General features: G+C 46.1%; 1 protein-coding gene across 2 annotated transcripts; it reads right to left on the bottom strand.

The window, feature by feature from the left end:
* Positions 1-48,077: 48,077 nt before the first annotated feature.
* hacd1 (3-hydroxyacyl-CoA dehydratase 1) lies at positions 48,078-119,302 on the bottom strand. Of its 2 annotated transcripts, none has more exons than XM_085987862.1 (7): positions 119,100-119,302; positions 91,971-92,088; positions 91,822-91,840; positions 91,652-91,734; positions 89,179-89,300; positions 56,989-57,167; positions 48,078-53,001 (listed from the first exon to the last, which is right to left on the bottom strand). In XM_085987862.1, exons 1-7 carry the CDS (start codon positions 119,210-119,212, stop codon positions 52,919-52,921), a joined length of 717 nt encoding a protein of 238 aa, XP_085843988.1. In that variant the 5' UTR covers positions 119,213-119,302; the 3' UTR covers positions 48,078-52,918. The 2 variants fall into 2 exon arrangements, with proteins under 2 accessions (XP_085843988.1, XP_085843987.1); XM_085987861.1 differs by having other exon boundaries at positions 91,652-91,740; positions 119,100-119,300.
* Between the last annotated feature and the right edge of the window lie 24,877 nt (positions 119,303-144,179).

Genomic DNA, 144,179 nt, shown 5'->3' with positions numbered 1-144,179 from the left:
CTCTCTCCTTCCCTCCGAGTTCCCAGACTGGAGATTGATACGCCTTACCTGGGTCTCTGGGACTTTCCCCCTCCCTGATGTGTCTCGGTGTTTGAAGCTCGGACTCCAGCTCTTCAACACGGAGCCGGAATTCCTCAAGCAGCCAACACTTACTGCAAATGTGATCACCGTGAGCATCAATGGCGTCCACCAGCTCCCACATATTGCAGCAGTAACACATCACCTGATCTCCCATTCTATGTAATTAATTAAATTTATTAATATTATTCTTAAATACCCTTGGCCCGATTCTAGATGGTGAATATCACACCTTAGAAACTATAAACCAAAGAGATTTAAGCTTCAAAAGGGAGAAATACTCACCAACAAATCACTTACCCGCTTTCTGGTGACGTCACACTTGGATTACTTTTTACCTCTCTCCTTCCCTCCGAGTTCCCAGACTGGAGATTGGTACGCCTTACCTGGGTCTCTGGGACTTTTATAGCCCCGCTGCTGCCGCTGAAATTCCCGCCGACACACCTCTGGAACACCTCTGTTCAGTCCGTAAGGGTGACCCCGAGCTTCCGGTCGCCTGTCATTTCAATTCACCGCTCCATTCCCACTCAGACCTCACCGTCCTTGGCCTCTTGCATTGTTCCACGGAAGCTCAGCGTAAGCTCGAGGAACAATTAGGCACTTTACAGCCTTCTGGACTCAATATCGAGTTCAACAATTTCAGATCATAACCTCGGCCCCTATCATATTTTTATCCACACTTTTGGTTTGGTTGTGCCTTTTCCTTTTTTTCTCTCCCACATGGCAGCTGTCTTTCATTCTGCCAGCACATTTCACACTGCATTTAGAGCCATCCTTTGTCTCTTTACTTGTCCTATTACCATCTCGTCTTGCCTTTAATATCTCTTACTGTCTCCTCACCCCTCCCAGACCTTCCCTTTTGTTCTTTCATTCCCTCCCCCATTTCCCAGCCCCCTACTTGCTTCTTAATGTTTCATTTCCTGCTTTTTCTTCTCAATCCTGACGAAGGATCTTCGACCTGAAACGTTAACTCTGTTTCTCTCTCCACGGATGTTGCCTGGCCTGCTGAGTTTTTCCAGCATTTTCAGTTGTTATTTCGGATTTCCAGCATCTGCAGTATTTTGCTATCGTACGAAGAGGGAGACTCGCTCAGGCGAGTGCTGCAGGGCTCCTCCTGAGTGGTCCAGACAACGGAACCTTTGCTTGAGCACACCGATCATCTGCTCAATGATGTTCCTGGTGGCGAGATGGCTCTTGTTTTACCGCAGCTCAGCGGGGGTGTTGGGGTTACGGAGCGGTGTCACCAGCCAGGTGCAGAGATAGCCCTTGCCCCCAAAGAGCCAACCAATTGGCTGATGCGCTGCCTGGAAAAGCTCTGGCACACCAGTCTGGCGCAGGATGAAAGCATCGTGGCTGCTGCCAGGATAGTGGGTATTGACAGCGAGTATCAGCTGTCTGTGGTCACAGACCAACTGGACATTTAAGGAGTGGAACCCCTTGCGGTTTCGGAAAACGTCTGCATTCTCATACGGTGCCCGCAATGCCACATGCGTGCAGTCAATGGCGCCCTACACCATGGGGAAGCCCACTATCCTTGCAAAGCCCAATGCGCGTTCATGCTGTTTGGCCCTGGTCATCGGGAAAGAGATGTACTGGCGTCTCCTTTTATAGAGGCATTTCTGACTTCCCGGATAAGCAATGGACTGCGAACTGGGAGATATTGGCGATGTCACCAGTAGCTGATTGAAAGGAGCCGGTGGCATAAAAATTTAGAGCCACTGTAACCTTCATTGCCACCGACAGAGACGTCCTGGTCCTCAGTTGAGGCTGCAGATCTGGTTGCAGCAGGTGGTAGAGCTCAGTGACCACCTCCTTGCTGAAGCGCATCCTTCTGAAACACAGCTACTCAGACAAATGAATGTAGGAGAATTACTCCTGGAATACCCTGGGAGGGTAAGGTCTCCTGTGCAGAGGCCTGTTGGCCCTCATCCCTCTGGCCATGTTTGCCACTCTATCTCTGCGCCTCTGCTGCCTCTGAAGGTGAAGCTGGAGGATGATGCCCTGAGTTAGTACAGCCCCTATTTAAAATTTTCTATATGTGCTAAATATGAAGCTCAGATAAATAGGAACCTGAAAAGCGGGTGCTGAGGACCAAAACTCCTTAGGACAGCGTTAAATCTCTCCAGACGTCTCTCTCCCTCTCAACCTGCGTATACCAAAAATTTTGCCGACAAGAAAAAGCAGGAAGCGCACGCCTTTAAATAGCGCTCCTCCAGCCCCTTCCTGACTTCAAAACTTCCCGCTCTAACTGTCGTTCTTAGCGGCAGGCACTAAAGCAGGGGGCACGAATCAATTTCCGGTCCAGGACGCTACACACTTGCATGATGTCACAATCTGCGGGCGCAGGAGATCGTGGCGGTAGTGTTTAGCGCCACCGCAAAATGACAGGTCAATTTCATGAGCGGCGCTAAAATTGCCGCACAAGGGCACTATGTTGCTAACGCCCCATTAGCGCCCCCCAGAGGTGCTAACGGGAGGCGCTAACCAACCAAATTTTTCCCCCATATACTCTAATAGCAGTGATAATGTGCAGAGAGTGGTAAATGGATAGAAAATTAAGTAAATGATATGGAAAAATCTATTCCAGATTGGTGATGTACTTCTAAGTTAGGATGATGTGTGACTTGGGAGGGGAACTTGGAGGTGGTGGTGTTCCCATGCGCCTGCTGCCCTTGTCCTTCTAGGTGGTAGTGGTCGTGGGTTTGGGAGGTGCTGCTGAAGAAGCCTTGGTGAGTTGCTGCAGTGCATCTTGTAGATGGTACACTGCAGCCACGGTAAGCCGGTAGTGGAGGGAGTGAATGTTTAAGGTGGTGGATGGGGTGCCAATCAAGCGGGCTGCTTTGTCCTGGATGGTGTCAAGTTTCTTGAGTGTTGTTGGAGCTGCACTCATCCAGGCAAGTGGACGGTATTCTATCACACTCCTTACTTGTGCCTTGTAGATGGTGGAAAGGCTTTGGGGAGTCAGGAGGTGAGACACTTGCGGTAGAATACCTAACCTCTGACCTGCTCTTGTTGCCACAGTATTTATGTGGCTGGTCCAGTTAAGTTTCTGGTCAATGGTGACCCCCAGGATGTTGATGGTGGGGGATTCGGCGATGGTAAGGTCGTTGAATGTCAAGGGGCGGTGGTTAGACTCTCGCTTGTTGCAGGTAGTCATTGCCTGGCACTTGTGTGGCGCGCATTTTACCTGGCACTTTTCAGTCCAAGCCTGAACGTTGTCCAGGTCTTGTTGCATGCAAGCATGGACTGCTTCATTATCTGAGGAGTTGCGAATGGCACTGAACACTGTGCAGTCATCAGTGAACATCCCCATTTCTGACCTTATGTTGGAGGGATGAAGCAGCTGAAAATTGTTGGGCCTAGGACACTGCCCTGAAGAACTACTGCAGCGATGTCCTGGGGCTTGATGATTGACCTGCAACCACCGCAACCACCTTCCTTTTTTTTATTTGTTTATGGGATGTGGGTGTCGCTGGCAAGACCAGCATTTATTGCTCATCCCTAATTGCCATTCAGAAGGTGTTGGTGAGCCGCCTTCTTGAACCGCTGCAGTCTGTGTGGTGAAGGTACTCCCACAGTGCTGTTAGGGAGGGTGCTCCAGGATTTTGACCCAGTGACGATGAAGGATCGGCGATATGCTTCTAAGTCAGGATGGTATGTGACTTCAGTTTTACTGGGGCTCCTTGATGCCACACTTGGTCAAATGCTGTCTGGATGTCAAGGGCAGTCACTCTCACCTCATCTCTGGAATTCAGCTCCTTTGTCCATGTTTGGACCAAGGCTGTAATGAGGTCGGGAGCCGAGTGGTCTTGGCGGAACTCAAACTGGACATCAGTGAGCAGGTTATTGGTAAGTGCCGCTTGATAGCACTGTCAATGACACCTTCCATCACTTTGCTGATGATTGCAAGTAGACTGATGGCGCAGTAATTGTGAGAATCCCACTTTTGGGACCTCTATTATTCCAAATGATTCAACATTGACCCGTATTGGTAGCAGTGATTAAACTTTATTCAGCACAAGCAAGGATGAATACAATTACTGTATCTTAAGCAGCAGTTTACAAACTTTAATGAATAGTTATACTACCCCGTTGTGTCTTGGGTAAAAGAAAGAGTTCTCTGCACCCTCTGGCTCGTGCCCCAGGCCTGTCTCCACCTCTGAATGTCTCTCCAAATTTACCGAATTCGACTCCGATCTTCTACCCTTAACCACTGCTGGGGGTCCCCTTAGTTTTACCATTACTTTTAATTCAAACCTATGGAGCTTCCCTGGACCTCTCACTGGTTGACACTTAACATTCCTTTCTTTCTCCGTAGGATATCTCATGTCACCTAACCTTACCCCAGTATTTTTTTTTCCATAGCAGTTAAACTATTCAAGAACTTTGGTGCGGCACGTAGGCCCTTCCCTATCTGTCTGGTTTCTATGTTATCAGTCTAGTTCTTGCTACGGTTGAGCAGTTCCCAGCCCTTTTCTGAGGTCCTGCTGCAATGTTTCAATGTACCATGCTACTCAGTAATTTCCTATCTACCCTTGTGCTAAGCCAGTAACTTTGCCTTATGAGCTAATTATGATTGTTTACATATGTGAAAAAGTATTAATAAGCAAATTAATATACAAAAAGACTATAATCTTACATAATCTAAAACTAATCCCATTGCACCACTCTCTCCCCATAGCCCTATTTCTTTGTCTGCTTAGAATAGTTTACCCAATTTTCCCTTAAAGAAGCAAAGGTCTCTGCATTAACCACTCCCTTTTGTCAAAGCATTCCAGACTTCAACAACCCTCTGTGTAAAGATATTTCTCCTAAACTCTCTCCTCACTCTCAGTGATACAATTACATAGAATTACCCCCGTTTGGATGGAATTTCTCATTGGCGCCAGGCCCCGTAACGTCCCTTGGGAGCCAGCACCTCACAAGGGAATGGTAGCATAGTGGTTATGTTACTAGACTAATAATCCAGTGGCCTGGACTAATGATCCAAAGACTTCAAATCACACCACGGCAGCTGGGGAATTTAAATTTAGTTAAATAAATCTGGAATAAAAAGCTAGTATCAGTAATGGTGACCATGAAACTATCAGATTGTCGTAAAAACCGGCCTGGTTCACTAATGCCCTGTAGAGAAGGAAATCTGCCGTCCTTACCTGGTCTGGCTTATATGTGACTTCAGACCCACAGCAATGTGACTGACCCTTAACTGCCCTCTGAAATGGCTTAGCAAGCCACTCAGTTGTAACAAACCGCTACGAGAAACAAGAATAAAACTGGACGGACCACCCGGCATTGACCTAGGCACCGGCTTCGGACACGACAACGGCACACCCAGCCCAGTCTACCCTGCAAGTCCTTACCTCACTAACATTTGGAGACTTGTGCCAAAATTCTGAGAGCTGTCCCACAGACTAGTCAAAGAACAGCCTGACAGTCATACTCACAAAATCATACCTTTCAGCCAATGTCCCAGACGCCTCCATCACCATCCCTTGGTATGTCCTGTCCCACCGGCAGGACAGACACACCAGAGGTTGCGGCACAGTGGTATATAGTTGGGAGGGAGTGGCCCTGGGAGTCCTCAACATTGACTCCGGACCCCATGAAGTGTCATGGCTTCAGGTCAAGCATGGGCAAGGAAATCTCCTGCTGATTACCACCTACCGCCCTCCCTCAGGTGATGAAACAGTACTCCGCATTGTTGAACATCACTTGGAAGAAACACTGAGGGTAGCAAGGGCACAGAATGTACTCTGGGTGGGGGACTTCAATGTCCATCACCAAGAGTGGCTCGGTAGCACCAGTACTGACCGAGCTGGCCAAGTCCTGAAGGACATAGCTGCCAGACTGGGTCTGTGGCAGGTGGTGAGAAAACCAACATGAGGAACAAACCTATTTGACCTCGTCCCCACCAATATACCTGTCGCAGATACATCTGTCCCTGATGGCATTGGTAGCAGTGACCACCACACAGTCCTTGTGGAGATGAAATCCTGTCTTCACACGGAGGACACCATCCATCGTGTTGTGTAGGCACTACCACCGTGCTAAATGGGATAGATTCAGAACAGATCTAGCAGCTCAAAACTGGGCATCCATGAGGTGCTGTGGGACATCAGTAGCAGCAGAATTGTACTCCACCACAATCTGTAACCTCATGGCCCGGCATATCCCTCACTCTACCATTACCATCAAGCCAGGGGACCAATCCTGGTTCAATGAGGAATGCAGAAGAGCATGCCAGGAGCAGCACCAGGCGTACCAACCTGGGGAAGCTGCAACACAGGACTACATGCATGCTAAAGAGCAGAAGCAGCATGCTATAGACACAGCTAAGCAATCCCACAATCAACGGATCAGATCAAAGCTCTGCAGTCCTGCCACACCCAGTCGTGAATGATGGTGGAAAATTAAACAACTAATGGCAGGAGGAGGCTCCATGAATATCCCCATCCTTAATGATGGCGGAATCCAGCACGTGAGTGCAAAAGACAAGCCTGAAGCGTTTGCAACCACCTTCAGCCAGAAGTGCCAAGTGAATGATCCGTATCGGCCTCCTCCTGAGGTCCTCATCATAACAGAAGCCAGTCTTTAGCCAGTTCGATTCACTTCATGTGATATCAAGAAACGGCTGAGCGCACTGGATACAGCAAAGGCTACGGGCCCCAACAACATCCCGGCTGTCTTGCTGAAGACTTGCGCTCCAGAACTAGCCAAGCCTCTAGCCAAGCTGCTCCAGTACAGCTACAACACTGGCATCTACCCGACAATGTGGAAAACTGCCCAGGTATGTCCTGTCCACAAAAAGCAGGACAAATCCAATCTGGCCAATGACTGCCCCATCAGTCTACTCTCAATCATCAGCAGAGATGGAAGGTATCGTCAACAGTGCTATCAAGCACCACTTACTCCCCAATAACCTGCTCACTGATGCTAATTTGGGTTCCACCAGGACCTCTCAGCTCCAGACCTCATTACGGCCTTGGTCCAAACATTGACAAAAGAGCTGAATTCCAGAGGTGAGGTGAGAGTGACTGCCCTTGACATCAAGGCAGCAATTGACTGAGTGTGGCATCAAGAAGCCCTAATAAAATTGAAGTCAACGGGAATCAGGGGAAAAACTCTCCACTGGCTGGAGTCATACCTAGCACAAAGGAAGACATTTGTGGTTGTTGGAGGTCAATCATCTCAGCCCCAGGACATCGCTGCAGGAGTTCCTCAGGGCAGTGTCCTAGGCCCAACCATCTTCAGCTGCTTCATCAATGTCCTTCCCTCCATCATAAGGTCAGAAGTGGGGATGTTCGCTGATGATTGCACAGTGTTCAGTTTCATTCACAACTCCTCAGATAATGAAGCAGTCCATGTCTACATGCAGCAAGATCTGGACAAAATTCAGGCTTGGGCTTATACGTGGCAAGTAACATTCACGCCACACAAATACCAGGCAATGACCATCTCCAACAAGCGAGAGTCTAACCACCACCCCTTGACATTCAAAGGCATTACCATCGCTGAATTCCCCTACCATCAACATCCTGGGAGGGGGGGGGTCACCATTGACCAGAAACTTAACAGGACCAGCCACATAAATAGTGTGGAAACAAGAGTGGGTCCAAGGCTGGGTATTCTGCGGCAAGTGTCTCACATCCTGACTCCCAAAGCCTTGCCACCATCTACAAGGCACAAGTCAGGAGTGTGATGGAATACTCTCCACTTGCCTGGATGAGTGCAGCTCCAACAACACTCAAGAAGCTCGACACCATCCAGGATAAAGCAGCCGCTTGATTGCACCCCATCCACTACCTTAAACATTCACTCCCGCCACCAACGTCGTACCGTGGCTGCAGTCTGTACCATTGACAAGATGCACTGCAGGAACTCGCCAAGACTTCTTCGGCGGCACCTCCAAACCTATGACCTCTACCACCAAGCAGGACAAGGGCAGCAGGCACATGGGAACACCATCACCTGCAAGTCCCCCTCCAAGTTACACACCATCCTGAACTGGCAATAGAGTCATAGAGTTATACAGCACAGAAAGAGGACCTTCGGCCCATCGTGTCCGCGCCGGCCATCAAGCCCTTTCTATTCTAATCCCATTTTCCAGCACTTGGGCCGTAGCCTTGTATGCTATGGCGTTTCAAGTGCTCATCTAAATGCTTCTTGAATGTTGTGAGGGTTCCTGCCTCTACCATCCTTTCAGGCAGTGAGTTCCAGATTCCAACCACCCTCTGGGTGAAAAGGTTTTTCCTCCAATCCCCTTTAAACCTCCTGCCCCTTACCTTGCAACTATGCCCCCTGGTTATTGACCCCTCTACTAAGGGGAAAAGTTCCTTTCTATCTATGCCCCTCATAATTTTGTACACCTCAATCAGGTCCCCCCCTCAGCCTTCTCTACTCTAAGGAAAACAACCCCAGCCTGTCCAGTCTCTCTTCATAGCTGAAGCGCTCCAGCCCAGGTAAGATCATGGTGAATCTCCTCTGTACCCTCTCCAATGCAATTACATCCTTCCTATAGTGTGGCGACCAGAACTGCACACAGTATTCTAGCTGTGAACTAACTAGCGTTTGGTACAGCTCCATCAAAACCTCTCTGCTCTTATATTCCTTGCCTCGGCTAATGAAGGCAAGTATCCCATATGCCTTTTTAACTAACTTATCTGCCTGTCCTGCTGCCTTCAGGGATTTATGTACATGCACACCAAGGTCCCTCTGATCCTCTGTCCTTCCTAGGGTCCTACCATTCATTGTGTATTCCCTTGCCTTGTTAGTCCTCCCAAAATGCATCACCTCACACTTTTCAGGGTTAAATTCCATTTGCCACTGTTCTACCCATCTAACCAACCCATTCATATCGTCCTGTAGCCTGAGGCTTCCCTCCTCGCTATTTATCACTCCACCAATTTTCGTGTCATCTGCGAACTTACTGATCATACCTCCTACATTCATATCTAAATCATTAATGTACACTACAAACAGCAAAGGACCCAGCACCAATCCCTGCGGTACACACTGGACACAGGCTTCCAGTCACAAAAACAACCTTCGACCATCACCCTCTGCCTCCTGCCACTAAGCCAATTTGCCCTGGATCCCATGGGCTCTTACCTTCTTGATCAGTCTCCCACGCGGGACTTTGTCCATTCATCATCGCTGGGTCAAAATCCTGGAACTCCCTCTCTCACAGCATTGTGGGAGTACTTTCACCACACGGACTGCAGCGGTTCAAGTAGGCGGCTCACCACCACCCTCTCAAGGGCAATTAGGGATGGGCAATAAATGCTGGCCTTGGCAGCGACGCCCACATCCCATGAATGAATAAAAAGAACTTGAGTCGTCTCTCAGAAATTCCCTCCGTGCCATTCCACTCAGCAGGAGTTTCCTGTACGGCCTGCTCATGCACACTCTCCACTTCACCGTCCTCGTCTGCCATCCAGACACGCCTTGGCCTACTATCTTGCTGTCCGCAGGAGGCAGGGATCCCCAGTGGAGGGCTCTCTACGTGGGAGTCCTTCCCTTTTCCATTGGGGATTTGGCATGGTGGGCGTCCTGTACAATAAATACTTAAGTAGATTCACAGACTCCCGAGCTGCCTGCAATTTCTGCGGCCTGGAGGATTCAGTGTTTCATCATGCTTATATAGCGCGTGAGAGGTTGCAGCCCCTGTTCCAATATTTTAAAGGGGCTACTCCTCAATTTTTGGCTGCACGTCAGTCCTGCACTCCTACACGGTACGGGCTGGGGCAGGCAAGTCGAAGGATTTCCTTGTAATCAACATAACAAAAACAGATTATCTGGTTATTATCAGATTGCTGTTTGTTGGAGCTTGCTGTGTGCAAATTGGCTGCTGTGTTTCCTACATTACAACAGTGACTACACTTTAAAAAAAAGTGCTTCACTGGTTGTAAAGCGCTTTGGGACGTGCAGTGGTCGTGAAAGGCGCGATATAAATGCAAGTCTATCTTTCTTGTAGAGCTTCCTGGGCCTGGCCATGGTGGCCATAAACAGGTCCAGGTCGAGGGGGTCGTTCAGTTCGGCTCGACTGACTGCCTCTCTTCCGCTGCCACGGGTGTCCCTGGAGATGGAGCACGCGGTGTCCACGGGTACGCTTGAGGCCTTCCATGACTAGTGGGCACCTGAGGGTCTGCAGTGTTTCATCACCCCACCCTCCCTGAATCGTATTTTAAGTTTCATTTCAATTTTGTTTAATGTAGTTTATTGGTTGTGCTCCTAAGGGGGCACTTACTACCTCTTAACGATGATGGCAGCTGTCCTTAATCACAGTAATTAACTAATAAAAGGTAGAATTATATCGGATTCATAGCCCAACAGCTCCGTGCCGGTGTTTATGCTCCACAGGAGCCGCCTCCTACCCCTCTTCACCTCACCCTAGCAGCATGAATCTTGAATCTCAACTCACTGTTAACTGTGCGTGAGCGACGCACCGCTGATGCCCCCCCACTCCGGGGTAGCTGGGACTCTTGGGTCTATTTTATTGTTTAAAAAAGCTTTTGGCCGATCAGATTCTCTCAAACGAGCCAGTGGCACCCATCGACCAGCCGCTCTATACCGGATTGGGGGGCCGGGCGGAGACACTCCCTCCCCACCGACTCACCCCTGGTCTGTGTGTTTTGCGGCCCGAGCAGCTCCCCCGACCAAAGGCAGCCACTGTCGCCTCCGGTTTACCTCATGGTGCCGGGTCTACGGAGAAAGGTGGCTGACGATTGTCCCAGGTCCTTATACAGGGCCGCGCGAATCCCTCTGGAAACACAACGGCCGCCGCCAGGGGGAGCGCGCGAATCCCTATGGAAAGAGAACGGCCGCCGCCAGGGGAAGCGCGCGAATCCCTATGGAAAGAGAACGGCCGCCGCCAGGGGGAGCGCGCGAATCCCTATGGAAACACAACGGCCGCCGCCAGGGGGAGCGCGCGAATCCCTATGGAAACACAATGGCCGCCGCCAGGGGGAGCGCGCGAATCCCTATGGAAACAGAACAGCCGCCGCCAGGGGGAGCGCGCGAATCTGAGGAGTTGTGAATGGCACTGAACACTGTGCAGTCATCAGTGAACATCCCCATTTCTGACCTTATGTTGGAGGGATGAAGCAGCTGAAAATTGTTGGGCCTAGGACACTGCCCTGAAGAACTACTGCAGAGATGTCCTGGGGCTTGATGATTGGCCTGCAACCACCTTCCTTTTTTCTATTCATTTATGGGATGTGGGTGTCGCTGGCAAGACCAGCATTTATTGCTCATCCCTAATTGCCATTCAGAAGGTGTTGGTGAGCCGCCTTCTTGAACTGCTGCAGTCTGTGTGGTGAAGGTACTCCCACAGTGCTGTTAGGGAGGGTGCTCCAGGATTTTGACCCAGTGACGATGAAGGATCGGCAATATGCTTCTAAGTCAGGATGGTATGTGACTTCAGTTTTACTAGGGCTCCTTGATGCCACACTTGGTCAAATGCTGTCTGGATGTCAAGGGCAGTCACTCTCACCTCATCTCTGGAATTCAGCTCCTTTGTCCATGTTTGGACCAAGGCTGTAATGAGGTCGGGAGCCGAGTGGTCTTGGCGGAACTCAAACTGGACATCAGTGAGCAGGTTATTGGTAAGTGCCGCTTGATAGCACTGTCAATGACACCTTCCATCACTTTGCTGATGATTGCAAGTAGACTGATGGCGCAGTAATTGTGAGAATCCCACTTTTGGGACCTCTATTATTCCAAATGATTCAACATTGACCCGTATTGGTAGCAGTGATTAAACTTTATTCAGCACAAGCAAGGATGAATACAATTACTGTATCTTAAGCAGCAGTTTACAAACTTTAATGAATAGTTATACTACCCCGTTGTGTCTTGGGTAAAAGAAAGAGTTCTCTGCACCCTCTGGCTCGTGCCCCAGGCCTGTCTCCACCTCTGAATGTCTCTCCAAATTTACCGAATTCGACTCCGATCTTCTACCCTTAACCACTGCTGGGGGTCCCCTTAGTTTTACCATTACTTTTAATTCAAACCTATGGAGCTTCCCTGGACCTCTCACTGGTTGACACTTAACATTCCTTTCTTTCTCCGTAGGATATCTCATGTCACCTAACCTTACCCCAGTATTTTTTTTTCCATAGCAGTTAAACTATTCAAGAACTTTGGTGCGGCACGTAGGCCCTTCCCTATCTGTCTGGTTTCTATGTTATCAGTCTAGTTCTTGCTACGGTTGAGCAGTTCCCAGCCCTTTTCTGAGGTCCTGCTGCAATGTTTCAATGTACCATGCTACTCAGTAATTTCCTATCTACCCTTGTGCTAAGCCAGTAACTTTGCCTTATGAGCTAATTATGATTGTTTACATATGTGAAAAAGTATTAATAAGCAAATTAATATACAAAAAGACTATAATCTTACATAATCTAAAACTAATCCCATTGCACCACTCTCTCCCCATAGCCCTATTTCTTTGTCTGCTTAGAATAGTTTACCCAATTTTCCCTTAAAGAAGCAAAGGTCTCTGCATTAACCACTCCCTTTTGTCAAAGCATTCCAGACTTCAACAACCCTCTGTGTAAAGATATTTCTCCTAAACTCTCTCCTCACTCTCAGTGATACAATTACATAGAATTACCCCCGTTTGGATGGAATTTCTCATTGGCGCCAGGCCCCGTAACGTCCCTTGGGAGCCAGCACCTCACAAGGGAATGGTAGCATAGTGGTTATGTTACTAGACTAATAATCCAGTGGCCTGGACTAATGATCCAAAGACTTCAAATCACACCACGGCAGCTGGGGAATTTAAATTTAGTTAAATAAATCTGGAATAAAAAGCTAGTATCAGTAATGGTGACCATGAAACTATCAGATTGTCGTAAAAACCGGCCTGGTTCACTAATGCCCTGTAGAGAAGGAAATCTGCCGTCCTTACCTGGTCTGGCTTATATGTGACTTCAGACCCACAGCAATGTGACTGACCCTTAACTGCCCTCTGAAATGGCTTAGCAAGCCACTCAGTTGTAACAAACCGCTACGAGAAACAAGAATAAAACTGGACGGACCACCCGGCATTGACCTAGGCACCGGCTTCGGACACGACAACGGCACACCCAGCCCAGTCTACCCTGCAAGTCCTTACCTCACTAACATTTGGAGACTTGTGCCAAAATTCTGAGAGCTGTCCCACAGACTAGTCAAAGAACAGCCTGACAGTCATACTCACAAAATCATACCTTTCAGCCAATGTCCCAGACGCCTCCATCACCATCCCTTGGTATGTCCTGTCCCACCGGCAGGACAGACACACCAGAGGTTGCGGCACAGTGGTATATAGTTGGGAGGGAGTGGCCCTGGGAGTCCTCAACATTGACTCCGGACCCCATGAAGTGTCATGGCTTCAGGTCAAGCATGGGCAAGGAAATCTCCTGCTGATTACCACCTACCGCCCTCCCTCAGGTGATGAAACAGTACTCCGCATTGTTGAACATCACTTGGAAGAAACACTGAGGGTAGCAAGGGCACAGAATGTACTCTGGGTGGGGGACTTCAATGTCCATCACCAAGAGTGGCTCGGTAGCACCAGTACTGACCGAGCTGGCCAAGTCCTGAAGGACATAGCTGCCAGACTGGGTCTGTGGCAGGTGGTGAGAAAACCAACATGAGGAACAAACCTATTTGACCTCGTCCCCACCAATATACCTGTCGCAGATACATCTGTCCCTGATGGCATTGGTAGCAGTGACCACCACACAGTCCTTGTGGAGATGAAATCCTGTCTTCACACGGAGGACACCATCCATCGTGTTGTGTAGGCACTACCACCGTGCTAAATGGGATAGATTCAGAACAGATCTAGCAGCTCAAAACTGGGCATCCATGAGGTGCTGTGGGACATCAGTAGCAGCAGAATTGTACTCCACCACAATCTGTAACCTCATGGCCCGGCATATCCCTCACTCTACCATTACCATCAAGCCAGGGGACCAATCCTGGTTCAATGAGGAATGCAGAAGAGCATGCCAGGAGCAGCACCAGGCGTACCAACCTGGGGAAGCTGCAACACAGGACTACATGCATGCTAAAGAGCAGAAGCAGCATGCTATAGACACAGCTAAGCAATCCCACAATCAACGGATCAGATCAAAGCTCTGCAGTCCTGCCACACCCAGTCGTGAATGATGGTGGAAAATTAAACAACTAATGGCAGGAGGAGGCTCCATGAATATCCCCATCCTTAATGATGGCGGAATCCAGCACGTGAGTGCAAAAGACAAGCCTGAAGCGTTTGCAACCACCTTCAGCCAGAAGTGCCAAGTGAATGATCCGTATCGGCCTCCTCCTGAGGTCCTCATCATAACAGAAGCCAGTCTTTAGCCAGTTCGATTCACTTCATGTGATATCAAGAAACGGCTGAGCGCACTGGATACAGCAAAGGCTACGGGCCCCAACAACATCCCGGCTGTCTTGCTGAAGACTTGCGCTCCAGAACTAGCCAAGCCTCTAGCCAAGCTGCTCCAGTACAGCTACAACACTGGCATCTACCCGACAATGTGGAAAACTGCCCAGGTATGTCCTGTCCACAAAAAGCAGGACAAATCCAATCTGGCCAATGACTGCCCCATCAGTCTACTCTCAATCATCAGCAGAGATGGAAGGTATCGTCAACAGTGCTATCAAGCACCACTTACTCCCCAATAACCTGCTCACTGATGCTAATTTGGGTTCCACCAGGACCTCTCAGCTCCAGACCTCATTACGGCCTTGGTCCAAACATTGACAAAAGAGCTGAATTCCAGAGGTGAGGTGAGAGTGACTGCCCTTGACATCAAGGCAGCAATTGACTGAGTGTGGCATCAAGAAGCCCTAATAAAATTGAAGTCAACGGGAATCAGGGGAAAAACTCTCCACTGGCTGGAGTCATACCTAGCACAAAGGAAGACATTTGTGGTTGTTGGAGGTCAATCATCTCAGCCCCAGGACATCGCTGCAGGAGTTCCTCAGGGCAGTGTCCTAGGCCCAACCATCTTCAGCTGCTTCATCAATGTCCTTCCCTCCATCATAAGGTCAGAAGTGGGGATGTTCGCTGATGATTGCACAGTGTTCAGTTTCATTCACAACTCCTCAGATAATGAAGCAGTCCATGTCTACATGCAGCAAGATCTGGACAAAATTCAGGCTTGGGCTTATACGTGGCAAGTAACATTCACGCCACACAAATACCAGGCAATGACCATCTCCAACAAGCGAGAGTCTAACCACCACCCCTTGACATTCAAAGGCATTACCATCGCTGAATTCCCCTACCATCAACATCCTGGGAGGGGGGGGGGGGTCACCATTGACCAGAAACTTAACAGGACCAGCCACATAAATAGTGTGGAAACAAGAGTGGGTCCAAGGCTGGGTATTCTGCGGCAAGTGTCTCACATCCTGACTCCCAAAGCCTTGCCACCATCTACAAGGCACAAGTCAGGAGTGTGATGGAATACTCTCCACTTGCCTGGATGAGTGCAGCTCCAACAACACTCAAGAAGCTCGACACCATCCAGGATAAAGCAGCCGCTTGATTGCACCCCATCCACTACCTTAAACATTCACTCCCGCCACCAACGTCGTACCGTGGCTGCAGTCTGTACCATTGACAAGATGCACTGCAGGAACTCGCCAAGACTTCTTCGGCGGCACCTCCAAACCTATGACCTCTACCACCAAGCAGGACAAGGGCAGCAGGCACATGGGAACACCATCACCTGCAAGTCCCCCTCCAAGTTACACACCATCCTGAACTGGCAATAGAGTCATAGAGTTATACGGCACAGAAAGAGGACCTTCGGCCCATCGTGTCCGCGCCGGCCATCAAGCCCTTTCTATTCTAATCCCATTTTCCAGCACTTGGGCCGTAGCCTTGTATGCTATGGCGTTTCAAGTGCTCATCTAAATGCTTCTTGAATGTTGTGAGGGTTCCTGCCTCTACCATCCTTTCAGGCAGTGAGTTCCAGATTCCAACCACCCTCTGGGTGAAAAGGTTTTTCCTCCAATCCCCTTTAAACCTCCTGCCCCTTACCTTGCAACTATGCCCCCTGGTTATTGACCCCTCTACTAAGGGGAAAAGTTCCTTTCTATCTATGCCCCTCATAATTTTGTACACCTCAATCAGGTCCCCCCCTCAGCCTTCTCTACTCTAAGGAAAACAACCCCAGCCTGTCCAGTCTCTCTTCATAGCTGAAGCGCTCCAGCCCAGGTAAGATCATGGTGAATCTCCTCTGTACCCTCTCCAATGCAATTACATCCTTCCTATAGTGTGGCGACCAGAACTGCACACAGTATTCTAGCTGTGAACTAACTAGCGTTTGGTACAGCTCCATCAAAACCTCTCTGCTCTTATATTCCTTGCCTCGGCTAATGAAGGCAAGTATCCCATATGCCTTTTTAACTAACTTATCTACCTGTCCTGCTGCCTTCAGGGATCTATGTACATGCACACCAAGGTCCCTCTGATCCTCTGTCCTTCCTAGGGTCCTACCATTCATTGTGTATTCCCTTGCCTTGTTAGTCCTCCCAAAATGCATCACCTCACACTTTTCAGGGTTAAATTCCATTTGCCACTGTTCTACCCATCTAACCAACCCATTCATATCGTCCTGTAGCCTGAGGCTTCCCTCCTCGCTATTTATCACTCCACCAATTTTCGTGTCATCTGCGAACTTACTGATCATACCTCCTACATTCATATCTAAATCATTAATGTACACTACAAACAGCAAAGGACCCAGCACCAATCCCTGCGGTACACACTGGACACAGGCTTCCAGTCACAAAAACAACCTTCGACCATCACCCTCTGCCTCCTGCCACTAAGCCAATTTGCCCTGGATCCCATGGGCTCTTACCTTCTTGACCAGTCTCCCATGCAGGACTTTGTCCGTTCATCATCGCTGGGTCAAAATCCTGGAACTCCCTCTCTCACAGCATTGTGGGAGTACTTTCACCACACGGACTGCAGCGGTTCAAGTAGGCGGCTCACCACCACCCTCTCAAGGGCAATTAGGGATGGGCAATAAATGCTGGCCTTGGCAGCGACGCCCACATCCCATGAATGAATAAAAAGAACTTGAGTCGTCTCTCAGAAATTCCCTCCGTGCCATTCCACTCAGCAGGAGTTTCCTGTACGGCCTGCTCATGCACACTCTCCACTTCACCGTCCTCGTCTGCCATCCAGACACGCCTTGGCCTACTATCTTGCTGTCCGCAGGAGGCAGGGATCCCCAGTGGAGGGCTCTCTACGTGGGAGTCCTTCCCTTTTCCATTGGGGATTTGGCATGGTGGGTGTCCTGTACAATAAATACTTAAGTAGATTCACAGACTCCCGAGCTGCCTGCAATTTCTGCGGCCTGGAGGATTCAGTGTTTCATCATGCTTATATAGCGCGTGAGAGGTTGCAGCCCCTGTTCCAATATTTTAAAGGGGCTACTCCTCAATTTTTGGCTGCACGTCAGTCCTGCACTCCTACACGGTACGGGCTGGGGCAGGCAAGTCGAAGGATCTCCTTGTAATCAACATAACAAAAACAGATTATCTGGTTATTATCAGATTGCTGTTTGTTGGAGCTTGCTGTGTGCAAATTGGCTGCTGTGTTTCCTACATTACAACAGTGACTACACTTTAAAAAAAAGTGCTTCACTGGTTGTAAAGCGCTTTGGGACGTGTAGTGGTCGTGAAAGGCGCGATATAAATGCAAGTCTATCTTTCTTGTAGAACTTCCTGGGCCTGGCCATGTTGGCCATAAACAGATCCAGGTCGAGGGGGTCGTTCAGTTCAGCTGGACTGACTGCCTCTCTTCCACTGCCACGGGTGTCCCTGGAGATGGAGCACGTGGTGTCCACGGGTACGCTTGAGGCCTTCCGTGACTAGTGGGCACCTGAGGGTCTGCAGTGTTTCATCACCCCACCCTCCCTGAATCGTATTTTAAGTTTCATTTCAATTTTGTTTAATGTAGTTTATTGGTTGTGCTCCTAAGAAAGGGGGCACTTGCTACCTCTTAACGATGATGGCAGCTATCCTTAATCACAGTAATTAACTAATAAAAGGTAGAATTATATCGGATTCATAGCCCATCTGCTCCGTGCCGGTGTTTATGCTCCACAGAAGCCGCCTCCTACCCCTCTTCACCTCACCCTAGCAGCATGAATCTTGAATCTCAACTCACTGTTAACTGTGCGTGAGCGACGCACCGCTGATGCCCCCCACTCCGGGGTAGCTGGGACTCTTGGGTCTATTTTATTGTTTAAAAAAGCTTTTGGCCGATCAGATTCTCTCAAACGAGCCGGTGGCACCCATCGACCAGCCGCTCTATACCGGATTGGGGGGCCGGGCGGAGACGCTCCCTCCCCACCGACTCACCCCTGGTCTGTGTGTTTTGCGGCCCGAGCAGCTCCCTCGACCAAAGGCAGCCACTGTCGCCTCCGGTTTACCTCATGGTGCCGGGTCTACGGAGAAAGGTGGCTGACGATTGTCCCAGGTCCTTATACAGGGCCGCGCGAATCCCTCTGGAAACACAACGGCCGCCGCCAGGGGGAGCGCGCGAATCCCTATGGAAACAGAACGGCCGCCGCCAGGGGGAGCGCGCGAATCCCTATGGAAAGAGAACGGCCGCCGACAAAGAAATAGGGCTATGGGGAGAGAGTGGTGCAATGGGATTAGTTTTAGATTATGTAAGATTATAGTCTTTTTGTATATTAATTTGCTTATTAATACTTTTTCACATATGTAAACAATCATAATTAGCTCATAAGGCAAAGTTACTGGCTTAGCACAAGGGTAGATAGGAAATTACTGAGTAGCATGGTACATTGAAACATTGCAGCAGGACCTCAGAAAAGGGCTGGGAACTGCTCAACCGTAGCAAGAACTAGACTGACAACATAGAAACCAGACAGATAGGGAAGGGCCTACGTGCCGCACCAAAGTTCTTGAATAGTTTAACTGCTATGGAAAAAAAAATACTGGGGTAAGGTTAGGTGACATGAGATATCCTACGGAGAAAGAAAGGAATGTTAAGTGTCAACCAGTGAGAGGTCCAGGGAAGCTCCATAGGTTTGAATTAAAAGTAATGGTAAAACTAAGGGGACCCCCAGCAGTGGTTAAGGGTAGAAGATCGGAGTCGAGTTCGGTAAATTTGGAGAGACATTCAGAGGTGGAGACGGGCCTGGGGCACGAGCCAGAGGGTGCAGAGAACTCTTTCTTTTACCCAAGACACAACGGGGTAGTATAACTATTCATTAAAGCTTGTAAACTGCTGCTTAAGATACAGTAATTGTATTCATCCTTGCTTGTGCTGAATAAAGTTTAATCACTGCTACCAATACGGGTCAACGTTGAATCATTTGGAATAATAGAGGTCCCAAAAGTGGGATTCTCACAATTACTGCGCCATCAGTCTACTCGCAATCATCAGCAAAGTGATGGAAGGTGTCATTGACAGTGCTATCAAGCGGCACTTACCAATAACCTGCTCACTGATGTCCAGTTTGAGTTCCGCCAAGACCACTCGGCTCCCGACCTCATTACAGCCTTGGTCCAAACATGGACAAAGGAGCTGAATTCCAGAGATGAGGTGAGAGTGACTGCCCTTGACATCCAGACAGCATTTGACCAAGTGTGGCATCAAGGAGCCCTAGTAAAACTGAAGTCACATACCATCCTGACTTAGAAGCATATTGCCGATCCTTCATCGTCACTGGGTCAAAATCCTGGAGCACCCTCCCTAACAGCACTGTGGGAGTACCTTCACCACACAGACTGCAGCGGTTCAAGAAGGCGGCTCACCAACACCTTCTGAATGGCAATTAGGGATGAGCAATAAATGCTGGTCTTGCCAGCGACACCCACATCCCATAAACAAATAGAAAAAAGGAAGGTGGTTGTGGTGGTTGCAGGTCAATCATCAAGCCCCAGGACATCTCTGCAGTAGTTCTTCAGGGCAGTGTCCTAGGCCCAACAATTTTCAGCTGCTTCATCCCTCCAACATAAGGTCAGAAATGGGGATGTTCACTGATGACTGCACAGTGTTCAGTGCCATTCACAACTCCTCAGATTCGCGCGCTCCCCCTGGCGGCGGCTGTTCTGTTTCCATAGGGATTCGCGCGCTCCCCCTGGCGGCGGCCGTTGTGTTTCCATAGGGATTCGCGCGCTCCCCCTGGCGGCGGCCATTGTGTTTCCATAGGGATTCGCGCGCTCCCCCTGGCGGCGGCCGTTGTGTTTCCATAGGGATTCGCTTGTGGAGGAAGGGTCCACACCTGAAACGTTAACTCTCCCACAGACATTGAGTATTTCTAGCATTTTCTGTTTCAGCGTTTCACCATTGAGCAGGTTTTTGAATCATAGAAATTTACGGCACAGAAGGAGGCCATTCAGCCCATCGGGTCCATGCCGGCTGACAAAGAGTTATCCAGCCTAATCCCACTTTCCAGCTCTTGGTCTGTAGCCTTGTAGGTTAAGGCACTTCAAGTGCATATCCAAGTACTTTTTAAATGCGGTGAGGATTTCTGCCTCTTACCACCCTTTCAGGGAGTGAGTTCCAGACATCCACCTCCCTCTGGGTGAAATGAAGTTCTCCTCAAATCCCCTCTAATCCTTCTACCAATTACTTTAAATCTATGGCCCCTGGTTATTGACCTCTCTGCTGATGGAAATAGGTCCTTCCTATCCACTCTATCTAGGCCCCTCATAATTTTATACACCTCAATTAAATCTCCCCTCAGTTTCCTCTGTTCCAAAGAAAACAGCCCCAGCCTATCCAATCCTTCCTCATACCTAAAATTCGCCAGTCCTGACAACACCTTCATAAATCTCCTCTGTACCCTCTAGTGCATTGATATCTTCCTGCAGTCTACAACTTTCTTCCTCACTATCAACCATATGGCCAATTTTTGTAGCATCTGCAAACTTAGTGATCATGCCCTCTGCATTGAATTCTACATCATTGATATATACTGTAGGAATTAACGAATTCCTACGAATAACGGAGATCAACACAAGAGAACAATCAAACAGGTCTTTACTCAACGGAGATGCCACGAGGACTAAATTTCCTCCAACTAAATATTGGGATGACTGAAGCCATTGTCTTTGGTCCTTGCCACAAACTTCATTACCTGACCACTGTTTCCATCCCTGGCAACTGTCTGAAGCTGAGCCAGACCGTGATGTTGTGTTTGACCCCAAGATGAGCTTCTGACCACATATCCGCTCCATCACTAAGACTGCCTACTTCCATCTCTGTAACATCACCTGACTCCGACTCTGCCTTGGCTCATCTGCTGCTGAAACCCTCATCCATGACTTCATTACCTCGAGACTTGACTATTCCAATGTTCTCCTGGTCGGTTTTCCATCTTCCACCCTACATAAGCTTGTGCTCATCCAAAACTCTGCTGCCTTGTAAGGGGTTCTCCTCTTTGGATCGCAGAGGTTTCTCTCTCTAGAGGCCTCTCTCTCCCTCTTGCACAGTAAAACCTTGAGTGGTTCGACCCACTCACCCCTTAGGTTCTAGACACTGGACTTAGATGCAGGAACTACAATGCAGAGAACACTCTTATAGACCAAGTTTAATGAAGCAAAATGAAATTTTATTGCATAAGGAAAAACAAATCAAATGCAAGCAAATAAGAGGGTACATGGGAGGGAAAAACAAATCAAAATACAGTACTAACTAAAATAGATACAGGCATATTATACTTTACAAACGTCATCATGAAATGGGGAAACACACGGAACATCGAGGGACAACAACTCATGTTAATTATACCCAAAATGCCCACCCCCTTAATCCTATCTAGATCCGATTATGAAGGGCCAGAAACATGCTCACCAATCCAGTTGGAAAAATATAGAGTTTTGAAACAAGTCTGCGTTTTGATCCCCTCAGGCGTCCTGTTTCCGCATGGTCAATGGAGCCACAGCGAGCTGCGCTGCACTTCTCTCTCTCTCTCGAGGTGAAGGTCACGGGCAGGCTGGACACTGGCAGGCCTGGACGTCGGCGGGGACGGAGACCATCTGTTTGACCACGGTTGGAGAGGTCTCTAGCTGGTTACCATTTTCATATGGGTTTCCTCTGTAGGGCTGCTGCCCTTTTGTCTCGTCAGCGGCCCGGGGTTTGTCGACGATCTCCCGATGGTTACCCCGGGGCGGGACGCAGACTCGAATCCCCTTCTTGGTCGATGTTTCTCCACAGCTCTCACAAGGACAAGCTCAAAAGCGTGTCTGGCTGATCGCTTCTTCTCTCATCGCTCTCGCTGGCTACCCCGGGACCCCAAATATACTTCTCAAGAGAAGCCTTTATCTCCCGCCAAATCAAGGTTAGTCTTTGTTTAACTTTTGGCGGGCTTTTTGCACAGCGGGTAGTTTTTATATTTAAACTGCTTTCGTGATGGCCATCTCTGGTCTGGAATGACCCTGCATTGTTTTGAATGTCTTCTTGATGTCTTTAATGGGTCTTTGATGCTCCCCTTATGAATATAAAACTGTTTCCCTTTGGGTAAACATTTAGATGGCCTTTATCTACAGGCCGATCTGACTGGATCTGCATCCAATCCATATGTATGTGTTTGTGTCTGGTGTCATTTTCTCAGAAACGGCTTCCAGAACTTACTGTGGGTTGAATCCACAAAGGCTGTCTGGGGACTGCAGGAACCATTTTAAAGTGTCCAAAAAGCTAGTCAAGGGGTCTGGCGGCCATTTTATATGCCCCTTTTTCCTGGGCTTCTTTTAAAACAGTCTTTAAAACAAGGCCTCTTCTGCCAATAGACCCTTAGAATACAATGTTCAATTTTGCGGATCTTACAGCCTGTATCTTAATTCACTCCAAATCAAGTTCACCCATCACCCCTGTGCTTGCTGACCTACACTGGCTCCCGGTCCAGCAACGCCTCAATTTTAAAATCCTCATCCTTGTCTTCAAATCCCTCCATGGCCTCGCCCCTCACTATCTCTGTAACCTCCAGCCCTACAAGCCTTCGAGCTCCTCCAATTCTGGCCTCTTGCGCATCCCCAATTTTAATCGCTCCACCATTGGCGGCCGTGCTTTCAGCTGCCTAGGCCCTAAGCTCTGGAATTTCCTCCCTAAACCATCGACCTCTCTCTCCTCCTTGAAGATGATCCTTAAAACCTACCTCTTTGACCAAGCTTTTGCTAATTTGTCCTGATATCCCTTTCTGTGGCTTGGTGTCAAAAATGTTTTTATTAATATCGATCTTGTTAAGCGCCTTGGGACATTTTGCTACATTAAATGTGCTATATAAATGTAAGTTGTTGTCGTCGTAAAGCAGTTTCTCCTGAATTCCATATTTGGATTTATTGGTGACTATCTTATTTATGGCTCCTAGTTTTGTTCTCTCCCCACATGTGGAAACATCTTCTCTGTGTCTACTCTATCAAACCCCTTCATAATTTTAAAGACCTCTTTTAGGTCATCCATCAGCCTTCACTTTTATTGTTTATACAGCGTTAGTCCCATGTCCCTAACAAAGGGGCTACATTCCAAAACCTTGGATTCAAGCCCCATTGCAGGATCTGACTATATAACCAGGGCTGAGACTTCAGTGCAGTTCCGAGGGAGGGACACCGTACAAGCAACCCAGTCATGCTCCAGACCACAGAATGTGCAAGGGGTTCAGCAAGTTCCTAAGACTATGCTCAACTGTAATGAACTTTAGTGAAGTGACAGATCGAGACGATGTTTGGGAGAGTGAAGTAAGTGTCTGCTGCTGCTGCTCAATGATTCTCCTCTGCATCGACAGTCCCCGAGTTACAGCATCTGTGTCCTGTTGAGCAGAGCTTGGAGAGGGCTGCGCCATGTCCACCGACTCATGCTGCATGCGTGAAGGCCTTGTGGGAGATGATAAACATGGGGGGAGAAATTAGTTTTAGCCAGTTAAGCTGCCAGTGTCACCAGCAACTGGAGTTAACGGCCCCTGAAAATGGCCGCAATGCCAACAGGGCAAAATTCATTTGGGGAGATGAAGATTGTTGGCGCAGCGCTTACCTGCCGTGCAACGCCATCCAGGTGACGTTACTGGAGGCATCCGACCCGAAGTTTGTGTGCAAGAGGGGCGTTCAACCTCCGCACTGCTTCTGGAAGCGAGGCTGTGGAGCTTGCAAAGAATTTTGGGCAATAAAGAGGTCTGAGAATTAAAGGGGCCATGCACACTGAAGCAACACAAATTAAAATGAAGTGAAACAATGCAGTTTTCAGCATTTTCTGCCTTTAAAAAAATATATTTCATGTTATAAAAAAGTCCCAAATGTGAATATTCAGCTCTTAAAGCTGAATTCCTTTTCTAACCTCAAAAAATGGGAAAAATGCCTCAGCACTAACGCAAATGGCTCAGCAAGCCAAGGTCTCGCACGCAGCACTCCATTTTTGTGCAGGGGGGTCAACGCTGCAAGACAGGCCCTCTACCCACAAGGGACAGGAGGCCCTCCAAAAAGAACGATGTGGGAGTACATCACCGAGGCTGTCACTGCCAGCAGTGTCGCCCCCACCACCGGGCTCCAGTGCCCAAAGAAGCTTCATGACCTCAGACCACTGTTCAGGGTCAGTGAATGCATCTTCAAAAGCTGTTTCCTACCAACTGCACCACTAGCCTCACACACTGCTCAATGCATGACCCCCACCCTCAATCACTCACTCACCTACCAACAATCTGCACCAATCAGAAGGCACATCTCCCATTCCTTGGAGGAGACAGTGGAGGCCATTCTTGGCAGGAGCATAGCTGAGCCCATGGCTAGCGGCAGGGCTGAAAGGATACAAAGGATACATTATCCTCCTTCTGGCATGCACCTCATGTTTTCCTGCCCTCCCATCTAGCTTGGTGCCTTCTTCATTTCACACACACTTGGGTGACCAAGAAGAGGGAGCGGAAAGTGAAGAAGAACAAGATGATGATGATTGATTTGACACTCCCAGCCACCAGCTCCTCAACGTCAACCAGCAAGGCCATTTGCCGTGTCCCCCACTGAAAGTCAGCAGCCTTCCACCAGCCACGCTGCAGCCACTGGGCAAGCATTGCATGACATCAGTAGGATAGGCAAAGGCACACACAAGCCACTCACTAAGAGAATGCAGATGGGTGATGAGTTGATTTCTTGATGTCACATTGGATGGATAGATGTATATTGGTGGATTAGAAAGTTTGCTTTGTGGTGGCTTTTATTTGAGCATCGTGGCCAAGAGGACGTTGTGATGGTCAGTAACAGATACAAGGTAAGGTGTGGGACTAAGCTTGAAAGGGGAATTGGGGTTATGGTCACTGGGACCGCAGGCGGATGATTCCATCCTGGATATCCCGGCCACAAAAGGGCTGTCTGGGATGCATCCTTCCGTCTGATTCCTCCTCTTCTGCTTCCTCCTCTTCTGTGTCTTCCACTTCCCTCTGCAAGCGGATGCTGTAAATGTGAAATAGAAACATAGAAACATAGAAGATAGGAGCAGGAGTAGGCCATTTGGCCCTTCGAGCCTGCTCCGCCATTCAATGAGATCATGGCTGATCATCCAAATTCAGTACCCTGTCCCTGCCTTCTCCCCATATCCCTTGATCCCTTTAGCCTCAAGAAATATATCCAACCCTTTCTTGAATATATTTAATGAACTGGCCTCCACCACCCTCTGTGGCAGAGAATTCCACAGGTTCACCACTCTCTGGGTGAAGAAATTCCTCCTCATTTCAGTCCTAAATGGCTTACCCCTTATCCTTAGACTATGACCCCTGGTTCTGGACTCCCCGGCCATCAGAAGCATCCTTTCTGCATCTAGTCTGTCCAGACCTGACAGAATTTTATAGGTTTCGATGAGATCCCCTCTTAATTTTCTAAACTCCAGTAAGTATAAGCCCAATCGACACAATCTCTCCTCGTACGTCATTCCTGCCACCCCAGGTATCAGCCTGGTGAATCTTCGCTGCACTCCCTCCATGGCAAGAACGTCCTTCCTCAGGTAAGGTGACCAAAACTGCACACAATACTCAAGCTGCAGTCTCACCAAGGCCCTGTACAACTGCAGCAAGACATCCTTGTTCTTGTACTCGAACCCTCTTGCTACGAAGGCCAACATACCATTTGCCTTCTTAACCGCCTGCTGCACCTGCATGCTTACCTTCAGCGACTGGTGCACAATAACACCTAGGTCTCTTTGCACTTCCCCTTCTCCCAATCTATTGCCATTCAAATAATAATCTGCCTTCCTGTTTTTGCCACCAAAGTGGATAACCTCACATTTATCCACATTATAGTGCATTTGCCATGTTTCTGCCCAATCACCCAACCTGTCCAAATCGTACTGGAGTTTCACGACATCCTCCTCACAGCTTACCCTCCCACCCAGCTTTGTGTCGTCTGCAAATTTGGAGATATTGGCCTAGAAATTCAGTTGTTTGCGCCAGCCGCTAGCGCCTTAGGAGGAGGAGAAGTGGGGTGCTAAGCGGCTAGTGCCCGGGCGCATCGCGATCTGCGCCTCTCGCGAACTTCAGTTAAGATTTAGCGGCGGCGCAAAACCTTTCCGCGTGCTCAGCTGCGCGCGCAGATCCTGACGTCATTTCATGGTGCAACGCCCTTTGTGCACCCCAAACCGGAAATTCAGTGGCGCCGGCCTATTGTGCGCCTGGTGCCCCTAGCGACTGGTAGAGGGGAACGGTTCCCAGTTGCTGCGGGGTGCGGGGGGCGCTAATTAAAGGGGACTCCTCCTGCAGTATAAATGGCAGCCATTTTGCACCACTCCTTCTTTGTGAGAGACGGATCTTTGGAGAGAGACAAAGGTAGAGAGCTTTCTGGTTTGGCTCAACACTCGCACAGGTACTTGTGGCTTCAGGCCACAGCTTTGCACTTGTCTTTAACTTCAGAGTCATAGCATTGATTGGAAACATATAATGGGGGCTGCAATGGGTGGAAACGTTGGGCTTCTCCATTGCATTCAAAGGGCTCAGAGACGCCGTGAGAGAGTGCCAGTCATGGCCAGACGGAGAAGGGGCAACAGGCGTCGGCAAAGGAGGCCTTACCCACCCAGGGTATACCGCCAGCAGTTCTCATATCTGAACATGTCTGAGGAGCAGTGTGTTCGGAGGCTGCGATTCAGAAGGGCGGTGGTCACTGAGATCTGCCACCTGCTTCACGGAGATCTGCAGCCACAGCTGAGGAGCAGGACGTCTCTGTCGGTGGCAGTGAAGGTGACGGTGGCTCTCAACTTCTATGCCACCGGCTCCTTCCAATCCGCTACTGGGGACATTTCCAACATCTCCCAGTTTGCGGTACATTGCTGCATCCGCCAGGTGACCAATACCCTTTTCAGAAGGAGACGTCAGTTCACCTCCTTCCCCACGACCGTTGACAAGCAGCAACAGCCTGCAATGGGCTTTGCAGCATTAGCGGGCTTCCCCATGGTGCAGGGCACCATTGACTGCACGCATGTGGCTTTGCGAGCACCTCTAGAGAATGCCGAGGATTACCGCAACCGGAAGGGCTACCATTCGCTCAACGTGCAGTTGGTGTGTGACCACAGGCAGCTCATCCTAGCTGTCAATGCCCGCTTTCCAGGCAGCAGCCACGATGCCTTCATCCTGCGCCAGACTTCTGTGGCAGACATGTTCGAGGCCCAGCCTCACCCACGAGGATGGCTCCTCGGGGACAAAGGCTATCCTTTGTGCATCTGGCTGATGACCCCGCTCCGTGCGCCCAGCACCCCTGCTGAAGAGAGATACAATGACAGCCATCAAGCAACCAGGAACATCATTGAGCAAACAATCGGCGTGCTGAAGCAATGGTTCCGCTGTCTGGATCGTTCCGGGGGAGCCCTACAGTACTCGCCTGAGCGAGTCTCCCATTTCGTTGTCGTGTGCTGCATGCTGCACAACCTGGCTATCCGCAGGACTCAGCCACTGCCAGTAGACATTGGAGGACCACCAGAGGAGGAGGAGGAGGAGGACCAGCACAGGAGGGAGGCAGAAAGTGCAAGGGCCGCCCGTCGGCAGCTTATTACAAGTCGGTTCTAGGCCCCCTCTCAGGGAATGGCTTGTGCCAATGGCAGAAGATGAATGTAGCCGCTCCACAAGCCCTCAGCCGAGCAGGGCAACCAGGACTTCCAAAAGAAAGCATGGAGAGTGCGATTTAAGAAATGTTTTTACTATGATACCTCTGTGCCCTTCCCACATGACAAACTAATGGAGAGAAACCCCCCCAAAAACACAAATACACCAGTCTCGGCCTTTACAAGTAAAACAAATATACCAGTCTCGGTCTTTACAAGTAAAACAAATACACCAGTCTCGGCCTTTAAATATGAAACAAATACACCAGTCTCGGCCTTTAAATATGAAACAAATACACCAGTCTCGGCTTTTATAAGTAAAACAAAACATTTGGCCACACCTTCTACTTTTTCCCCTGCGAGGGTGATCCGTTTCGCTTCCGTGACTGGCCCCTACCCGCCCTGCAGCTCCTCCTCAATGGGACCCCAGTGGCTGCAGCAAGGCTGGGGGAAGGCTGCTGAGGGTCAGATGGTGAGACGGCAGGGGTTGGTCTGGACCAGCTCTGGGCCTGGAGGGGCCGGCTGCTGACTGCTCCAACTCTGCTTGGGCGGCAGCAGTCTGTCCAACAGCTGGTGGCAGCTGCAATGGAGGAGTGACAGTGTTGGCTGCAGGAATGCTGCCAACCTGACAGATCACAGGCACTCCCTGGTCGGCTGATACATTGGCACGCGCACGGGCCAGCACTGCAGCATGCGCAGCAATCTGCTGAGGCACAGACTGCTGGGCTGCTGCAGCACAGCGAGTGCCCCGGCAATGCCTGGCCGATCCAGCGAGTGTGGCAGCAGTTAGTGCCCATGTGGCCCTGGTCTGTGTCTGCATGACAGCAGCCAGTGAATGCACGGTATGACTGAGCACTTGGCTAGAAGCCACCTGTGAAGCAGCGATGTCCTGCTGACTCCTAGCCTGTGCTGCCGCGATGTCCTGCAGACTCCTGGCCTGTGCTGCACTGAATTGTTGCAGACTCCTGGCCTGTGCTGCACTGAATTGTTGCAGACTCCTGGCCTGTGCTGCCCCGACTTCCTGCACACTCCTTGCCAGTGACTCTATGGAGTCAGGCATCCTTGCCACTGCAGCCATGAGCTCAGTGTGCCTGCGCTCAGCCTGGGCGCCCATTTCCGCTAGGAGCCGCACCTCCTCTGCGCTCACCATAGCAGGACTGGAGGCCGCACTCACCCTCCGGGCAGAAGGCCGCAGAGCTTCCCCACCCCTCCCGCGTTGCTGCAGCCCGCTGGTCCCCGGAGCTTCACTATCCTCCGACCCTTCCCCCCTGCTCCCCTCCAGGGAAGACGTGTCACCATCATGGCCATGGGCTGCCTCAGCTGAGGGTGTCCCTGATGGTCTGGCTTCCTCTTCCTCCTCCTCTATGTCTGACTCGGACACAGTGCCAGCTTGAGGGGCCGCCTCCTCACCTGGCGAGTCACCATCTGAAAGCAGGGAGGCACAAGAGCTTTAGAGTGAGGACAGGGCGGTAGCGAGGGAGGCATGAGTGCTGCTGTGCACTGCATTGGTTCGATAGTGGCAAAGGATGCTGGTGTGAGGCGCAAGTGGAAAGGGAGAGGTCAAAAAGTTGATGACTTTACCATTGGTGACCAGAACAGGGTCAGCATCTCCAGTGGCGATGGGGCCACTCAGCCGGCCTGCCATGATCCGCTCCACTCGCTGCTCGAGGTCACTCAGCTGTTTCAGGTCAGGACGGCCTCCCCCGGTCTGTCGCTGCTGTCTTCTGTTATGCGCCAGCTTGGCCTGCAAGAGAAAGGACCGCCTCTAAGTACAGTGTCAAGCCCTGATCTTGCCCGCACTGCCTCCCATGTTCAATTAGCCCTGACAGTGTCAAGCCCTGATCTTGCCCGCACTGCCTCCCATGGTCGATTAGCCCTGACAGTGTCAAGCCCTGATCTTGCCCGCACTGCCTCCCATGTTCAATTAGCCCTGACAGTGTCAAGCCCTGATCTTGCCCGCACTGCCTCCCATGGTCGATTAGCCCTGACAGTGTCAAGCCCTGATCTTGCCCGCACTGCCTCCCATGGTCGATTAGCCCTGACAGTGTCAAGCCCTGATCTTGCCCGCACTGCCTCCCATGGTCGATTAGCCCTGACAGTGTCAAGCCCTGATCTTGCCCGCACTGCCTCCCATGGTCGATTAGCCCTGACAGTGTCTAAAGTCCTGATTGCGCAAGTGCTTTTCATGACAGTCCCATAGCTGCTGGATGAGGGCTGGCCATTAGGGCTTTCAGACCTGTTTGGCCATAAAGTGAGGTGCACATGCAGGGATGAGGAGGATACTGGAAAGGGTACTCACCCTGACAACCCGAGTGAGGTTGTTGAATTTTTTCTGGCACTGGGTTGGTGTCCTGCCAACCACGCTGTTGGACGTGACCCTGTTTGCCACATCCCTCCATGCTTTCCGATATTCGGCGGGCAGCGGCCTCCTGCCACCCTCAGGGAAGAGGATATGGCGCCTGAGGTCCACTGCGCCAACCAGCAGCCTCAGGTCACCCTCGCTGAAGCGCTGCGCTCTCTCCCTGGCCTTCTCCATTCTCCTGGGCGTGGAGCTGTTCCAGAAGCAGTGTTCAGGCCTTGCCTTAGGGTTGCAGTGTGCAGGGCGTGGCAGCCAAGCAATTCCACCCTCCCCCTTTAAGTGCTGACCGGCGCCTGACTGTCTGCCCTCAATGAGCAACTCGCCGCACCTGCGCTGCGCCCGCCTTCGGTGTTTGCGCCCCGGGTCGCCGGCTTAGCGCCTAATGATAGTCGTGCATCGCCTGCTTTAGCGCAGCAGCAACCTCTTGGGGCCATGCAACTGAATATCGGCGAAGGTGGCGCTAAGTTGCGACGGGCACAAAAGTTAGCGAACGCCATGCTGTAGCGCCCCAAACGTGGCTATACTGAATTTCTAGGCCATTACATCCAATTCCCTCGTCCAGATCATTAATATATATTGTGAACAGCTGGGGTCCTAGGACCGATCCTTGCGGTACCCCACTAGTCACTGCCTGCCACTCGGAAAACGACCCATTTATTCCAACTCTTTGCTTTCTGTCCGCCAACCAGTTCTCTATCCAAGTCAATACCTTGCCCCCAATCCCATGTGCCTTAATTTTGCACGCTAATCTCTTATGTGGGACCTTATCGAAAGCCTTCTGAAAGTCCAAATACACCACATCCACTGGTTCTCCCTTATCTATTTTACCAGTTACATCCTCAAAAAATTCCAGTAGATTAGTCAAGCATGATTTACCTTTTGTAAATTCATGTTGACTTTGTCCGATCCAGTCACTGCTTTCCAAGTGCTCTGCTATTACATCTTTTATAATAGACTCTAGCATTTTCCCCACTACCGATGTCAGGCTTACCGGTCTATAATTCCCCGCTTTTTCTCTACCACCTTTTTTGAATAGTGGGGTAACATTAGCTACCCTCCAATCCATGGGTACTGTTCCAGAGTCTATCGAGTTCTGGAAGATGACCAGCAATGCATCTACTATCTCTCGGGCCACTTCCTTAAGTACCCTGGGATGTAGACCATCAGGCCCTGGGGATTTATCGGCCTTCAGTCCCATCAATTTTCCTAACACCATTTCCCTACAAATACTGATTTCTTTCAGTTCCTCCCTCTCGTTAGACCCTATGTTCCCCAGCATCTCTGGGAGGTTATTTGTGTCCTCCTTTGTGAAGACAGAACCAAAGTATGTATTTAGTTGGTCTGCCATTTCCTTGTTTCCCATTATAAATTCCCCTGATTCTGACTGTAAGAGACCTACGCTTGACTTCACCAATCTTTTTCTTTTCACATATCTATAAAAGCTTTTACAGTCAGTTTTTATGTTCCCTGATAGCTTACTCTCATATTCTATTTTCCCTTTCTTAATTAATCCCTTTGTCCTCCTTTGTTGACTCCTAAACTGCTCCCAATCCTCAGGAATATTGCTTTTTCTAGCCAATTTATATGTCCCCTCCTTGGACCTTATGCTATCCCTAATTTCCCTTGTTAGCCATGGTTGAGTCACCTTTTTTGTTTTATTTTTATGCCAAACTGGGATGAACTAATTCTGTAGCTCATCCATTCGGTCTTTGAATGTTTGCCATTGCCTATCCACCGTCAACACTTTGAGTGCCATTCCCCAATCAATCCTACCCAATTCGCTCCTCAGACCATCGTAGTTTCCTTTATTTAAATTGAGGACCCTTGTCTCTGAGTCAACTACTTCATTCTCCATCTTAATGAAGAATTCGATCATATTATGATCGCTCCGAACCAAGGGGCCTCGTACAACAAGATTGCTAATTAATCCTTTCTCGTTACATAATACCCAGTCTAAGATGGCCTGATCTCTGGTTGGTTCCTCGACATATCGGTCCAGGAAACCATCCCGTAAACACTCCAGGAATTCCTCCTCCACAGTATTGTTACTAATTTGGTTAGCCCAATCTATATGTAGATTAAAGTCACCCATGATGACTGCTGTGCCCTTATTGCACGCTTCTTTAATTTCCCTTTTAATGCCATCCCCAACCTTCGCCTTACTGTTTGGAGGTCTATATACCATTCCCACTAATGTTTTTTTCCCCTTAGTATTTCTCAATTCTACCCATACAGATTCCACATCATCAGAGCTAATATCCTTCATTACAATTGTATTAATCCCTTCTTTAACCAGTAATGCTATCCCACCTCCCTTTCCTTTTTGCCTATCTTTCCTGAATATCGAATACCCCTGGATGTTGAGTTCCCAGTCTTGGCCATCCTTGAGCCATGTTTCCGTAATCCCAACCAAATCATATTTGTTTACCTCTATTTGCGCAGCCAATTCATCCACCTTATTACAAATGCTCCTCGCATTAAGACACAAAGCCTTCAGGCTTGTTTTTTTAATGCTCTTAGACCTATTAGAATTATTATTTACTGTGGCCACGTTTGATTTAAACCGTTGATTTCTCTGACTGCCACTTTTGTTTTTCTCCTTCCTATCTTTTGCTTTTATCCCTGTTTTCCTTTCCTCTGTCTCCCTGCTCAGGTTCCCAACCCCCTGCCATTTTAGTTTAAACCCCCCCGAACAGTGCTAGCAAACCTCCCCGCAAGGATATTTGTCCCGCTCTGGTTCAGGTGCAACCCGTCCAACTTGTACAAGTCCCACCTTCCCCAGAAGCAGGCCCAGTGATCCAGGAAACTAAAGCCCTCCCTCCTACACCAACTCATTAGCCACGCATTCATCTGCTCTATCCTCCTATTCCTATACTCACTAGCACGTGGCACTGGGAGTAATCCAGAGATTACAACCTTTGAGGTCCTACTCTTTAATTTGCTACCTAAATTCTTGCTGCAGGACCTCATCCCTCTTCCTACCTATGTCGTTGGTCCCAATGTGAACCACGACCTCTGCCTGTTCACCCTCCCCCTTCAGAATGCCCTGCAGCCGTAAATGACAGCATAAAATGCTGGAAATACTCAGCTGGTCCAACAGCATCTCTTCCTGAGATGTGAACTTTTTTTTTCTCTCCACGGATGTTGCCTGACCTGCTAAGCATTCGCAGCATGTTCTGTCTTCTCAAAGGCCTTCATTTACCATCCGAGCCCTTGCAAGCACGTTCAGCACCACTCCCTAAAGACTTAAAAAACTTTTCACATCTATTGCAGTAAGCCACCACTTCAATAAAATCCAAAAAAAGTCCAAAACCTTAAATCAAAACTTACCTGAACAATGTGTGTGCCCCTGTAAGAGGTGCAGACATTGCCACTGTCAGCCTGCTTGCATGCCAGGTTAACCTAGCATGCTTAGGACCCAGTGCTGAATTCAGCACTAGGGTTGAAGTTCGCGCTTGTGACGTTAAGTCAGCATTGCATGCAGATTTACATCACAACACTGCCATTTTGTTTGGGATGGTACTGCCAGTTACCGGCAGCACAGAGGTAAGGACAAAAATGGCAGCCACCTCAGGACCCAGCAGCACCATTTTAGTGCCATTTAATGGCGCCAAGGCCACAAATTTCTCGCCCATGAATTAGTCATGGCAGGGTAAGAATGTTGCAAGTTATCATGATGAAGGTGATCATATGTCACTCACTGTTGCAACCGAGTCAACATGACTCAGTGCCATATGACGTGGGTGGCTTTTATTTAATTGTGTCACCAGGTAGCAGGGAGCTCCCCATCTCCGACAGCCAGGGATGCAAAAACTCCACTTAATTCCAGCGCTGCCTCCTCCTCTGCAGTTGTGAGCTGTGTTATCTGCGATTGGCCCCCTCTTGTTCTCTCCCTCATGTTCCGTGCTCTCTTCTCCTGCAAGGAGGGAAAGAAGAGATGTACGAATGAGTGTAATGGCATATGTTCATCCAATGGCTGGAGTGCATTTGGTTAGGGTGGCTGTGAGGGAGAGGCATGACAGTGCATAAGGATGAGGGTGAGTGGGAGTGATGGATGGATAATTGGGGATATGAGGAAATGCATAGAAAGAGAAGGATGGGTGCACCTGCAAGGTAAGTAGGTGTGAGGAGTGATGTGCTGGAGTAGGCTTAAGAAGGCAGAGTGAGGGGGTGCTGTGATGCGCACAGCAGGATGTAGGTGAATGGGTCACTGTACTCACCTGTCCTGACTTGCTCAGGTCATTAAAGTGCTTTCTGTACTGAATACAGGAGCGTGGCACTACATTCCTGCTGCTGACCCCTTTGCAACCTCCAACCATGCCTTCTTGGTCTCAGCTGCAGGTTTCTTCCATTCCAAATCCTCTCAGCCCCCAGCAGTACACCCAGGGAGGCGCCAGTGAAACGAGGCGGAGCCTTTGCCCGTCTGGACTCCATTCTGACAGTTGCTTCTCTTCTCATCCCAAATCCAAACTCCTTCAACTTGCATGTTTGGAGTGACCCTTTAAATACTGGAGTTGAGATTGTGTCATGCACATACACATCACGCCCTCTGCTGATGATTGCACGGGAACCCTGGAAGTAAAATTATAATGAGGTGGCTGAGTTAAAAAGCCGCTGACTGACGCGCTGCACTTACTTCCAAGTTTCCCGCACACTCCCAGCGTGTCGCAAACTTAAAATCAACACCATTGTCTCAAAGTTTCCCCACTGCCGACATTAGGCTGACCAGCCTGCAGTTGATGGGTTGATTCCTCTCCCCTTTTTTGAACAGGGGTGTAATATTTGCAGTCTTCCAGTCATTGGCACCATTCCCATATCTAAGGAGAAATGGAAGATTATGGCCAGAGCCGATGCAATTTCCACCCTTCCCTCAGCAACTAGGATGCGTCCCATCCAGACCGGGTGACCTTTCTACTTTGAGCACTGCCAACCTTTTAAGTACCACCTCTATTTATTTTTATCTTATCCATTTTCTCCTGTACCTCCCCCTGTACTGTGACATTGGCAGTATCCTCTTTGTTAGTGAAACTACTCATTTAGTACCTCATCCTCCACAAGAAGTTCTTCTTTTTGGTCCCTAATCAGCTCCATCCTTCCTTTGACTACCCTTTCACTATTTACATGTTTATAAGCTATCTTTTTCTGTTTCATTTTAATTCCTAGCCTCCCATGGCCAGGGGATTGTCTGGTTTCTTTTGGTAAAGGACAGCTGTAACAATACCCCCAATACCACCAACAATTTCCTTGGGGACATATTTTTGCCTACATCTCAGCCAAAAATCAAAGGGAGCTCACACTTAGGGAACCTGGAACAGAAAAAGAGCTGCTGCACTGTCAGAGCTCTGAAATGGCTCTAATCCAATTCTGATGAGAGCGAAACAACAGCTCTCAGGTAACTATAGAAAAAAGCACTCAGATATACCTGACCTGATTATGAACAGGATGAGAAAAGGGTAAAATTCCTCATCTACAGGTTACCCAAGCAATTCAGTGTGACCCACTGTTACAACAATAGAGCCATCCCATCCCTTCTACTTTCCCTGGTTGCAGAGTGTCATGTGGTCCCATGTGTAGAATGGGACTTCATACTCCCCAATCCCAAGAATGGCTCTTAGGAAAACTTTCAAGAGCTTGATTAAAGTTTCACTGGAAGAGCCCATAAGAAGAATTTGCTTTCTTTCTTTACCTTCAAAACCATCTGAAACTTTACAAGTGATAATTTCTAGTCTTCTCATTTCAGCAATGCATTTTCGTGTACTGTAGATTATTAATCTAAACACTTCAGTGCTTAACAATTGGAGTTGTTGCCTTTTGGATGAGACTTGAAACTGAGGCCCCATCCACCCCCTCAGGTGAACGTAATAAGATCCCATGGCACTATTTGATGAATGTGGGTGTTCTCCCAGATCTATTCTTGGCCCCTTCCTATTACTCATCTGCATGTTGCCTAGGGTTGCGAAGGGGTGGAAAGTTTCCGGGAAATCTCCGGAAATTTTCCATGGGAAGTTTAGCTTGGGAATTTTGGGAATTTCGCCCAAAAAAGCACATGCTAGCATAATATCGTTTTGTTTGTATTTCTTTCATTTTTTTTTCCACAGGCCCTCTTAAAATTACTAAGAGATGGAATCTTAATTATTAGGAAATTTTTTAATCAATATATGTTTATCTTCTTACTTGGCTTGTTTTAATAATTACAAGTTTTGTGTGTGACTATGAACAAATGTGTCCTGATTGGTTGGATGAGTGGATGAGCGATTAGCTCCCTCTATTGGTGATGTAGCGTTGTGCATGCACAGGTTATGCTTCCATCACATGGAGCATCAGGAAAAATGTACTCACCCTGTTGCAATTATGCTGATCGACCGCAGTTCGACACAGAGACGAATGCCCTTTATTTCTCTGCATAGAACAATGCCACATTTACCGTCGGATGTGTGGAAGCATTTTACCCCAGGCATTAAAGATGGAAAGACTGTACATGTGCAAACACTGTACAAAGCCATATAGAATGCCACAAAGATGCAGCAGCATTTATCCAAATGCAACAACTTTACTCAAAGCTCACAGCAGTCAGCCCAGAGTTCCTCTGCTTTCATTCAAGAAGATGATGGTTCACATTCAGCATCAGGCTCCTTATCATCAGCAACTCCTGGCCCACTTGGAAGGTTCTTTGATACAATGGATAACCATAGCCAGAAGAATGCAGATGAGTGCCTTGCTCGAGGTGTATATGCGACAGGCTCACCCCTCATGCTCACAGCCAATGTGTACTGGAAGAGAGTATACTGGAGGCTGAGTATAACAGAGTCCAAGGAAAGCTCAAAGAAACGATAGCGATGGCAGACTGTGTTGCAGTTATCTCAGATGGGTGGTCAAATGTACGAGGGGAGGGCATCATAAACTACATCATCTCCACTCCTCTCCCAGTGTTCTTCAAGAGCACAGACACAAAGGACAACAGACACACAGGCACATACATTGCTGATGAGCTGAAAGCGGTCATCAACGATCTTGGATCACAAAAGGTCTTTGCAGTAGTTACTGACAATGCTGCGAATATGAAGGCTGCTTGGGCTCAAGTGGAGGAAGCCTACTCTCATATTACATCTATTGGGTGCGCAGCTCATGGGCTCAATCTGCTCCTCAAGGACATCATGGGTTTGAGAACCATGGAAACACTGTAGAAGAGAGCCAAGCCAGTTGTTAAGTATGATAGCAAAATACTGCAGATGCTGGATGTTAAGTATGTCAGGGGAAAACAGGTAGTTGCAGCAACCTACAACTCCAAGCAAATGACAAAGAACAAGAACACCACACTGAAGCTGCCCAGCAACACTATGTGGCATTGTCATAATGTACAACAGCCTTCTGGAGGGTAAGGAGTCGCTGCAAAAAATGGCAATATCCCAATCTGGGGATATGGAAACCACCATCAAGAAAATACTGCTGGATGATGTGTTTTGGGAGAGTGGTTAGCAGCCTTAAACTACTCTCACCAGTAGCATCTGCAATTGCTCAGATTGAAGGAGATGATGCTGTCTTGTCAGATGTTCTCAGGCCTTTTGCTGATTTAAAAGAACAAATCAGCATTGCCCTACCCACATCCCTGCTGCTCAAAGCAGAGGAGAAGGCAATTGTTCAATTCATACAGACGCATCAAGAATTTTGTGTCAAGCTGATTCATGCTGCAGCATACATGCTGGACCCAAAGCATGTTGGGAGACCAATACTTTCTAGAGAACAGATCAACAGCGCTTACAGTGCAATTTCTACCCTCTCACGCCATCTCAATCTGGATGTGGGCAAAGTTCTGGAAAGTCTGGCAAAGTTCTCTACCAAGCAAGGTCTTTGGAATGGGGACGGGATATGGGAATCATGCAAGCATATTGGTGCACATACCTGGTGGAAGGGACTTTGTGCATCTGAGGCCCTGTCACCCATTGCATCGGTGATACTCCAAATCCCACCTTCATCAGCGGCCTCTGAACAAAACTGGTCACTTTTTGGGAATACGCATACAAAGGTGCGCAACAGGCTGACTAACAAGAGAGTGGAGAAACTGGTGGCTATCCGGGTGAACCTACAACTTATTGAGCCAGATACAGAAGTGTCCACCACACAGCTAGACAGTGACACAGAGGAGGAAATGGACACGTCAGAGCCAGAGAATCAGGAGGAGCAATGATGAGTAGAAGACTCATGAGTAGAAGACTCAAAGGGACAAAATAAGGACAAATTACAGGCTAAATAAGCTGACGCTCTTTCTATTTTATTTTAGATGGGTCTTTTTTGTGGGGGTTCAATAAAGTTCAAAATTATAACCTAAATAAAGTTTTGAAAGCCTGTTTTTATTTGTATGGAACAGTATGTCTATTTTGATGACAAAGATAATAAGGGTCAGAGACAAAAACCATCAGTGTGCAAAAAACCTCAATTCCCATAAATTCCCAAAATTCCCATGGAAAGTTTCCTCTTATAAAAATTCCCAGAATTTTGCAACCCTAATGTTGCCCCTCAGCAACATCATCCGAAAACACATCAGATTCCACATGTACGCAGATGACACGTAGCTCTACCTCACCACCACCTCCCAACCCCTCCACTGCCTCTGATTTGTCACGCTGCTTGTCCAACATCAAGTTTTGGATGAACAGAAGTTTCCTTCAATTAAATATTGGGAAGACCAAAGCCATTGTCTTCAGTCCCTGCCACAAACTCTGTTCCCTAGCCACCGGCTCCATTCCTCTCCCTGGCCACTGTCTCAGGCTGAACCAGACTGTTTGCAACCTTAGCGTCCTATTTGACCCTGAGCTGAGCTTTCAACCCCATATCACCTCCATCACCAAGACCGCCTACTTCCACATCTGTAACATAGCCCATCTCTACCCCTGCCTCAGCTCATCTGCTGCTGAAACCCTCATCTATGATTTTGTTACCTCTAGATTCAACTATTCCAATGCTCTCCTACCTCCCACCTTGCACCCTCTAAACTTGAGCTCATCCAAAGCTCTGCTGCCCATATCCTAATTCACACCAAGTCCCATTCACCCACCATCCCTCTGCTCGCTGACCTACATTGGCTTCCGGTTCGGCACTGCCTTGATTTAATAATTCTTATCCTCGTTTTCAAATCCCTCCATGGCCTCGCCCCTCCCTATGCCTGTAAGCTCCTCCAGCCCAAAACCCTCAGAGATCTTTCCGCTCCTCCAATTTTGCCCTCTTGCGCATCCCCGATTTTCTTCGTTCCACCATTGGCAGCCGTGTCTTCAGCTGCCTAGGCCCCAAGCTCTGGAATTCCCTTCTTAAACCTTTCCACTTCTCTCTCCTCCTTTAAGATGCTCCTTAAAACCTACCTCGTTGAACAAGCTTTTGGTCACCTGTCCTAATATCTCCTTATGTGGTTCGGTGTCCAATTTTGTCAATAAATCGCTCCTGTGAAGCACTTTGGGATATTTTACGACATTAAAGGTGCCATATAAAATGGAAGTAGTTGTTGTCCTGGCCAATATTTATCCCTTAACCAAAATCACTAAAACTGATTTTCTGGTCATTTATCTCATTGCTGTGTTTAGGACCTAACTTTGTGCAAATTGGCTGCCGAGTTTCCTACATTACAACAGTGACGACACTTCAAAACTACTTCATTGGCTGTGAAGCGCTTTGGGACGTCCAGAGGTTGTGAAAGACACGATATAAAATGCAAGTTCTTTCTTTAAAATCCTGATTCTATGTAGTCTACTAGTGCTGTTAAAGTCAGTGAAAAACTGCACAAAAAGTAAATTACAATCACGATTCAACTTGACTATACAGTTTGGGGATATTTGTACATCTTTAATTTTTTGCCTTTTTCTTTCATCAGAGGAGAAAATATATTTACGTACATTATTGTTTACAGAAATCCTGAGGAAAAACCAATAATTTTCTTTGAACTTATGAGATTGCTGCTTTTCCTGGTTTCATTTATTGACGATAGAAATGGACAGCATTGATGGGCACACTATTAGAAGGCATCTCATGGTGATTGACATACTATTTATATTACCATGAATGAATGATGATCTAATGAGTGATTTATTTACTAATATTTCATAGTTCCCTGTGATGTATTTTTTTATATTACATATCAAAATTTACCAGGGCAAATAAGCAAAAAAAATGTTTTTTAATTACTAATAAGTAATTGATTTATGATGAGGAAACTTCTGCAACACAAGAGAATTTGCTTTGATATCATGAAGAAAGTAATATTTTCATGAGGGGTCCATTAAATATCAAAAATTGATTCCTCCAAAGCATCACCATACATAGTATATGTGAGATGCAACATCCTAAATAAATACAATGCTTATACTGTCATAAGTTGAATCATTTCCCACCCACAACACTGAAAATATCTCCACATGCATTTCTGAACCATCTTTTTAAAACACCATTTCCCTCCTCATCCTCAATCCAAAATCCAAAACAACTTTAAGAGCTCCAAAATTCTACTGTTCCTGCTCCATATCCAAATTTTCAGCCTGCAGTTTGGTTGGTTAGGTACCTACAGCTGAATCCTAAAACATCTGCTTTGGAAAATTGTAATGATTCATAACAATTCCACATAAAAGTAGCCATTATTAAAATTACTGCATCACACAAGAGACCATTAAAGAGGATGTCTTGGGGAATACTTTCCGTTCCAACAGCTCCTCCATCTGTATCTGAAAATATTATAAAAATATTAAAAATATATCGTGCCTGTACTGTCAAATTCATTGCCTGACAGATCCAGTAGATCTCCCTCTCTCCCTCGTTGATTGCTCCACAGACATCAATTTTCCAGTGGGGGGGGGGGGTGCTGTATATACCTTTTTCATAGTTTATTACCTTAAAAACCTCTATGGTCTCCCCCCAGATGCTTCCTTTAAAAGGATGAAAAGCCCAAGAGACCAGGTTTGGGCACTGTATTCAAGCTGTGGTCTGACCAGAGCACTACAAGCTTAAGCAAGAATTCCTCGAGCTTGCATTCTACTGCTCTGACTTTATAGTTCAGCATTCGATTTGATTTGTTAATTGCTACTTGGTAGTGATCAGATATATTGAACTCTTTCAACTTCATCCATAGCTATTTCAATACTTTAGTATTTAGTATTTATGTCACCCATTTTTCTTCCCATGTGCAGTATTTTACACTTGTCTGTATTAAATTTATGTCATCGTTCTGCCCACTTACATATTTTGTCCATCTTGTTTTGTAGTCTCTAACTTAAATTTGACCAATTTATGTTGAGTTTCTGAATCCAGGTCATTGATGTAAATTAGATTTCAATGGACGATTGGGGTCTTTTATAAGCCATATACAATCTCAGGAAGCTCTGTCATGGTTGAGTATGCAGTAGTACCTTGCCAAATGTGAGTTCTTCCAGGTTTGAGCAGCTCTAGATCAGTTCCTAGGGCAGTCTAAAATGCCAGCCCCTGGTGAAATGAATGGAGATACTTTGAGAAACATGTAACCCTCTCCTGATAATTGATAATATTGAAGGTGCTGAGAAGGGAAGAGGGTCTGAAATTGGAAATCACGGTCATAAGCAAACAATGACAATATTTTAACACGAGCATTACATATTTTCTGTACAATGTATGTAACTAAATAATTTCAGTAAGAGCGGACAGAAGTGTTTGGTATATTAAGTATTATGTTGTGGCGGAGCCACCAAGAGACTCAGGGCAATTAGTAATAATCCCTTTAACTACAGTGTAGTGCAGCTGTGGACTACACCTTTAAACTGTCTGTTAACTATACTGTATGTACTCCTGCACTCTGTGATGATGTTATGACGCCGATCACGTGACCGCCAGTGGCGCGAAGAACGCGATGACGTCAGCTTCCAGAACCTTCCAGCAGTCGAGTGCCTTGCAACCTGAACAGACCTGTGTACATCTTCTCCTGTAGTTTACTAGCTAACTTCGTTGTTTATTAAACTTTGTTATTTTGATTCACTGAGTCGAACTCCATTATTCGGATAGGAACGTCCATTCCTACATTGGTGACCCCGATCTCGTCGGACAACTTTCATTGAGATTCCATAATGAACACGAATGCCGTCGCCCTCAAACTGCCGCAGTTCTGGGAACAGCAACCAGCAGCATGGTTTTTCCAGGCAGAAGCCCAGTTTGCACTCCGGGAGGTTACAGCGGATTCGACCCGTTATTACTACATGGTCTCCACTCTCGACAGCGCCATGGCCTCATGGGTCATCAGCCTCCTTGGCAATCCACCGGCTGAGGGCAAGTATGAAGCTCTAAAAACTCGTTTGCTACAGGTGTTTGATCTCAATAAATCGGAGCGCGCACGCAGGCTTATTTCTATGCCCGGCCTCGGGGACTCAAAACCATCGGAACTGATGAGCCAGATGCTCACGCTTTTGGGTTCAGAGCCCCAATGCTTTTTGTTCCGTGAATTCTTCCTCTGCCAGGTACCTGAACCAGTTCAAACGGCCTTGGCCAATTCTGCCATCACGGACGGTGCTGAGCTCGCTGCAGAGGCAGACAAGATATTTACGGTTACACAGCAGTGTTGTGCAGCCACGAGGCGCCCTTTCCCCACATGAGGGAAGCCCAGCCCTCCTCCAGCATGCTGGTGCGCGTACCACGCACGTTTTGGCGCCAAAGCTCGATGCTGCCGTCCTCCCTGCAGTTTCTCCCCGAAAAAAAAGACTTCAGCAAGCCCGCGCTTTTCGAGACGGACAGCAGGGTCTGAAAAATACGTTCAGGTTGCCATGGCGGTCGGTTCAGCGGGAAAACTCCTTTACATTACGGATTCCATGACGGGGCGACGATTCCTGTGCGACACTGGTTCCCAGTGCAGTATTCTGCCAGCTTCAAAGCTGGATCTACAATCCGGCGGGCACGGTCCTCCCTTCGTGGCAGCTAATGACGCGGCTATTCGCACGTTCGGAAAACGGACAGTCAATTTAACCTTCGCCGGACAGCGTTTTGTGTGGGAGTTTATTACAGCTAAGGTCTCGCAGGCCATCCTGGGGGTCGATTTCTTCTGTGCCAACGGCTTTCTGGTCGACGTCCAACACTGCTGACTCATTAATGCGTCCACTTTCCACACGGTGCCCTGCCACCGCAGCACCGCCGTGTCCTGGTCGGTCGCCTGTGCGGTTCCATCGCAGGACGGGTTTACGCGCCTGCTCGGCGAGTTCCCGGAGCTCACCAGGCCGGCTTTTTCAGCTGCAGTCATGAGGCACGGTGTGGCGCATCACATCACCACAACAGGATCGCCTGTTTACGCTCGGGCGCGAAGATTAGAACCCGGCAAGCTTGCAGCTGCAAAGGCTGAGTTTCAGACCATGGAGCGCCTCGGGATCATCCAACGCTCCGACAGTCCTTGGTCCTCCCCACTGCACATTGTACCTAAACCAGGCGGCGGATGGTGGCCTTGCGGTGATTACAGACGCCTAAACGAGGCCACTACACCAGACAGGTATCCAATACCCCATATACAAGATTTTTCAGCACATCTGGCGGGCAACTCCATATTTTCCAAAGTGGATCTCGTCCGCGGATATCACCAAGTCCCTGTGCACCCTCAAGACGTCCCCAAAACAGCGGTCATCACTCCGTTTGGGCTGTTTGAGTTCCTCTGAACGCCGTTCGGTTTGAAAAACACGGCTCAGGCCTTCCAACGGCTAATGGACTCTGTGTTACGGGATCTGCCTTTTATTTTCATTTACTTAGATGACATTCTCATTGCCAGCAAGGATTCGAAGGAACACATGGTGCATTTACGCACACTCTTTGCCCGTCTCAGCCAACATGGCCTTATCATCAACCCAGCCAAATGCAAGTTTGGGGTAACCAGTATTGACTTTCTGGGGCACAGGATTACCTCAGAAGGCGCCATTCCACTGGCCACCAAGGTAGAGGCAGTTACGGCATTCCCGCGGCCTCACACAGTCAAATCCCTTCAGGAGTTTCTGGGGATGGTGAATTTTTATCATCATTTCATCCCCCAAGGCAGCCCAGTTAATGCAGCCTCTATACGAAGCACTCAAAGGGAAGTCGGGCAAGGACGTTATCACTTGGACACCGCAGATGGACCAGGCATTCCTCGACACCAAGGCAGCGTTGGCAGACGCAACTATGCTTGCACACCCACTCCCGGGCGCGACAGTCGCCCTCACTACGGATGCCTCCGACTATGCCATCGGGGCGGTCAAGGAACAATGGGTCGATGGGACTTGGCAGCCGTTAGCCTTTTTCAGCCGCCAACTGCGCAAGAACGAGCGAAAGTATAGCACTTTTGACAGGGAGTTGCTGGCCCTGTTTTTGGTCATCCGACATTTCCGTTTTCTCCTAGAAGGGTGCCCGTTCACTGCGTTCGTGGACCACAAGCCGCTCACTTTCACGATGGCCAAAACGGCAGAACATTGGTCAACTCGGCAGCAGCGCCACCTCACATTTATATCCGAATTTACGACGGATTTACGGCACGTGTCCGGCAAGGATAATCTTGTGGCTGATTGCCTCTCCCGCGCTCTAGTCCAGGCAGTTCACCTGGGCATCGATTTCGTCGGATTGGCGGAAGATCAACTGGCAGATCCCGAAGTACAGGCGTTTCGGTCCACGCCTTCCAGTTGGCAGGTAGCCGATGTTAAGTTTCAAGCAGCAGGCACCACGCTCTTGTGCGACACATCCATGGGAGTGCCCCAGCCCATTGTACCGGTCGAATGGCGTAAGAAAATATTCCAGGCTATACACGGTTTATCGCACCCGGGGATGCGAGCTTCACAACGGCTCATGTCCCGCAAATTTGTTTGGAAAGGAATGCATTTGGACGTCCGGGACTGGACAAACAATTGCATCGAGTGTCAAAAATCAAACGTCCATCGTCATGTCAAGGCTCCAGTGGCCACCTTCCCGGTGCCAGAACGACGTTTCGATCACGTACACGTGGACTTAGTTGGTCCTCTTCCTGTGTCGCGGGGTTTCACGCATCTCCTGATGGTGGTGGACCGTACCACCAGGTGGCCGGAAGCGATTCCCTTGGTCGCTACCACTGCAGCAGACGTCTCCAGGACGTTCATTTCATCGTGGGTGGCTCGGTTCGGGGTGCCAGCCGACATCTCCTCTGACCGAGGTCCGCAATTCACGTCGGAGTTGTGGAACGCAGTTGCACAGGGCTTGGGTACCAAGCTGCACCATACCACCGCTTACCATCTGCAGGCGAATGGCCTGTGCGAGAGGTTTCATCGATCTCTCAAGGCGTCCCTCCGTGTCAGCTTGCGTGGACCCAACTGGGTGGACAGACTCCCCTGGGTGATGCTAGGCCTCCGCACAGCCCCCAAGGATGATCTCCAGTCTTCATCGGCTGAGCTAGTCTACGGTCAGACACTTCGAGTACCAGGTGACTTTCTCCCTCCACACACTGAACCGTGGTCTGCAGCTCAGCAGCTCCTCCAGCATCACGAGGCGGCCAGGAATTTCCTGCCTATTCCTACCTCGCATCACAACCTACAGAGGCCTCATGTCCCGGCAGAGCTCATGAGCTCTGATTACGTCTTTATTCGGCAGGACGGCCACAGAGACCCACTCAGACCACCTTATGCTGGACCGTTTCGTGTCATCTCATCGGGAGAAAAAATTTTCATGGTCGAAGTGGGCGGGAAGTCCGATACCATCTCTATCAACCGACTTAAAAGCCCATCTAGATCGGAGTGAACCAGTCGTGGCTGCCCAGCCACCTCGCCGTGGATGACCACCGTTGACTGCCAGACCAGTTATGCAATGGCCCGCCATTGAACCGCCTGCATCTGCCTCATCCTTGCCCACATCACCTGCTATTGTTTCCTCCATGCCTGATGCGCCGCTTCAGACACAGCCCAGCACCAGCTCATTTCCCAACATTCCACCTCCGCTGCCTGAGTTTCGTCGTCGTTCGGGCAGGCTCATCAAACCTCCTGCTCGTTTGAAACTGGCTGTTAAAGAGAATTCTGCGGGGGGGTGCCTGTGGCAGAGCCACTAAGAGACTCAGGGCAATTAGTAATAATCCCTTTAACTACAGTGTAGTGCAGCTGTGGACTGCACCTTTAAACTGTCTGTTAACTATACTGTATGTACTCCTGCACTCTGCGTGATGACGTCATGACGCCGATCACGTGACCGCCAGTGGCGCGAAGAACACGATGACGTCAGCTTCCAGAACCTTCCAGCAGTCGTCGAGTGCCTTGCAACCTGAACAGACCTGTGTACATCTTCTCCTGTAGTTTACTAGCTAACTTCGTTGTTTATTAAACTTTGTTATTTTGATTCACTGAGTCGAACTCCATTATTCGGATAGGAACCTCTGTTCCTACAATGTCCGAGATTTTCCTTCCCCTTTAATCAGCAATTCAATCTAAACAAAAACAATGAAAACATTTTATGCTAATGTAATTAAGACTTTTAAAATATGGGTCAGACTATATTCCATACACTAGACATAACTGGGAAAATTATACTAGGCTCTGGATACTGTATTCAAATGTTATAATTGTATCAGTAATTCTATATATATATATTTATATATATAGGTGAGTGAATAAGGAGTGGTATGTTGCATTGGAATACTGCAGTGTACCAAGTTTATATTTATCTGGAGTCAACTATACTGTAGTAACATTCCAATATTATAGTGAAGTACATGAACTAACACCTAATTACATTAACTCGCTTCACGTAGAAAACGCTTCATATTTTAAGTGTAACCAATCAAGTGATACTTGGCTTAGATGCTATACAATTCCTCCAATAGAAGAAAACCTACACAAAGGACCAAACAACCTGACCAGGTCAAAGCAGTGGATTTAACCTTGTAACACCTTGACCTGACAATTAGTTAGACAAATAAAAATGAATCAGACAGAACCAAAAGTGTGCCTATTCAGTACAATATTTCAAATCCAAAGTCTAGGTTCCTGATTGCCAAGTTAGTACATTACAGAAGCCCAGCCCAGGTTATTTTGTAAATACTGTATGTATATTAAAGTTTTCTTTCATATATATTAACTGACTTCTTACATTACATAGGAGTGCATGCTCAGTTGTGTGTGCTTAATGCAAATGTGTTTCTTTTTCTACCTACATTCTGAGCCCTCAAAACCAATTAAATCCCAAATACCCATAGATGTTAGTTGCTAAACTCAGTAGTTTACACCACAATCTTAATATCCCAAGTATTTTGAATGTGGTTTAATAAGAATAATGTACTGAAAAGTATAGACTATCAGCCATTTATATTGTCCAATATTAGCATTAAAATGGGATCTAAATTTAAATTAAACAAAGGAGCAAACTGCAGTTTTACAAATTCATGGGAAAATTTTGTCTAAATGCTGTTGATTCAAATGCATTGTCTCCTTTTCTGTTGGAGGTGGGGTAAAGTCCCTTCCATATAAAACATATGTACACTTTCCAGAGAGTAATGTTTATGCATGAGTTGGTGTTCCTGTTTTGCCTTTTTCTTGATCCTCTATTTTCCAATCCTGGCCTCTGCGACTAAATACTTCAGTGCAAATAAAGTGTAATCAATGCTGAAATAAAGAAACAAGTAGGAAAAAATACAGAATTTGCTCCAAAATAAAATAGGTGCAACTTTATATCCTCCATTAATATGGATTAGACAGCCTCGGCAATACTGTTATATTTTAGTCAAACAATTGTATCACAATTGTTTCACTAATGAAATCTTTTACACCATTTCCAAATTAATTTAACTATTTTTCACTTTTCAACTACTCACCAGCAGGCTTTTTAAAAAAAGAGTTTCTCTATTAAATTCAGGTTTGAGTCTGATTATAACCTAACTAACAAAAGAAAACAGAACCCCACATGGATCACGTTAATACATAGCACTTTCACATGATTTTAGAGCCACATTTTTATCAGTTTCACACAATTGTACTTAATTACAGGGTTGAGAATGCTGCATTGTTCAATTTCTTTTCATTTACTTTCAAAATACTGTAATTGGGTTTGTTGCAACCAAGTTAAATACATAACATGCAACCTTTAATTATATATTTTTCAAAAACACACCATGTACTTTTTGCTACTATTCAGTTAATAAAAATACATGCACTTAAAAAGGGAACAAGAGAAGTGTAAAGTTGCTTGAGTTACAGTAACATATCTGGACTACACTGTTGCATACAAGTCTACATTGACTGTTGCTATATACGAGACCTAATTTAAATAGCAATATTTATTTCATGAAGATCAGTGAACATTTCAGCTTTGGCTTGCTTTTTCAAAGTGTGTCCTTCAATGAGTCTGCTTAGAACATGCCATTAAGAAATCTGTTGAATCAAAGCATCCACCTTGAAAAAGTTACTCTTGAACTAAAGGCAAGTCAAAACTGTTCACGTGTCTTTTGTAATTTAGGTCTTTAAATCTCTGCTGTAGAGTATATTCAGTTTATATTGCACATTTTTAAGAGAGGTAATAACCTCAGTTTAGCTGCATAAATTAGAAATATAGAATTTATTAAAGTCAGTTACTTAATTAGCACCCATATGCAAATGAGAAAATAATCTCCTATAAACACAATTAAAATGTAAACACTACTAAAAATAGTAGCTTTCCAGGCCTTATTTTGTTTGCACCAATAATGATTCTAAAAATCTTTTCAAAGAGCCCTTTCAAGCAAGATGCACACCAACAATGATGAGAAAAAACATATCCAACCATTCACAGAAATTGCAAACAAGAGCCATCATAGAAAATAAAGAAAAAGTAGAACACAATAAATCAAGTATGTTGGAATTTGTTACATTGTTATGCATATATTTAACAATAGTGATTCATTAGTTGAGACAGTGGGGTCAATTTCAACCTTACCCACCCGGGCGTGTGGGTAGTTAAACACGAGCAGGTTAGTTAACCACTCAGATCCCAACTATTTCCGCCCTTTTGCAATGTTAACTTGCAGAGTTCTACAGGCAGTTGAGGTGTCTGCCTAACGCAGGAGGGAGCCTCAAATTTATGTAAATCGTGGTCCTATAACGTTAATAGCACGCCGCTGCAATTTTAACTGGGGCCTGAGCAAGGGAACCCGCCACAGCTTTCCCACTAGGCAGAAGCAGGGCTGCAGCTGGTCTGAAGACAGAAAAAGCTTTCTGGTAAGTCTGGAACTTTCCTTTGTGGAGCCAGGAACAGAAGTGCTCCTCCAGGCCCTACAAGGAAAGTTGCAGCCTTCATTACCCTGGACTCCCCTCCTGCAAGACCCTTCCGAAAACCCCTCCCGTCACTTACCTGGAAGTCGGTGGGAGGCCGAGGGCCGCCCGATCTTCACCTGCCAGCAGCTGCTCTACACCCGGCAGTTAAAATCACCATTGCTTCCTGCTGCCAGCCAGGAAATCAACTTCCCAGAGTGGCTTCCCGCTGGAAACCCACTCAGTTAAAGTTTGCCCCAATGTCTAATAACAAGCCAGGGGCAGGGCCACTGTTCTATAGCGACTTAATGGAAGTGATTTTCAACTGCCAGTCACCCATTTTTCACCAATGATGCCCAAGGCCCACCTTATGCAATTTTCAGGCAGGTCCGAAAGGGACCAAGCAGAGGCCTTGCTAGTGATGCCCACATCCCGAGAATGAATAACTTTTTTAAAAACATGCCTGCCTGTTTCCAGCGGGATGCTGCTTAAATATGCAAATCGGGGTTATAGGACCCCTTTTGCAATTTTCAGGTACAAATGGGCAGAACCTGTGTCACCAGCGTTCAGCCCATTTGTAACAGGCTTTGAGCGGCCTAACCAGTGGGTCCTTAAATGGACCGCTGATGACCGCTCAAGAAAAGGCCCAGATATTTTTTGGGGAGAATTTTTGTGGGGCCAGGAAGAGCGAGAATGCTCCTTCCGGCTCCACAAAAATACTGCAGGCTACTGTTGGCCTGTGATCGACCCACTCAGGGATTGGCTCATCCCCCCTGGCTCACACATAATCAGCAAGCTGCAGCAGAGCATCCATTTGGCACCCGCTGCTCACTGGCAGCATTTAAATGAGGCCGGAACCTGAAAATGGTTCAAGCTTCCCAACACCAGCTTCGGATGGCGGCATAGCCACTCCACCGACTGTGCACCTGTTTCAGGCGGAAGTCAAAAATCTCCTTCAATAGTCAAATTCCATTGCGTTTCTCCTGGTGATTTGTGAATCCCACAATTCCATCCACTTTTCTGTGACTACCATAAATCGGTGGCCTTGATTAGCTGCATTTTATATTAAACTGTAGTACTACAACATGTAATAATTTAGCTCAGTAGAGGGCAGGGCAGCAAGCTGTACTACTAGCTTACTGTATAAAATGAACACGGTATTTATTAACGCACAGCTCAAAAAGCCATCATGACAGCAGTCATTTCATATGATTATTATACTTCACTGTAAATTTAAACTAAGATTTCAGTTTGCCATACATTATTTTTAGCTTGCCACTTCAAAAGATAGAACTTGTCCATGGGACATATTGAAATGGCATAAAACAGAAATGGCATAAAACAGGGATTGCTATGAAATTGCCTACATACAGCCATCACAAATGAAATACGGTCATATAAAAGGCAGAAGGAAGATGAAAATACTCCATGTGATTCCTTTACACGTTGAAGGTAAGGGGTCAGCTAGGTGGGCTGAATTACTTTTATTCATACCTACTACTTTCTGATGTTAGATTTAAATTTAGAAACATTTCTAAAAGAATGACCATACAAGATGGAAAAGACACCTTTAAAATGGTTCAGTGCTTTAAAGCTGAGGGCACATAAGTGTTTAATCACTGTTACTACAGCATTCACTTCAGGATTTTAAGATATCGATAAAATATTGTACTGTCATAGATAAAGCACTTTGTCTTCTCTAGAAAAGGAGCTACAGAGAACTACCGATAGTTCAAGGAATAAACCATGGCAATGTCATGAGGCTAGTTTGATTTATGTTTGTAGCAAATTCACCAATTTATATTTACATTACAAAATTTAATTGTAGTGAATTTAGAACAAAACTTCCAATTTAAACAGCGATGATGTTTAAACTCTGGTGCAAAACCAAGATAAAACACAACTCAAGTGGGATAAAATCTATATTGGATCCTAACTTACAGTGAATTTACTTTGCCATCATTGGCAGCTCCAAAGTTAGTGGCAAAACGGGCAATGTAAACAAGATTCATACCTAAAATGGCAGTGCCACCTCAAACAGTAACGCAAGTCCAAAGAGATGGCCATGGTTTTGGTTCTTGGTGGGTTGAAGTGCTCATATCCACACCATACAAACCAGCAAAGCCATCTCCTGTTGCTGGCCTGTACGAAACTTGTCACCATCTAATTGGGTAAGGTGGTTAAATAGTTGCAAGCATGCATAGTTGTTTTAATATGGATACAGCTCCTGTAGAAAATGCTTCAAAATATAAAAGGGGCATTTCTATGGCACTAGAGCTGCAGCTGGTGTTGCAGAATTGCCTCAGAAAGCAAGTTTGCAATATAAATCTGGGATTAGATGTCTGCTAAATGACAAAACTGTTTGCCTGTGTTTTGTAATTACCTACAGGCATCTATCTGTTCATTATCGGTCACAAAAGCATTTTTCCACGTATATGCATAATGCACCATCAGCCTTGCTCCACTGTGACTGTAATATAAAGGAGGCTCGCACCAGGATGATAGCCAAAGTTGTAATATCAGAGTCATTCAATCTAGATATTACTGTGAATGGGGTAAAACTGTTACTCTTGCACTACAAAAAAGAACCACAGAATTGATGAGCTAGTCTGCAGTCAGCTTCAAGTCTTAGTAACTAATTAAAACAATCTAAATACAAAATTATGGGATAGCTGCTAAATAATCCATACATAACTTCATTATGTTTTGTGCATAGCTGTTTATTTTGGTTCCATGATTCTTGTAACTCAGAATCCTCAAATAGGTCACACTGAGGTTTTGGTTGTTCAGTTTTCATCCCCTTTTACACATCTAATTCAGATTCCATTTGGATTACATTGATCTGAATTGAATGTCAAACATTTAGCATTTATATTGTTATATAGATAGTTCAGGTAAACGTGTCAAAGGTAACAATTCACCCCAAAGCGTGCAAAGCAGGAACAAGTCACAGATGTGCCATGATGACATAAAAATTATCAATTCATCACATTGGACTCTAATTCAAATCCATTCCAGGCTGTTTAATTTGGACACACATTGAAGCAAGTTTTGAATCAATCTGAAATGGTGATGCAGATCATTTCAGTTCCAAATTGGCCAAAGTTCAGTAAATTCATAACAATTGCACAGTGCCTTTGATTCAGATCAACTGTCAATTCAGATTGAATCTAAATTTACAGCATTGGTGTAAATGGGTTTTAAACAGTCTAATGATCCTGAGAGAAGCACCATTGTTTCATGACTGGTCTAATCCTCTTTTTCTTTGATCACCTCTCCATGAAGCACCTTTCTCCTTTGACGAAGCATGTGGAAATATAGTTGTGGAAACACTTGATTGCAAATAAATTTGAGGAAAGAGAGAGAAATAAAATGTTAGATACATGAAGTGCAAACAGGAGATGCAAACTACATAGATAGTTATAGGTTTTTATATAAAACTTGATACCTTTATTCAGTTTGCTAACGCCCTAATTATACTTGCAAAGAGGTCACACAGGGCACGAAATCTGTGCCAATGTAAACCATACCCACTTCAGTGGTTGATTTCAGATCAGCACCAATTTAAACACATGCATTAAGTATGCTGAAGTGGCCCATTGCACTTGCCAAATTCCCCTAATGACATTTCCTGCATCACCAAGTTTGCAATATAACATTTTGTAATTTAAAAAAAATTGTTGTGAGAGCACGGGCCTATACAGATACATGGGGGTTGATTTTCAGTGTGCCGTGAGGCGGGCTTTTAGGCGTGCGGGGGGCTAAAATCCCGAATTCGGGGGTCCCGACACCATCCCGCCCAAAACCCGCCTCCATGTAAGTTTCAAAGGAGGCGGGTACCTGCCCCGCACTGGCAGTTAACTGGCAGTTTTTAGCCTAATCCCTATTTTGAAGGTTGTCGTGTGGGATTCCCGATGGCTCCAAACCACGCCAAGTTAAAGGAGTCGGGCCGTCGGGTTGAAGGACTTGGAGGGGTCGAGATGTCGGTGTTCAGGTGAGTGATGGGTGCATGAGTGCAAAGGTAAGTGTGTTTGGTGTGTCTAAAGTGTGTAAAGAAGTTTAAATTACCTGTACTTACCTTTACAGCCTTCCTTCCTCTAGGTTTCGGGAGTCCATCATTCAGCCGGCACAGAAAGCAGAATGGCTGCGATCTGTCAAAAGTGACAGCCTGCAGCTTTCTGTGCCGGCGAGATTTCTAACTGAGTCTGCGTAGAAGGACTCAGGTTAGAAGTAAGACTGTCAGTGTTTGACAGCTTCAAACAGCTGTGAAACACTGATATTTCACCTGTCAACACGTCTTGACAGATGAAATTTCAGTCTGTGACGTCACCTGTTGCCGGGTGGCCCTTAATTGGCCTGCTGAGCCTGCTGGGTGGGCTCAACAAGGTCAATCAAGTGAAAATCACGCGGATTGGCCGCATCTCAATGGAGGCGGAACTACAACCCGAAAGTTGTAGTCCCGCCTCCTTCCCAACTTCTGAATAAAAATCCAGCCCATGCTGTCACAATATTTTATAACCTATTGGTGGTGAGTGAGCTTGGTTGAACCTCAATCAATTAAATAGAGTAACAGTCTTTCAGATAGAGGTACAATAAGCAGTTAGCATTAACAAAGGAAAGTATTAGAAAAGCTAAAAGGGCAGCACGGTGGCATAGTGGTTAGCACTGTTGCCTCACAGTGCCAGGAACCCGGGTTCGAATCTGGCCTCGGGTGACTGTCTGTGTGGAGTTTGCACATTCTCCCCGTGTTTGCGTGGGTTTCCTCCGGGTGCTCCGGTTTCCTCCCACAGTCCAAAGATGTGCGGGTTAGGTTGATTGGCTATGATAAATTGACCCTTAGTGTTAGGGGGATTAAATACGTGGGGTTACGGGGATAGGGTGGGATATGTGTTGGTGTAGGGGTTACGGGGATCGGGTGGGATATGTGTCGGTGCAGGCTCAATGGGCCGAAATGGCCTCTATCTGCACTGTGGGGTTTCTGTGATTTCTGTGAAAATAAGTCTAGAGGAGGAAAGCAGAAAATAGTTAGGACAATGGTAAATCATTTTTTGATTATGTTTGGAGTCACAGATCAGTTAGGGAACAAATAGAACCATTATAGGATAACTTGAGGATAATAAATGCAGACAAAGGTATGACAGTGGAGTTGAATACATAATTTAGGGCCGATTTTAACTTCCAGAGGGAGTTGTGCAAGTGAGGGCCGAAGCAGATTGAAAACCATCTGGCCCTCTGCAGCATGAGAATCTCAGGCTTCCCCTCAGTCTCCTGTCCAAACCAGCTGGGAAGCCCTATCTGGCAGGTGGGCGGGAGTGGGATTTCAGGCAGAAGGCCGCCAAAGACCCAAAAGGAACAATTCCTGACACTCGGGTAAGTGGTTGGGATGGTGATCAGGAGGGCATTGCAATCAGTGGAAGCATTTCGGCTCCTCCTGGCCCAGAAGGAAACTAAAAAAAATCACTTGCCATTCTTGGCCTCTTCTGACCCTGGCTCCTGTTGTCGCCTAGTTGGCCTAGCGGGGAAGCTACAACGGTTAAAATTGCAGTCGGGCAACGAGGAGGTCATTGGAGCCCAATTTGCATATTTAAAGAAGGACCCTGCTGTCTTTCAGCAGGTGTTCCTCTTGAGCAAGTTAAAATTGCAACCCATGGGAAGTCAGTAGGATCGGTTGGGATTGGGGAAGTCACTGTGGCTATTTTTACTGCCCACCAGTCTGGCCTGCCAGGTGGGCAGGGTTAAAATGGTCCCTCTTTTAAATTCAGCAGCAAAAATAAATCAAGCTAGACAAATTACATTGGCATCTGGCTGTTGCCTAGCAGGACCAAATCCCAGATTGGTTGCTTGCAGATCACAAGACAATTTGAGCTAATTTTTTGAATAGTTAACTGAAGCACCTTACAGGAATTCCAAGACAAATTGAAACATTTTGACCCAACCTGGATCTTTTAACCAAATTTCAGATTTATACGCGATAATGTGCCCTATAATTTACACATGCAATATCCATATTTTCATTAGCTTTATAAGGAAAAAAGGTAAATATCAACTAATGCTGGGACGTATATTTGAGGGCTAAATCAATTAAGGCAGGCACTATTCACCGATAATAGCAGTGTAGCTAATATTTCTATACAAAATAGGTACTTGTACTACTTTCCAGCAGAATAAAATCAAGATTAGAAAGTTTGGGGGAGAAATTGGGTGAGTAGCGCCACCTGTTAGCGCCTAAAGAGGCAGTCAGTGGCTGTAGCGCCACTGGCTGCGTCTCCGGCGATATTCAGTAGGGGCGCTAATGGTGGCGTTAGGCATTTGCGCTGCGCCGCCACTGATGACATCATCGGTGTGCGCAGCGCCCCATTCGTGCCCCGTTCGCGATATTTGGTAGCGAACGCCGCAGTTGCACCGCTCGCTACCCGCGCCCGGTTCACGGGGCCTTACTGTGCCGGCAGCAGCGCAAGTTAAGGTGGAGGTGCGGGGCGGCCGCTTTTTCGGCGGCCGCCTGCCAGCACCTCCGTCCCCGACCTCCTAACCGCCCCCCCCGCGGCATTGCCGGCTGTTTCCCCGAGAGCCCGGCACTTCTCCTTGGTGCCGGGCTCATTTGCCGGCACTCGCGGTCGGGGATCGCGCTGTTGCAGGCACCTCCCCCTTAACAGTGGGAGGAAGGCCTGCAGTACCGCAGCGTGCCGTGCCGCAGCATGTGGCGCTGCGGCACGTTGCGCTGCGATAATCAGTTTCAGCACCCTAAGAGGGACGCGGAGCGCCTCAAGCCTCGTCCCGTCTCCCTCGAGGGGCACCGAAACTGAATTTCTGGCGATCGGTATCACACCGATCGCTGCGCTAAATCCTGCGCTTAGCCGACTTTTGCGCCCCAACCCAATTTCTAGGCCTTTGTGTTTAGTAACAAACTTTTGCTGCTTTAAATAAACAACTTAGAATTTGACAAGATACCAATCACATTAAAACAAGGATTTTAAGTATTTTTTATTTGATCATGCCTGTGGACTGTCCTGGGTTCTGCCTGGCTCTTAACCATCCTTGAAAACTCAAGTAAGGACATCTTGACACAACTGAGGTGACATGCTGCCTCTCTGTAGATTTTTATAAATTCATCTATCTGCATTCTCTTCAAAAAATAAACACAAAGTATTGTAGTAAGAATTGAAAATGTGCCAGCCAACTGAAGGCAGAAGACAAACTAATTCAGTCCTCCAATATAGCACACACATGCACAAACAGATAAGACATGAATATTTCTGCAAGTTTCAGTACTGATTTTTTTTCATTTAAAATTACCATTTAAACCTAAAAAAGGAACTTACGTGGTATATATGATATCATTACAGTGATAAGACAAGTATAGTAGTCGAATGAGACATTGTACTTGTTCGGAAGTCTCAGAGAATATATGCCAGATTTCTTTACAAAAGGCAGGGCACCATAAATTGTAAGGAGTTCACCAACCACACCAATTGGGTACAAGATGATAAAGAAGTTGTATCTGCAAACAGTAATAATAATTTATTAAAAGTTAGCATTGATATTGAATACACTAGACAAAAATCACTGTCTATCATGAGTGAAAAGACTCAAAATTCCAGAACTCCATAATCTACAAATAGGATCCATTAGAAAGTTTAACCAGAGATGTTTTCACCGTCCGTGTCTTGTCAAATTTAGGAGATACTTGTAACAAATTTGGAATTGTCATGTTCAGTTTAATTATAGGTTTTCAAAATGCATAATAATTAAAGTTAGAATTGGAGGTCCAGGTACATAAGTCATTAAAAGGTAGATTGCAAGAACTGGGTGTTACACTGGGTTTGACAGCCTTACAAGTCTGGGACCAGGGTTCAAATCCATCCCAGACCTATGGGGTGAAAGTCTGTTGGCTGTAAGTGTCCTATGCGAATGAGTTTCGGTCGTCTCGATCTGCTTACTAGCAGGTATGCGTTTATAGCACAAAACTGCCTCTAATTCAGCACTAATTAGCAATGTCATTCAGGCTGGCCTAAGGATAGTCAGAGTAGGAAACAGAAAAATGCCAGGAGATCCTAAGGCTGGGGTTCAGTCACATTGTTGGAGCAAAGTAGAGGGAGCTTTACTCTGTATGTAGCTGTGCTATAATTGACCCAAGTGTGCTTGGTGCTATAGTGGGTGCCTGAAATTTAAAAATGTTCCATTCCCAAGCTTTAATGTCCCTCACCTTGAGAAACATTTAAAAAAAACTACCTTACAGGTGAAAAAAAGTGTTCAAAAAGCTAATGGGATGCTGGACTTCACAAGAAGTTTAGAATATATAAGCAAGGAAGTACTACTGCAAGTATAGAGAATGCTAGTCAGACATCACTTGGAATATTGTATTCTGTTTCGAGCACCCCACTTAAGAAGGATACTCTGGCTTTGGAAAAAGTCCAGGAAGGTGATAACTACATGAATATTAACCACTTCAGTTAGGTGTCACCAAAAATTGTGTGTCATACGACACATTCCACAATGTATTTCTGAAGTACAACATTTAATAAATAGACTACAGAACCACGGAGAATGGATTAGTGTTTTCACTTATGAAATGGACATGCCATAATGTGAGGAGCGATAAGGGATTCTCATAATGCACACAATCACTGGTGCAATATCCTATGCTACAGATTTTTAAAGTTGTAGAATATGGCATTTTGTTAAGGAATTTTTTTTTCATCTTCCAATTGTGCTAATTTAGAATAGTATTATTTGCAGGCATTTCCAACAAAAATGAATGATAAATAGAATTTGTCAAAATTAATTTAACAAAATGAAAACCCTCAGTGGGACTAACACTACAGAAGTTAAAAACTTTAAAAGAAAAATAATTTCACCAAATCTTTCATTTCCTGACACACTTTAAGCCATTTTACAACCACCAGTACATCTCAAAATAATCATTATAAGTGTGTCTTGAACAGCAGGCACTTTGTTATAGTTAATAAATACTGCATTCATAGTTAAATCAATTGTTAAACTTGTACATAATTTATTTTAATTACAGTTAAATACACAGCACCATAACAAGCAGATAACAAACAGACGTTGCTACTCCATTTGTCTGAACAGGTACTGAAAAGCTGTTTGTGTCTGTTTTTTGGAAACATAATGGCCCAGATTTTGCTGTAGCAGGGCATATAATGGCATCTGCCATTAGTTAGACTTGTTCTTGCACGTTTAGGTTTTTAAGTTTTTTGTGTAGATAGTTGCTGAAAGTGCAACGACGAGGGAAATAGGGCACCTGGGGCCTAAGTGAACAGGGCAAACAGTGTATCTCCTTAACCAATCAGATTGAAGGATTGTGAAATAAAGAGCACAAGGATGGAGAAGGAAGTGTAACTTAGAGCGGGTGAATTCAATTCATTTGTAGGGAAATGGTGTTAGGGAAATTGATGGGATTGAAGGCCGATAAATCCCCAGGGCTTGATAATCTACATCCTACATTAAGGAAGTGGCCCTAGAAATAGTAAATGCATTGCTGGTCATCTTCCAAAATTCTATAGACCCTGGAACAGTTCCCATGGATTGGAGGGTAGCTAATGTTACCCCACTATTTAAAAAAGGTGATAGAGAGAAAACGGGGAATTATAGACCAGTAAGCCTGACATCGGTAGTGGGGAAAATGCTAGAGTCCATTATAAAAGGTGTAATAGCAGAGCACTTGGAAAACAGTAACAGGATCGGACAAAGTCAACATGGATTTACAAAAGGTAAATTATGTTTGACTAATCTACTGGAATTTTTTGAGGATATAACTGGTAGAATAGATAAGGGAGAACCAATAGATGTATTTGGACTTTCAGAAGGCTTTCGATAAGGTCCCGCATAAAAGAGATTAGCGTGCAAAGTTAAAGCACATTGGATTGGGGGTAAGGTACTGGCTTGGATAAAGAACTGGTTGGCAGACAGGAAGCAAAGAGTTGGAATAAACGGGTCATTTTCCGAGTGGCAGGCAGTGACTAGTGGGATACCGCAGGGATCGGTGCTAGGACCCCAGCTATTCACAATATATATTAATGATCTAGACGAGGGAACTAGATGTAGTATCTCCAAGTTTACAGATGACACAAAGCTGGGTGGGCGTGTGTGCTGTGAGGAGGATGCAGAGAAACTTCAGTATGATTTGGATAGGTTGGGTGATTGGGCAGATGCATGGCAGATGCAGTATAATGTGGATAAATGTGAGGTTATATACTTTGGTGGCAAAAACAGGAAGGCAGATTATTATCTGAATGGCAATAGATTGGGAGAGGGGGAAGTGCAACGAGACCTGGGTGACCTTGTGCACCAGTCGCTGAAGGTAAGCATGCAGGTGCAGCAGGCGGTTAAGAAGGCAAATGGTATGTTGGCCTTCGTAGCAAGAGGGTTCGAGTACAGGAACAAGGATGTCTTGCTGCAGTTGTACAGGGCCTTGGTGAGACCACACCTTGAGTATTGTGTGCAGTTTTGGTCATCTTATCTGAGGAAGGATGTTCTTGCCATGGAAGGAGTGCAGCGAAGATTCACCAGACTGATACCTGGGATGGCAGGAATGACGTATGAAGAGAGATTGGGTCGATTGGACTTATATTCGCTGGAGTTTAGAAGAATGAGAGGGGATCTCATTGAAACTTATACGGCTAAAAATTGAGTAGCGCCCCAATTGGGGAGCTAACTTCGCCGGGGCACTAAAACCCGGAAAAATTAGTGTCCCCGCGCCGGAAATTGAGCGGTTGCGCCCCAAGAGAGAAGCGGGGCGCTACTGGAAGTGCCCCGCATCCCTCTTGGGGCGCTGTGAGTCAATATTGCGGCGTTATGTGCCGCAGCGCCACACGCTGCGGCACGTCGCACCGCGGTATTGCAGGCCTTCCTCCCCTTCTTAAAGGGGAGGGGCCTTGTGCAGCGCGACCTGGGGCCCAGCTGGGCCCCTGGGGATCGGGAGTGCAGGCAAAAGAGCCTGGCACTCAAGAGAAGTGCCGGACTCTTGGAGCACAGCCAGCACTCCGCGGGGAGGGCGTTTCAGGAGGTCTGGGACGGGAGTGCAGGCAGGTGCCGGCAGGCGGCCAGCAACAAAAATAGCCACCCCGCACCTCGCCTTTAAATTGTGCCTCCCCAGCCACAGGTACGTCCCCCTGACCCCGTCAGACATAGCGTCCGGCGGTAAGTCAGGGGGTGCTCCCGAAGATCATGGCCGAGGCGTGAGCGGGGCGCTGCGCATGCCAATGACGTAATCGCCAGCGGCGCAGCGCCGCAGGGAGCTACCGGTTAGCGCCACCACTAACCTCCCGCTGAATTTTGCGGGAGGCGTGGGCAGTGCCACGCCCGGGCGCTAGTTGCGTTGCGTCCTGCTAGCGCCCTCTTAAGGCGCTAACGGGAGGCGCAACCAACTGAATTTTTCCCCCATAAAATTCTAACTGGACTAGACAGACTAGATGCAGGAAGGATGTTCCCGATAGCGGGGGAGTCCAGAACCAGGGCTCACAGTCTAAGGATAAGCGGTAAGCCATTTAGGACAGAGATGAGGAGGAATTTCTTCACCCAGAGAGTGGTGAACCTGTGGAATTCTCTACCACAGAAGGCAGTTGAAGCCAATTCATTAAATATATTCAAGAAGGAGTTAGATATATTTCTTAAGGCTAAAGGGATCAAGGGATATGGTGAGAAAACAGGGACAGGGTACTGAATTTGGAGGATCAGCCATGATCTCATTAAATGGCGGAGCAGACTCGAGGGGCCGAATGGCCTACTCCTGCTCCTATCTTCTATGTTTCTAAATCAGGTACAGAAAGAGAAATAAGAGACTCCACACTTGTAATAGTTAATTTTCAGTGGCAGAAAGGTTGATTGGCAGTAATTAACACATCATGTCATTAAAAGGCTACTTACACTTGAAATGACAAGACTGAACTTTCTGTGGAGAGTTTAGTTCGTATCTACCATGCAAATACAGCAACTTCACGACATTCAATGCATGTCAATGGTGAGGCAGACAGCAAAATTACGTTTTCCCAAAGCCAATGACGGAGCAGCGCAACAAGGGCAGCAACTTTTGGATATTGGCATTTAAACACGCATCTGCTGCGCGCCTGAAGTTGCTGTACCATTCACACATAAATAACAGCGAACACCATTAGCCTCACCATTATTCCAACAGCAAATTCGGGCCCAATAAGATTTCATGAAAATCCTGTAATTCTCTGCCTCACATCAAAGCAAAACCTTTCCCACAATGGGTTTCTAACAAATTGCTTTTATACTTTAAATGTTATCTTCCACTTTATATAGTAAACTTAATTAAATGAATTCCAACTTGCATGTATATTTGTTTAAAAAATATCATTTGTAATTCGTACCTGAAATCCAACATTTTCAATGATCCAATAAAAACCTTAACTCACTCTTCTATTCCTAACATAAAATACACTATAGCAATCCTGAAATATGAAGGATTCGTGCAGTTTGTTCCTTATCCCATTCTGATAAAATTAATACATTGATTCTGCATGGTTTGTGCATTTACCAAAAAAAGTTGACCATCAGTACAAACTTCAATCCAGATCACTATCCCCTCTGTATTTCTTACATACTTTTGCCATCTTGTTTACGCATACACACTAGTGAAAATACACGATTGCTGTCTGCCTGAAATTCTACTTCCCAATCCATGCCTTTGAAATCTTTCCTTTTCTGTTTCCCCTTTCAATCTGTGCTCATTTACTAACTCTTTCATCTGCCAAGTCATAGATAATTCTACTTTTCCATCCATCTTCATAGCCATTCCCTCTTATCCTCACATTCACAGCAGGACAAGAAACATGTTGGTGAAAAAGTTATTCATGTACTCAGCATTAGTGCAGTCTATTCCCTTCATTGGTTGCCACAGCAAAGCCAAGAGGGAGTAGCCGCATAAATAGGCAAAGAGGGAATGAGGCCAACTCCTAGAGGGAATATTGGAGGCACAAATCGAGAATGAGCGCGAATTGGGAAGGAAATCACAACACTCTGGTGATGCCACTCGGTTAATGTAATGTCATACTAGACCAATAGAATTTCCCCACTGATACTTCTTCATGGAAGAGTTCTAAAAATAAAGTTCCATAGTGCAAACTATATTTTTAATATTGACAAGCAGCTAGAATAAATGTTGTATTTAATTGATAAATAACATTTTCATTGTAAGACTGGAAGCATGCTAAACATCACACATTAAACAATATTTTACAAATGTTTCATACCAGATAAAACATGCAGATCTAATCATTTGCACAGAAAGGCTGGTGTAACAGTAATCCTTCAGACTACCTCGGAGGATCTGAAGAAATGTATGAAGTGCATTCCATGACCAAAACAGATGGTCTTTAAAATGGCAGCAGCTGAATATGAAACTCGCAGGGCTGCTGTTTCAAGAGCTAATTAGCAGACCACCATGCAGCAAGCTTGCACAGCTCCACATTACTTTCATTCTTTACACATGCAAATCCAATTCAAATAAGAGACATACTAATTATACCATAATTACACACTCAAATCTTTAGATATGTGAAAATAACTGTTACTTCATTATTCAGTTGGTTCTGCGTAGCTTATGTCCCAGCCATTCTGCACACATGGAAATGTATATGGTGAGGAATGTAATACAGTCACTGCCAGAAATGATTTATATAAAGTGAGACATGTTTATTTTCAAAGGGTAGCATACATTTAATTGAATTACAATACATCAATAACTTAATTTCTATATACAGGAAACTTTGTGCTATCCGGAGGTGAGCTATCCGGCAATCTGGAGCCACCGGCAAAAATCAGCAGCCGTTTTCTATTCTTTTTGTTTGTTTTTTTTGCTTTGTTTGAACAGTCAAGCTGTGCAAGGTCTGTAGCTATAGCAACAGCTTCAGCTACAGAGCTTTAGGGCCACACCCAAGTGTTTAGAAGCTGTTGCTAAGCAACAGTGTTTGTTGTCAAATACGGAGATAAGAATCTCCGTATCTCTCAACATTAACTCTGGAGAGTACGGCACTTTTTAGGCAACGGCAAATCTTGCTTTTATTTGGAAAAAGATTTCATCATGACGAACTCCCATTAGTGATGCGATGATGTATTTAAACACGATTTACCTCGTAATATACATATTCACTCCAATCCATCACCATCTAAACTTTTACATAAGAATTAGAAGCAGGAGTAGGCCATACGGCCCTTCGAGCCTGCTCCGCCATTCAATAAGATCATGGCTGATCTTCAATCTCAACTCCACTTTCCCATCTGATCCCCATATCCCTTGATTCCCCTAGAGTCTAAAAATCTATCTATCTATCTATCTCAGCCTAGAATATACTCAAAGACTCAGCTTCCACAGCCCGTTGGGGTACAGAATTCCAAAGACTCTCAACCCACTGAGTGAAGAAATTCCTCCTCATCTCAGTCTTAAACAGCCAACACTTTATCCTGAGACTATGCCCGCTAGTTCTAGACTCTCCAGCCAGGGGAAACAACCTCTCAGCATCTGCCCGGTCAATCCCCCTCAGAATCTTATGTTTCAATTAGATCACCTCTCATTCTTCTAAACTCCAGGGTGTATAGGCCCAATCTACTTAATCTCTCCTCATTAGGACAACCCTCTCATCCCAGGACTCTTCAAAATTCCAACCCTGACATGATTATAAATCTTGCAGACCAGGTTGGAACTGTTATGTGCTTCAAGGACCTCTACTTGGCAGAGGTCAAATGTTAACTGTCTGACTCCCATTTGCATCTCCCACTTGAACTTGACCTCACTATTGAATACCAAGCCATCATCTCCCATATCATCATTGATCTTATCTGTTCTGGATATCCTCCAACATTCCCACCCTCCAACATTACAATGCTCTTTTCTACCTTCTCCCAAACATTCATAAACAGAATTGTTTCTGCTTGCTTCTGGCCCACAAAACTGATTTTCTCTTATTCGAACTCCATTTTCTCTCCCTTTGTCCTGTACCTACCTGCATCTATGACTCATGATATTCTCCATTGCTTTGATGATTTTAGGCTCTCTGGTTCTAATCATATCCTCTTTAAATAGATTACAATCACTTTACACCTCCATCACTCACCAAGGACGGTCTCAAGATCCTTTACTTTTTCCTCAAGCGCCATCCTGCTCCGATTGACCAGTCTCCTCCTTCTACCAACCTCCTCTGCTTGGCTTAACTTATTCACACCCTTAATAACCACTCATTTAACTTTTCACACTTTCTCCGGATTAAAAGGATTTGTTATGAGATCCGCAAAAGCCCCAGACATCCTTGTACAGTATGTGCGAACCATTGCTTGTTCCAATCCTTCTCTGGCCCTTGATCTCTACCTCTGGTACATTGGCGATTGCATCTACACTGCTTCTGTAGTTCATCAACACTTTTTTGCTGCAGAACGCCATCCCTTTCCCTCCTTTTCTCTATATCTGTAGTATTGGCTCAGATAACACGTCTACACCTGACCATCTGAAATGTCATTTTTCCTCCAAGGTTTTTCCTCATGTGATTAAAAATGTTCTTGATAGAATCCATCCAATTTCCTATGCCTATTCTCTTGCACTTCTCCCTTCCTTTATAAAAATAGCAAAACGATGACGAGCTATTTCACCTTGTCCAGAACAGTAGAACCAGAGGACACGGTATGCGCTTGGGGGCGGGTGCGGGTAAATTTAAAACTAATCTACGAAAATGATACTTTATAGTGAGCAAGTGGTCAATTTATGTAACAGACTCCCTAGGAAGACTGGAAGCAATTGGTATTAATTCATGCAAATGCAAATTAGATAGACTGCTTTCAGAAAATAACATTTTGGGATACAGTGTATGAGTAATAAGACATGACCTGTGGTAAGTGTAGCATGCATAGGAGGAAATAGGTGACTTTGGACCCATGGTTCCCAAAGCTCTCCATCACTGGGATTTTCCTCATGTCATTCGTAGGTCTGTTATAGACTATTGATTGCTAATATTAGTCAATAACTGAGACAATTTTCATTGTATCATGCAATTACTAACATGGCGGAAGGTGAACTAGATAGGTCTTGGTCTTTTTTCGGCTATGTTCTGAATTCCTATGTTTCTCTCATCATGACTTTGCATACCACTCTATCTGCAGGATTATCTTTTGTCACCTTCAACATTATACTCGTAGCAAATACATTGTCCCATCCCCTCCTCTCTCTGCTTTGCAGGAAACTACTGTCTCTGCAAAGCACTCATTCACTGCTGCAAAAGCCTTATGACATGCTCTCTTCCCCGGGCACTTTCCCATGCAACTGTACTAGGTCCAAAATCTGTTGATTTTCTCCTTCCCATGTCTCAGCTCAAACATTCTTTCTATGCAAGGCACTGATTTACATACATTTCCACCAGTCCAATCTACTGCTACTCATGGTGCAATCTTTGCTCTACAAAAAAGACTAAATGCAGGTTAATTGCTTTTCCAAACATCTCCATTTTGTCCCTGTGACTCACTACATCAACTGCTCCTACCAGTCTCACTCCAACATTTCCTTCTCTGGCATCCTGTGCAAACCTAGCTCAACACAACTTTCAGAAATAGTGGTGCCAATTCTCCTCTGCATTATGCCCTATAGACTGCTATTTCTCAGGTGTAAAGCAGAGGGAAAAGGGATCGAGACCCATTATGTTGGTTTCTCTCCCCAAGAGGGAAATGCCATGGTAATGAGGTGGGAGCAACTTCGACATACCTTCCACCTTCCACCTCATTTTCCTGGGTTTCCACTTTGCGGGCACCAAGATGCTAGCTCACCCATTGCACGTGACCATTTGAAATTGCACCCAGGCCCCCTCAGATTGAAGGATATGAGAATAAGCTGCAAGCAATCTCCTCCCACTGCCAAACAGTTATGTTTCTTCTTTTCTAGGGATTGCAAGAACTATCAATAGAGCTGAAAGACTTCTGGCTGCTGGTTTTGGGCAGCAGCCAGCAGGCTCTACAGCCTATGGCCATTACCACTGCTATCTATTTTTCTCCCTTGCTTTTGAGTGCAAGCCCTGCTCAAAGGGAGTTCCTGTGGGAATGTTGGGTCCATGGTAATGACCTGAACCCGGAAATATAGATGGGTTGCAGTCCCTCAAGGTGGAGCGTACTTCGGCTGTGCCCCTCCCGACTTATGCTCAGGCATGGGGAGGGGGGGGGGGATAAAATTCTGTCCCAATATCTCATCTTCCTCCAAGGCACTCTGCAGCCTTCTGGTCTGAAAAAGGATTTGAGCAACTTCAGCTTTTCCCATTTTCCTGCCATTTACTTCCATTCATTTTTTCTTCCGTTTTGCAGTTTCATTCACTTTTTTCTTAATTTATTTTAACACTACCAACGCAGATCATTTTTTCAGCTTTTAAAAAAAAACTATTTAGAGCCATTATAACCATCCTCTGCATATTAGTAGAATCATAGAACAGTACAGCACAGAAGGAGGCCATTCGGCCTATCGAGTCTGCGCCAGCTCTTTCAAAGAACAATCCAGTTAGTCCCACTCCCCCGCCCTTTCCCAATATCCCTGCAAGTTTTTCTCGTTCAAGTATTTATCCAATTCCCTTTTGAAAGCTACTATTGAATCTGTATCCACAACCCTATCAGGCAGTGCATTCCAAATCATAATCACTCATTGCGTAAAAGATTTCTTCCTCATGTCGCCTCTGGTTCTTTTGCCAATCACTCTAAATCTGTGCCCTCTCATTATCAACCCTTCAGCTACTGGAAACAGTTTCTCTTATTTACTCTATCTAAAATCTTCATGATTTTAAAACACTTCTATGAAGTCTCCTCTTAGCCCTCTCTGTTCCAAGGAGAGCAACCCCAGCTTCTCTAGTCTATCCACAAACTGTAATCCCTCATCCCTGGAGCCATTCTTGTAAATCTCTTCTGTACCCTCTCCAAAGGCTTCACGTCCTTCCTAAAGTGTGGTGCCCAGAATGGGACACAATACTCCAGCTGGGGCCGAACTAGTATTTTATATAGATTTAGCATAACTTACTGGCTTTTGTGCTCTATGCCTCCATTTATAAAGCCCAGGATCCCATATGCTTCATTAACCTGTCCTGCCACCTTCAAAGATATGTGCACAAGCACCCTCAGGTCCCTCTATTCCCTTTAAAATTGTACCATTTAGTATGTATGGTTTCTCCTCATTCTTCCTACCAAAATATATCACCTTACACTTGTGTTGAATTTCATCTGCCATTTGTCTGCCCATTCCACCAGCCTGTTTGTCTTCTTGAAGTCTATTACTATCTTCTTCACAGTTTACTACCCTTCCAAGTTGCATGACATCTGCAAATTTCAAAATTGTGCCCTATACCCCCAAATCCAAGTCTTTAATGTACATCAAAAACAGCAGTGGTCCTAGTACTAAACCTTGGGAAACACCACTGTATACCTCATAAATTACTCATAACCTTTACCCAGTGTTCTTCTATCCTCTCTTGTTTTGGTCAGTCCAGCACAGACATGATAGCCTGAATGGCCTCCTTCAGTATGGTAACCTTTTGTAGTTCTATAAATGGCACTCTGAATCAGAAGGTTATGTTCAAGCCACACTTCAGTGCAGTACTGTGGGAGTGCTCCATTGTTGGGAATGTTGGCCCTAAAATTAGGATCGGGAGCTTGCCGCGCGTGCAAGCCCCCGATGTTCACTTACCCGGCGCGCTGACATTTTAATTCTGGTCCGCATTGTATTTCCTTTCAGCGAACTGCTTGAGGTCCTGCCGCACTGTGTGTGCATGACCCAGCGGCGTACTTAGTGCGATGAGCCGGCTGGGATCACGTGAGCACAGGGCAACCAATGGGAGGTTGCAAAAGTTCATTCATGAGTTTGATAGTAAGAGCTGTCAAACTCATGAAAACTCCTGGCCCCAAAACACGACTTAAACCTGAAAGAAAATTTAAAAAAAACATTGCACTACTTAAATGAACCATAAAGAACTCTGAAAAACTATTTTAAACAATAATTTTAAAATTTGAAAAAAATATATATAAAAAAATCGGGGCTAAAACTAAACTTACCTTACTGTAAATTCTTTAAAAATAACAAACCTGTGGAAAAAAAAATTCTCAATTGCATTAATAGACCACTTACCTGAAAAACTAAGTACTTACGTGTGGTTTTTCAATGCGTAAATACCGGAGGCCTTTACACACGCGCAACTCTCTAAAAATAGAGGAAATCCAAGTCGCACGCGCTGCCCGATACCGCGCACGCGTTCAGCCTCTTAACCCCTTGGGTCAGAGGACAGGAAATGCCGGTTTTCAGCGCATGCGCTGTGCATGCTGAAAACCGGCAATTCCTCCGGGCACACGCGTGAGTACCCTGTCCTTACTCATGCGTTGTGACAGGAATTACTGGGCCGTTGTCTTTCAGATCAGACATTAAACTGAGGTCCTGAAAGCCTGTTTAGTTGGACACAAAAGATCCCATGAAAATATTAAAAGAGTAACAGGGAATTCTGCCAGTGTCCTGGCCAATTTTCATCCCTTAGCTAACACCACCAATACAGATTAACTGGTTATTTATCACATTTGTTCTTTGTGGGACCTTGCTCTGTGAAAATTAGCTGCACGTTTGCCTACATAACAATGACTATATTTCAACAGTAATTCATTGGTTGGGAAGTACTTTGGGAAGGCATGAGGATATGAAATGTGTTATACAAAATACAAGTTCTTTCTTCTTGTGTCACTTCTGATGCATGGTACTCCATCTGAAACATTAACCTTTTTTGCTGTCCTGCATTTATATTTTACCTCACACCTTGTGAACATGGTTTCACTTTAATATATTTTTCATTTAAAGCACCACAGCTGCAATTTAACCTGAAGTTAATGCATAAACACACCTAAACCTGTTCGTGACTATGCTCGTTAGGAGATCCAGCCATCCAGTGATTAGTTCAATGAATAAAAACCAAATTAATATAGGCACGTGAGCAGGTGAATAATCCAATTTCCCAATTCTGTTTATTTTATATTTGCTCTCGAGACATGGTCGATACGGACATCCCCATATCTGCTTCTTTTAATCCAGTTTTGTTCATTCTTTCCAATATGTTCCTTTTTCCCTTTCAGTTTTCCCTTTTCAAGGTAGTTTGGCCCTCTCGTACCTCACCCAAATTCTTCATCCGTGACTGAATGGAAACGTACTAGTCATTCGAATACAAGGAAGCCAAGCCAATTCTACCCTCACACTGCCCATACAAATGTACTTGCAACAGAATGTCTGACTCATTTTTCCCACTCACTAGCCCAAGAACACAGATCAATTATAGCACATTGATGTACTATTTCAACTTACAGGAAACTCTTTGGTATCCGGCACCGACGGGACCGGCGTGCTGCCGGTTTATCAAAAAGTCCGGATTACTGAGAGGTACAGTTGAAAGGCAGGAGAGCTCCGTACACAGCAACAAATCCAGGCTTCCCTGTTGCTTAGCAACAAGTGCACAAACTCCAGTTACACAGCCACAGATCCAGGAACTGCCACTAATATGAAGTAAAACTTACCTGAACCTACTCCTGAATTTTGCCGGTTAAAAGAGATTTCCGTTTATTTAGGTGCCGGTAAATCGAGAGTTTCCTGTACTCCAATCCCTCTTTTTTTTTTTTATTGTGTTTTGGTCTCTCTTCATAGATTCTCTCATTTTATGTCAATCCATCTTTTTCTCTATCCTGCTTGTCCCTATTGTATACTTGATTACTTACACCCAATTACAAGATCCAATTTAATCTCTACCTCCTTCCCTCCCATCTGCAAGACTTTTCAATGTTTTATCTCTTTCCAAACTTTTCCTCACTTTCTTCCAATTCACGATCAGAGATTAAACTCCTGCCAGTTGTACCCCATCATTAGATGGGTTAACCTGACAGCATACAAGAACATTTTTGTTCTATAGTGATCATTAACAATGCTAGGTTCTTTAATCATTTCAGATTCACTAATAGCTGTGGTCAAAATCTCCAACTAGATGAGGGACTTCTGCAAGCTAAGTGGCAAAACTGCTACCTGGTTAAGAACATAAGAAATAGGAGCAGGAGTAGGCCATATGGCCCCTCGAGCCTGCATGTCACAAGCACTTCACCTCTACTCAAATATTATGAGTAATAATCTGATTAATGGTCTTAATGAAATCTGCAGATGGAGAAAGTCTAATTGTATCAGTCAAAGCTAGAATTCTAAGTTGGATCTTCCAGACCACACGTGTGTACTAAACCTCTAGTACTGTACATTCTATGGCCAAATCTTTTAATTTGTTCACCTTTTTTTCCTGAAGGTGGCAGCTCATTCTGCGATACAATTCCACAGCAGGTTGCAGTGATTCAGTACTTTGCCCAAGCAGCCAGTCTTGTGTGAACCTAAATGATGAAAGGTCATTGGATAATAATCTAGTCTGAAAGTACTGACACCAACTGCACTTTTTCCACTAGATTACCAAGACTCAACATAGATCAGGAATTGAGCCAGAGATCTGTAGTACCACACCACATGATGTGTTTACCCACTGAATCATCAGTGAGCCCTGTGTCCAATTTCTTAAACAGGAAAAGACCACCACATCTTCCAACGGTGAGGTGTCAACTGCGTTCTGATCTCTTTACTGCAATAGATTACAATTATTGCAATGCAAAAAATCAATCGTGGATTTTACATTGAATCATAGCATTTAATGTTCTATCACCAGTAAAACAGGATTCCAACTACAAAAGGGATACAAAAGTAAGTTTTTACTACATGGCAAAATAATGTTTTATTGCTCGCCAACATTCTAATGTTGATAGCAAAGTAACGAGCTTCCACAGCACATCCAGTCTGTTTGGAATAAATAACTATATAAAAATCTTGCATCTGCACTCACTTCTTGTTTGTCACACCTACTTGTGTCATAATTTTTTCACACTTTTGTCCCAGCAGGAATAATGCCGTACTATTAAAATGTGTAGAAACACTGACGGGGATTTTAACTGCCAGCAACTTTCTGGTGGGAAACTTCCGGTTTCAGTTAGTTTCCCGCCCACCTATGGTGCTATGAGGCCATGGTGATTTTAATGCCCCGCCCCTGCTTAACTATTAAACTTACAGCTTCCTAGGACTAGGTGGTGCTCTTGCTGCTCCAAGGTCCACCTGCCAAGTAATTGCAGTGATCCCCCTCTTAATATTTTTAATTTCATTTTAATATCTAAAATTTAAAACTAAATTTGATACATGGCTGTTCTCGCTGGTACTCACCCACTCCTGACATCCCTAGGCACCATTTCTGATCCTTATCCCTGCCGCTCCCATTGGCCAACCATGGAGTGGGAAACTGTAAAATCCATGATTGATTTTTTGTATTGCAATAATTGTATTCTATTACAGTTGAAGACTGGCTTGACGTCCCTCTGACCTCCCCTATTTTTAGCAGTCCCAGTCCCTTTTGCTGCCCCTAGCCTCCAATTATCATCAACATCCACTCTGTGGGCCTCATCCTCATTACTACCACAGGCCCAATGCTCCAATTATGACGACAAATTCTTCCCATCTCTGTGAAGTCTTGTATTCTCTTCTATATTTACTGCTGTTCTTTAAAGTATTTGGAGTCAGTATGCTGGTGGATAGTGGTTAGATAGATAGGTGGGATGGGGTGATGAGGCAGAGATAACACAATGGTGTGACAGGGTGAGTGTTCAGGTAGGAGCATAGCTATTGAGGGGAGGGAGATGAGGTGGGGTGAGGCAGTTGTACAAAGCACATGACAACAGCAAATGGTGGAAGGTGGAGGCACTGGTAGTAACGGGAAGGGTCAGTTGAAACAATAGAGGCAATTTTCAAGTAGCGTCCAAAATTAAGGGGGGGGGGGGGGGAGAATGATGATTCCAGGGTCTGCCCACTTGTACCAGATAGTTGCAATCATTGTCCTGCAACCGACATCATGACCCTGACGAGAAAAATAACAACTTGTAATTATATAGCACCTTTAACGTATTAAAAGTCCCAAAGTGCTTCACAGGAGCGTTATAAAACACAATTTGACACCGAGCCACATAAGGAGATATTAGGGCAGGTGACCAAAAGCTTGTTCAATGAGGTAGGTTTTAAAGGAGCGAGAAGTAGAGAGCTTGGAGCCTAGGCAGCTGAAGGCACGACCACCAATGGTTGAGCGATTAAAATCAGGGATGCTCAAGAGACCAGAATTAGGGGAGCACAGATATCTCGGGGGGGTTGTGGGGCTCGAGGAGATTAGAGATAGGGAGGGGCAAGGCCATGGAGCGAAACCAAGGATGAGAATTTTAAAATAGAGTCGTCGCTTAACCAGGAGCCAATGTGGCTTAGCGAGGACAGGGGTGATAGGTGAACAGGACTTGATGCGAGTTAGGACACGGGCAGCCGAGTTTTGGATGAGCTCAAGTTTACATAGGGTAGAACATGGGAGGCCAGTCAGGGGTGCGTTAGAAGAGTCAAGTCTAGAGGTAACAAAGGCAGGGATGAGGTTTCAGCAGCAGATGAGGCGGGGTGGAGTCGGGCGATGTTACGGAGGTGGAAATAGGCGGTCGTGGTTATGGTGTGGATACGTGGTCGGAAGCTCATTTCAGGGTCAAATATGACACCAAGGTAGCAAACAGTCTGGTTCAGCCTCAGACAGATTCTAGGGAGAGGGATGAAGTCAGTGGCTAGGGAACAGAGTTTGTGGTCGGGACCGAAGACAATGGCTTCGGTCTTCCCAATATTTAGTTGGAGGAAATCTCTGCTCATCCAGTACTGGATGTCGGATAAGCAGTCTGACAATTTAGAGACAGTGGAGGGGAGGTAGAGCTGGGTGTCGTCAGCGTACATGTGGAAACCGATGCTGTGTTTTCGGATGATGTCGCCAAAGGGGCAGCATGTAGATGAGAAATAGGAAGTGCCGAGGATACATCCTTGGGGGATCCCCAGAGGTAACGATGCGGGAGCGGGAAGCGAAGCCATTGCAGGTGATTCTCTGGTTATGATTAGATAGATAAGGATGGAACCAGGCGAGTGCAGTCCCATCCAGCTGGATGACAGTGGAGGCGTTGGAGGAGGTCAACCGTGTCAAAGGCTGCAGACAAGTCAAGAAGGAAGAGGAGGGATAGTTTACCTTTGTCACAGTCACATAGGATGCCATTTGTGACTTTGATCAGAGCCGTTTCGGTATTGTGGCGAGGCAGAAACCTGATTGGAAGGATTCAAACATGGAGTTCTGGGATGGGCACGGATTTGGGAGGTGACAACATGTTCAAGGACTTGAGAGGAAAGGGAGGTTGGAGATGAGCCGGTAGTTTACAAGGACGGAGGGTTCAAGGGTTAGTTTTTTGAGAGGGGTGATGACGTCAGATTTGAAGGAGAGGGGGACAATACCTGAGGAGAGAGAACTATATCAGCTAACATGGGAGCCAGAAAAGGAAGTTGAGTGGTCAGCAGTTCGGTGGGAGCAGGAATTGGGCCTCAAGGACAAGATGAGCTCGGAGAGGGCATGAGGGGAGATCAGAGAGAAACTGGAGAAAGATGCGAGTTCAGGGCTAAGGCAGGGGGAAACCTTAAAGAAGTTTGGTTCAGTGGGCTTGGGGCAGGGAAGGAAGAGGTACAGGCATCTGATTGGATGGTATCAATCTTAGTGACAAAGAAGTTCATGAGCTCCTCGCACTTGTTGTTGGAGGTGAGGGTGGAGGAGACAAGGGAGAGGGGTTTAAGAAGACAGTTTGCAGTAGAGAAAACGAAGCCAGGGGTTATCTTTGCATTCCAGAGCAGAACCCGATAGTGCTTCATGTGGTCCAGCCAGATCAGGCAGTAAATGGCTAAACCAGTTATCCGCCATATCCATTCAAGTCTATGTCCCTTGGACTTAACAGAGAGGAGCTGAGGGCCAGACCAGGGGAATGGCCAAGTTGAGAGAGAGAGTAATGGTTTTAAAAGGACTAGGGCATCAGAGGTGGTGGCGAGGGTGTGGTTGAGCAGATCGGTCGCTGCAGAAATGTTGTGGTGAATGGAAGGCCAAAGGTAGACAATTGGAATTTTAATAGTGCAGTTGTGAGTGAGTTGGGCAAGAGTTTTTTTCCAGGGGTGGACACAGAAGGAACTACAGTTGGGGGTGGGCGGGGGGGCGGCGCATGGGTGAAGAGCATACAAGGAAGTGGTCAGAGATGGCCTTAACTGTGATTGATACGATGGGAGTAACGAGGCCATGTGAGATGGCAAGGTCAAGGGGATGGCAGTGAATATGAGTTGGGGAGTTTTCATGGAGGGAGAGATTAAGGGAGGATAGGAGGGCAGTGAACGCAGAGGAAAGAGCATGATGAATTGAGATGGAGGTTGAAATCACTGAGGATGAGAAGTCGCTCAGTGCAGAGACAGAGGGAGGAAAGCAGTGAAGATATCACAGTGATAACATTTTTAAAGTGCTTGGGTGGGCAGTAGAGAACAAGGCCTAGAAATTCAGTTGTTAGCGCCAGCCGTTGGCGCCTTAGGAGGAGAAGTGGGGCGCTAAGCGGCTAGCGCCCGGGCGCGGCACAATCTGCGCCTCTCGCGAACTTCAGTCAAGATTTAGTGGCGGCGCAAAACCGCAGCGCCCGCTCAGATGTGCGCGCAGATCCTGACGTCATTTCATGGTGCAATGCCCTTGGTGCGCCCCGATCCGGAACTTCAGTGGCGCCCCCCCCTTCTGTGTGCCTGGCGCCCCCAGCGACTGGTAGAGGGGAACGGTTCCCAGTCGCTGCGGGGCACAGGGGGGCGCTATTTAAAGGGGACTCCTCCTGCATTATAAGTGGCAGCCATTTTGTGCAAATCCTTCTGTGTGAGAGACAGATATTTGGAGAGAGACAAAGGGAGAGAGCTTTCTGCTTTGACTCAGTGCCCGCACAGGTACTTCTGGCTTCAGGCCAGAGCTTTGCACTTGGATTTAACTTTCAGTGCCATAGCCTAGAGTCGCCACATATAATGGGGGCTGCAATGGGTGGAAACGTTGGCTTTCTGCATTGCATTCAAAGGGCTCAGAGACGCCGTGGGAGAGTGCCAATCATGGCCAGACGGAGAAGGGCCAACAGGTGTTGGCACAGGAGGCCTTACCCACCCAGGGTACACCGCCAGCAGTTCTCATATCTGAACATGTCTGAGGAGCAGTGTGTTCGGAGGCTGCGATTCAGAAGGGAGGTGGTCACTGAGATCTGCCACCTGCTTCGCAGAGATCTGCAGCCACAGCTGAGGAGCAGGACGTCTCTGTCGGTGGCAGTGAAGGTGACGGTGGCTCTTAACTTCTATGCCACCAGCTCCTTCCAATCCGCTACTGGGACATTGCCAACATCTCCCAGTTCGCGGTACATTGCTGCGTCCGCCAGGTGACCAATGCCCTTTTCAGAAGGAGACGTCAGTACATCTCCTTCCCCATGACCCTGGACAAGCAGCAAGAGCGTGCAATGGGATTTGGAAAAATAGCGGGCTTCCCCATGGTCCAGGGCGCCATTGACTGCACGCATGTGGCTTTGCGGGCACCTCTAGAGAATGCCGAGGATTACCGCAACCGGAAGGGCTACCATTCGCTCAACGTCCAGTTGGTGTGTGACCACAAGCAGCTCATACTAGCTGTCAATGCCCCCTTTCCATGCAGCAGCCACGATGCCTTCATCCTGCGCCAGACTTCTGTGGCAGACATTTTCGAAGCCCAGGCTCACCCACGAGGATGGCTTCTCGGGGACAAGGGCTATCCTTTGTGCACCTGGCTGATGACCCCGCTCCGTGCGCCCAGCACCCCTGCTGAAGAGCGATACAATGACAGCCATCAAGCTACCAGGAACATCATTGAGCACACAATTGGCGTGCTCAAGCAACGGTTCCGCTGTCTGGACCGTTCCGGAGGAGCCCTACAGTACTCGCCTGAGCGAGTCTCCCATTTCGTTGTAGTGTGCTGCATGCTGCACAACCTGGCTATCCTCAGGACTCAGCCACTGCCAGCAGACATTGGAGGACCACCAGAGGAGGAGGAGGAGGAGCACCAAGACGGCAGGGAGGCACAAAGTGCAAGGGCTGTCCGTCGGCGGCTTATTGAAACTCGGTTCTAGGCCCCCTCTCAGGGAAAGGCTTGTGCCAATGAAAGAACATGAATGGAGCCGCTCCGCAAACCCTCAGCCGGTCAAGGCAACAAATAGTTCAAAGTGCAAACATGGACAATGTGAATTAAAAAAAATTTTTATTGTGCAAACTCTGTGCCCTTCCTGCATGACAAATTAATTCAGATAACCCCCCCCCAAAAAAGTCAGAGACATAACTGGCTCTCAACCTTCAGAAAATGAAAAAAAGTTAAACAAAAATGACCATGATCCTCGGCCTTCATATAAAAAACAAACACAACATTCCCGGCCCTCATAAAAAACAAACACAACATTCCTGGCCCTCATATAAAAAACAAATGCAACATTCCCGGCCCTCATATAAAAAAAACACAACAGTCTCGGCCTTCATATAAAAAAACATTCTCGGCCTTCATATATAAACACAACATTTGGCCACACCTTCTACTTTATCCCCTGCGAGGGTGATCCGCCTCGCTTCCGCGAGTGGCCGCTTCCCGCCCTGCAGCTCCTCCTCAATGGGACCCCAGTGGCTGCAGCAAGGCCGGGGGAAGGCTGCTGAGGGTCAGATGGTGAGACGGCGGATGCCCTTGGGGGACGGCCTGAACCAGCTCTGGGCCTGGAGGGCCCGGCTGCTGACTGCTCCAACTCTGCTTGGGCGACAGCAGTCTGTCCTACGGGTGGTGGCAGCTGCAGTGGAGGAGTGACAGTGTTGGCAGCAGGAATGCTGCCAACCTAACAGAGCACAGGCACTCCCTGGTCGGCTGATACACTGGCACTCGCCAGCACTGCAGCATGCGCAGCAATCTGCTGAAGCACAGACTGCTGGGCTGCTGCGGTGCGGCAAGGGCCCGGCGATGCCTGGCCGATCCAGCGAGGGTGGCAGCAGTTAGTGCCCGTGAGGCCCGGATCTGTGTCTGCATCAGACCAGCCAGTGAATGCACGGCACGACTGAGCACTTGGCTGGAAGCCGCCGGTGATGCAGCGAAGTCCTGCTGATTCCTAGCCCGTGCTGCCGCGAAGTCCTGCAGACTCCTTGCCTGTGCTGCACTGAATTCCTGCAGACTCCTGGCCTGTGCTGCCCCGAATTCCTGAACACTCCTTGCCAGTGACTCTATGGAGTCAGGCATCCTTGCCACTGCAGCCATGAGCTCAGTGTGCCTGCGCTCAGCCTGGGCGCCCATTTCACCAAGGAGCCACACCTCCTCTGCCCTCACCGTAGCAGGACTGGAGGCCGCACTCACCCTCCGGGGAGAAGGCCGCCAAGCTTCCCCACCCGTCCCGCGTTGCTGCAGCCCGCTGGGCCCCGGAGCTTCATTCTCCTCCGACCCTTCCCCCCTGCTCCCCTCCAGGGAAGACGTGTCCCCATCATGGCTACGGGCTGCCTCGGCTGAGGGTGGCACTGATGGGTCGGCTTCCTCTTCCTCCTCCTCAAATTCAGAATCACTGACAGTGGCAGCTTGAGGGGCCACCTCCTCACCTGGCGAATCAGCATCTGAAAGCAGGGAGGCATAAGAGTTGGTTTAGAGTGAGGACAGGGCGGCAGCGAGGGAGGCATGAGTGCTGCTATGCATTGCATTGGTTCGATAGTGGCAAAGGATGCTGGTGTGAGGCACAAGTGGAAAGAGAGAGGTCAAAAAGGTGATGACCTTACCATTGCTGTCCAGAACAGGGTCGGCATCTCCACTGGCGACAGGGCCAATCAGCCGGCCTGCCATAATGCGCTCCACACGCTGCTCCAGGTCGCTGAGCTCTTTCAGGTAAGGACGGCCTCCCCCGGTCCATAGCTGCTGCCTGCGATTGTGGGCCAGCTTGCCCTGCAAGAGAAAGGACGGCCTCTAAGTACAGTGTCAAGCACTGATCTTGCCTGCACTGCCTCCCATAGTGGAATAGCCCTGACAGTGTGTAAAGTGCTGAATGTGCAAGTGGTTTTCATTAGAGTGCCATAGCTCTTGGGTGAGGGCTGGGCATTGGGGCTTTCAGGTCCCTTTGGCCAGAAACTTAGGAGCACATGCAGGGATGAAGACGATAATGGAAAGGGTACTCAACCTGACAACCCGAGTTAGGTCGTTGAACTTTTTTCTGCATTGAACTGGAGTCCTGGCAACCATGCTGTTGGTGGTCACCCTGTTTGCCACCTTCCTCCAGGCTTTTCGGTACTCGCTGGGAAGCGGCCTCCTCCCACTGTCAGGGAAGAGGACAGGTCGCCTGCGCTCCACTGCGCCAACCAGTAGCCTCAGGGCACCCTCGCTGAAGCGCTCCGCTCGCTCCCTAGCCTTCTCCATTGTCCTGGGCGTCGAACTGTTGAACCAGCAATGGTCAGGCCTTGCTTCAGGGCTGCAGTGTGCAGGGCGTGGCAGCCAAACAAATCGACCCTCCCCCTTTAAGAGCTGACCGGCACCAGCGCGTCTGCCTTCAATCAGCAACTCGCCGCACCTGCGCTGCGCCCGCCCTCGGTGTTAACGCCTTATGATAGTCGTGCATCGCCTGCTTTAGCGCAGCAGCAACTCAATTTCGGCGAAGGTGGTGCTAAGTTGCGCCGGGTGCTAAATTTAGCGAACGCCCGGCTGTAGCGCCCCAAACGTGGCGATACTGAATTTCTAGGCCCAAGAGTTTTAAATGAGTTGAGAGGGGTGGAACAAGGTGAGATGCTCAAAAGGAGGAGAAAGTGCCAGAGGAGTAAGGTGACAGACCAAGGTGTGATTTGGTGATAAGAGCCACATCACCACCACGATGGTCTGGGCGGGGCAAGTGGTGGAAGTTATAGCCAGGCAGGAAGGCTTCATTTAGGGGTAAGGTGTCAGCACCCCTCAGCCAAGTTTCCACAAAGGCCATGATGTCGATGCAATCATTCACATAAGCTCATGGATGGAAAGGGCCTTGTTCACAAATGAACAGATATTAAAGCAGCTGCCTGCCTGTTTTTTTTTTTTTTTTAATTCGTTCATGGGATCTGGGCATTGCTGGCAAGGCCAGCATTTATTGCCCATCCCTAATTGCCCTCGAGAAGGTGGTGGTGAGCCACCTTCTTGAACCGCTGCAGTCAGTGTGGTGAAGGTACTCCCACAGTACTGTTAGGGAGGGAGTTCCGGGATTTTGACCGAGCGACGATGAAGGAACGACGATATACTTCCAAGTCAGGATGGTGTGTGACTTGGAGGGGAACTTGGAGGTGGTGGTGTTCCCATGTGCCTGCTGCCCTTGTCCTTCTAGATGGTCGCGGGTTTGGGATGTGCTGCTGAAGCAGCCTTGGCGAGTTGCTGCAGTGCATCTTGTAGATGGTACACACTGCAGCCACGGTACACCAGCGGTGGAGGGAGTGAATGTTTAATGTGGTGGATGGGGTGCCAATCAAGTGGGCTGCTTTGTCCTGGATGGTGTTGAGCTTCTTGAGTGCTGTTGGAGTTGCACTCATCCAGGCAAGTGGAGAACATTCCATCACACTCCTTACTTGTGTCTTGTAGATAGTGGAAAGGCTTTGGGGAGTCAGGAGGTGAGACACTCTCCGCAGAATACCTAGCCTCTGACCTGGCTCTTGTAGCCACAGTACTTATGTGGCTGGTCCAGTTAAGTTTCTGGTCAATGGTGACCCCCAGGATGTTGATGGTGGGGGATTCGGTGATGGTAATGCCGTTGAATGTCAAGGGGCGGTGGTTAGACTCTCGCTTGTTGGAGATAGTCATTGCCCGGCACTTGTGTGGCGCGAATGTTACCTGCCACTTATCAGCCCAAGCCTGAACATTGTCCAAGTCTTGTTGCATGCTGGCATGGACTGCTTCATTATCTGAGGAGTTGTGAATGGCACCGAACACACTGCAGTCATCAGCGAACATCCCCATTTCTGACCTTACTTTGGAGGGAAGGTCATTGATGAAGCAGCTGAAGATGGTTGGGCCTTGGACACTGCCCTGAGGAACTCCTGCAGTGATGTCCTGGGGCTGTGATGATTGACCGCCAACCACCATAACCATCTTCCTTTGTGCTAGGTATGACTCCAGCCAGTGGAGCGTTTACCCCCAATTCCCATTGACTTGAGTTTTACGAGGGCTCCTTGATGTCTGCTCCTCAGCGGGGAAGCATTCCGACTGGGAGGAGGGGAGCTGAGCATGGAGGCCGGACCGGAAGCGGGAGAAGCAGGCCCGGGCCGTCGGACCGTGGAGCCGGCGACAGTGAGATGGAGGCCGCGGCGACTGGAGGATGTGTTCGGCGAGTCGGGAGGAGGCAGCGCAGCGCATCGAGCAGCAGCAGCAGCCACGACGACTCGCAGTCCGACTGGGAGGAAGGGAGCCGGGAATGGTGGCCAGAGGGTGAGCGGGAGAAGCAGGCCACCACACATGGAGCCGAGCCGGCAACTGTGAGGAGGAGGCCGCGGTGATGAGGAGGATGGTGTGGCTGAGGGACATCGTGCTCCCACTGCCACTGGATGCCAAAGAATTGACTTTCTGAACACGGCGCTGTAAAAATAGCTGACGTGTCCCTACGGGGAGTAAGCATTCCATTGTACTAGTACATATGGCAAATAAAATTGAATTGAATTGAATGTCACACTTGGTCAAATGCTGCCTTGATGTCAAGGGCAATCACTCTCACCTCACCTCTGGAATTCAGCTCTTTTGTCCATGTTTGGACCAAGGCTGTAATGAGGTCTGTGGCAGAGTGGTCCTGGTGGAACCCAAACTGGGCATCAGTGAGCATGTTATTGGTGAGTAAGTGCCGCTTGATAGCACTGTCGCCAACGCCTTCCATCACTTTGCTGATGATCGAAAGTAGACTGATGGGGCAGTAATTGGCCGGATTGGATTTGTCCTGCTTTTTGTGGACAGGACATACCTGGGCAGTTTGTCAGATAGGTGCTAGTGTTGTAGTTGTACTGGAACAGTTTGGCTAGAGGCACATCTAGTTCTGGAGCACAAGTCTTCAGCACGACAGCCGGGATGTTGTCGGGGCCCATAGCCTTTGCCGTATCCAGTGCACTCAGCCATTTCTTGATATCACGTGGAATGAATCGAATTGGCTGAAGACTGGTTTCTGTGATGGTGGGCACCTCAGGAGGAGGCCGATATGGATCATCCACTTGGCACTTCTGGCTGAAGATGGTTGCAAATGCTTCAGCCTTGTCTTTTGCACTCACGTGCTGGGTTCCACCATCATTGAGGATGGGGCTATTCATGGAGCCCCATCCTCTAGTTAGTTGTTTAATGGTCCACCACAATTCACAACTGGATGTGGCAGGACTGCACAGCTTTGATCTGATCCGCTCATTGTGAGATCGCTTAGCCCTGTCTATAGCATGCTGCTTACGCTTTTTAGCATGCATGTAGTCCTGTGTTGCAGCTTCCCCAGGTTGGCACTTCATTTTTAGGTATGCCTGGTGCTGCTCCTGGCATGCTCTTCTGCACTTCTTATTGAATCAGGGTTGGTCTCCTGGCTGGATGATAATAGTAGAGTGAGGGATATGCCGGGCCATGAGGTTATAGATTGTGGTGGAGTACAATTCTGCTGCTGCTGATGGCCCACAGCGCCTCATGGATGCCCAGTTTTGAGCAGGTAGATCTGTTCTGAATCTATCCCATTTAGACACACAACCCGATGGAAGGTGTCCTCAGTGTGAAGACGGGACTTTGTCTCCACAATGACTGTGCGGTGGTCACTGCTACCAATACAGGTAGACTATCCTTTATCCGAAAACCTCGGGACCAGCCGTGTTTCGGTTTTCGGAAAATTTTGGATTTCGGAAGGTATTTTATAAGACTGGGAAATTTGTCGGGGGTGGGTCGGCGGGGGTCGGGGGTGGGGGTCGTCGGGTCGGCGGTGGGGGTCGGCAGGAGTCGGGGTCCGCGGGGGGGGGGGGGGGTCGGCGGGAGTCGGGGTCGGCGGGGGTCCGGCGGGAGTCGGGGTCGGCGGGGGGTCCGCGGGGGGTCGGGGGTCAGGGTCGTGCGCCACTCTGGTCATGTCGTGCGCACGACTTACGCTGAACGCTGAACGAAAAAACCTTCGGTTTTTAGAGGGTTTCGGTTTTCGGAAGTTCGGATAAAAGGTAGTCTACCTGTACTGTCATGGACAGATGCATCTGCGACAGGTAGATTGGTGAGGACGAGGTCAAGTAGGTTTTTCCCCTCGTGTTGGTTCTCTCACCACCTGTCGCAGGCCCAGACTGGCATCTATGTCCTTCAGGACTTGGCCAGCTCTGTCAATAATGGTGCTACCGAGCCACTCTTGGTGATGGACATTGAAGTCCCCTACCCAGAGTACATTCTGTGCCCTTGCTACTCAGTGCTTCTTCCAAGTGGTGTTCAACATGGAGGAGTACTGATTCATCAGCTGAGGGAGGGCGATAGGTGGTAATCAGTAGGAGGTTTCCTTGTCCATGCTTGACCTAAAGCCATGAGACTTCCAGGGACACTCCTTCCCTGTATACCACTGTGCCACCACCCCTGGTGTGTCTATCCTGCCGTTGGGACAGGACATACCCAGGGATGGTGATGGAGGAGTTTGAGACATTGGCTGAAAGGTATGATTCTGTGAGTATGACTATGTCAGGCTGTTGCTTGACTAGTCCGTGGGACAGCTCTCCCAATTTTGGCACAAGTCCACAGGGTCGACTGGGCTGGGTGTGCCGTTATCGTGTCCATAGCCGGTGCCGAGGTCGATGATGGGTGGTCCATCCAGTTTTATTCTTATTATTGTTTTTCGTAACTGAGTGGCTTGCTAGGCCATTTCAGAGGGCAGTTAAGAGTCAACCACATTGTTGTGGGTCTGGAATCACATATAGGCCAAACCAGGTAAGGACGGCAGATTTCCTTCCCTAAAGAACATTAATGAACCAGATGGATTTTTACGACAATCTAACAGTTTCATGATCACCATTGCTGATACTAGCTATTTACTCCAGATTTTTTTAATTAACTGAATTTAAATTCCCTAGCTGCCGTGGTGGGATTTGACTCATTAGTCCAGGCCTCTGGATTACTAGTCCAGTAACATAACCACTACGCTACCGTTCCCGATATTTGAGGTGGGCAAACTTCTCAGCCATTTACATGCCCACCTATAAATTTCATAAGGTGGTCCTTAGCTGTTAATGGGGCAACCAAAGTGTGCCCCACCCCCTTCCCAATTTTCAATTGCTGGCCACCCATTTTTTCAGGCGAGAAACAAGCAACTGGCAGTTGAAAATTGCCCCGATTCAGGAAAGAAAAGCAAGGTGTGGGGGATAGGGTGCAAGATGGCAAGAAGCAGGGACGGGAGAAGCGATGAAGGGTAGCAGGGATGAGACACAATAGGGAAGCAAGGGACATGGTAGGACATATTGAGTGAATGGGTAATTAAAAGTAGGGAGAGACATTGTCAAAAAAAGGTGTGTTTGAAAGGAGTAGGAGATAAGACAATCTATACCTTGAACAGATTGTGCTCTGTCCTTCTCCCTTACCCCACAACCAGAAACCAGTCTCAAATCTGGTAGGATCCTTTCTTCTCTTTCCCCACCAAAAAACATCCAAAATCCAAGGGCAAAAATTCACAAATGTGTCCAAATAAACTTTATTAGGCAAAATAAAGATTTCTTCCATCTAAACTAAATTTCTTCCAGCTGACTGGATGATTGACAAATTTATTAATTTCGATTCAACAGGAAAGTGGCAGCGAAGTGAATCATATTATTCAAGAAAAAATTTCAAAACCTTTTTTCCACCATTTTATTCCTTAGCAACAGAAACTTCTCTGCCTAGAGATTCCACTAGTTCAACCAGAGCAATTCACCGGAAATCGGCCAAGCCAGCGTAAAAGATCGAGGAATTATAAGCGCAAATTACGTTGAGCGTAAATCGAGTTTCCACGATCTTGAACGTTGGTTTAAAAACATTGTGTTGGACGCTGGTCCCGCCCACAAAACTGGCCACACCCCCAGATCGAAATAATGAGCGTGGCGAGTTTCCGCCGATGGCGCCTGTTCGTGACCATTCAAGGCTCTTATAATTAAGCTTTTTTTTTTAAAGGCGCAAAGGCACTAGTAGGCACGTTTTAAAAGTTTTTAAATATTACAAGATGTTTAGTTTACTGGAATCCATTGTTAAGGAAGTGGTATCTGGGCACTTAGAAAATCATAACATGATTAGGCAGAGTCAACATGGTTTTATAAAAGGGAAATTGTGTTTGACAAATTTAGAGTTTTTTGAGGATGTAACTGGCAGGGTAGATAAAGGGGAACCAATGGATGTTGTATATTTGGATTTCCAAAAGGCATTTGATAAGATGCCACATAAAAGGTTATTACACAAGATTAGGGCTCATGGGGTTGGGGGTAATATAGTAGCATGGATAGAGGATTGGTTAACGGACAGAAAATAGAGAGTAGGGATAAATGGATCTTTTTCAGGTTGGCAGGCTGTAACTCGTGGGGTGCCGCAAGGATCAGTGTTGGGGCCTCAGCTATTTACAATCTATATTAATGACCTAAATGAAGGATCAAGTGTAATGTATTCAAGTTTGCTGACGATACAAAGTTAGGCGCGACAGTAAGCCTGGGATGAGAAGGATATCCTATGATGAGAGATTGTGTAGAATGAGCCTATACTCTCTGGGGATTGACAGGGTAGATGCTGAGAGATTGTTTCCCCTGGTTGGAGTGTCTAGAACTAGGAGGCATAGTCTCAGGATAAGGGGTAGGTCATTCAAAGACCAAGATGAGGAGGAATTCCTTCACTCAGAGGGTTGTGAATCTTTGGAATTCTCTGCCCCAGAAGGCTGTGAATGCTGAGTCTTTGAGTATATTCAAGGCTGAGATAGATAGATTTTGAGACTCTAGGGGAAATCAAGGGATATGGAGATCGGGCAGGAAAGTGGAGTTGAGGTCGATGATCAGCCATGATCTTATTGAATGGCGGAGCAGGCTCGAGGGGCCATATGGCCTACTCCTGCTCTTATTTCTTATGTTCTTATTAAGAAACTGACTACTGTACACCAATGGAACTAGTAAATGGTTCAGTATAATTTTTTTTAAGTCATTTTCGGTGATTTAAAATCAGATTACTCACAGGTGGTGGACTGGACACTTATTAAAAATGCTTATTTTTGTGATAAACCCATTTTCAGCTGTATTAATTAAACTGCACCAGGTTACCACTCATATACATCAATCAATGTTTATTTTTTAATGCAAGGGGAAAAAAAGTAAACATTTACATTCTATTATGCTGCTCGGTTGCGCTGGTTCATGGAAGAGTTTACATTTGTAATTATGCAAATCAGTTTTGAGTGGAAACTTCAACCATAACTTTAATTCAGAAAACCAGCGCAATTTTAAATGAGGTACTCTAATTGGCAGGATGTGACTAGTGGGGTCCTGTAGGGATCGGTGTTGGGGCCTCAACTATTCACAATATTTATTAACGACTTAGATGATGGCATAGAAGGTCATATATCCAAATTTGCTGATGACACAAAGATAGGTGGCATTGTAGGCCGTGTAGATGAAAGCACAACATTACAAAGGGATATCGATAGATTAAGTGAACGGGCAAAACTGTGGCAAATGGATTTCAATGTAAGCAAATGTGAGGCCATCCACTTTGGACCTAAAAAGGATAGAACAGGATACTTTCTAAATGGTGAAAAGCTAAAAACAGTGGATGTCCAAAGAGACTTGGGGGGGTGGGGGGGGGGTCCAGGTACATAGATCATTAAAATGTCACGAACAGGTATAGAAAATAATTTTTAAAAGGGTAATGGAATGCTGGCCTTTATATCTAGAGGACTAGAATACAAGGGGGTAGAAGTTATGCTACAGCTATACAAAGCCCTGTTAGACCACACCTGGAGTACTGTGAGCAGTTCTGGGCACCACACCTTAGGAAGGATATATTGGCCTTGGAGGGAGTGCAGCATAAGTTTACCAGAATGATACCCGGACTTCAAGGGTTAAGTTACAGGAGAGATTACACAAATTAGGGTTGTATTCCTTAGAATTTAGAAGGTTAAGGGGTGATCTGATCGAAGCTTTCAAGATATTAAGGGGAACGGATAGGGTAGATAGAGAGAAACTATTTCTGCTGGTTGGGGATTCTAGGACTAGGGGACATAGTCTAAAAATTAGAGCCAGACCCTTCATCAGTGAAATTAGGAAACACTTCTACACACAAAAGGTGGTAGAAGTTTGGAACTCTCATCCACAAACGGCATTTGATGCTAGATCAATTGTTAATTTTAAATCTGAGATTGATAACTTTGTTAACCAAAAGTATTAAGGGATTTGGGCCAAAGGCGGGTATATGGAGTTAGGTCACGGAGCAGCCATGATCGCATTGAATGGCGGAACAGGCTCGAGGGGCTGAATGGCCTACTCCTGTTCCTATGTTCCTAATTTGCGCCCAGTTGCTGATTGCACCCAAAGTGGAAACTCTACCCTCTCATGTTCAAAGTATGGTTTTATAATAAAGATGTGAAGATTTACATAATTCACGATAACACAACTAAGCTTATCTATACAGCTTAGTATCCCAGTCTGAAAAGGCTTCATCCACAATTTTGTTTGGAGGCCTACTACTCGATTAAAAGTTTGGGCTTAATTTTTTCGAATGTCTTCTTTCTGTCCAATACTTTCCCTGTGACATACAGTCCATTACCTTTCTCCCTGCCTAATGCACTTGAGTAGCCAGCAATCCTGCAGCTCAGTCAAGTACCATACTGTACCAAGATATGTGATGTTGTTCTGGCCCTGTTACATTTACTTCATTTAATCACCAGCTTCACATGGTCCATGAACGTATGATCCACGTACTTTAATTTGGTTTTACTTTCATTTTTCCTCATGCTTCAAAAAATTGCTTACTTTGGCACAATCCAGACATGCGCAGTTCACTATTATTAATTTCTCTTTCATCCCTCACTCTCTTTGAGGAAAAGAAAATTATTGGCATCGGCATGATGTAAAATCGCTGACCTTGGAGTTTGGAGAGCGATGAGAGAGTGAAAGGTAGATGAAGAGAGACCATGGATGAAGGGTTAAGGTATGGGGAAAGAAAGAAAGGTAGGATAGCATGAGATGAGGAGAAAAGCTGAGGAGAGGAATGGAAGAGGGCACAAAAGGTGAGCAATGAACGCAATGTGATGGAAGCGGAATGAGAGATACAGTATGTTCGTTTCATCTGTTTCTGTATGAACTTTCACAGACATATTATTCTGTATATACACCCATCTATAAAATTAGAGTTCATTGTTCTATTTATAGACATATGCAATATTGCAAATATATAACACGTTATTCTACTGTATGTATACAGTTTCTGTATATGCAGCTAAACTATGTACGTACAATAGAAAATATTAAAAATAAATAAAATCTGGAATATAGTTTATCATTTATAATAGCATAATATACATATATGCATTACATAAGATAACACTTCTATCATCATAAACAGCATATCAGCTGACATACTGTGAGCAATGCCACAGGATATCACATATTTTTTATTTGAAACTTTGAGCTGGATTTTGGCAGATTTACCATTTGAAATCCAGTACTAACTAACTGCCTTCATTCATCCCGGGGTAGGAGGAGAAAGAAGCATTTACACTGATTCTCTGGCCAACAGGCTGCTTTAAAAATATTCTATACAACATTACCTTACACTGTAGTATTCTTGCAAAACCTTGATTAATCGAGTGAAACAGCCAACACCAAATTTGAATTTAAATCCAAACCAAGAAAAACCCCTATTCTCATTTGTCCCAATAAAATCAAACTTGAACTGGTTTATATTTCTGGTTCCAATTAATGCCCATCCCTTATGATTCAAGATCGTGGCATAAATTGTATGGGTTATGGACAAAAACTCTATTCAGTATTATCACTGGAAAAATAAAGTAGGATAACTGTTGAGCAAAAACTGCATAATCCGTCTTCAGCTGACTGAATAGTTACTTAAGCAACAGTAATAACCACAATTATTAAGAAATGCAGACGGTAGCCACTAATTAGTTCATTTCATAAATTTTAGCTGCATCTTCGCACAGATCCAACCTTTTCTTTAGTAACTCCAAATAAAGTGATAAACCATTTCAACAGAAAGAGATTCAAGAGTCTCAAAACACTACATCAGGGATATCAGGACTGTATAGACATCTGGTCCTCTCAGTCAACTCAATCATTATAAAGAAGCCTTACCAAATAGCAATTTCAGAAAAGTATTCCTTGATGAAATCTCTTAGACAATAAAGACAATCTAATACTTAATACGGAAGTAAACAGGTGCAGATTCTGCAATATTATCTCACTTCATGACTTGTCCAGCAATTAGCTGCTTCCTTCCATTTCGCTACAGCTGAGGCTCCATTAGTAACAGCAGCACTCAGTGTTAGCACAGCATGCAAAACTTCACCACACGCAGATCATAAAGCAGCTGCATATCATTACATTCTCCCACCTGGCCCATTTAATGAAGTAAGGCAAATGGTTGAGTAGATTGAATGTGTAAAAGGAATATCGGGTAATCTCTGTCACTGTCCATGTGACCAGGAAAAGAACGACGCTCTCCTCATTCTGTATCTGCAGATTGTTTCATGAAAAAAATACAAGTTCAGCAATAAATCATGTAAACGATACAGGTTTTAAGTCCCAGATTCAGAAGTGCATTTGATTTCTCCTTCCTACTGTACATACTATGTTCAGAGAAATACCCAAACACAAATTCGACCACAAATATTTTGCAATTTGACAAACTACAAAAACATTTAACATATCAGTATTATGCTTATGACCATTCTCATGAACACTGTGAAGTATTGCTCCATGGATGTAACATCAAGTGCCGCTGAATCAGTTATAAGTAAAACGACAAATTTGTATTGCAGAATTCAGATTTATTATAAGCTAAAAGTACAAAAGCCAATTGGTAAAACCAGTGGACATTTTTTACAAGTAGTTATGCATATTTATGCCAATCTCAACAGCTGCAACAAGACACATAGTAAGCCTTAGTGGAAGCTACATGTATATGTGTAGGTTCCAACTACACTGTACATGTAGGTCTTGTAGCTGTGCTTTTAAACTGGACATGTGTGGCATGCAAGTAATGCTTATAGTTTACTTATATTGAGTTTCATTGCAGATTCTGCAAAGGTTACAAGATCCTGCTGTGCTTCATCAGTCCAGCCATTTGTCGAATGTACCATATGGCCCTTGAAATATAATAACGGTAATTATTTTTTTCTATAAAGTGATGTAATGCTCAGCTCCCAACTGGAATGTACCCAGGACTACATTCTTAATTCCTGACTGCAAATTTACAAGCTGCAGAAATATTTTAAATAGATGTTTTCTGACACTGCTTATTGATTGTTTCCTAACATTAGTCACTCCATGCCACATCTCATCCTTTTCTCTATTCTGGCAAGAAATTGGTTTACAGGCTTCTCCCTATCTAAGAGTAGAGCAAGCTGATTCTCCCTCCAAGCACCCCCAGTTGAAATTCCTATGCAGCTGAGATCAGGAATTCAACACACCGAACTACAGGGGCCTTGTGTTCCACCATTTCACTGAACAGTATATCACTAGTCCCACACACTACACATTTCCAATCAATTAATTCAAACAATCAGAATTTACTTCAACCTTTTGCTTTCATTTTTCTATTTTCTCCAAAAGGAAACAAAAGTTTTCCTTGCAAATTTCAAGGAATGGTCAAAAACAATAGTACAGCTTATCAGTGATAGTGAAATAACAAAAAAGTAATGAAATAAATAGCACTAAAGCTTAATCAGCACATATTTAATAATGTGAATCAAGTCATCATCTATATTACTAACATGCACTAAACTCCTATTTTATAGGAGTGTCAGCTTGCTCAATTAGTAAAACTATTACCCCTGATTCAAAAACTGACATTTCGGTGCAGTACTAAAGGAGTGCTGCATTGTCGAATGTGCCATCTTTCAGATGTTTAGGTGGATATAAACGATCCCATGAACTATTCAGAGAGGAGCAGGAGAAATCTTCTGGTGTCCCAGCCAAACCACCTCCCTCAACCAACACCACTAAAAAATTAATTAATTCAATCTTTCTGGGCTTGCTTTATGAACATTGGTTGCTACATTTGCCTAAAATAACAACAGTAAGTTCACTTCAAAAGTAATCTATTAGCTGTAAAGCAATTGGGATGCCCTGAGGATGCAATAAAAAGGCAAGTTCTTTCTTTTACAACTGACCAAGTTGCCTTAATAACATTAGAGCCAATATATGGTGTGTATGATGTTATGGACAAGCTCATCTAAAATGATTCTGTTCAGCATTGCAATAAAATTTTAATTTGCAAAAATTTTTGAAGTTATACATGAAATGTCTGAAGCCTGCATTATTTACCGAATATACATATGACTGCACAGGATCAATGTACCCTTGCATTCCACAGAATACTGAGGACTTAAAACACACTCAAAGCATTATTCATTGAGAGTGCACTCTGTGCATTTAGTAAATGGAAAGACGGCATTGCTAGCAGTGCCAGACATTTCCAATCACCATTTTTAATTTTTTTTTAGAAAACATTCGGGTCTCTTAACTCATCACTATTTGTAAGCTTAAACAGCAGGTAATGGGACAAATTGTACAGATAGTGGCAATCAGCAGCAGTGTTACCACCAGGGATACAATGATTCACCTGGTAGCTGCAATAAGAGCATGTTGGGATCAAGGTTACGATTTGCACTCTCTCTCTGTCAGCAGAAGTAGGGTTATACTGCTTGGGATTGGGGTGGGGAAGGGGAGTGCAGGCTGGTCTGAAAAGGAAATATGTACTAATATTATTAATCTGACATACAGTTTTTTTTCTCTGTACTACCAGTAGCAGAGGTAAGACCAGTGGGGCTTCAGTATTCAACAAAAAGTTGAGTTAAACCTACCGGTCTTATACTGTGGACAACAAACCACACCATGAAAATTCTGGACATGACTTGGACCCCAGTCACGAGCACCGAAGTTCGTACTAGCCCTTAAAAAAAAAGATAAGTTACTTTGCAATTCATAAAAAATTCCATATTTAATACCTTCATCAAATCTACCAATTACTCACCAACAGCACAGTGGATAATCTGTGGAGTATTAAAAGAAAGGAAAAATGAGGATATTATCATTGAAAACGTGGTTAAAATCAGTATTGCACGTTATATAACCAGCAGCTTTCGCAAACAATAAGGTAATAACAACCAACAGTCTTTTTACCTCTAGCAATGCAAATGTCTGGAAAAATTTGAGTGTCTTTTGTATGTTCCTGTACAGTCCCTTGTGCGTTCTCTTCTGGTAAGAAAATCGGATCATAGCCACAGCCAGTACCAGCCATCTTGAGACAGAAAGAAGTTAATGTAAAATATAGAGGCAAAGTTAAAATTAAAATAAAACATAATGCAGTAATTTTATGATAAAGTTAACAGTGAAAGGTGATTCACTCTGAAAAAAGTAAATACCACATTACAAACACATTTTGTTGTCTTTATCTTATAATAAGTTGAGTAATAAGTCACAAAATAAAAACAGAAAATGTTGAAAACACACAGCAGGTTGATGAGCATATTAATATTCTGTTCTGGTGTCCCCCAAGGATCTATCCTTGGCCCTCTCCTATTTCTCATCTACATGTTGCCCCTTGGTGACATCATCCAAAAACACAGCGTCAGTTTCCACATGTACGCCGACGACACCCAGCTCTACCTCACGACCTCTTCTCTTGATCCTTCCACGGTGTCTAAATTGTCAGACTGCTTGAAGACATACAGTTATGGACGAGCCAAAATTTTCTCCAATTAAATATTGGGGAGACCAAAGCCATTGTTTTCGGTCCCCGCCACAAACTCCGTTCCCTAGCCACGGACTCCATCCCTCTCCCTAACAACTGTCTGAGGCTGAACCACACTGTTCGCAAACTTGGTGTCATATTTGACCCTGAAATGAGCTTCCGACCACATATCCGCAGCATAACAAAGATCGCCTACTTCCACCTCCGTAACATCGCCCGTCTCCGCCCTTGCCTCAGCTCATCCGCTGCTGAAACCCTCATCCATGCATTTGTTATCTCTAGGCTTGACTATTCCAACACACTCCTGGCTGGTCTCCCACATTCCACCCTACGTAAACTTGAGGTCATCCAAAACTCGGCTGCCCCTGTCCTAACTCGCACCAAGTCCCGTTTGCCCATCTGTGCTCGCTGACCTACATTGGCTCCCGGTTAAGTAGCGCCTCATTTTCAAAAGTCTCATCCTTGTCTTCAAATCCCTGCATGGCCTCGCCCCTTCCTATCTCTGTAACCTCCTTCAGCCCCACAACCCCCCACCCCCACCCCGAGATACCTGCGCTCCACTAATTCTGCCCTCTTGGGCATCCCTGATTATAATCGCTCAACCTTTGGTGGCTATGCCTTATGTTGCCTAGGCCCTAAGCTCTGCAATTCCCTACCTAAACCTCTCCACCTCTCTTTCCTCCTTAAAACATACCTCTACGACCAAGCTTTTGGTCACCTGCCCTAATTTATCCTTAAGTGGTTCGGTGTGAATTTTTTGTCTTAAAATACTCCTGTGCAGCGCCTTGGGGCATTTTACTATGTTAAAGGCGCTATATAAATACAAGTAGTTGTTGTTGTTGTGGTGGTGATGTCAAGAAGCGCTGCTTCACATGAAGGGTAGTGAAAATCTGGAACACTCTCCCCCAAAAAGCTGTTGAGGCTAGGTCAGTTGAAAATTTCAAAACTGAAATTGATAGATTTTTGTTAGGTAAGGGTATTAGGGGATATGGAACCAAGGTGGGTAAATGTGATTAATCATCATAATCATAATCAACTTTATTGTCATTGTTAGTGCACAAGTGCAGTACAACGAAACGTAGGCTTGCGGCTCCCGAGAGTGTACATTTAGATTAAGACATTTAAACATTCAACATTCATTTGGCTTGTAATACATTAACATAAACATAACCATAATAAAGTACAGACCAGCCATGATCTAACTGGATGGCGGAACAGGCTCAAGGGACTGCATGGCCTTATCCCGTTACTATGCAATTCTTTGAAGTAAATAAGAAATCATCATGTGGCCATGAAAAAAAAAGCTCTCTATTCCTATTTATAAAAGGGACCTGATAACTGTTGTCTATGCTCAGAATAACTGACTGCTTTTCAAAAAACCCTATTGTAAATAGCTACTTGACCAAAATACTTTTATTAAAGCAGCAAGCTGTTTAATACAACACACTCAATACAATAATGCCTTCCTCTCCTCAAATAACAGAAAGAACTGTTAAACATTGCTTGCAGTTCATTATTAATCTAGCAATGGGACATCAGCAGCAGAATTGTATTCCACACAATCTGTAACCTCATGGCCCGGCATATCCCTCACTCTACCATTACCACCAAGCCAGAGGACCAACCCTGGTTCAATAAGGAGTGTAGAAGAGCATGCCAGGTGCAACACCAGGCGTACCTGAAAATGAGGTGCCAACCTGGGGAAGCTGCAACACAGGACAACATGCATGCTAAAAAGCGGAAGCAGCATGCTATAGACAGGGCTAAGCGATCCCATAATCGATGGATCAGATCAAAGCTCTGCAGTCCTGCCACATCCAGTCGTGAATGGTGGTGGACAGTTAAACAATTAATGGGAGGAGGAGGCTCCATGAATATCTCCATCCTCAATGATGGTGAAGCCCAGCACGTGAGTGCAAAAGACAAGGCTGAAGCGTTTGCAACCATCTTCAGCCAGAAGTGCCGAGTGGGTGATCCATATCGGCCTACTCCCGAGGGCCCCACCATCACAGAAGCCAGTCTTCAGCCAATTTGATTCACTCACATAATATCAAGAAACGACTGAGCGCACTGGATACAGCAAAGGCTATGGGCCCTGACAACATCCCAGCTATTGTGCTGAAGACTTGTGCTCCAGAACTAGCCGCGCCTCTAGCCAAACTGTTCCAGTACAGCTACAACACTGGCATCTATCAGACAATGTGGAAAACTGCCCAGGTATGTCCTGTCCACAAAAAGCAGGACAAATCCAACCCAGCCAATTACCACCCCATCAGTCTACTCTCAATCATCAGCAAAGTGATGGAAGGTGTCATCGACAGTGCTATCAAGCGGCACTTACTCACCAATAACCTACTCACTGATGCCCAGTTTCGGTTCCGCCAACACCACTCGGCTCCCGACCTCATTACAGCCTTGGTCCAAACACGGACAAAGGAGATGAATTCCAGAGGTGAGGTGAGAGTGACTGCCCTTGACATCAAGGCAGCATTTGTCCGAGTGTGACATCAAGGAGCCCTAGTAAAACTGAAGTCAATGGGAATCAGGGGGAAAACGCTCCACTAGCTGGAGTCATACCTAGCACAAAGGAAGGTGGTTGTGGTGGTTGCAGGTCAATCATCATAGCCCCAGGACATCGCTGCAGGATTTCCCTCAGGGCAGTGTCCTAGGCCCAACCATCTTCAGCTGCTTCATCAATGACCTTCCCTCCAACATAAGTTCAGAAATGGAGATGTTCGCTGATGACTGCACAGTGTTTAGCACCATTCACAACTCCTCAGATAATGAAGCAGTCCATGCCCACATGCAACAAGACCTGGATGACGTTCAGGCTTGAGCTGATAAGTGACAGGTAGCATTCGCGCCACAGAAATGCCAGGCAATGACCATCTCCAACAAGCGATAGTCTAACCACCTCTCCTTGACATTCAACAGCATTACCATCACCGAATCCCCCACCATCAACATCCTGGGGGGTCACCATTGACCAGAAACTTAACTGGACCAGCCACATAAATACTGTGGCAACAAGAGCAGGTCAAAGGCTATGTAATCTGCGGCGAGTGTCTCACCTCCTGACTCCCCAAAGCCTTTCCTTACTTGTGCCTTGTAGATGGTGGAGTGTGATGGAATACTCTCCACATGCCTGGATGAGTGCAGCTCCAACAACACTCAAGAAGCTTGACACCATCCAGGACCAAAGCAGCCAGTTTGATTGGCACCCCATCCACCACCTTAAATATTCACTCCCTCCACCGCCGGTGTACCGTAGCTGCAGTGTGTACCATCTACAAGATGCACTGCAGCAACTCGCCAAGGCTTCTTCGGCAGCATCTCCCAAACCCGCGACCTCTTCCACCTGGAAGGACAAGGGCAGCAGGTGCATGGGAACACCACATTCCCCTCCAAGTCACACACCATCCTGACTTAGAAATATATCACCAATCCTTCATCGTCGCTGGGTCAAAATCCTGGACCTCCCTACCGAACAGTACTGTGGGAGTACCTTCGCCACACGGACTGCAGTGGTTCAAGGCTGCGGCTCACCACCTCCTTCTCAGGGGCAATTAGGGATGGGCAATAAATGCTGGCCTTGCCAGCATCGCCCACATCCCATAAGTGAATTTTAAAAAAAATTCACAAGTACTGATCTCCAATCTGCTGCCAGATTAGTGTGATGCTTAAACTGGCACCATGGGGTGTGTTCATGCTACCTCCTCACAACAAACTTTAATAGGAGCAAGATGATCATTATAAAATACAGACCATTATACACTTGTGCAGTCACAATATTTGAAATAACACTTATGAAATGTTTTAATTAAGAATACAAAAGTAACAATGGAAGTACATCATAATTAATTTGAAAGTAGGCTGAAAGACTGCAGGCTAAGCCATATGTATTTCAAAATCTTGAAGTCTATCCTCAATCTGTCACACAAATTGTCATTACTGTACTTTTTAAATGAGTAATTTTACCCATTTTCCAACGTGCATTTGGTGGTTTGACATAAGCCTACAGTTGAATTTTTAATGAGATTGAGAAACCTAATTGAAGCCACATTGTCTCCACTACAGAAGATGAATATAGAAAGATGGCAGTTTTAAGGTTCAGAGAAAGATTTTAAAATTAAAAATATTCTTTATTTTATAAACAGGATATATTTGCTGCACAAGGGCCATGTGCTAATAAAATTTACACAATACAATTTGAATTTCCATAAGAATTTACTCCCAAGAACCATTTGATGTTAAACATCATCCTTTCACCTCTGGGACTGGGGCTGAAAGCATCCCGATTTTTAGGTATAAAACCTCAATTTTCTCTCTCTGTTGGCTGCACGGTGTCTGTATGTAAGAAGTTTGAGAAATCTCGACCCAGTTGCAAATAAGCACAGACAGGCTCATGTAAAAAAAAAAATCCGCAGAACTGTCAATCTTACTCAAAGAGAATAAAATTATGTCTGGTATGGGAAGACAAAAGATTCACAGCAGTGTAGTCTGGCATGCTGTTCCAAGATGAGGAAACAGGCACATTCCTGGGGCATCTTAATTATAGTATCAATCAAAGCCCAAGGAAAAATAGAGAATTGTTGTTACAAATCTAAAGGGCTTTTTCTTCCTCGTGCAATAAAGCCCCTTGCATAATAATTTAAAATTAAACATTCTTTTGCTGCAAATGTCCTTAGAAAATTTGCTACTTTTGATTAAATTACTTTATAAAATATTTAATAACGGTTAGTAAATTAATAACATACCTGAATGTTGTTTGGCATCTTAACACTATTATGACTCCAAAGTATAATGAACGATGGTATGAGGCGCGAGTTGGGTAGGATTAATTGGGGAATGTTACTCAAAGGGTTGACGGTGGATAGGCAATGGCAAACATTTAAAGATCGCATGGAGGAACTACATGTTGGAATAAACGGGTCTTTTTCCGAGAGGCAGGCAGTGACTAGTGGGGTACCGCAGGGATCGGTCCTACGACCCCAGCTATTCACAATATATATTAATGATCTAGACAAGGGAACTAGATGTAATATCTCCAAGTTTGCAGACGACACAAAGCTGGGTGGGCGTGTGTGCTCTGAGGAGGATGCCGAGAAACTCCAGGATGATTTGGGCAGGTTGGGTGATTATACTGCATCTGCCATGCATCTGCCCAATGTGGATAAATGCAAAGTTATCCACTTTGGTGCAAAATCAGGAAGGCAGATTATTATCTGAATGGCAATAGATTGGGAGAAGGGGAAGTGCAACGAGACCTGGGTGTCCTTGTGCTGAAGGTAAGCATGCAGGTGCAGCAGGCGGTTAAGAAGGCAAATGGTATGTTGGCCTGCGTAGCGAGAGGGTTCGAGTACAGGAACAAGGATGTCTTGCTGCAGTTGTACAGGGCCTTGGTGAGACCACACCTTGAGTATTGTGTGCAGTTTTGGTCGCCTTATCCGAGGATGTTCTTGCCATGGAGGGAGTGCAGCGAAGATTCACCAGACTGATACCTGGGATGGCAGGAATGACGTATGAGGAGAGATTGGGTCGATTGGGCTTATACTCGCTGGAGTTTAGAAGAATGAGAAGGGATCTCATTGAAACTTATAAAATTCTAACAGGACTAGACAGACTAGATGCAGGAAGGATGTTCCCGATGGCCGGGGAGTCCAGAACCAGGGGTCACAGTCTAAGGATAAGGGGTAAGCCATTTAGGACAGAGATGAGGAGGAATTTCTTCACCCAGAGAGTGGTGAACCTGTGGAATTCTCTACCACAGAAGGCAGTTGAGGCCAATTCATTAAATATATTCAAGAAGGAGTTAGATATATTTCTTAAGGCTAAAGGGATCAAGGGATATGGGGAGAAGGCAGGGACAGGGTACTGAATTTGGATGATCAGCCATGATCTCATTGAATGGCGGAGCAGGCTCGAGGGGCCGAATGGCCTACTCCTGCTCCTATCTTCTATGTTTCTATGATCAATTTTACTAAACTTCATCTATTGTATATGAAGTAATTCATCAGTTCATTAGCTATTATGAAAGTTAAAGTCTCAAATGCCATAATTCCTAGCTGATCATTGAATTAAGAAAAGTAGAAAACCAATGAGTTGTTAAAAAAGCTAATATTGTTTCTATAATGGCTGACAGCAAGCTGAAACAGTCACCTGCGGACTATATTTTGTATCCACTCCAATAATTGTGCAACACACTAAGTTCAGGCCAAACAATCCCACATTGAACAATTAAAAAAAAAAAATATGGCCAATCACATTCAGCCACTCCTCTTTACTAATTAGGATTTGGCTTTGAATTGTATTGGCAAAGGACTGTGAAAAGTTACCTGCCTACACTCTTAGCATTGGTGTTTGGTTTCAAAAAGTGTCACAAGAAGTACTTAATTTTAATTTCTGAAAATTTAAATATTTTATCCTTAAATAATTGATGATGTTTTCCAGACAGAAAGTTTTTGATGGTCAAAGTAGGTATAACTAAACATAGTTACCAAACATTTAGAGAAACAATTGTAAAAGTAAAATATGACATTAGGTTTTGATCATTTAAATTTTTTAGATATACATTCTGTAAAGCCAACAAAAGAAGCTGCATTTATCATAAACAGCTAAGTAAACCATGCAGATAAATTATAAATATTTAATAAGTAACAGCAAGTTGAAACATAAAGTCTTTATTTAAATAGAAATGTTACTAGATTGACATTTATTAAGGAAGACATGGATATTGTTCTGGAAGACAGAAGGATGTGGCTATTAATCCAACCTGGTTTTTTTTTTTTAACATTGAAAGCCAGTTTCTGAACATTTGGACAGTCATCAGAATCTCTCATTATAAAACATATTCAAATCTCCTACACAAATATATTCAGATATTTCTTTTGTCCTTCAATCAACAAAACCTTTAGGTAATTTTGATGCTCCATTTTTATGCACAACTATTAAATCCACTGGACTTCAGATGCCACGGTCAAGAAAGAGGGCAGATGCTTTGTTCCCATACTTCTGCCAATGTTTCTGCCCAGCTCAAGAGGTACCCAGTAGGATATTCCAATCTAATTTTCCTTACCCCAATATGAAATGAAAACATTAATATTACCCTCCTACACAGAGGTGTCACAGCTCAGAGTGGGCACAGAATACAATGGGATTTAAACTTGCATCCTTTTACTTCACTGTCTGAACATTAGAACTCCAATGCTGAGTCTTTCGCAGAATCCCATTTTAAAACTAATTTCACGCTTTATCTATTTGCAGCAACAGGAGCTGCTGTTCAGCCTCATTCAACCAGGAGACTAAAATGATCGGGCCCAGGGACTCTTGCATAATTCCGCAGCTCTTCATCCATTTGCAGTAAAATAAAGTAATTGCTGTTTTAAAAAAAAACATTGGAGGAAATTTTAACTCCAACGTGCCTCCCCCCCCATCCCCTGGTCCGGGGGGGGGGCGGTGTAGGGAAGGAGCGGGTTAAATTGACAAATATGTGAAACCCGACCCCAACCCGCCGCGAACGCGCCTATTTCCGTTTTAACCATGTTTGGAACACCCGAGTAACCCGCTCTGGAGAGGCGGGTCCGTAATAATAATGTTAATGGGGCCCTATTCCTCAGAATTTGGCAGCCACTTGAATTTAATGCTGGCCAGCTGGGTTTCCCAGGGCTCAGGAAACCCGGCAGCTAAAGGGAGGTGGGAGCAGCCGGACGCAGCAGGCAAGTGCTTTTTGTAGCACTGCTTGTGGGTCAGGAGGATCAGGAGTGTTTCATCTCAGCCCCTCCTGCAAATCTTCTGCCTCAATCAGCCAACCCATCCCCACCCCACCAAGGCAGTCTGCCTCTCTCCCCCGCTATGTCCCGATCTTTCCATCCCTCCCTCCGTCCGTCCGAGCCCCCACAACATGCACTGATCTTTTCCGATTGCCGGGGGAAATCCCTAGTGGTCCCCAGTTGCGGCCTTCTACCGCTGACTTTCCCATGGCAGCCGGCTGGGAAACGGAGTAAAAAAAATGGAGGTCCTGCTATTAAATTCAGCAGGACCTCGTCGTTTCCGGGTTTTGCCCCCACACCACCCCATAAATATTGGAGGCATTCCATCAGAATATCCTACCACATTATGGGTCACCTGAGAACTGATAGAACTTGCTCCATAAGGTTGTATGTGAATGCAAGTGAACTGTAGCCTTAGGACTTAATTTACATTGATTGTTTATTTTGTAATGCATTCTAACTGACTAGGGTAGTTAAATTTCCTTTGCGTATATGTATAGAGGTTGCCCAGAACATACAACAGATAGCCCTGGGGCCCTTTTACTCACACTCCCCATGGCTCTTTGTTAAAACTTAAATGCTTTTGACCTCCAGCTGTCCTGCTCAACCTCCAATTATGTATGTTTCTTCCATGCCTGCAGCCGGCATTACAATACTCATAATTGCTTAGTTTTTTTCAGTGAAATACTGCTCCAGTACTTCAAAATGTAGACCACAACATACTAAAAAGCCGAGCAACAATCCTGGTGGCATCAGGTAGTCTTGCCTGACCTACACTGGGGAACGGCAGGTCCCAATTCAATGTTTGTTACTAAGCACATCATCTGTTCCAGGAGAGTAGCTCAGCATAACCCCCCACCTATGCTGTAAAGAACCTAGGGTTTGGGATAGGAAGGGTATCTCTTACCGGAGGGGCGAGAAGAAAAATACAAGCACTGGACAGAGAAGGGTAGCTTACCACACCCCACATTGTCTGCAAACAGCAGGGGAAGGGTGGAACACCTAAACCCTAGAATTAGGGTTGGTGGAGGCAAGGAGTGTAATGCAACATTGGTGAGAGTGCTTTCCAGCCACTATCCCCCCCCCCCCCCCCCCCAACCACCACCTCAGGTAGTCTCTGCACATTTGGTTCCCCATCCCCAACCCATCTCCCACCCACCATTCACACACTCATCTATCCCTCTCTCCCCATCCCCTTCCCCTTCCCTCACCCACTTCCTATCCTTTCTTTTCCTCCTCGTCCCATCCTCCCACCTTCCATGCATCTCCTCCCCACTCTCCTACCTGGGTCCAATTATCCATTGGCTCTCTAACCTTGCTTGATCTGAATACTGCACTTGTGAAATACCAAAGGAGATTGACTAGTTATGTATTAAATTTGGTACATGGGCTGCACAGTTTACTCATTATTAGTTCTTGCAATTGCTGATTCTCCTGTAGGTGGTGCTGTGAAATGCCTTTTTAATGTAAAAAATGTAATGCTGTGAGACACACAATAGTTACTAATTTATAGTGACAGTATCTCACCTTGTAATTGTGCAATTTTCCAACCAGATTCAGAGTCCCACACATTGCTCTAAATGCTTTCTGAAAATTTTCTTCATCTGCTAATTTATTTCTCTAACTGAAATTTCTAATGCTCAAAAATACAAAATTACATGTTGTACAATATCATTAACTTTATCCACCAAATTGTCTTTTGCATCTTTTAATGCCTTCCTTAAAGTTTTTACTTAAAAGATGTCAGGCTCTCCCTAAAGCCTGGGCTTGGAATTGGTATTTTTGTCCAAAGCTGTGACTCTGGTCTGAATATCAGTTGTGCAGTTCCAGCATGCCTAGATTTCCAGGATGCATCAGTATCAGTCAGCTGTACTTCTTATGGAATATTCTTCAGCTTCCAGTAGTTGCTACTCAGTAGCTTTCCTTCAAAAAAAATTGAGAAACTAGGGAATAAATTTCAAAAACATTACTGAGGTTAAATTTATATTGAGTGTTTATTTTCCAAAGGAGGCTCTATGCGTGTTTGTGTGTATGAGAAATAATGACAAAAAAAGACTGCTGTTTACACAACTGCTGTAGCTTTGTAATCTATAAACTTTAGAAAGTGTTAAGCAGGGAGAGAGAGAGAGAGAGAGAGAGACATAGACACTGGTGCCGAGTGAGAGAGAGACTTCATTAATATTAGTTCAATTTTTTTTAAAAACACTAGTTGAATTTTGAAGCCAAAGAATTATCCACTTGTGTTTTACTGACAGTAATAAGGAATATACTTTTGTCATCCTAAATTGCTCTTTGAAAACAAACAAATCCTGTTTAACGGAAACAGGGAGATTAAGAAGGAAACAGATTGAGGGTTAAAAAAGTGAGAGGGAGGAATATTTAGAGGGTTAAAGATGATAAAGGGAAGGATAGAGGGGTTGAGTGGATAGATCAAAGGGAAAAAGGTAGGGGTAGTATAAATGGAAGGAGATAATGGGAAGATAAAGCAGTAGCAGACATAATGGGCTGACGGATGTAGGGAGTAGGGTGAGTGATTGTGGGGGGAGGATGAGAGGGGAAGCAGTGAGTGACAAATTTTGCTTGTAACCTCACCCTAAATGCAGCCTGCAACCATCAGTGGTTCCTTTCCGTACCACATTACACAACGCCACCCATCACCACAACCAAAGAGAGAAAAAGGAGAGACAAGGAGAAAAGGACTCAGAAGCAAGAAGAACCAGGGAGATAAAAGCAGGAGAGAGAGAGAGGCAAGAAAGACAGAAAGAGAAACACAGCAACATAAAGACAACAGAGAGGCACCATTTTCTCTAACTTACTGTGTGCAATGCCACGGGAGACCAACTTGCATAAGCCTTGCATATGGCACGCACTTAGTTTACATATTAATTTGACTTCCTGTGTTACGCTTTTATAATGGAAAACTTGTATGTTTGGTATTACGTCAAACAGCATACCACAATAGAAAAAAAATCAATTTAAACATTTTATGAGAAAACCCGAAATCAACATTTCATTTGGTTGATGAACCAATTGAATCACTCTGGTCTCAACAACAACAACTTGCCTTTAACGTAATAAAACGTCCCAAGGCGCTTCACAGGAGCGTTATCTAACAAAATGAGACCGAGCCACATAAGGAGATATTAAGACAGAGGACCAAAGCTTGGTCAAAGAGGTAGGTTTTAAGGAGCATCTTAAAAGAGGAGAGTGAGGTAGAGAAGCAGAGAGGGATAGGAAGGGAATTCCAGAGTTTAGCAGCTGAAGGCACAGCCACCGATGGTGGAGAGATGAAAATTTGGGATGCGCAAGAGGCCAGAATTGGAGGAGCGCAGAAGGGATGGAGGAGGTTAGAGTTAGGGAGGGGCAAGACCATGAAAATAGGGATGAAAATTTTAAAATCGAAGCATTGCTGGACCGGGAGCCAATGTAGGTTAGTAAGCACAGAGGTGATGGGTGAACAGGGCTTGGTGAGAGTTAGGATATGGGCAGCAGAGTTTTGGATGAGCTCAGGTTTACGAAGGGTGCAAGGTGTGAGACCGGCCAGGAGAGTATTGGAATAATCAAGTCTAGAGGTAATAAAGGCATGGATGAGATTTCAGCAGATGAACTGAGGCAGAACAGAGACAGGTGACGTTAGAGGTAGAAGTAGACAGTCTTGGTGATGGTGAGGGAACGTGGTCGGAAGTTCAGCTCTGGGCTAAATAGGACTCTAAGGTTACAAGCGGTCTGGTTCAGCCTCAGTCCAACAGTGGCCAGGAGAGGGATAGAGTTTGTGGTGGGAACCAAATGGCTTCAGTCTTCCCAATATTTAATTGGAGGAAATTTCAGCCCATCCAATACTGGATGGCGGACAAGTAGTGTGACAAATCAGAGACAGTGGAGGGTCAGGAGAGGTGGTGGTGAGGTAGAACTGGATGTCATCAGAATACATGTGGAACATGACACGTTTTCAGATGATCTTGCCGAGGGGCGGCACATAGATCTGAAATAGGAGCCAATGATAGATCCTTGTGGGACTCCAGAAGGTATTGGTGCGGGAGTGGGGAAAGAACCAATTCCAGGTGATTCTCTGACTACAACTGGATAGATAGGAATGGAACCAGGCGAGGGCAGTTCCACCCATCTGGACAACGAAGGAGAAGCGTTGGAGGAGGATGATGTGGTCAACCGTGTCAAAGGATGAGGAGGGATAGTGTGCATTCATTAAGTTCCATTTCATATGTGCACCACATCAATAACAAAACCTGACAAGTCTGTGGCTGACAATTTGAGTACAATCCAGCCCCAACTTGAAATCTAGCCACATGTTTAACACTCCTTTCAGTTTATAAAATCGGATTCCTTTTCCCGATCTCTGCCAACTTTAGAACAGACCCTAGACAGTGAATTCAGACTGATGGATTCTGTTCCTCTTTTGATAAGACAGATTGATCATTAGTTCATTGCACTGACCATCTTGTTTCCACATGTTTCTCTTTCTGTACAACACATTTTTCTTTTCAGTAATTTAAAATTATTTTAAAGTGAGATAACTCATTTGCTCTCCCATTATAAAAGTCAAATACAATATAAGTATTTCTGATTTGGTAGACTGAATTTGATAACTTCACAAGAATGACCATTTGAAAAGAAAACTGCAACATTTAAATAGAGTACCAGTTTTAAAATTGACTTTGGAAAATCAGCATTTGATAATCTCAAGATAAATACGGACGAGGAAACCCATTCAGCAGAACGTAGCCTATCTATCCAGAATATACCTACCGTCTTTTCATCATAGTACAACTTTATTACAGCATCCAACTGATTTCTTTTCCACATGTAATCAGTTTTTGCAGATAAAGTTTTCTTTAAGAAAGGAAAATACGGGCATATATTTTTCAAAGTCACTGTACAGTTTTGTTATACAGGAGAATATATTGTCACATTTAGGATTATTGGATGCTTGTGCATGGTTTAGGGGTCAGGGTGATTTGATAAGTCAGGTTAATGTCAAGGATCTGGCTTGCCTAAAGGGTAGAGTCATTGCCCTTTGTAGAGACTTAAAGAAGAAGACATGTTTTATTAGCTCATGAAGCGCGTTATGCTCTCCCTGGCTTCCATAATGATTTAATTGAGGGGGGGACGGGGAGGATTTAATGGGGGGACATGACCATGTGTAGTAATGTCTTCTGGCCATTCTCCTCTGTCCTCATATTGGGGAAGAGTCAATATGAATTTTCAAGGAGACACAGATTTATTTTCCAGGCTGACAATGCGGTTATTATAGGGTGTTTCTGGACACCAATCGTTTTTTTCTGGGAGGTTTATGAAGGACAGGCTGTGTAGTAGAGCTGGCTGGAAGACCCTGGTCCCCATCCCTAGTCATGGGTTGTAGAGCTTTGCCAGATTCCAAGACATGGTTTCTTGAAGCTGGGCTAACCAGTACTAATACCTGAGGTTGGAAAGATGGAGCCCTCCTTCATGTCTGGGGAGCTAAAAGTGTATTCACAGTTTCTTGTCTGCTTGTAAGAGCCATAAAAGCTTAAGAAAATACTTTAAAATAGTGGCTAAATGGCATAATACAGTTAATTTACCTGAACGACTTATTGTATTAAGAAACCCCCTATTTTCTTGCTCCAGTAGTATAGTCCGACACCCCCTTCATTCTTGCCACAATGGAACAGTCCCTAAGCCACACATGGGTGCAGCCATCTTACAGTTTTAAACTGCACGTGGTGAAAGAGGCAGAAGCTGTGAGGTTTGGAGCAGTACAGTTTTTGACCGTGTTCGTTTATACGTGTTTGCTTTGTAATTCTGTTTGTTAAGTGTTATAGTAAACCATTTAAAAGACAAAGCTACGTTTGGGAACGTTTTATTTCGACACGCGTCTACTCGATGTTAAAAGCCCCACAGCCCAGTGGCCTGCCTGTTTGGAAACTAAGAAGCGCCACTACATTAGTCAAAAACTAGCTCCCTAAGAAGGAAGGGACGGAATCGTCGGCGAACGTATACATGAATGGTCACGGAGCCAGACGACAATTTAAGAAAGCGAAGGTACAGTGACTGTTACTTGCTTTGTTCATTCTGTTGAGAAGCTAAATAAGAGCTGCGGGTAAAATGGCCGAGGCCTTACGGAGCCAGGAGCTTCCCCCAGCCAGAAGGATTGCTGGCCAAAAGAGGGAAATAAAGCTCACCCCAAAGGCAATGGAAGAGAAGTTACATAGAAGCATAGGTGCAAGGAAGGCTAAATTAGTTCAGATAACTGGAAAAATGAAGATAATTGATCGTCTCATGGAAGATAATGCTAATATTAAGAAAGCTGAAGACATGATGTATTACGATTTCTCCAAGCTGCATGAAGAATTTAATATACTCAATGAAGATGTATTAGCACTTCTGTCTGAAGAAGAGGGAAACACTGATCAGCACGACTGGTTTGATCTTAAATCAACCAGCATTAAGGACTATATCAAGGCCACGGAGCAGTGGATGTTAAAAATTCGTCAAGATGCTGATACAGCAGAGAAAGATAAGGTTGACGATGAAGTCGGACCAGACGATAGCATTTCAGAGACTTCCGCCAGACCGAGCAAAAATCGAAAAGAAGGTAGCTCTGTTTCTGGACGCAGGTCAGTCGCTTCTACCACAAGCTCGGCGCGACGCATGAGAGCGGAGGCTGAATGGGCGGCGTTGATGGCGCGCGCAGCATCTTTAGATGAGAAGCAAGCTCTTGAACAGGAAGAGGCCCAACTGCAGGTCCAAGAGGCCCAACTGCAGGCCCAACAGGCCCAACTGCAGGCTCAACTGCAGGCCCAACAGGCCCAACTGCAGGCCCAAGTGCAGGCCCAACAGGCCCAAGTGCGGGCCCAGGTGCAGGCAAAGAAAGAATGGCTGGAGATGAAAACAGCTATCGAGGTCTCAGATGCCAGGTTGAGTGCGTACGAAGATTATGAAGGCTCACGGGACGGCGGGAGCCACTGCCAGTCAACATTGCCACATAGAGTTGGATCCAGGGCACCTTCAAGAGTTACAACAGAGCCCGAAAGCAATTCCCCGGCATTACAGCGTGGAAGAGTGGCCTCTCCACTAACAGGAGCACGTGATGCTACCCCAGACAGTCTAGACTAGACCCTGCTGATGACCACCAGAGGCCTGAAGACACAGGGAGAAGCCTATACCGAGTGATGCAACGTCAGAACGAAATTACAGAGATGCTTGTAAAACAACAGAATCTGTTTCGACTCCCTCAAAGAGACATACCAGTGTTCCAAGGCGACCCACTCAAGTATAAGCCCTTCATCAGATCCTTTGAACAAGCCATTGACTCCAAGACAGAGAGCAGCAGTGATAAGTTGTACTACCTGGGACAGTACACCAGTGGTAAACCACAAGACCTGGTCAGAAGCTGTGAACACATGAGACCAGACCGGGGATACATAGAAGCCAGGAAGTTGCTGCAGGAGCACTATGGTAACGAGCTGAAGATAGCCACTGCATATATCGAAAAGGCTACCAAGTGGCCACAGATCAGATCGGAAGACGGAGAGGCATTGAACGCATATGTTCTCTTCCTCATAGGATGTCGCAACACCATGGAGGATGTTGAATTCATGGAAGAGATGGACAACCATACGACTATGAGGATCGTCATCTCTAAGCTTCCTTACAGGATGAGAGAACAATGGAGAAGAACAGCCTTTGAGATAATGGAGAGACGGAAAAGTAGAGCCAGGTTTGCAGACTTAGTGAATTTCATAGACAAACAGGCTAAAATTGCTAGGGACCCATTGTTTGGAAACATCCAGGATGTCAGCCCGACCACCGATGGAAGAGTGAAAGCCAAGCCTGCTGAATCAAAGACTCTCAGGAAAGGTGGTTCCAGGGGAAGCAGCTTTGCAACTATCGTCACTCAGGCCGAGGAAGAAAGGCCCCAGAACTCATCTCCCAAAAAGAGCAGCACAGTGGCGCCTGCTAATGCCTTTCAGAAGCCATGCTTATTCTGCCAGAAGAATCATACATTGGATTTCTGCAGCGACATCAAAGCACAGCCACATAAGGACAGAATCGAATTCCTGAAGTACAACGGCCTATGTTTTGGATGTCTCTCTCAGGGGCACCTGAGTAGAAACTGTAAGCAAAGAACAACATGCAGAGTGCGCACTCGGAAACATCCCAGTCTGCTGCATATCCATAAAGAAGAACAAGTCTCTAAGAAGAGTGAAGAAAACAATACCGACGAGAAGGTTGTTTCAAGTGCTCTGGTGTCGCTAGAACCAGAGACTTGTGGACTCACTGGGGCCGGTGACAGTGACTGTATTCTTGCCATCGTACTAGTAAGGATCAAGTCTAAGAGGAGTGAGAAGGTTGTGGAGACTTACGCCTTCATGGATCCAGGTAGTTCAGCAACGTTCTGCACAGAATCACTCATGCGACAGCTGAACGTTAGAGGCAGAAGAACAGAAATCCTATTACGCACCATGGGTCATGAGAAGTCAATGCAAAGCTATATCCTGTCAGACCTAGAAGTGTGTGGACTTGAAGAGAAGGACTTCATAGACCTGCCTAATGTTTTCACACAGAGGGAGATTCCTGTTAGAATAGGGAACCTAGCCCTTAGAAAAGGTGCGTCTCCCATACATTGAAGCAGAAATTGGCCTATTAATTGGAACCAATGCCTACAAAACTATGGAGCCATGGCAGGTGATAAACAGCAAGGATGACGGACCCTACGCCGTCAGGACAGCCCTTGGATGGGTAATCAATGGACCGGTAAGGAGAGATGATGGCCACAAGTCGAACAAGGAGGAACGACAAAACGTCACAGTTAATCGCATCTCTATCGCAAGCATTGAAGAGCTGTTGATACAGCAGTTCAACGCAGACTTCTCAGAACGCAGCTGTGAGGAAAAGACAGAGATGTCACAAGAAGACCATCAGTTCATGGGTTTGATGACAAGGTCTACACAGTTCATTGATGGCCACTATCACATTGGTTTGCCACTGAGAAGACAGACCGCGAAGATGCCGAACAATCGCTGCATAGCAGAGCAACGCGCCATCAGTCTAAAGAGAAAGCTGAACAAGAACCCCGACTTTCACGAAGACTACAAAGACTTCATGAGAAACATCATAGCGAAAGGCTATGCTGTAAAAGTGCCCGAAGAACAGTTGAACAGAGACGATGGAAGGGTCTGGTACATTCCTCATCACGGGGTGTATCACCCAAAGAAGAAAAAGATCCGTGTAGTGTTTGACTGCGCCGCCTCATTCAGAGGAACTTCATTGAATGACCAGCTGCTTCAAGGTCCTGATCTTACTAATACCCTCATTGGCGTCTTGACTAGGTTTAGACAAGAGCTCGTTGCCATGATGGCAGACATAGAATCAATGTTCTACCAAGTCAGAATCCCTGACGGAGATGCTGATCTTCTGCGTTTCCTTTGGTGGCCAGATGGCGACGTTAGTGAAGCGATGGTGGAATGTAGAATGGCCGTACACCTGTTTGGAGCCACATCATCTCCCAGCTGTGCAAGCTACGCTCTCAGAAAAACTGCAGAAGATGGCAAGGGCAAAGCACCATCCGAGGCTGTGGAGACAATCTTCAGAAACTTTTATGTCGATGACTGTCTGAAGTCCGTGTCAACAGAAGACGATGCCATCGCACTGTCAAGAGACCTTAGAACTCTGTGTTCGAATGGAGGATTCCATCTGACTAAGTGGATAAGCAACAGCAGAGCAGTTCTAGCTTCTATCCCAGAAAAGGAAAGAGCCACTGAAGTCAAAGATCTGGACCTGAGCCACGATGTCCTTCCTATCGAGAGAGCTCTTGGTGTACAATGGTGCATCGAGTCAGACACGTTCAACTTCAGGATAATGGTGAACGAAAGACCATCCACAAGACGAGGGATTCTCTCCGTGGTCAGTTCCATCTACGACCCTCTCGGATTCCTGGCACCACTTATTCTGCCGGTGAAGCTGATGCTACGAGAGCTGTGTAGAGACAAGAGAGGATGGGATGAAGATATCCCAGAAGGTCAAGCTCAGAGATGGTACAGATGGCTGACAGATTTGCAACAACTTTCTAGCTTCAATGTCAGTAGATGCATCAAGCCCGCGAGTTTTGGAGTTACAAAGACGGCTCAACTACATCATTTCTCGGACGCCAGTGAGGACGGCTATGGCACGGCTACCTACCTCTTGCTGACAAATCAACAGGGCCAGAAACATTGTGCCTTCCTCATGGGAAAATCCAGGGTGGCTCCGCTGAAGCAGGTCACCATCCCGAGACTGGAATTGACGGCAGCGGTTGTTGCAGTTAAAGTTGACCAGGTGATGCGTAAAGAGTTACAGCTCCCATTAGAAGAATCTGTCTTCTGGACGGATAGCACGACGGTGCTGAAGTATATAGAGAATGAGAAGATACGCTTCAAGACCTTCGTAGCAAACAGAATCTCATCCATTAGAGAAGCTACACAACCATCTCAATGGAGGTATGTAAACACCTCATTAAACCCAGCAGATCAAGCCTCACGGGGATTGAAGGCTGAAAACTTCATGAGGAGTGAAACTTGGATACAAGGCCCAAGTTATCTGCTGGAAACAGAGAGATCATGGCCAGAAAGACCAGATATGCCAAGTCAGATTACTGAAGACGACGTCGAAGTCAAGAGATCAGTCACAGTAAATTTCATAACTACGAAAGAGAACTTTGACACAGTGAACAAGCTTGTTAACCATTTCTCAGGATGGCACCAGTTGAGGAAAGCAGTTGCATGGTTTCTAAGGTTGAAAGAGTTGCTGCTACACCTGAGCGGTAAGAGAAAAGAGTACCGAGCCACTATCAGTCAGTCTGAAAGTAACCCTGATAAGCAGAGAATGCTTCTACAGCAGTATATGCATCAGCACAAGACCACATTGAGCAAGAATTCATTGACCGTGGAGGATTTGGCCAAGGCTGAGAAGGAGATAGTTTGCTTCAGTCAAAGACAAAGATACCCAGAAGAAACCGAAGCTCTACAGCAAAATACTCCAATCAAGAAAGGTAGTCATATCTACAAGCTGGACCCTACACTGCAAGATGGAGTACTGAGGGTGGGAGGGAGACTAAACAAATCTGCTATGCCAGAGGAGGCCAAGCATCCTGCTATCCTTTCTAAGGACCTCCGGGTTGCTACTCTCATTCTTCAGCATATACACCAGAGTATTGGACACAGTGGGAGGAATCACGTGCTTGCGAAGCTAAGACAAAGATACTGGATTCCAGGAGCTAATTCCGTAATAAGAAAAATACTCTCTGAATGTATTGTTTGCAGACGGTTACACGCTAGAGCTGGGGAGCAGAAAATGGCAGACCTGCCTGAAGACCGTTTGTTACCAGACAAGCCCCCATTTACAAACGTAGGGGTGGACTATTTCGGGTCTTTCGAGGTAAAGCGAGGACGGAGCCTTGTCAAGAGATATGGTGTGCTTTTCACTTGTTTGACCATCAGAGCAGTTCATATTGAGGTGGCACACACGCTTGACACTGATTCCTGTATTAACGCCTTGCGGCGCTTTGTCTGTAGAAGAGGACAGGTGTCCATTATGCGTTCTGATAATGGCACTAATTTCGTCGGAGCGGAGAGAGAACTACGGGAAGCTATTGAAGGTTGGAATCAGCTTAAAATACAGGAAGCCATGATGCAAACAGGAATTAAGTGGATCTTCAATCCTCCGGCTGCATCCCACCACGGAGGTGTCTGGGAAAGACAGATACGCACCGTAAGAAAACTACTCAGTTCTGTACTGAAGCAGCAAGCGCTGGACGACGAGGGACTCCAAACCGTTCTGTGCGAGGTCGAAGCCATCATTAATGACCGACCGATAACTAAGACATCAGATGATCCCAATGACCTCGAAGCCCTGACTCCGAACCACCTGTTGTTGTTGAAAACACAGCCAGCCATGCCCCCGGGAGTCTTCAAAAAGGAAGATCTGTATGCCCGTCGGAAGTGGAGGCAAGTTCAGTATATGTCAGACCTCTTCTGGACCAGATGGACAAGAGAATACTTACCTCTGCTACAGGAGCGTCAAAAATGGTCCAAAATAAAGAGGAACTTCATCATCGGAGACATTGTCTTAATCGTGGATGATTCAGCCCCTAGAAATTCTTGGTTGATGGGAAAAATAATTAAGACCATGCCAGACTCCAGAGGCGTCGTTCGTCGCGTCTGTTTGCAAACCAAGACCAGTACCCTGGAGAGACCGATCACAAAGCTCTGCCTGCTACAAGAAGCAGCGTGAAAAGCTCCTGAACGAAAGAAAAAAGTGGACACTTGTATTGTAAATATGTTGAACTCATTAGTTTAGGACTCTTAATGTTTGAGTAATTGATATGCTTCATGTGCCTAGTCAATTAGGGGCCAGAATGTAAGAGCCATAAAAGCTTAAGAAAATACTTTAAAATAGTGGCTAAATGGCATAATAGTTAATTTACCTGAACGACTTATTGTATTAAGAAACCCCCTATTTTCTTGCTCCAGTAGTATAGTCCGACACCCCCTTCATTCTTGCCACAATGGAACAGTCCCTAAGCCACACATGGGTGCAGCCATCTTACAGTTTTAAACTGCACGTGGTGAAAGAGGCAGAAGCTGTGAGGTTTGGAGCAGTACAGTTTTTGACCGTGTTCGTTTATACGTGTTTGCTTTGTAATTCTGTTTGTTAAGTGTTATAGTAAACCATTTAAAAGACAAAGCTACGTTTGGGAACGTTTTATTTCGACACGCGTCTACTCGATGTTAAAAGCCCCACAGCCCAGTGGCCTGCCTGTTTGGAAACTAAGAAGCACCACTACACTGCTCATAAGAACTTGGCAATGCAACTGTTGAGGTCTCCAAATTGTTAGCCTGAGACCCTGACTTGTAGAATCTGAAAGAGGTAAAGGTAGCAGGGAACTACATTTATTTTTACTGTTTGCCCTCCCCAGCAGTGATATGGACAGGTGGTTCCATCAGTCTATTCCATTAATGTTTGTCTGCTGGCCAAGATTATTTTGTACAGGCTAGCAAGTTTGGGGGCTACAGTTAGTGCTAGTATTGGAAGCCAAACTATGACCATACAAAGGGTTTGGACTTGAGGGTGTGTGTGGGGTGTTCTCTCCCACTGTTAGGGTATCCTGAGAAGTGGATGTACTCCTTGATCCTTTGACAGAAGTTAGGCAGCCATGTAGCTGGAGGGCTGGATTAGTATAGCAGAGAATTAAAAAAAAAAAATCAAGCAGGGGAGACCTGCTACCAGGTCCCACACCGGATTTCTGTCCCTTGCCTGCTGCAGGGAAATAGATTGCCCAATTCCAGACTGCCCTGCTGCATGTAAATGACAGGGGAGAAGTGGAACCCAGATCCAATTTCCCGCTCCACCACAACCCCAGGAATCACCGAGAGAGGAGTGGTGGTGGAGGAGGAGAATTCTGGAGGGGAGGAGCCTGGTAATGGACTCTTCTCCCATACCTCTCATCAGCTGATGGAGAGCTATTAACAGAATTCTAAAGATCTGGGGGCTCTTCAGCCCCTTTAATCCATTTCATGAATGTCATACCAAAGGCATAGTGGGAAAGAATTCCTACTCAACCAAGGCCTTCACTATATCCAGGAAGAGTACTAGGGCAGAGGTGTTCGTGCTGTACCAAACAAATAGTTGTCATCTGTTGTGTACTGCGTAATAACTGTGAATGAACCCTGTTTGGCTAGGATCTACGCAAGAATGTTATCGTCCGTGTTCAGTAGGGATATATGTCTATAAGCAGAAGGCAGAGCCTGTCATTTTTGCATACCACTGAGATTGCAGTTGTCCTGAAAGTTTCGAGGAAGATACCAGGTTCTTGAATGTATTGAAAGTGTTTGGAGAGTAAGGCTTTGTAGTATTCTGCTGGGTAGCCACTGGAACCAGAAGCCTTCCAGAGGCTTTGTATTTTTCTTTGGATCTTCTTAGCCATGATTAGGAAGTACGCCTCCTCTTTGGCAAGTTGAGAGGTTGGCAAATTAGTAGCATGTTTCCTGTGTGCTGGCCTGGGATGACCTGCCATAGGAGTTTGCAAATTCCCTGTTGATCACAGTTGCTTTTTTGAATTGATGCAACTGTTCTATTCAGTGAATAATAATAAAAAAACCTACAAATGCTAGAAATCAACAACAGGTCAATCAACAGCTAGAGAGATTTTTTAAAAAGCAGTTGATGTTTCAAGCAGAACCCTGATGTGTATTTCCAACATTTTCTGTTCTGCACTTGTTTTTGCAGGGTGTAGGAGTTATTTAGCTCTGGTGTGTTTGAGGACATTTTCAGCTCTTGCCAACAATAGGTGCTGCTGAGTTTACCTCTAGTTTGCACCAGGGCTCGCCGGTTGCTTTCCAATCAGCACCTTTTTTGGCAGGCCTCTAATTTTGCTATCCTTTGTTCCAAGTCTTTCTGCCTTCGCAATGCTTTGCACTTAGCAGAAATTCAATAATGTGGCCTCTGAGGATTGTCTTAGTGGGTTGGTAGAGTCAGAGTAGAGTTGGGAAGTGCTTGATTTCCCCTTTTTAGATATGCAATAGGCAAGATGTGCCCACTAGGAAAACATGAAATCTGAAGCACCGATGAGTGTGGTATTTAGGCGCCAGTATTGGAGTGCAACAGTAGGTTGAGGGTAAATTGGAGCCAGATACACAATCATAGATGGCTGTGGACCCTATTGGCAGTTCTTCACTAGGGATAGGCATGACTACTTCAATGAAAAGTCAATTCTGGAATATATTTTGTGTGAGTTTGAAGAGAAGGTGAAAAGGAAACTGGGTGGTGCAGTGGGTTAGACATAGACCTTTTACCTCTAGGATTTGGGTTTAAACCAGATCAGACTGATGGATTTCTCCTCTGTCTGCTGGTTGTAAGGGGTGTATGTGAATTGAGTTTGGGCAGTCGATCTCCTTTTCCTAGTGGGCATGCAACTACAGCAAAAAAATCTCTAGTTTGACAATAATTAGTAATCTCACTCCGGTGGCATAGGATGATTGGTGTCTGGAATGGAAAAGTGTTTAACAGGTTTAATATAGGGTGTTCTTTTAAGGTTGGGTCTGAAATGTGTTGTTGTGCAGAGTAGAAACAGCTTTATTCTGCATCAGGCTGTACTATACTTGACCTAGGAGTGCGTGATGCCAACACTGAGCGCCTAAAATAAAAATAGTTCCAGTCCCTAGCACCAACATTTTGAGTGCCAAAATGTAAAAGAAAATAATGTGATCCCTTCTGTGTTGTGTGCATCATACATCTGCCAGTCCTAAATCATCATGTTTGATTGTTCTGGCTGTTTACACTGTATATAGATCAAGAAGAGGAGGCCAAAGATGCATCCTTGGGAAACTCCAGAGGTGACTGCAGGCAAAGGAAGAGATGCAGACCGTGATTGGATAGGTAGGAATGGAAGGGAAGTCTCAGAGCTGGCTGATGTGGGAGAGACATTGGAGGAGGAGAGCAGAATCAACCATATCGAATGCTGAAAATAGGTCCAGCAGGATAAGATGGGATAAAGCACCCATAATCGTAATCAAGAAGGATGTCACTCAGGATATAGGCAAGGGCCACTTCAATGCTGAAAGAAAAGCAGAATCCAGATTGGAGGTTTTTGAACAAGGAATTCCAGAATAGATGAGCATGGAGCTGGAAGCTGACACTGTGTTAATGCATCTTGGAGAGGAGGGGATGTTTTAGATGGGGCAGTAAATGATGAGGAGAGGTGGGTCAAGAGTGTTTTTTTTTTGAGGATTGGGATGATGAAGGCAGTTTTGAAAGAGAAAAGGACAATGTTTGAGGGAAAAAAATCAGTAAGCATAAAAAAGAAAAAGGAAGTTGAGTGGGAAAGAGGATCAAGAGGCAAGACTCGTGAATGAGAAGTTTGGAGAAGACAGGAGGAAGATAGGGGAGAAAATGCAAAAACGCATCAGTGCAGGGATGCAGTGGATTGCTGCAGCCACATTTATTGAAGATTTTTTGAGTGCGAGACATTGAGAAATGAACCACAAATTTCTCATTGGTAGGTTTGTTGGTTGTTCAGGACTGTTAATGGTCGGTTTTCCAAAATGGTAGGCTTTCCTAACTCAGATACTTAAGCAATTCAGCATAATTAACCAAAAAAATACTAGCTACTTACATCAACTGAAAACATTTGATGTATATACATGTTTGGTGCTAAGTATGTTTTATGCTATAATGATAAAAAAGCATATTTTTCTGAAAATCAAATTTAACAGTTGTCACAATTTGGAAATCTTCTCACTCACTCGTCAATTAACAATTTTTTTTTGCTAAAGAATTGCAGCCACAACAACACTAGGGCAGGAATAAATATTTTTTAAATTTAAGTTACAAGAAATGACAAGGTCCATCAATGCCTCAATATGTAAATACACCAAAATATGCAACTGCACTATTCTGACCAGGTAGGTTTTGCAAGTTTAATTCCATTTCTATGCAGTTAGCTCATCTTAACCAGGATATCACTGGGAAAATTAGAATTACCAGCACATCTATGGGCTAAAGGAGAGATAAAGTGCCAAAATTTCAGGAGTGTCCATTTTTGGACCAATTGGACACTACTCTCTGATCCTAATGACATTATAATATTCATGCGCAGTTTGCACGTAACATTTCCATTTTTAATGTTCATATTCAAAATAATACGAGAGTTCATTGCATCTAAATCTGTGTGCACCAATATGTTCAATGTTTTGCAGTTTTAGCATATGATGCCTCCATATACATCAAGATAATATGCACATCAATGTCTCTCTCTCCATAAAGATCTTGACCTCTTGAGGGGATACAGTTCTATCATAAATGGGCCATATCGTATCATCACCCAACATTCACACAAGCTCATTTCCAACAAGGATTGCTGAATAGCGATTAGGAGCAGAACACCTGACGAATTCTGTGCTCCCTAACCCAAAAAGTACTACCATCGACCTGCTTGCTCAACACTGAACCTTTCACAGTTCTGGTCTATATGCTTCAGCTATTGATTGAGCCATCAAGAAAAATGGGAAGTGCATATTCACCAAAATATTCTGCTTCGTAGAATACAGTGACTTCCACTGCACACTTGCACACTTCCACTGCACAGAGTTTCCTGTACTGGTGTGGATTAAGGCCCAATCCAAGTGCGACCTCATCCATGCCCATGTCACCTCTGCTGCCCATATCCTATTCTACACCAAGTTCCACTCACCCCTGTCTTTGCTGACTTATGTTGACTGCCAGTACCCCAATGCCTCAAATTTAGAATTCTTAGCCTTGCATTTAAATCCCTTCATGGTCTCACCCCTCCCTTTCCCGATCACTTCGTCCAGCCCTACAACTACCCCCTTGGCTGTACCTGCAGCTTCCGAGGGCCCCACTCTGGAATTTCTTCCCTAAACACCCACCTCTTTAACCATGCTTTACATCACCTCTCCTAATATTTCCTCCTTTGATTTGACATCCAATTTTTCCTTACACCTCTGTGAATCTCTTTGGGACCTTTGTTTTCCCATATGTTTAAGGCACTATATAAACGCAAGTAGTTGTTAACGCCAAATGAATTCACCACATAGCTAAATACAATTTGCAATGCTGCCTAAGTTAATTAGATCAGCCCACCCATAACTGGCTAAATGTTTTCTGATCCACTAGCGCAGAAGGTTTACTGCTTATAAGAAACCTATGTCAAAATATGTGACCTAGTGTATAAACACCGTGTATTTTACACCAAGATAACCATTATCTACATACTGATATTACCAGCAGATTGAAAAATCACCCCCTTGAAACTCAGACCCAGTGTGAAAAGCTTTGAATGATATATTTTTTCTATTGATTTTATCAATTATACCCTCTCTCTCGCTCTCTTTCACAAACATTGCCAAGACATGTTTTCATGTCTGAAGCCAAAGCACACACTAAGTCACTTGTGCAAACCTCAAACAGACTACTATGGTCTTCAAATGAAATCAATCTGCATGAAATAAAGAAGTGCAGTAAACAGTTCATAAAAGGACCATGCAACTTCATTTCAAAACAAAATAGAATTATAATTTCAAGATAAATAGCTGACGACTCCAATTTTAATTAGAAGGTACTTTATTCACTTTAATAACATTTCTCTGTTGTATGCTAAGACAGAATAACTGAATCTGAGTGGTTTTTCTTTTTTAAAAAGACAATAGTTTGGTTTATGTACCCACTTCCAAGTAATGCATCCCTGTAATCTGTAACATCTATTGAAAAAACAGCCCTGTGCAGCACACTGTAACCATTAGACGAATGGTAAATGGATTCGTATGTAGGGCCCTTTTTTAGATCTTGTGTATAAATTAATGCTATGCTCCCCAGAGAAGTGTACTCTAAACAACTCGGGGAAATCTGCCTAGGAAAGCAGAACGACCTCCCTCATGGCATTCCTCTCTCGATAGTGTCATTCTATACTTAACAACAGTTGCGAAGAAAGATGACGCAGCTTCTGTAATCAACCTAATAAGGAAATGCAAGACTAACCAGGCACTCCTCCATTCAAGACACACCAACAGTATGTGACATGAAATTATTTTTGTTAAAACTGAATGAAAAAAGAATCACTGAAATAAAACACGCTAATCACGTCTTTGGAAGAAAGTTTGCACAAATTGTTAACTTTTAATAGGCGCGTTAAGATGAATTTGTTCAGAAAGAAGGTTGCTCCAAAAGAGCAGAGAGCTAAGCTTGGCAATAGGAAAGCGCGCAAAACGATTTCACACCGTGCAGAAGTGAACAGACTCCTACCCAGCTGTCATGGTAATGTTGTAGAATGTGAGCCAAGCGGTAGCGAACGGACTCAGGGTCTTTTTCTTGTTTTCTTTCTCTTCCACCGAGCCATCCTCCTCACTGGGCGCCATGGTACCGGATGACTAAATTAAGAAAGTTTAGACAGGCTGGAGAGGAGCGAACAGCTGAAGCGAGCGGCGGAGGCGCGCCACGCTCTCGCGGGATCGAGCGGCCGCGCTCGAAAAGCCAAAAGCACTCCAAACTTTAATAAGCACACAATTCCCATTTTTATTCGGAAAACAACAGCTGATGTCGTTCTTCTTGCAGTCGCTCAGATTTTTATATATATTTACTTGCAAAATATATTATAATAATAGGAATATTATACTTTATTATATAAATATATTTGCCAAATATATATTTGGTGATAGTGATTAATAATTTCATTAGTAACTACCTGAGTATGCTCGGCCTATAAAGTGCACTGTGCCCATATTGGGGGCGAGAGGCGCTGCAAAAACAAAAGGACAATAATAGTAGGGCATTTCAACTACCCGAATATTAACTGGGATAGAAGCAAGTGTAAAAGGTATAGAAGGTGCAGAATTCTTAAAATGCATTTAGGAGAACTTTTAACCAGTACACAGCAAGCCTGACAAGAGAGGGGGCGGATCTGGACTTAGTTTTAAGAAATGAAGCTGGACAGGTAGGAGGGGTATCAGTGGGAGAGCATTTTGGTGGTAGTGATCATAATTCAGTTAGATTTAGTAGTTATGGAAAAGGACAAAGATAGACCAGGATTAAAAGTTCTCAATTGGGGAAAGGCCAATTTTACTAAGCTGATGTGGCAGTACCACCGGTTGTCCCTTACATTGAGATACATAATTCCCTTTAACTTACCTTTAAATGTATCTGTTACTGCACTCAGGCTTCATTCCTGTACTCTGCGTGATGACGTCATGACGTCAGAGCTTAGAACCTTCTGGCAGTGGAGCTCGGAACCTGCTAGCAGTTGAGTTCGGAACCTGCTGGCAGTTGAGCTCGGAACCTGCTAGCAGTTGAGCTCAGAAACTTCAAGTCAGACCTCGTGGCATCCCCGCTGGGGAAAGACCTACACCACGGTGCTCCTACAGTCAGCCATCTTACCTGCTACTTTACCTGTTGTATTTAACCAGTTCCTGTAAATAAACAACTTATTTATAGTTTGTCGAAGTCGAACTCGATTATTTAGTGCCGATGCACACGAATCGCTACATTGGTGACCCAACGACGTGAGTACGGGAGCTCATCAATTCCAACACTACAATTGGTGAACCCGTATCCGTGAACGATTTTCATGGTAGCAACGCGCGTCTGAACCTCGTCTTCCCACAAGACGACCGACGCACAACTGACGAACAACCATGGAACAGCAACCGCCTAACACCGATTCCTCCAAAGGCGACCCCGTCTTTGCGAACGTATTCGCAAGGTAAGCGCAGCCTGGAGCAGATCCCGTTTGACACGGACAAAACTCAACCGGACCCCGTTTTATTGTGAGCAATTTTCACAAAAGAAGCACGCCATGGAAGCACCAGCCATTTTGCTGTCGCTACCGCAATCCAGGGAGCCACAGTCTCCCTCGTGCTTTATAAAGGTAGAAGCCCCGTTCGACGAGAACATCGATGCGGCGCCGACCATGCACTTGCTTACGGTCCCCGTACTCGTCTTTCCTACCGCCACACGGATCGTCCGCCTCTACGTCCAAAGCAACAGCAAGTATACATCTCTCCAAGCACGGGGTACAACATGTTCGGGCCCACAAAATCGGAGCGTGCCCTGCGGGGATACCACGAGGACTCACCCCCATGAAACACGAGGACACACTCCTCGCGCACGAGGACCCATCCCTCGCGAACCACGAGGACCTATCCCTCGTGAAAAACGAAGACTCCTTCCCTGCCAACGACGCACCAGCCTGTCATCCTGCTGGTTGTGTTACCTACTACAAGTTTCGACGCGAACGAAAAGCGTTGCCGCCCTCACGGCTGTTTTCTCCTAAATCTACAACAACTACAAGTGTTGCCGCCCTCCAGGCAGAGTTTACCCCTCCCGAAAGCAACAACAACCTGGACCGTTGCCGCCCTTTCTCCAGTTTTCCCTTTAACAAACGCAAACGTCTACTGAAGCTGCACACATAGAGGACGGGTCCAACAGGCATCCTGCGGCCGCGATCAGCCACGTGAAAGTTGCTGGCCTCACCGATCACTGATCAACGCAGCAACTCTTCACCCTCTGTTGTGTTCACGTTGTAGCACTATGGCATGCACCGTTCCATGCGTTCCAGCCTCCCGAAGAGTTCGCTCACCTGTCGGTGAGTTCACCGACCTCGCCAGTCAAGTCCTTCTGGATCGCCCGTCGGCGTTCCTGCCGATTTCGTCAGAACAAGGACTTGTTCCAACATCAACAGAGTCATCACCCGCGACCGCCCGACTTGCCCGTCACTCTGACAAGGCCTGCTGTTTCGCACGTCTCCACGGTCCTTCGTCTGACGGATACGTTTTATTCACCACGATGTGCGTAAGGATCAGCTTACCTCGCCCGCCAAGTCGAGACAGCACGACCGCCGTGACCACCAGCTCGTCAGACCATCTCATCCTTGGACTTTCGTTAAAGCGAATTCTGGGGGGGCCTATGTGGCGGTACCACCAGTTGTCCCTTACATTGAGATACATAATTCCCTTTAACTTACCTTTAAATGTACCTGTTACTGCACTCAGGCTTCATTCCTGTACTCTGCGTGATGACGTCATGACGTCAGAGCTTAGAGCCTTCTGGCAGTAGAGCTCGGAACCTGCTAGCAGTTGAGTTCGGAACCTGCTGGCAGTTGAGCTCAGAACCTGCTAGCAGTTGAGCTCGGAAACTTCTAGTCAGTCCTCGTGGCGTCCCCGCTGGGGAAAGACCTACACCACAGTGCTCCTACAGTCAGCCATCTTACCTGCTACCTTACCTGTTGTATTTAACCAGTTCCTGTAAATAAACAACTTATTTATAGTTCGTCGAAGTCGAACTCGATTATTTAGTGGCGATGCACACGAATCGCTACACTGAGATGTGATTTAGCAAAAGTGGACTGGAAACAGCTACTTGAAGGTAATTCAGTGTCAGAGCAGTGGGAGGCATTCAAGGAGGGGATAGTGAGGGTTCAGAGCAAATATGTTCCCACAAAAAAAGGGTGGGATTCCCAAATCTAGAGCCCCCTGGATGTTACGGGGCATACAGTGTAGGATAAGGTAAAAAAGGGAAGCTTATGTCAGATACCGAGAGCTAAATACTGCAGAAAGCCCAGAAGAGTATAGAAAGTGCAGGGGTGAAATTAAAAAGGAAATTAGGAAAGCAAAGAGAGGGCATGAAAAAATATTGGCAAGTAAAATCAAGGAAAATCCAAAGATGTTTTATAAATACATAAAGAGCAAGAGGATGACTAAGCAAAGAGTAGGGCCTATTAGAGACCAAAAAGGTAACATGTGTGTGGAGGCAAAAGACATGGGTATGGTTATTAATAAATACTTTGCGTCTGTTTTCACAGAAGAGAGGGACGATGCAGACATTGTAGTTGAGGAGGAGTGTGAAATATTGATGAAATAAACATAGTGATAGAGAAAATATTAAGGGGTTTAGCATCTTTGAAAGTAGATAAATTGCCAGGCCTGGATGAAATGTATCCCAGGCTGTTAAGAAAGGCAAGGGAGGAAATAGCGAAAGCTCTGACTATCATTTTCCAATCTTCTCTGGCTACAGGCGTGGTGCTGGAGGACTGCTAATGTTGTACCATTGTATGAAAAGGGAGAAAGGGATAAACCAAGTAATTAAAAGCCAGTCAACCTGACCTCAGTGGGTAGGTAAATTATTGGAAAAAATTCTGAGGATAGTATTAATCATTTAGAAAGGCACAAATTAATCAAGGACAGTCAGCATGGATTTATTAAGGTAAGGTCATGTCTGACTAACTTGATTGAATTTTTTGAGGAGGTAATGAGGAGGTTCAATGAGGGTAGTGCGTTTGATGTAGTCTACATGGATTTTAGCAAAGCTTTTGACAAGTTCCTACATGGCAGACTGGCCAGAAAAGTAAAAGCCCATGGGATCCAAGGGAAAGTGGCATGTTGGATCCAAAATCGGCTCAGTGGCAGGAAACAATGGGTAATGGTCAACAGGTGTTTTTGTGACTGGAATGCTGTTTCCAGTGGGGTTCTGCAGGGCTCAGTCCTATGTCCCTTGCTTTTTGTGGTATATATCAATAATTTAGACTTCAATGTAGGGGGCATGATTAAGAAGTTTGCAGATGATACAAAAATTGGCCGTGTGGTTGATAGTGAGGAAGAAAGCTGTAGACTGCAGGAAGATATCAATGGACTGGTCAGGTGGGCAGAAAAGTGGCAAATGGAATTCAATCCAGAGAAGTGTGAGGTAATGCATTTGGGGAGAGCCAACAAGGCAAGGGAATACACAATAAATGGTAGGATACTGAGAAGTGTAGAGGAACAGAGGGACCTCGGAGTGCATGTCCACAGATTCCTGAAGGTAGCAGGACAGGTAGATAAGATGGTTAAGAAGGCATATGGGATACTTTCCTTTAGTAGCCGAGGCTTATGCTTGAACGGTATAAAACACTAGTTAGGCCACAGCTATTCTACTGTGTACAGTTCTGGTCACCACATTACAGGAGAGATGTGATTGCACTAGAGAGGGTACAGAGGAGATTTACGAGGATTTGCCAGGACTGGAGAATTTTAGCTATGAGGAAAGATTGGATAGGCTGGGGTTGTTTCCTTTGGAACAGAGGAGGCTGAGGGGAGACTTAATTGAGGTATATAAAATTATGAGGGGCCTAGATAGAGTGGATAGGAAGGTCCTATTTCCCTTACCAGAGCGTCAATAACCAGGGGCCATAGATTTAAAGTAATTGGTAGAAGGATTAGAGGGGAGTTGAGGAGAACTTTTTTCACCCAGAGGGTGATGGGGGTCTGGAACTCACTGCCTGAAAGAGTGGTAGAGGCAGAAATCCTCACCACATTAAAAAGTGCTTGGATGTGCACCTGAAGTGCTGTAACCTACAGGGCTATGGACCAAGAGCTGGAAAGTGGGATTCGGCTGGACAGCTCTTTTTCAGCCGGCACAGACACGATGGGCCGAACGGTCTCCTTCTGTGCCATAAATGTCTATGATTCACACCCCACTTCAAACAGATGAAGACAGCAAGTAATAATCGTGCAACTTTCAAAAATCTCTGCATGCAGCTGGCGTTTCCTGCGCATTCCGTTGGCTGCACCCTTAGGGTGGGGGGCGGAATTGGGCATCCATGAGGCCACTTAAAGGCAGCCTGCATCTCTTGAAGGGCTGGTGCATTCTGGTTGCTGAGCATAGAAGTAGTTGGCATAATGGCTGAAAAAGGGAGTGAGAGGGCCCCTTAAATTTTCCGATGCTACTTTGGACGAGTTGGTACAGGCTGTGAAGAGGAGGAGTGACATCCTCGTCACACCTAGGGGGTAGGAAGCCCTCCAGGCACACAGCTCGCTGGGCGGGGGAGGAGGTGACAGAGGCTGTAAATGCGAGAAGCTTGGCACCACGGACCTGGTTGCAAACACCCGCCCTTCTTAATTGCAACATGGCAATATATCACTGCACTACCCTCCCCTACTTCACTGTCACACTATGCACACAGATCTCTCAACTGCAACCTCTCTCGAAGCCCCACAGCAATCGAGGAAGAAGGACATTCAGATGATGTTGCGTCATTCAATCTGACTCTCCCAAACACTAGCTCAGATACTGGCACTACATGGACTTTAGACGCTAGGTTAGAGTAGTTGGGGGTGAAATACGATAAGGCCTGAAAACGGGCGGGGGGCACCATGGGTGAGATTTGCTCACGACCATTGAGAAAGCACAGGCAGCATGTTAATTTGGTGCTGCCGACTAATTTAGATGATTTTAGCGCACAGCCCAGCAACTGTCGTGCTGCTTCAGGCTGTGCGCTCAGCAGGAGGCCCAATGTCGCGTCGCTGCATTATCTTAAAGCAAGGCTGTCAGTTTTGAAAGCAGTAATGAGCTCTTAAAGGTGAACCGCCTTCTGAAAAATGTAGTTAAAAATCATTCAAAAATTGGCAGTCTCTAGCCCTTAAAGCTGAACTGCCATCTGCAAAAAAATTAATTAAAATTATTCTAAACTCGGCAGTCTGCAGCTCCTAAAGCTGAACTACCTTCTGCCTGTAAAAAATGGTAAAAGTGCTTCAGCGCTAACACAAATGGCTCAACAGGAACACGCAAGACAGTCACCAAGGGAATGCACAAGGGTGATTAGTTGATTTTTGATGTAATATTGGATGCATATAGATAAGGTTGGATTGGAATGTTTCTTTTGTGGTGGCTTTTATTTCAACATTGTGGCCAAAAGGACGCTGTGATGGTCAGCAACAGTGGGAAGGTATGGTGTGGGACAAATGTTGAAAGGGGAATTGGGATTGTGTTCACTGGTACTGCAGGCGGATGATCCTGGATATCCCAGCTAGAAAGGGGCTGTCTGGGTTGCATCCTTCCGCTTCATGCTCTTCTGCTTTTTCCTCTTCTGCTTCTTCCTCTTCCGCTTCTTCCTCTTCTGCTTTTTCCTCTTCTGCTTCTTCCTCTTCTCTCTTCGAGCAGCTTGTCCTCTTTGCAGCCTCTGCTTTATCTCCATTTGATGTTGCAGCCCAAGGGGGACTGCAACTAGAGCCCCCAGGACTGTGAGCAAGTGGTGTTCTCAGAGACCTTCCTTTAACATTCAAAGCATTGCAAGTGTCCAGCAGCACTCCCTGTGCACTTTAACAACTTTTTTTAATGTATTGCGCCAAGCCACTACTCCAATAAAATGTAAAAAAAAAACACTCCAAATGCTGAAATCAAAACTTACCTAAAAGATGTATGTGTCCCTTTAAGAAGTGCTAACAGCTTCTCTGTGGAACTGCTGCATGCACGTTTTTCAAAGTCAGCCAGCATGGCCATCTGAAGCATCTGCAATACAAGCCTTCCACCTCCCAAACTGTAGCCACTGGGGAAGCATTGCGTAGGAGCAATAGGATAGGTAAAGCGGCATGTAAGACGGGCACTAAGGGATTGGACAAAGTTGAATAGTTATTTGTCTTGTTGTTTTGAACCTATAATCTAAGGACTATTTTTGCATAAATCTGTTTTCTGTTCTGGAATTGTTGCTACTGCTAATCTTTGTGGTGAGGTGATGGAACTAGGCATAAAGCCGGACTAAAGAAATGGTCCATTCAGCTCAATAAGTCCATTTTGATGTTAATGGAAAATGTGTAATTGAAAGCCAAATAGAAATTACAATAAACTGAATTGCAAACAATATCCTTGCCAACCACTATCTTGTTGTGCATCATTACATTGTCATCATGGCCTTAACGGAAACTTGGCACATGGGTGCCTTCTGATCCTTTGAACGCCTCTCCTTGTTCCACTCTTCTCACCTCTCCTTTAAGATCCTCACTGTCTACTGCCCATCCAAACCCCAGCCCTGTTTCTCACCTAGGTATCCTAACTCCTTTACAAAAGCAAAATACTGCGGATGCTGGAAATCTGAAATAAAAACAGAAAATGTGGAAATACTCAGCAGGTCAGGCAGCATCTATGGAGAGAGAAACAGTGTTAACGCTTCAGGTCGATGACCTTTCGTCAGACGGGACATCAACCTGAAACGTTAACTCTATTTCTATCTCTACAGATGCTGCCCGACCTGATAAGTATTTCCAGCATTTTCTGTTTTTATTTATCCTAACTCCTTTCCTCCTTCAGCTTCTGCACTGAGCAACTCCTCATCCTCAGTGATTTCACCCTCCATCTCAACTCACTTCGCCCTCTCCTCTGAATTAATTGCCCATTGTCTCAACACAGACAAGGCCATCTCTGATCACTTCCTTGTATCCATCACCACTCACATTGCCCTTCCAATCCACTTCCTTCTGCGTCCGCTTTCAATCTCCCAACTGTATAGCTTTTGGCCTTCCATTCGCTGCGATAGTTTACCAACTATTAATCTGCCCAATCACTCCCTAACTTCTACCTTTGATACCCTTGTCCCCAGAAAAAACAAGACTCTCTCCAATCCTGGTTGTTTCCTGTGATGAAATATTCCATTCACCACTGCCTGTGACTGAGATCGGTTTCAGTGTCATTTCCCTTCCCCCAGACCTCATTGTATTGTGTACTGGAATGTGCTGTATTGTATACTGGAATGTGCTGGAATGTGCTGTGTGTAGGGCTCCGCCCATACCTGGCCCCGTTTGTAAGCTAGCTTCAGTCTGGCCTCAGTCTCCAGAAGGAAGACATCTCTCTCTCTTACGTGTTACTTTCTAAGTTAATAAAAGCCTTGTTTTTGTTCTGCTAACTTCGAGTCTCGGAATTATTGAGGCACATCAATTTTATTAACTTATTTTTCAACACTATGGATCAGCTCCTGAAACCCGAACGTTTGGATTTGGATCAACATGCTCCGGACGCATCAGCACGCTTCGGACACTGGTTTGAGTGTATGGAATTCTTCCTGGACAATTCCGCAGCCGTCAAAGACGCTACGGACGCTGCGAGGATGAGGCTCGGAATTCTGCGGAATTGGGTAAGCCACCGGGTTTACCCCCTCATCCAAGACGCCGAGACGTACCTGGCCGCCTGCGACATCTTAAAGGCGCATTACCAGCAGCCTATGAATGAGGTGTATGCTAGGCACCTGCTCGCTACCCGCGCACAGCGACCTGGGGAATCGGTGGAGGAGTTCCTAAGCACCCTGAAAATGCTTGGCAAAGACTGCAAGTGCCGAGATGTAAAAGCCGCAGTGTACACTGACGAGCTTGTTCGCGATGCCTTCATCACAGGCCTCAGCTCCACTTACATCCGGCAAAGACTGCTGGAAAAAACGGGGTTGGACCTGAAACAGGCTGCGGACACCGCGCGATCCCTGGATGTGGCCCAGAGAAACTCGGACGCCTACTCTTCAGCCCGCACCGTCCACGCCGCCACGTGTGCACCGAGGGCGCCGCCATCTTGGAAGGCATCTTCCCCGCCCGACAGCCCGACACCGGCTGGGCCCCGCTCTCCCCCCAGAAGCCCTACGACAGCCGCGACGCGTCAGGGACCCAACTGCTACTTCTGCGGGCAGCCAAAGCACACCAGAAACCTGTGCCCGGCGAAAGGCACCACCTGCTTTAAGTGCGGTAAGAAGGGGCACTTCGGGAAGGTGTGCAGAGGGAACCCCGCCGGAAAACCAACCGCCGGAAAACCCGCCACCGCCGCGTGTGCGCCGTGGGAGCGGCCATCTTGGACGCCATCTTGCCCGACCTCGTGGGGTCCGCCATCTTGTGAGCAGACAGCGTGGACGCCATCTTGTATCGATCAGGGCCCTACAGTGGCATCGGTCACAGTGGACCAGACCAGGCTGCACCCGCTATCCAGGTCAATGGTGGACATCGAGGTAAACGGGTGCCGGGTTAAATGCTTAATTGACAGTGGAAGCACGGAGAGCTTTATCCACCCAGAACTGGCACAACAACTCTCCCTAAAGGTGGTCCCTACTCAGGGTACCATCTCTATGGCTGACAAAACCCAGACATCGACCATTCTGGGTTACTGCACGGTACAATTGTGCGTTAACGGAACTGTATATGATAATTTTAAAGTATTAATCATGAAGAACCTATGTGCAAGCGTGATCTTGGGCCTGGATTTCCAGTGCAACCACCAAAGCATCACGCTCAAGTACGGTGGGTCCCAGCCGCCCCTCACAGTGTGCGGTCTGGCTACCCTGAAGGTAAAGCCGCCTTCGCTATTCGCGAACCTTACCCCTAACTGCCGGCCAATAGCGACCAAAAGCAGGGGGTACAGCTGGGAGGACAGGCGGTTTATCGCGACCGAGGTAGACAGGCTCCTGAAAGAGCGCATTATTGAACGCAGCAACAGCCCGTGGCGCGCCCAAGTGGTAGTGGTAAGGGGTAGCGAGAAGAAACGGATGGTGATCGACTATAGTCAAACGATCAACAGGTACACCCTACTAGACGCCTACCCGCTACCCCGCATATCAGAAATGGTGAACCAAATCGCCCAATACCGGGTGTTCTCCACCATCGACCTCAAGTCAGCGTACCACCAGCTCCCTATCAGACCAGAGGACCGCCCGTACACCGCCTTCGAGGCGAACGGACGCCTCTACCAATTCCTCAGAGTCCCCTTTGGGGTGACGAATGGGGTCTCGGTCTTCCAGAGGGAGATGGACCGCATGGTCGATGACCACCACTTGCAGGCAACCTTCCCCTACCTCGACAACGTCACCATCTGCGGTCACAACCAGCAGGATCACGACTCGAACCTCGAGAGGTTCCTGAAAACCGCACAAAAACTCAACCTCACCTACAACGAGGACAAGTGCGTTTACAACACCACGCGCCTCTGCATACTAGGCAGCGTGGTGGAGAATGGGGAAATCGGGCCAGACCCCGACCGATTGCGCCCCCTACGGGAGCTGCCCCTGCCCAACACTCCCAAAGCCCTGAAAAGGTGCCAGGGGTTATTTTCTTATTATTCCCAATGGGTCCCCAACTACTCCGACAAAGCCCGCCCCCTCTTGAAAGCATCCTCTTTCCCGCTCTCTGCTGAGGCCCACGCCGCCTTCAAAAGCATTAAGCAGGATATTGAGCGGGCCACGCTACAGGCAGTGGACGAGAACACTCCATTTCAAGTGGAAAGTGATGCGTCTGACTTCGCCTTGGCGGCCACCCTCAACCAGGCGGGGCGGCCCGTAGCTTTCTTCTCGAGGACCCTCCAAGGGCCCGAGATCAGACACTCCTCCGTGGAAAAGGAGGCCCAAGCCATCGTGGAGGCAGTGCGCCACTGGCGCCACTACCTAGCCGGCAAACGCTTCACCCTACTTACCGACCAGCGGTCGGTAGCGTTTATGTTCAATAATAAACAGAGGGGGAAGATTAAAAATGATAAGATTCTTAGGTGGCGGATCGAGCTCTCCACCTTCGAGTACGACATCATTTACCGGCCAGGGGCCCTTAACGAATCCCCTGACACCCTCTCACGAGGGATGTGTGCCAGCGCCACCGGGGATCGGCTGCAGACCCTCCGCAACGACCTCTGCCACCCAGGGGTCACGCGGCTGTTCCACTTCATAAAGTCCCGTAACTTACCCTACTCGATTGAGGAAGTTCGGTCCCTGACCAGGAACTGCCGCACTTGCGCTGAGTGCAAGCCTCGGTTCTACCGCCCAGATAGAGCCCACTTAATCAAAGCTACACGGCCCTTTGAGCGGCTCAGCTTAGATTTCAAGGGCCCCCTCCCGTCCGTCGACCGCAATGTTTACTTCCTGAACATTGTGGACGAATACTCCCGGTTCCCATTCGCCTTCCCCTGCCCAGACATGACCAGCGCCACGGTCATTAAATGCCTCAACAGCCTGTTCTGCCTGTTCGGTATGCCGAGCTACATCCATACGGATAGGGGGGCGTCCTTCATGAGTGAAGAACTACGCCAGTACATGCTGTCCAAGGGGATCGCCACGAGCCGTACCACCAGCTACAACCCCCGGGGTAACGGCCAAGTGGAGCGAGAGAACGGGACAGTATGGAAAGCAGTCACTCTAGCTCTAAGGACCAAGGGCCTCCCTATCTCCCGCTGGCAGGAAGTCCTCTCGGATGTGCTCCATTCGATACGGTCGCTATTGTGTACGGCCACTAATACCACGCCTCATGAACGAATGTTTGTCTTTCCCCGGAAATTCACCTCAGGCGTATCCATGCCGTCATGGCTCTCCACCCCAGGTCCGGTACTCGTGTGAAGGCATGTGAGGGGCCACAAGACGGACCCTCTCGTGGAGCCAGTACACCTACTCCACGCCAACCCCCAATACGCATATGTCCGGCACGCCGACGGAAGGGAGGACACCGTGTCCATAAAAGACGTCGCCCCAGCCGGCATCGACAACAACCACGGCAATAGCGGCAACGACGATCACAGCAACTCTTACCCACCCACTACTCTTTCATCACCCCCGGAAGAACACCGACCAACGGCACCCCCACCAACTACCCCTCCAACAACCCTGGCGGCACCCCCGGCAGAGACCCAGGAGGCTACCGGGGACACCCAGCCGACACCCGCGGCACCGCAACAGCCACATCGGTCGCAGAGGACTATCAAACCCCCGAACAGACTAAATCTATAGAAGGGGTGAATGTGATGAAATATTCCATTCACCACTGCCTGTGACTGAGATCGGTTTCAGTGTCATTTCCCTTCCCCCAGACCTCATTGTATTGTGTACTGGAATGTGCTGTATTGTATACTGGAATGTGCTGGAATGTGCTGTGTGTAGGGCTCTGCCCATACCTGGCCCCGTTTGTAAGCTAGCTTCAGTCTGGCCTCAGTCTCCAGAAGGAAGACATCTCTCTCTCTTACGTGTTACTTTCTAAGTTAATAAAAGCCTTGTTTTTGTTCTGCTAACTTCGAGTCTCGGAATTATTGAGGCACATCATTTCCCCTGCTACAGTCCCCATCTTCGCTCCCTCAAGTTCAAGGGCTGCAGTCCTTAATGTTCGCTGGTTTAAGCCGTTCATCAGCAGATTTGGCTGGATCACACTAAGCCCAGCTGTCCTTTATTAAAACTTCCAGGATCATCCTGGAATGTAAAGATAACCCCCAGCTTCTTTTATCCACTACCAACCATATCCTTAAACCCATCGCCTGCACTTCTAACAAGTGCGAGGAGCTTGTGGACTTATTTGTCATGAAGATTGAGATAATCTGATCAGCTGAAAGGTTCCCTGTGAGCTGCGCTTTGTTCTGCGCGGCCTGTTTCTTTTAGTGCATGGTCCCTTTAAATTTCTGCGCATGCGCGGTATTTACAATAGAGAAGCCAGTGAGCGGCCTGCGCGGGACCTTTCCCATTACTGCAGCCACCCAGTTTAGAGGGAACATTGATCAGCTGCCTTTGCCACATCCCCCTTTCCGCTTGCCCACCAAACCAAACTTCCCCTAAGTTTCCCTTTGGCTTAGGCCTGAACCCGCATCCTTCACTAGTTTCTCTCCTATCTCCCCTCATGCCCTCTCCGAACTCATCTTGTCCATAAGACCCACCTCCTGCTCTCTTGACCCTACTCTCACTAAACTGCTCACCAACCAAATTCCCTTCCTGCTACCCATGGTAGCTGACATTTTAAACCATTCCCTCTCCTCAGGTACTGTCTCCCTCCCTTTCAAAACTGTCATCATCAGGCCCCTGCTCTAAAACCCACCCTTGACCCCTCTGACCTTGAATGTGTTGTCACCTCCTAAATTCCCATCTTACCTGCAACTCCCATGCTTGAACCTCTCCAATCAGGTTTCTACTCCTGCCACAGCAGTGAGACGGCCCGAATCAAAGTCCCAAATAGCATCCTCTGTGATTGTGACCATGGTGCACTATCCCTCCAAATCCATCGCAACCTCTCTGCAGCTTTTGACACGGTTGACCACACCATCCTCCTCCAACACTATAAGATCCCAGAGGGACCCTGGTTCCAAATGATTCAAGGTTGACCCGTGTTGGAGACAGTGACTTAACTTTATTCAGCACAAGCAAGACTTAATACATTATAGTATTTGAGCAGCAGTTTACAGAGAATAATTGCAAATTATATTACCCCGTTATCCTCTGGGTAAAAGCGCAACTGTGAGCAGGCTGCACCCTGTGTCTCTTGCCTCTCTCTCTCTCTCCATCTCTCAGGTGTCTCCTTGATTTGTCCTGTAATCTTTTACTCCTGAAATCTTCTACTCCTGAAATCTTCTACCCAAAGGATAACCCCCTTGTTCAGCTGCATGAGACTGGCCTTGCCTGACTCCACGCTTAGCTATCCAACTGTAGACAGAGCCAGCTACAGCAATGGATTATCTTTCCAACCACTCACCGTTACCTCTGAAAATTCCCAAGGATCAATCCTGTTTGTCTGATATTCAGTCCTGGATGAGCGGCAATTGCTTCAAATTAAAGATTAAAAAGACTGAAGACATTGGTGAGGCTCTGCTGTGACTGCCCTCCTCTTTGACTGCTCTTTCTCCCATCTATGGGACTGTTTCCTATTTCTGCACTGCCCCCTATGCCTGTACCTTTCTCATCCTCCCCTACCCCATCCTATACACCCACTGAGGCTGCCACCTATCCCCCTCCTTCTTTTGCTCTGTGGCTTCCCCCCCAGTGCCTGCACAGCCCTCATCATGTAATTATACCTTCTGGCTGGTGGTACATCTGCAGTGCCTCCACTGGGGTAGGGTTTAATTACAGCCTGGCAAATGTTATGGAAATGTTGGCATAGTGGTTATGTTACTGTACTAGTAATCCAGTAGGCCTGGACTAATGATCTGGAGACATGAGCTCAAATCCCACCACGGCAGCTGGGGAATTTAAATTCAGTTAATTAAAATAAATCTGGAATAAAAAGCTAGTATCAGTAATGGTGTCATAAAAACCCAACTGGTTCACTAATGTCCTTCAGGGAAGGAAACCTGCTGTTCTTACCCGGTCTGGCCTACATGTGACTCAGCTCTTAACTGCCCTTTGAAATGGCCTAGCAAGCCACTCATACAAAAAGAAAATACTGCAGATGCTGGAAATCTGAAATCAAAACAGAAAATGCTGGAGATGCTCAGCAGGTCAGGCAGCACCTGTGAAGAGAGAAACAGAGTCAGATTCCATTTCCTGCTTTTTACCAGTTCCGACGGAAGGTCATCGACCTGAAATGTTAACTCTGTTTCTCTCTTCACAGATGCTGAGTATCTCCAGCATTTTCTGTTTTTATTATAGCAAGCCACTCAGTTGGCTCACCACCACCTTCTGAAGGGCAATTAGGGATGGGCAATAAATGATGGCTTTGCCAGCAGCGCCCACATCCCGTGGATGAATTAAAAAAAACATAGGCAGTTTTCATTATAAATTTCAACATTGGAATTAATAATGGTAAACATTGACAGGAGGATCATGCAGATGTAAGTTTTCAATAAATACTTGAAAAGGAACAATATAAATGGATACTGAGAAAGGACAGGTAAATAGGATTAGATTTACAGCTCCATTTACTGTAACTAGTATTCCCTCTACTGGTAATAATCTTAAATGTATGACCTCCAGTTACCAACTCACCAGTGGAGATATTTTTCTTTCCATTGATCTTTTCAGAACCTCTCCTGAGTTTGAATGCTATCAAAGCTCTTAACCTTTCTCTGTTTTCACGAGAAAAGGCCCAGTTTCCTCATAACTAAATTCTAATATTCCTCATACCAATTTAGAAAATCTCTCTGTACAATATCCATGGTCATGATGTTCTTCTAAAGTAAGGGATACAAAACTGGACTCGATATTCGAACTGTTGCCCAAGAAATGATTTGTATAGGCTCAGAATTACCTCTTTGTTTTTGTACACTTTACCCCTATTCATAAAACCTGGGAATCCATATGCAATTTTTTTGGTAGCTGTATCAACTTATAAACATTTTTACATCTGAAACCCTGAGTCTATTGGCTCTTTTACTTCTTTTCATGTTTTACCAAAAAAATCTCACCTGCCTCGATCTCAGGGAAACTTGTACTCTAAGTGACACATTTGTATCCGGCTGGTATAGCCATATAATCTTAACTTCTGTAAATGATGCAAACTTCCGCAAAGATGCACTTTCTGATTTTACAGAGATACCCTTCTACTAGTCAAAGTACTCCTACACCTCTACTAAAAAGGCTACTCCAAGAACTACTAAAAGAACTAGCTCTAAACTAAGGACTGAAAACAGAAGACTGAATTTTTAATGAAAATGAAAATCAGGCAGTTTCTAGAACGGGTGGCCGGTTTTACACCCGGCAGCAAGTTGAAAATCTATCCTTATCTTACATATCCTTAATTTCCAAAGAAACCTCCTCAATTCTATTGACCAATCTGAGTGGCACATGTGTTAGATGAGCTCCTCTTAACAAGCTATCTATCATTCTGTCGTTTTACATAAGAACACAAGAAATAGGAGCAGGAGTAGTCCATACAGCCCTTTGTGCCTGCTCCGCCATTCAATAAGATCATGGCTGATCTTTGACCTCAACTCCACTTTCCCGCCCGATCCTCATATCTCTTGATTCCCTTAGAGTCCAAAAATCTATCGATCTCAGCCTTGAATATACTCAAAGACTCAGCATCCACAGCCCTCTGGGGTAGAGAATTCCAAAGATTCACAAGCCTCTGAGTGAAGAAATTCCTCCTCCTCTCAGTCTTAAATGGCCAACCCCTTATCCTGAGACTATGCCCCCTTGTTCTAGACTGTCCAGCCAGGGGAAACAACATTTCAGCATCTGCCTTGTCAAGCCCCCTCAGAATCTTATATGTTTCAATGGGATCACCTCTCATTCTTCTAAACTCCAAAGAGTATAGGCCCAATCTACTCAATCTCTCCTCATTGGACAACCCTCTCATCTCAGGAATCAAGCTAGTGAACCTTCATTGCATCCCCTGTAAGGCAAGTATATCCTTCCTTAGGTACGGAGACCAAAACTGTACACAGTACGCCAGGTGTGGTCTCACCAAAGCCCTGTACAGTTGCACCAAGACTTCCTTACTATTGTACTCCAACCCCCTTGCAATAAAGGCCAACATACCATTTGCCTTCCTAATTGCTTGCTGTACCTGTATGTTAAATTTCTGTGTTTCGTGTACAAGGACACCCAAATCCCACTGAACACCACATTTAATAGTTTCTTACCATTTAAAAAATATTCTGATTTTCTATTCTTCCTACCAAAGTGACTAACCTCACATTTCCCCACATTATACTCCATCTGCCATCTTATTGCCCACTCACTTAATCTGTCTATATCTCTTTGCGGACTCTTTGGCCTAGAAATTGGGTTTTGGCTTAGCCAGGGCTTTAGTGCCGGAAGTTAGTGCCGGCGCTAAGTCCCCCTGCGCGCGCCAAAAATTCAGCAGGGCCGCGCCGAAACGGCTGCCGGCGCTACTGAAGGGTCTTTGCGGCGGTAAATCGGCGCTAACTGCCGTTTCGCGCCGCAATTCCGGCGCTGCGGCACCCGATGCGGTGCGGCAGGCTCGGGAAGTGCAGGCCTCCTCCTTCCGTTAAGGAGGAGCTGCCTGCACCCGGCCGCGGCCCGCGCAAATCTGTCTAAAAATGAGCCCGGCACCTCGGACAAGTGCCGGGCTTGCATCTGTTCCGGGGGGTGGGGGGGAGAAGTCCGGGGAGGGAGCTGCGGGCAGGCGGCCGGCGGGAAAGCGGCCGGCCGCCGCGGGGCCTTTAATGCGCCGGCGCAAACTCATGCAAGACTCTGTTGCCAGAGTCTTAGTTGCGGCTGCCACGGGCGAGGCGGCCGCAACTGAATTTCGGCGCTAGGGCCCGTCGGCATGGCAACCGGGACGCTGCGCACACCGATGACGTCATCGGTGCCGGCGCAGCGCTACCGGTGCAACGCCGATTTAGGGCCCCAGGGAATTTTTAAACTGGCCATAACTCTGGCGCTAGTCCCTCTAGCGCCTCAAAAGCGGCGCTAAGGCAACTGAATTTCTAGGCCTCCCCACAGCTAACTTTCCCACCTAGCTTTGTATCGTCAACAAACTTGGATACATTATACTCAATCCCTTCATCTAAGTCATTAATATAGATTGTAAATAGCTGAGGCCCAAGCACTGATCCTTGCAGCTACCTACAACAACAACAACAAAAGCTTGTATTTATATAGCACCTTTAAAGTAGTAAAACATCTCGATGTGCTTCACAGGAGTATTATAAGACTAAAAATTTGACACTGAGCCACATGAGAAATTAGGGCAGATGACCAAAAGCTTGGTCAAAGAGGCAGGTTTTAAGGAGCATCTTAAAGGAGGATAGAGAGGCGAAGAGGTTTAGGAAGCTCATTCCAGAGCTTAAGGCCTAGGTAACTGAAAGCACGGCCACCAGTGATTGAGCGATTATAATCAGGGATGTTCAAGAGGGCAGAATTAGAGGAGCGCAGATATCTCGGGGGCGGGTTGTGGGGGTTGGAGGAGATTACAGAGATGGGGGAGGGGTGAGGCCATGGAGGGAGTTGAAAATAAGAATGAGAATTTTGAAATCAAGGCGTTCCTTAACTGGGAGCCAATGTAGGTCAGCAAGCACAAGGGGTGATGGGTGAACAGGACTTGGTGCGAGTTAGGACATGGGCAGCCGAGTTTTGGATGACCACAAGGAACAGCATGCCAACCTGAAAATGACCCATTTATTCTTACTCTCCGTTTTCTGTCCTTTAACCAATCCTCTATCCATGCTAACACATTACTCCCAACCACATGAGCCCTTATCTTGTGTAACAACCTTTCGTGTGGCAGCTTACCGAATGCCTTTTGAAAATCTAAATATACTACATCCACTGGTTCTCCTTTATCTACCCTGCTAGTTACATCCTCAAAAAACTCTAATAGATTTGTCAAACATGATTTCCCTTTGGTATCATGTTTTCTATCCCTGGTAAGGAATGTTTTGTTTGTGTGAGCTTTCTATGGTTTAATTACATAGAACTATATAAGATTTACGGCACAGAAACAGACCATTCGGCCCAACTGGTCTATGCCAATATTTATGCTCCACACAAGCCTCCTTCTACTCTATCTAACCCTATCAGCATATCCCTGGATCTTAATTATCTCCTAACTGTAGTTTCCCATCACTGACATCATCCTGGTGATTCTAAGTTGTAAGTGCTCTATGGCTTTAATGTGCTTTCTATAATGGGCCACCCTAGTCAGCACACAGTGTCCTCCTAACTCTGGTCTCACCAATGTTTTGTACAAATTTATCATTATGGTCGCGACTTTGCTGACCTCGGCAGGTCCATGGCAGGCAATGTCGGTGGTGGGTCCCGACCCCGTTGCTGGCTCCTTCCCGGCCTCTGAAATGAATTTCCCTTGATTGGGCTTGTTAAGCCCGCCCAGCACATTTCCCAGCCAATTAGAGGAAGCGAGTTTGGTGACGTCATTTGATGACGCGTCATCAACCGGTTTCCTTAAAGGAACCATGCGCAAATTTATTTTGACATTTGTGCTGTCAGTGTTCTACAGCACTGAGGTGCTGCAAACACTGACAATCACTGCACAGAGGTGCAGGGCTGCACCAAGGTTCTCCCATGACTCCCTCCATATGCTTATGGAGGGAGTCACAGCACGCATGGAGGTCCTTTTCTCTTCCCATGGCAGAAGAGACCTCCCCAGCATGGAGGTCCTTTTCTCTTCCCATGGCGGAAGAGACCTCCCCAGGAGATCAACACAGCATTGCATTGCAGAGGAAAGCACAAGCAGGGATGTGGTCAGAAGGACCTGGGTGCAGTGCCGCAAACGTTTCAATGATCTCAGTAGATCACAAAACGTTAGTACAAAGCCACACTCAACCTCACTCTGCTGTGCCTCTCATCACATCCCCATCACTCTACCTTCCCTACTCTACTCCTGCACATCCTTACTCACACCAACTTACCTTGCACCTCCACCCATCCCTCTCTATCTACATTATCATATCCCCATCTCACTAGTCACCCCTCATACTCACCGTCATCCCAGTGCAATCATACAACTAACAGCACACAAGGATAGACTCTTGGGTGTTTTTTGCAATGTTCATGTAAAGTTTCTGTTAATGTGGTGTCAAACATTGAAACCTTTATTTTCAACACTTTGCATTCTTGGACAGATTTGTGTGCACCTTTGGAAGTGGCTTAGTGAGTCGCAGTGAATGGTGAGACATAACGGTACCCCTCGCAATGGTGATGAGTGTGAAAGGAATGGCTTGGTCAATGTAGGAATGCTTTATGATGTTGGTGTGGGTTGGTGCCAACCTGGCGCATCATGTAGCAGCCATATGGGTGTACAGTGTAAAGTTAAGTAAATCTGACCATGGTGAGGCCATCCCTGGCCTCCCAGGTAGCAATGTGGTCAGGTGCTGATGTCCTCTGTCCTGTGCGCATGGGATTGGGGGCAAGGTACTGACTTGGATAGCGAACTGACTGGCAGACAGGAAGCAAAGAGTTGGAATAAATGGCTCTTTTTCCGAGTGGCAGGCAGTGACTAGTGGGGTACCGCAGGGATCGGTGCTAGGACCCCAGCTATTCACAATATATATGTAATATCTCCAAGTTTGCAGATGACAGAAAGCTGGGTGGGCGTGTGTGCTGTGAGGAGGATGCTGAGAAACTCCAGTATGATTTGGACAGGTTGGGTGATTGGGCAGATGTATGGCAGATGCAGCATAATGTGGATAAATGCGAGGTTATCCACTTTGGTGGCAAAAACAGGAAGGCATATTATTATCTGAACAGCAATAGATTGGGAGAAGGGGAAGTGCAACGAGACCTGGGTGTCCTTGTGCACCAGTCGCTGAAGGTAAGCATGCAGGTGCAGCAGGCGGTTAAGAAGGCAAATGGTATTTTGGCCTTCATAGCGAGAGGATTCGAGTACAGGAACAAGGATGTCTTGCTGCAGTTGTACAGGGCCTTGATGAGACCACATCTTGAGTATTGTGTGCAGTTTTGGTTGCCTTATCTGAGGAAGGATGTTCTTGCCATGGAGGGAGTGCAGCGAAGATTCACCAGACTGATACCTGGGATGGCAGGAATGACGTATGAGGAGAGATTGGGTCGATTGGGCTTATACTCGCTGGAGTTTAGAAGAAAGAGAGGGGATCTCATTGAAACGTATAAAATTCTAACAGGACAAGACAGACTAGATGCAGGAAGGATGTTCCCGATGGCGGGGGAGTCCAGAACCAGGGGTCACAGTCTAAAGATAAGAGGTAAGCCATTTAGGACAGAGATGAGGAGGAATTTCTTCACCCAGAGAGTGGTGAACCTGTGGAATTCTCTACCACAGAGGGCAGTTGAGGCCAATTCATTAAATATATTCAAGAAGGAGTTAGATATATTTCTTAAGGCTAAAGGAATCAAGGGATATGGGGAGAAGGCAGGGACAGGGTACTGAGTTTGGATGATCAGCCATGATCTCATTGAATGGCGGAGCAGGCTCGAGGGGCCGAATGGCCTACTCCTGCTCCTATCTTCTATGTTTCTATGTGCAGCATCAGGTGATTGCGGAGAAGATTGATGTTGTTGTTGATGCTGCTGGTGTGCCTGGTGCTGCTGTTGGGGCTGATCGTGGTGGGATTCTGAGGACCAAGGTGGGAGAGCATAAAGGGCACCCATGCTGATGGAATAGATAGCAGTTGAAGTTGAGATGACAGAAACAATCTGTCAATGGTGAGAGTGGTTGCTGCAATGAGGTGACACTGGCTGGAGAGTTTGCTCCAAACATTTGCAGCCTGCATAAAGCTCTATCTGTGTTCAAAAGGGAGAAAGCAACAGCCTCTGCGCTTGGAAAGTGAACAGGTGTGAAGTGGGAGTTTTTATACTACATTTCAAGCTGTCGCTCATCAGCTGACTCAATGGCCACTCAACCTCCACCTCAGATTAACAGACGGGGTCTAGGAGCAGCGTGGAAGCCATGGGCGAGCTGTTAAATTCAAAAGGTAAGCTTAAATTCACTCTTAAGGGCTTGTCAACAAGCCAATAATTGTTTAAATTAGGTCCTCTGCCTCTTCCGGTCAGGTCTTCTCAGCGCTGGCAGACCCAACATTGGGAAAGGCAAGTGTATGCGATTTTACAGTGGGTTCCCGACCTGCTGTCAATCAAATCAAATTTCACTGCTGACCCGCCACCGATCCCGTCCACTGAACAGCAGCAATATTCCAGCCTATGTCTTTACTCTTTGCCCCTATTTATAAAACCAAAAATGGTTTTGGCCTTTTTATGGCTTTATCTGCCTGCATTTTCAAGCAATCCTGTATTTGAACACCTAGGTCTCTCTGCTTGTCCACACTCTTCAGTGTCCTTTCAGTGAGTGAATATTCCCATTCCTTGTTTTTTATTCCAAATTGTAATGGCAGCAAACAGCAGAGCCAGAGACTAGTAAGGTCCAAGATTCAATCCCTGGTCATTAAGCCATTGTGGAAAGAGGACGCACAAGCCTTCCCAATTTTTGAATCTCTAAAACTGCCTCAACCTCTCGCTGCTGCTGCATCACCGGCACTTGAGTTAGGACATCTGCACTTCTACATATTAAGTGGAGAAGCACCAGTCTTCACAAAAAAAGTCAACTAGGAAGATGAGTGCTCAGGCGATCACTATTCAAGACACTGGTGTGCCCACTTAAGGCTCCTACCCTTGCTCTACAACACATTCCCCAGGGCCTCAATCACAAAGAAGCCGGAATCAAAATGTGTCTGACCTTACCCACCATCCCCCACCCCCAGCTAAACTAGTCAGTAGCAACACTTTGTAAATAAGACTACCCAGGACTTTCCTCCTCAGCGGTCATCATGGCCACCTGTACAGGAGTTTGTGCTGAATTAGCTGATCTCAGCCTTTCTCAGTGTTGGGGCTGCTCCAATTGACCTCAACAGAGCCCCAAGGTTAGTGCAGTGTGGGCACTGGTCAGGAGCTTGCTCAGCTTGGCTGGGCTCTGATACCCTCCAACCTCAAATAGCCTGTGAGCATTCACTGGGTCACATGAGCGAGACACCACTGACGCCCCCCAGGGGTAACTGGGACTCTTGAGTCCCATTTTATTGTTTAAAGCTTTTGGCCGATCAGATTCTCTCAAACGAGCTGGTAACACACGTCAAACAGCCACTTCAAACCGGAATGGGCTGGGCGGAAATGCTCCCTCTTTGGTGTATTTTGTGGCCCTCAGCCTGAGCAATGAGTAAGGGCTCAAGGTAAACCGAGCCTGTTAGTATTAACCTTTCCTTTCCTAGCATTCAGTTGGCTACTGACTCCATTGAAGGCACATTTAAGGTGATTCAGGACATTTTCCCTCGAGTGCTGAGGTGAATTTTGGAGAATTATGATGGCTCAAAAGTAACCAAACATCAAAATCACTGCCCTTTGATTTCTATATTTAGTTCCACCTATGTGTGCAAATCTATTCTTTTTGACGCTTCAACATGTAATCTGTTTTGGCTGGTGCTCAGTTTCTGGACTTGTTATATTCATGCACAACTGAGTTGAAACCAGATTTCAAGAAAACAGTGAAAAACAAAGCAGGTCAGAAGTCACAATGGCAATGTGGCTAACTGTAACTTGTGCAATGCAAGCGTATTATTGGCCCGGAATTTGCAGTTGTGATGACGGCGAAACTGTCAGCGCTCGCCGTCATTACTGTGTAAAACTGACGGCAACTTCTGGTGTCCGCACATGCACAGTTAAACGTGGAAATCTGGAAGTTGCTGTCAGTGATACCCTGCTCCTCCACAGGGTGCGCTGTTGCAGTCTTCACAGATGCAATCAACACAGAATCAGTGAACTTCAACTTTTTACACACTATTCTCGCTGTAAAAACCAGTGAAAATGTTAAGACTTGTTCAATCAGAAGTAATTGAGTTTTTAACAGCATACTAAGTCATTATTACTGCTGAACAACCTCTCTGACCCTGAAAAGCTAATTTTACAAGTGTGCAGTTTCATTCTCTCAGAAGAACATTTAAAAATTGCATGATTTTTAAAATAATAAAAGTTAATATTTAAAAAAAAGTTTGTTTATGATATTTCAGCTTCTCCCTTAATCCCATGTGTATGTCTCAACCTTTATTTCACTTTCTGTACAATGATTAAAATGTGAATTATAATCCTTGCCTTTTACTTCCTGCTTTGCTGGCTGTGAGAATTCTTCAATCTGATTGGCTGATCAGCCTGCCTGCTACCTGCCCCATTGCTGGATGCCACAGATCCCCTATACATAGTTCCAAATTCGAAGTCACGTTGGAATAGGGGAAATCCACGCTCTAGAGCCTGCTAAATCTTTGTGGGCAGCTTTTTTCAAGGTCAGCCACGAACACTGCCCCTTCACCGCTGACCGCAAAATCCGGGCCATTGTTTTAGTTACAGTGAGAATATCATTGTACTTTTACAGCTATTGTTTCATCATTTATCAGAAATTATTTTAATTCTTAATATTAGTTGCTCATATTACTGCAATTTTTTGAAACTTCTGGGCTGTGCAGTTTGGCACCTTAGCGCTGGCTGTTAAGGCTGGTTTCAGCAAAAGAAATGGCGGCTGCCTCGTTTCCACCCACTTCCAGCGTGTTCCACGATGGCCGGCATTTTGGACAGGTCGGTAGCGCGGCCGTTGCCTGTGCTCGCTAGAAAAATGGTAATGAGACAGATCGTGATGTCAATCAGTGTGCAACGCTGATTTAACGAACGACCTGCCATTTTGGACATCGCCGATCCATTCAACACCCTTTCCAAAACACGAACAGCTGAACATGCGTTCAGCTGCACAGGGGACCCCCCCACCAGTGATATTTAAAGGGATCATCAACAACTTGCAGGTGACTTGCTTTTTGATTTCTACTGACTCTGTGTAAGTTTGTGCAACTGGAGCTTTCTACAGTTATTTAAAGCTGGTGAGGTGACAGGGAGTGGTGCTGCAAGTGGAGAGGCCTTGCTTCTCATTTAAAGGGTTCTGCTCAGACCACTTGCTCCCAGTCATGGGGGCTCTACTTGCAGTCCCCCTCGCGCTCAAGTATGACAGGGAGATGGAGCAGAGGCAGCAAAGAGGACAAGCTGCTCACAGAGGGAGGAAGAGGAAGGGCAGGAGGGCTCTCAGTAAGAGGCCTCTCAACAGGAATCCATACCCATCTAAGGTCTTCCGAGAGCATTTTTCCTACCTGCACTTAAGCCAGGAGCAGTGTATTCGGAGGCTCCACTTCACCAAGGAGGTGGTCACAGAACTCTGCCACCTCCTGGAACCAGACCTGCAGCCTCAGAGCAGGGCAACGACAGTGCTGCCAGTGGCCCTCAAGGTCTCAATTTTTTCGCCACTGGATCCTTCCAGTCTGGAACAGGAGACATAGCTCACATCTCCCAGTTTGCTGTCCATCGCTGCACCCAGGAGGTCACAGAGGCTCTGTACTCCAGGAGAAGGGACTTCATTGTCTTCTCTCTGAACAGAGAGAAGCAGGAGGAGCACGCATATGGCT

This window comes from Somniosus microcephalus, chromosome 5 (assembly GCF_052327205.1).
Source record: "Somniosus microcephalus isolate GS21.2 chromosome 5, FLI_Smic_1.0, whole genome shotgun sequence".
NCBI lineage: Eukaryota > Metazoa > Chordata > Chondrichthyes > Squaliformes > Somniosidae > Somniosus > Somniosus microcephalus.
Note: the sequence above shows the minus strand (reverse complement) of the source record. Positions and strands in the feature narration are given on the sequence as shown.

Bases quoted from the DNA above. Each gene is read 5' to 3' on its own strand.
- hacd1 (XM_085987861.1), bottom strand. From the start codon at position 119,212: ATGGCGCCCAGTGAGGAGGATGGCTCGGTGGAAGAGAAAGAAAACAAG. The intron at 92,089-119,099 runs GTAGGAGTCTGT...TTCTGTCTCAAG, and splicing joins AACATTACCATGACAGCTGG to ATGGCTGGTACTGGCTGTGG. The intron at 57,168-89,178 runs GTGGGAGAATGT...TACTGTTTGCAG, and splicing joins TACTTCATTAAATGGGCCAG to ATACAACTTCTTTATCATCT.